This window comes from Oryctolagus cuniculus, chromosome 12 (genome assembly GCF_964237555.1).
Source record: "Oryctolagus cuniculus chromosome 12, mOryCun1.1, whole genome shotgun sequence".
NCBI classification, from domain to species: Eukaryota; Metazoa; Chordata; class Mammalia; order Lagomorpha; family Leporidae; genus Oryctolagus; species Oryctolagus cuniculus.
In genome coordinates, this window is record NC_091443.1 from 54,039,337 (window position 1) to 54,157,169 (window position 117,833).

General features: G+C 45.5%; 3 protein-coding genes, 1 long non-coding RNA gene, 10 other non-coding genes and 2 pseudogenes across 16 annotated transcripts in view; 8 read left to right on the top strand and 8 right to left on the bottom strand.

The window, feature by feature from the left end:
* Positions 1–1,407, bottom strand: part of EDDM3B (epididymal protein 3B) — a 2,030-nt gene extending 623 nt beyond the window's left edge. The window contains exons 1-2 of the mRNA XM_002717880.5: positions 1,250–1,407; positions 1–180 (exon numbers count right to left, since the gene is read on the bottom strand). The exon at positions 1–180 is cut by the window's left edge and continues 623 nt beyond it. Coding sequence (XP_002717926.1) covers positions 1–162 — 162 coding nt within the window. The 5' untranslated portion in view covers positions 163–180; positions 1,250–1,407. The remainder of the gene's footprint in view (positions 181–1,249) is intronic.
* A 25,834-nt stretch (positions 1,408–27,241) lies between these two features.
* On the bottom strand, positions 27,242–30,708 carry LOC100354555 (uncharacterized). Its single transcript, XR_011380824.1, has 2 exons — positions 30,575–30,708; positions 27,242–28,422 (listed from the first exon to the last, which is right to left on the bottom strand). It is a non-coding gene; the product is annotated as an uncharacterized protein (transcript).
* A 3,857-nt stretch (positions 30,709–34,565) lies between these two features.
* Positions 34,566–41,409, bottom strand: LOC138844657 (uncharacterized). The gene is made up of 2 exons (XR_011380823.1): positions 41,275–41,409; positions 34,566–34,807 (listed from the first exon to the last, which is right to left on the bottom strand). It is a non-coding gene; the product is annotated as an uncharacterized lncRNA (long non-coding RNA).
* Positions 41,410–43,667: 2,258 nt separating this feature from the next.
* On the bottom strand, positions 43,668–63,490 carry RNASE4 (ribonuclease A family member 4). Of its 2 annotated transcripts, none has more exons than XM_002718039.5 (2): positions 63,347–63,490; positions 43,668–44,880 (listed from the first exon to the last, which is right to left on the bottom strand). In XM_002718039.5, the coding sequence occupies exon 2, from the start codon at positions 44,864–44,866 to the stop codon at positions 44,426–44,428; it is 441 nt and encodes a 146-aa protein (XP_002718085.1). In that variant the 5' UTR covers positions 44,867–44,880; positions 63,347–63,490; the 3' UTR covers positions 43,668–44,425. The 2 variants fall into 2 exon arrangements, with proteins under 2 accessions (XP_002718085.1, XP_008267528.2); XM_008269306.4 differs by lacking the exon at positions 63,347–63,490 and adding an exon at positions 56,890–57,022.
* Positions 52,562–63,479, bottom strand: ANG (angiogenin). Of its 2 annotated transcripts, none has more exons than XM_008269305.4 (2): positions 63,347–63,479; positions 52,562–53,217 (listed from the first exon to the last, which is right to left on the bottom strand). In XM_008269305.4, exon 2 carries the CDS (start codon positions 53,197–53,199, stop codon positions 52,750–52,752), a length of 450 nt encoding a protein of 149 aa, XP_008267527.1. In that variant the 5' UTR covers positions 53,200–53,217; positions 63,347–63,479; the 3' UTR covers positions 52,562–52,749. The 2 variants fall into 2 exon arrangements, with proteins under 2 accessions (XP_008267527.1, XP_002717924.1); XM_002717878.5 differs by lacking the exon at positions 63,347–63,479 and adding an exon at positions 56,890–57,028.
* Positions 63,491–63,818: 328 nt separating the features above from the next.
* TRNAP-UGG (transfer RNA proline (anticodon UGG)) lies at positions 63,819–63,890 on the bottom strand. Its single transcript has one exon. It is a non-coding gene; the product is annotated as a tRNA-Pro (tRNA).
* A 994-nt stretch (positions 63,891–64,884) lies between these two features.
* On the bottom strand, positions 64,885–64,974 carry TRNAY-GUA (transfer RNA tyrosine (anticodon GUA)). Its single transcript is given in 2 exon segments — positions 64,885–64,920; positions 64,938–64,974. It is a non-coding gene; the product is annotated as a tRNA-Tyr (tRNA).
* A 1,025-nt stretch (positions 64,975–65,999) lies between these two features.
* TRNAT-UGU (transfer RNA threonine (anticodon UGU)) lies at positions 66,000–66,072 on the bottom strand. The gene has a single exon. It is a non-coding gene; the product is annotated as a tRNA-Thr (tRNA).
* An 8,206-nt stretch (positions 66,073–74,278) lies between these two features.
* LOC100354057 (grpE protein homolog 2, mitochondrial pseudogene) lies at positions 74,279–75,882 on the top strand (annotated as a pseudogene).
* Positions 75,883–77,574: 1,692 nt separating this feature from the next.
* On the top strand, positions 77,575–81,791 carry LOC127483849 (proline-rich protein 5-like; annotated as a pseudogene).
* A 495-nt stretch (positions 81,792–82,286) lies between these two features.
* On the top strand, positions 82,287–82,368 carry TRNAL-UAG (transfer RNA leucine (anticodon UAG)). The gene has a single exon. It is a non-coding gene; the product is annotated as a tRNA-Leu (tRNA).
* Positions 82,369–85,104: 2,736 nt separating this feature from the next.
* Positions 85,105–85,186, top strand: TRNAL-AAG (transfer RNA leucine (anticodon AAG)). Its single transcript has one exon. It is a non-coding gene; the product is annotated as a tRNA-Leu (tRNA).
* Positions 85,187–87,432: 2,246 nt separating this feature from the next.
* TRNAY-GUA (transfer RNA tyrosine (anticodon GUA)) lies at positions 87,433–87,526 on the top strand. The gene is made up of 2 exons: positions 87,433–87,469; positions 87,491–87,526. It is a non-coding gene; the product is annotated as a tRNA-Tyr (tRNA).
* Positions 87,527–89,737: 2,211 nt separating this feature from the next.
* TRNAY-GUA (transfer RNA tyrosine (anticodon GUA)) lies at positions 89,738–89,831 on the top strand. The gene is made up of 2 exons: positions 89,738–89,774; positions 89,796–89,831. It is a non-coding gene; the product is annotated as a tRNA-Tyr (tRNA).
* A 2,524-nt stretch (positions 89,832–92,355) lies between these two features.
* TRNAY-GUA (transfer RNA tyrosine (anticodon GUA)) lies at positions 92,356–92,448 on the top strand. Its single transcript has 2 exons — positions 92,356–92,392; positions 92,413–92,448. It is a non-coding gene; the product is annotated as a tRNA-Tyr (tRNA).
* A 2,735-nt stretch (positions 92,449–95,183) lies between these two features.
* TRNAY-GUA (transfer RNA tyrosine (anticodon GUA)) lies at positions 95,184–95,277 on the top strand. The gene is made up of 2 exons: positions 95,184–95,220; positions 95,242–95,277. It is a non-coding gene; the product is annotated as a tRNA-Tyr (tRNA).
* The last annotated feature ends 22,556 nt before the right edge of the window (positions 95,278–117,833 follow it).

Genomic DNA, 117,833 nt, shown 5'->3' on the forward strand with positions numbered 1-117,833 from the left:
CATGAGGACATCACATGTGTATACGCTGAATTCTCTGTTTGGACTTAGATAGTGCCGTTCCATGAATTCCTTCCATGAAAAATCCTTGCTGTGTACAAGCAGCCTGCATGGGAGGCACACTGAGAACAAGAGAATGATCCAGAGCTTTGGAGAGGATGCCATGGTTGTCACAAAGACTGTCTGCATGTCCATGGGGAAGAAGAGAAAGAAAATTACTGACACACTGCCCTGAGCCAAGCTCCAACTTACAATTCCTGTCTTTGCCAATACAAGCAAAAGGGCCCAATATTAGCATTTGCTTCCCAGACTAGAAGATAATAACTCACATTAGATAATAAGATTTCTGAGAAATAAATGCATGCAGCCATCTGAGTGGGCAAAGCCAAAAGTAGCAGAAAAAAATGAAGTCTGAGAGTTTTAAATGACTCTGAACTATTCTCTAACCACTCTACTTGAAAAATCAATCACCAGCTAGCTAGCTTTCTTCACCAGCTAAATTCTCAGAAGAATGTATGTCCAGAAGAGAAGACACTTAAAGATTATGTCAAGATAGTGGCGAGGGTTGCCACCGACTAAGGGAATGTAGACGGTGAGTGACCACCTGGGAGAGATTGCCTTGGCAGGAGGCTCTTGTTCTCTGAAGTCCCAGCCCAGGCTGGTCAGGAACACCATCAACAAAGAACCCCAGCGCTGAGGCACCGCTCTGGGCGAGCAAGTGTTGAGACTAACACTTCCCTCAAAGGAACCACTCTGGTCATGGCAGAGGGAGTTGAGTTGCCTGAAAAGGTCTCCCCTTTAAGCCAGCCCTCTGTCCTCATTTACCATGAGGAGTGCACCTGGCTCTACCCAAACCTCATTTAAGCTCTGAGCAAGAGCGTTCTTGCATGGGCCCAGTGCTTGTAACAGATCTGTGAGCATCCAGTGAGAGACATGCATGTGAGAGCACTTCTGAGGGTGTTGAGGGCCTACCTAAGGCACAGTACAGGGATAGACACGTTCTCATGTGTTAGCTTTTCCCCTGGTCACAAAGGCCTAACCCAGTGAGAATGCCAGGATTCCAGCTCTGAATGCATTATGCTTTGGAAGACCGGGGGAAGGGGGAAAGGCTGTAGCAGTGGGATAAATGTTGACTTGGATCTTGGCCTGTTTCCCGGGATTTGGATGACATTCAATTCCTAACCCTGCTATCTAAAAATTCAAGCTTTTCTAGGCCTCTTGCCCAAGCATCCTCAGCACCAGTCCTTCTTACCTCGCTCAGTTTCAGCGTTCAGGTCACTGGTTGTAGTATCAGTATGTGGATCTCAGGAGAGGAGTCTGTCCTTCCTCTTTGCTTGGCACCCAAGAAGGCTACAAGTATCAGAGGAAGAAATAGCAGCAGGAGATAGAGTGTTCCAGATTTGTAGTGGTGATGGTGGGGAGGGCGGGGGATGCCTTAGTGTGTGATCATGTTCCTGTATCTTCTCATCTAGAACACTTGGGTTTACCCTGACAATAACCTCCAGCAAGGCCATAGACATCAAAGATTGACTCCTGGGCACAAAGGAATTGGAAGGCACTGGAGGAATGTGACCCCACAGAGTTTATAGGAGGCAACCAGGCCTCTAAACTCATCCACAAACTTCTGGGAAAAAAAAAATCCTGGAATGGCTTTGCCATGTTGTAGGAATATTTCAGCAAGGAGAACTGCCTCTGGAAGTGTGAACTGTGGTACTTCAGTGGAAAGGTGAAGGAGAATCTAGTCAAAGATAATCCTAATGAATAAAGTGAGATATTTGAATGTGTTTTCTGCCAATGCTTTCACAGGCTGCTCCTAGCTAGGCCACCTTTGTTGAGATTCTCATTGGGCCATCTTATTAGAATAGCAGGGTGTTCCATTTATATCCAGATGTTGTCTTTGAACTCCCAACTCACATCAAGCATTGTTTGAATAATAGCTTGCGGGGGTGGGTGGGTGTTGTCTCAGAGAATCTCCCATGTGTCCTCCTACTGTCATCCTTTGGATTATGAAGAGAGAAAAAGGGAGGAATTCTGGGCATTTCTTTTACATAGCTAAAGAGATGATCCTGAAGACAAGTAAAGTGGCTATCCTGAGATCCCATATATCAAGGACCCTTTCCAACAAGTTTGTGTTACCTATTGAGATTCAAGTCAAGGAAGGTGTAATGAGCATAGAGAGAGGGAGAAGGACACATGAAGAAGCAACTAAAAAGAGGGCCACAGTCTTTCAAGGTATCGTATTCTATGGTATGTTATAGAACATCAACAGGTAACTGAGACTTACAAGAAGTGCATGTAAACATAGTTCTAACACCGTTAAGTATTGTGCTGGTATCTGTTGTTGATAATATTATTACATGTAAGGTTGTTCTATCCCAGGCATTTTCAATATTTCTTGTTAATCTAGTTTTTCTTAAGTAAGTGGTATTTGACTTTTGATGTTGAGAAAAATTTATTATGTATCCCAAGCTTAGATTCATGAATTGTACCATTAGCTAAGCCAAAATCCTATTGTCTCTAAGATATAAAGCCAATTAGTAAGCAACCTAAACTTAATTGCAGGGAATAGTACCTTTTCATGTTTGCAGAAATCAGTAACTATTAAAGCAACCCAGGATGGTGAGTCAACTATTACTTTGGAAAGTTGCTTAAACGGGTTTGCATTAGAGTTCTGCTTACTAGTTTTTGGGACAGTAGTTTCTTGGGTTGTAACTACTGATTTGAGTCCTGAAGGAACTCTTAACCTTTAAATGTAATCGTTAAGACATTTGACGGGGCCAGTGCTGTGGTGCAGTGAGTTAAGCTGTCACCTGCTGCACTGGCATCTCATATGGGTGCTGATTTGAGTCCCAGCTGCTCCACTTCAAATCCAACTCTGTGCTAACACACCCGGGAAAGCAGCAGATGATGGCCTGAGTCCCTGAGTCCCTGCCACCCACATGGGAGACTCTGAAGAAGCTCCTGGCTGGCTCCTGGCTTTGGCCTGGTACAGCCCAGGCTGTTCCTGCCATTTGAGGAGTGAAACAGTGAATGGAAGACCTGTCTCTGTCTCCCCTTCTCTCTCTGTAACTCTGTCTTTCAAATAACCATAAAAAAGAATGAAATCCTGTTTTTTTGCAACAAAATGGATGCAACTGGAAGCCATCATGCTTAGTGAAATAAGCCAGTCCCCAAAAGGCAAATATATGCTTTCTCCAAAATGCGGCAGTTAATATAAAATACAAAAAAAAAATAGGATGAAACAGATATCTTGTGATATGATTGCTGTTTATACTTCTGTGGAACTGTGGTCTTCCTACTTTATACTTGTTGAATATTATAGTTAGTAGTGAATTAAGTCTGTTGATTAAAATTATGTCTTTGTAAAAATTAAAGAAAAAAAGGAAGGAAGGAGAGGGATTGAGGGAGGGAGAGGGAAAAGAGGGAAGTATGGTTCTCACAACTGTACTGATGAAATATATGAAATTGATTTTCTTTATATTAGTAATATATTTTAATTTGCTAAACATTTTCTAAAACATTTTAAAGGATCAGCATTGTAGCATAACAGGTTAAGCTGCCACCTGCAAAGGCAGAGTCCCATATGGGTGCCAGTTTGAGTCTTGGCTGCTCCACTTCCAATCCAACTCCCTGCTAATGTGCCTAGGAAATCAGCAGAAGATGACCCAAATTTTTGAGCTCCTGCACCCGTGTGTGAGACCCAGATAAACTCCTGGCTCTTGGCTTCAGGCTGTCCCAGCCATTGTGGCCATTAGGGGAGTGAACCAGCCCATAGAGTATCCCACACATCCCACCATGGCCATAACTTTACCTTTCAAATAAATAAAATAAATATCTTTAAAAAAGAAAAATGCCATCTGCTGGGTTAATCCCTAGGGCTAGAACAGCCTGAAGCCAGGAGCCTGGAAGTCCATCTGAGTCTCCTACATGGGTGGCAGAGTCCCAAGCACTTAAGCTATCATCTGCGTCTTCCCACCATGCGTGAGCAGAAAGCTATCGTGGAAGTGGAGCAGCAACAAGGAATCAAACCAGCACTCCATTATGGGATACAGATGTCCCAAGTGTCAGCCTAACCCATGTGCCACAACACCTGCCTCAAAAATTATCTTTCATTGTTAATGAAGTTTCAGTGTTAATAATGTTTAATTCTGCCTTGAATATTTTAACCAGAAAAAAATGGAATATAAATATTACAACAACAACAATAAACACCCAAGGTTTTGGTTGAATTTATGAAGCCCAAGTAAAGCCATGGTCAGGCAGCAATACACTTAAATTTTCATAATTCTGTAACCCCAAGGCTGGCACTAATGGTGTCTCTCTCTCCCTCTCTCATTCTGTCTCTCTTTTCCTTGTTCTTACTCTCACCTTTTCTCTCAATGAGATTAAGTGGTTTGGAGAAATTAAGGAAAGGATGTGATCATAGACCTCCTCCGTAAGTTAGATATTGCAAGACTGCCAAGTATGCCCAGGTACAATCAAAATACTGCCTGGATTTGTAACATAATAAAGAAGAACTGAGAGTACAAGAGTCAGTGATGCTATCTGCTTTATGATAACAATGATGGGGAACAAAAAGTTCACCAGAATGGGCCAGGTACATTGAATGCATGTGCATCTGATCAGTCATTAACTTTACAGTATAACTTGAAGAACCCGGTGAAAAAGTTCAAACGCCCGTTTCATTTTCAATCAAGAAACTTTATGAAAGTCTTGGTTTGATTACAAATAAAACTCAGAATGAAGAATGTGAACTCTTACAAAAAGGAATACAGGGTCAGGGACACAACTAGGGGACAGAAGATTAATATTATAAGGGAACAGGGCATAGAAACTGGAATAGAATATAAATTCCACCACAAGAGAGTGGATGTCTCCATGCTGAAGTCCTTATTTTAATAACTCGGAAATCACACTCTGAATCTCTACACCCTAACAACACGTCTGACACTAGATGAATGTGGGCTCTCCAAACACCAGCTAGGTGGCCTACAATTTAATTCAATTCTGTCTCTACCAAGACTTTTAGCATTAGATCCTACAAGAGCTCAATCCCACAAGGTTAATTCTACATCAGTTGCCAATCACAAGTACAGATCTCCATTACTCCTGACCAATCATCTACCCTTAGGGGTCTAGAATGTCCCAGAGAACTCAGGAGAACTCATTAGTTATATAACTCAGGATCAGCTTATCAACCACAAAAAAAGAAACTCAGACATAGGCCATATGGAACAATGGATTTTAAGCATTTTATTCATTATCATTTTTTTGAAAGGCAGGAGAGAGAGAGAGAGTCTCCATTTGCTAATTTGCTCCCCAAATGTCCACAATGGCTGGGGGAGGGTCAGACTGAAGCTAGCAGCCAGGAACTCAAACAGATCTCCCATGCTGGTGGCAGGGAGCCATCCCCGGCGCCTCCCCCAGTGTGTGTCACCGGAAGCTGGAATCAGAAGCGGAGCCTGGACTCTAATCCAGGCACTTGGATATGGATTGCAGGTGTCTCAATTGTCATTTTTAACCACTGAGCCAATGCCTTCTGCAGACCAAAGGATTTTATTTGGGAAGAGGAAAGGGTTGCAATTGAGGCTGTGAAAGCTAGGGAAGTCCTAGGCATACACCCAAAGAAATCAGGGAAAAGGTGATTTTTCTAAAGACGAAGAAAAGAAATCCAGATAAACAGCTTCAAAATAAAGCTCATGGAATTCATTGGATACATTGGCACTACCTGGTTTATCTGAAATGCTGGGGCCACAGACTATTCTTGAGACAGGCTAGTTACAAGGCAACAAGTAGACATACAGGTACTTTGGAAATGCACACATGAGAGCTTTTTTGTGGTCCTTGTTGACGTCATTGTGCTTAGGATTTTGATACGTGATTCTTGTATTGTTAATTCCCACATTCCTCCTTTTGATAAGGTTATTTCTCTGAAAGCATCACTGATAAAACATTTAGGTTTAATTGTCCCTTGGCACTGGGAAGGATCTGTTCCAATCGGTCTGATCTCACATTAGAGGGAAAATGTTTACTACCAACAGTCAATGTTAAAAAAAAAAAAATACTTTGAATTGCTTTTGAGAATCACAGAGGACCAAAAAGAAAACTATCAGGCTGTCTTCAAGGAGTTCATTGTCAAATTCAATTTTTTTTGCTCTTTAGGCTTTGATTATCATCTCAAAGTCCTGGGCTAGTATTCCTTTGTTAAAAGTTGTATTTCTTTGGAAATTTTACAAATAATGTGTATGAAGATTCAAAAGAACAATACAGAATATAAAGAATAACAATATTACAAATTCAATTTGCAAAATTATTTTGAGCAATGGACCTAGGCCTGAACAGTTTATCAAATAACCATGGAGAATTTGGTGAGACCTTGTGGAGACTTGCGGCTTGTTCCCTTTTCTTGTGTGATTGGGTTTTAACCTCCCCAGGGGAGTTGCAGATAGTACTGTGTGTACTATTAGCAAAGGCACAGACACCTGCTCGTTCAGTTGATCAATCATCAAGAGCAATTCTGTTTCTAAAACTGCTCTGGCAAGGGAATCCAATGGTTGCTGCTGATGGACAACCGCCTTTGAAGTGGAATCTGCAAGGACACCTAAAGTAACAGATAAATTAGTCCATGGCAGAAGAGACTGACCGAACATGGGATATTTAGAATCACACAGATTACCAGGTAATATTCTTCTATGTCTGTGATGTGGCAAGAGAGAATCTATCCAAAAATCTGTTTCAGATGGATTATACATTGACACAGGAGTGGTCAGGTATCCTAAGCCAAACTGACCTTTTGTTTCCCATTTATTGAGACAAGGGGTTTCCCACATACATGAGAGTTTGTTTAATTCTCCACAGATAAAAATACATCCTGGAGCACAGCATACAGTTTTCTGTGGATGCCCTGTGCATTGTTGAGTACCAATAGGGAAGAATTGGTTTCCAGTTCAAGACCCCACTATTGCATTGTCACACCGTTAGTAGTTATCACTAATTAGAGATATTCATAAGATAGTGAAACCAGTGATTCATAACTAACTTGTTAGCTACTACTTTCTAAATAAAATATCCAGGTACCTGTTGACAGAAGGTAGATTAAAGGAGGGAAGGTGCCATGGCTCACTTGGCTTAATCCTCTGCCTGTGGCGCAGCATCCCATATGGGCACTGGGTTCTAGTCCCGGTTGCTCCTTTTCCAGTCCAGCTCTTTGCTGTGGCCTGGGAAGGCAGTGGAGGATGGCCCAAGTGCTTGGGCCTTGCACCCCATGGGAGACCAGGAGGAAGCACCTGGCTCCTGGCTTCAGATCAGCGTAGCTCCGGCCGTGGCAGCCATTTGGGGGGTGAACCAATGGAAGGAAGACCTTTCTTTGTCTCTCTCTCTCTCACTGTCTAACTCTATCTGTCAAATAAATAAATAAATAAAAAGAATGTAGATTAAAGGAAGCCAACCACTGAACCTATAGATTCATTAGTGTATTTCACAAAGAGAGTTCATTAACCTTTATATGTTTACCTGGAGACAAATTGTGAGGAGTCACGTGGGTTAATAGGCAGTCAGGGTGGTCCTGGGGAAACTGGGCAAAGTGCTTACCTTCCCCTAAAAGTTATCTTTAGCAAGGTCAAAAGTGCCTGCCTGCAAGCTTTCAATTTTCCAGAAGAATAGCAAGGGAGTGGGGATTCCATCCTGAGCTCACCATTTACTGTAAACAGGTAAATAAAATAAACAAGTAAATACTGCAAATATGACTGTGGATCAGGTCTTGTGATGGGTTATGTCCTTGCCTTGTAATTGAGCATCAAGCTGGTAAGTTTCTCATTCTTCTCCCAAATTGTGCTCAACAACCCCAGTACCACCAGCCCCTTCGCGTTTCGCCTCTCTTGGAACCACCCCACTCCACGCCACTCTGGCTGGAGGTCTTTGACTCTAGTAAATCTTGCTTTTAAATCTCTCTGCTTGTCCGCTTGGAAACTTCCATGTGAGACAAAGAACCGAGGTAATAATACTTTCTTCACTGCCGTTTCCCTGTAACAAAATCTATTTGAAAAAGAATTAAGGATAAGCTTGGAGCCTTTCTATAACTTCCCTAAGACTTCATGTTTGTTAGCTATCAGTTGATAAACAAAAAGCTTAAAGAGAAAATAATATAATACTTTTTTGAATTTTGCATAAAACAGTCATGATAAGAGAATATCTCCGGCCGGCGCCACGGCTCACTAGGCTAATCCTCTGCCTTGCAGCGCCGGCACACCGGGTTCTAGTCCCGGTCGGGGCACCGGATTCTGTCCTGGTTGCCCCTCTTCCAGGCCAGCTCTCTGCTGTGGCCCGGGAAGGCAGTGGAGGATGGCCCAAGTGCCTGGGCCCTGCACCCCATAGGAGACCAGGAGAAGCACCTGGCTCCTGCCATCGGATCAGCGCGGTGCGCTGGCCTCAGCACGCCAGCCGCGGCGGCCATTGGAGGGTGAACCAACGGCAAAGGAAGACCTTTCTCTCTGTCTCTCTCTCTCTCACTGTCCACTCTGCCTGTCAAAATAAATAAATAAATAAAAAGAGAGAATATCTCCTAGAAGCATCCCATTCAAAACAATATCAAAACTGCCTCATGCTTAAAAAAAGAGTTGGCTATCCTAAGTACATTTTGGTGTTCGTGCTGCAGTGTATGCGTGTGTGTGTGTGTGTGTGTGTGTCTGTGAAAGAGAGAGCAAGAGAAATACATCTGTTTGTGTGTTGCTACTTAGTCCTAAGTTTTCTCATCTTGTAAAAGTTATATTGGCCTTTATTTTGACAATGACCAATTTAAACAAATTGATTTGCTTCTCTTGAAAATTCTGTTTCATGCCTATGAGCCCTGGAATTTTTTTTACCCCTCTCAATAGGTTAACTTTCCACTATTATCTTTAGAAAAGGCATTTATTTCTGTCATCCAACCCTCTCAGGGTACAGCTGAGCACAAAAAAATTAGGAAGGGTCAACATGTCAAGAATCAGCAAGAAAATTGATTCTTATTGATTTCAGGGACATTTTCATTTATTAAACATATGTGCTAAAGCAGAGAAGAAAAGGTGCTGGTGTCTCATTATCTGGCCCCTGGCAACAAATGTAGCCACCATTGTTGACGACAGACACTCAAGACAAACTGGAACATGCAGGGAAATAAAAGGCAAGGAGAACAGAACCAGCTGTGGTTGGTGGGCTGAGGTTGTAAATGGGGAAAAGACTCATCAACATGAACAGGTGAGCTATTTTCATAGGCAACAAAAACATCTCTGAAACTGGTCAGGTTCAGTACTGGCGTGGAGGCCAGGGCATCCTCCCACGTGTCAAGAAGTGGTACCCTGGTGGCCGGCATCCCGGCTCACTAGGCTAATTCTCCGTCTGAGGCGCCGGCACCCTGGGTTCTAGTCCCGGTTGGGATGCGGGTTCTGTCCCGGTTGCTCCTCTTCTGGTCCAGCTCTCTGCTGTGGCCCAGGAGTGCAGTGGAGGATGGCCCAAGTGCTTGGTCCCTGCACCTGCATGGGAGACCAGGAGGAAGCACCTGGCTCCTGGCTTTGGATTGGCGCAGTGCGCCAGCCATAGCAGCCATTTGGGGGGTGAACCAACGGAAGGAAGACCTTTCTGTCTCTCTCTCTTACTGTCTAACTCTGCCTGTTAAAAAAAAAAAAAAGTGGTACCCTGGAGAGGACACTTCTTTATCCATGAGAGTTCCCGTCACTATTTCCATAGGTGGCCTTAGTGTTGCCCCTGTTGCCGTGAACAAATGTGTGCTGCCCTTGAAGGGTGAGGCCAGGTGTGTTAAATTTTCACAGTGTCTGTCACTTTAGTTGGACATCACAGTGCCTGGTAAGGAAGTATTGGTAACTGGAGTCATCCTGAGCCAGGGTTTGCAGGGTCACACTCAGATCCAGTGTGAAAGTCAACAGTATAGGGCCTGGTCTCTTGAAATCTCTTCCAAAGACAAGGGCAAAGGGGATGCACTGGGTTCCCAGAGCAGCACTGATTGCCGAAGGCAGCTAACAGGACTGGGACCTTTCCCTCTGACAAGGCATCAGGAATCAGGCATCTTTGGTCACCTAGCTATAGCTCATCTTTGGCCTTTATCATTAACCTTACACCTCTTATCAATCCATAAAATTGTACAACCAATGTTTTAGTTACTGTATCTGCCTAACAAATGACCCCAAGTATAATAGCATAAAACCATCACTTCTTATCCCAGTGAGCCAGAGTTTAAGATAGCACACACTGGGGACAGCTTGTCTCTATTCCAAAATGATTGGGGCTGCAGCTAGAAGATAGAGTCAGGGAGCTGGAATAATCAGAAGAGTCATTCATGGGCAGAGGCTTTATGTAGGCCAGTTAATGGAGGCTTCCCTACAACATGGTGACTGGGTTAGTGACTGCTGATGATGGTCCCAAGACAGAGAGGGTAAGCCAAACAGAAGCTGTATTACTTTAGCACCCAGTCTTAGAATTCATGAGTTTCTCTGGTTGCTCCTCTTCCAGTGCAGTTCTGTGCTGTGGCCCGGGAGTGCAGAGGAGGATGGCCCAAGTCTTTGGGCCCTGCACCCGCATGGGAGACCAGGAGAAGTACCTGGCTCCTGCCTTTGGATCAGCGCGGTGCGCTGGCCGCAGTGGCCATTGAGGGGTGAATCAACAGAAAGGAAGACCTTTCTCTCTGTCTCTCTCTCTCACTGTCCACTGTGCCTGTCAAATAAATAAATAAATAAATAAATAAATAAATAAATAAAAGTGAGTTCCTAAGACAAACCCAGAAAAGCTAACAGGGATCTTAACTTTTGATAGAGGAGTGTCAATAACACATGATAGAAAGAACACAGAATGAGATATATTTGTATGCACATCTTTGAAAAATGCAATCCCCTATGACTAGTTTGAAGAAAATATGACAATGTTGTTAGTAAAATGGCGCAGTCTTATGTATGGTACGATCTACACCCCTGACACCATCCTAGGCTCTAGCCCCCGCTGCCATTGCTGGAAGCCAGGTGGCCACATGGCCCAACCAGTGGTGTCAGCTCCAGCCCATCCTAATGGGATTCGCTGCCCCTGCTTCCCTGCCTGCCCCTGGCAAAGTTTTAAGAGGACCTGTTCCTGAACACGTGGCTCTCTTTCTCTCCGTCTGTCTCTTGATCTCTCTCTCTCTGTCTCTTGATCTCTCTCTTACACTCTCCTTATCCTTCTTTCTCCTTCTTTGCTCCTTCCCTCCAGGCTGTTGGGTTTCCTCCAATAAATGCTTTCCCTTGCTCCCGTGTTTGGTGTGTTTTGTGGCAGCCTTACAAATGTTTGGAAAAATTTAAAATGCATGTAGCTTGGCAATTGTACATCTAGATGCATGTTAATGCAAATTTTTCAGACACCCAGAAATGTACAAAAATATTTATTGCACTCCAAATAGCTATCAAAAGAAGACTGATAAATATTTATATACTAACATGAAGAGAAATGTAATCAATCAGCAAAAATAAAGGAATGAGATACACATTTCAAATTGATAGGTCTTGGAAACACAGTTGAGAGAAAAAACAAGTCTCAGAATGGTTTGGACCAATTGATTGTATTTATACAAATATATTTTAAAATCACACCTAGGAACATTGTATTTTACTTATGAATGTATCACATAGCAAGTGAAAGTATCCAAAATAATATTGGATACACTCCAAAGGTGTGATTTCATCCATGAAGAGTTAAGAGAAATAAAATGGACTCCACTGTTTTTATAGCTTCTTTATTTCAATATATTAGGCAGAAGAAAAACAAAATTTACTTGTTTTGAGTGTTATCTTATGCTTTGTATTAACAGAATTGATTAAATTTGGAAAAGTGTTTGATCACAATAAAAATATAATAAGCCTATGGGGCTCTTTAAGAACTCAAGAACTCCACCATCAAGTGTAGGTGGTCTAGAAGAATCCTTATCCTGTGAGGCGCTTTTACCCTGCTATTGCCATCCTCACACCTTGGGTTTCCTTTGCAACTGAACTCCCAATGTGAGCAAACAACAGTTTCTCTGTTTTCATTAGCACTGTCAAGGTAGGATGGCATTTTCAAAAAGAACTTTACAAATGAAAAATATGACTTAGGGTTGGACATTTGGCACATGATTAAGATTCCACTTAGGACTCTCACATTCCACATGGGATGCCTGGGTTTGGACCTCCAATATGTTTCCTGGTAATGTGCACCCTGGAAGGCCTTGGGTGATGGCTCAGATACTTTGTCTCTGCCTCTCACTCACTGGGTGAGTTCTAAGCTCCTCCTTCTCTCTGGTTCAGCCCCAGTTTTTGCAGGCATTTGGGTAGTGAACCAGCAGATAGCAGATCTCGCTGTCTCTGTCTTTAAAAATAAACTAAATAAATAGATAAAAAAACATTTTTAAAGTAGAAACAAAGAGAAAAGATTTGGGATACCTCTGGCACCAATGTTGGACTCTGTGTGAAAGTACCATCAGCTCGCAATGTAAACTTAGACAGTGGTTTCAATGGAACTACGTAAAGCTTGAGCAAAATTTGAAGTAATGGAGGACTTGCTTATTTGTAGAGAGCTATTGTTCAGTTTTTATCAAATGATACCAATGCTCAAATAGGACAATTTCAATTGTTACAGTATACTTTCTGCTGCTGTTTAAATTAATTAAAAACTATATTTTTCTATAGTATAACAAAGTGATTCTTCATACACTTTAGGGATATGATTTTTTAAAAAAATATTTATTTATTTATTTATTTATTTGAAAGGCAGAGTTACAGAGAGGCAGAGGCAGAGAGAGAGAGAGAGGTCTCCCATCTGCTGGTTCACTCCTCAATTGGCCGCAACAGCCGGAACTAGGCGATCCGAAGCCAGGAGGCAGGAGCTTCTTCCAGGTCTCCCACACGGGTGCAGGGGCTCAAGGTCTTGGGCCATCTTCTACTGCTTTCCCAGGCCATAGCAGAGAGCTGGATTGGAAGAGGAACAGCCGGAACTTGAACAGGCGCCCATATGGGATGCTGGCACTGCAGGCGGTAGCTTTACCCGCTGTGTCACAACACCGGCCCCAGGACATGGTTTAAGACAAATATTGATTGCATAATATCTTTGCCTCACACCAGTTTACATATGGGAAAACTATGACTTTATTTAAGTAATTTCATCAAATCATCTAATTAGTATGTGATGTGAGCCTTACTAGAACACACGTCAGTACATCTAGCATGTAAATATTCTATCCACAGAATTCTTTTTTTCCTTTTACACATGAAACAACATTGGAATTTAAAACAAAACAACAAAAAAAGCAATTCCTTGCTCCAGTGTGTCAAATGCACAGGGTTGAGGGGAGTGAAATGAGCCCCCAAGAGACCTCAAAGGTGGCCCTGGGCCCTAAGACCAAAACACTTCTCCTTTGAGTACAGGCTGGCAGTGATTTGAAAGGGGATCTCCAACCCACTCACGCTCATCAGAGTGCAGCAGCAGAAGTGTCCCTCTCTCTGTAACACTGCCTTTCAAACGAAATAAGTGATTTTATTGCTGTGAGCACACTGCAGCAACGCTTGGCCAAAATCACAAGTTTAAAAATCCGGAGCTCTGGACCCTTCTTTGCCCTCTGCTCCATGGCCTTCCTCAACACACACAGCTCCAAGGCAGAAAGGAATCTTACTTTTTTATGTCCCAACTCTGGTCTGCTATCCTGGGTTCATTCTCTCTCTCTCTTTCTCTCTTTTTACAGAGAGAGAGAGAGAGAATGAGAAGCCCCATATCCTGTGTTCTCTAATGCTCCCAGCAGCATTAGAGTGAGGTAGCCCAAAGTACAACTTCTGTGAAGCAGACATCGTCTATATACTGGGAAGCAAAAGTCAATTCTGGGAACCAGCACTGTGGTATAGCAGGTAAAGCCACCTCCTGCAGTGCTGGCATCCCATATGGGTACTGGTTCAAGTCCCAGCTGTTCCACTTCAGATCCAGCTCTCTGCTATGGCCTGGGAAAGCAGTAGAAGATGGTCCAAGTCCTTGAGCCCCTGCACCCATGTGGGACACCTGGAAGAAGCTCCTGCCTCCTGATTTTTGATCGGCTCAGTTTTGGGTGATTATGGCCATTTGGGGAGTGAACCAGTGGATGGAAGACTCCTCTCTCTCTCTCTCTCACTCTCTCTCTCTCTCTCTGTTTTTCTGTGCCTTTGCCTCTCTGTAACTCTGCTTTCAAATAACAAATAAATAAATCTTTTTAAAGAATAAAGTCAATTCGGAGAAAGGCATTGGTGATGTTGAGAGAGCCAAGTGTGGCCACAAGAAGTGCATGGTTTGGTTGAGACCTGTTATAGATAGCGAAGATGGGATGCAGTAGCTGTTAATGGGCCCTATTTCTTTTTTGTTAAATTTTAATTTTTATTTTTTTATGGGCCCTACTTCTATGAGGGGGTTGTTTGCTGGCCTGGCTGGCGTCTTTGAAATGAAGGCAATTTTCCCAGAAGGGGCTGCCCCAGTTTCATCCTCTGCTGTAGTTTCCCTGTGTCTCTCTGCTGTGGTTTGTGTCAGGATCCTTCAAAAATCCTCCACTCAGGGCCAGGCACTGGTATAGCAGGTAAAGCCTCCATCTGTGGTGCCGGCATCCCCTACAGGCACCGGTTCCAGTCCTGGCTGCTCCACTTCCAATCCAGCTCCCTGTTAATGGGCTGGGAAAGCAGCAAAGATGGCTCAAGTGCTTGGGCCCTTGCACCCACATAAGATACCAGGAAGAAGTTCCACTTGAGGATGGACATTGTGGCATAGTAGGTTAGAAGCTGCCTGGATGGCCAGCATCCCATATGGGTGCCAGTTGGAGTCTCGGCTGTTTCACTTCTGATCCAGCTCCAGCTAGTGTGGCTGGGGAGGTCAGCAGAGTATGGCCCAAGTCTTTGGGGTCTTGCAACCCACATGGGAGACCTGGATGGGGCTCCTGGCATTGTGGCCCCTTGGGGAGTGAACTGGCAGATGGAAGATCTGTGTGTGTGTGTGTGTGTGTCCCTCTCTCTGTAACACTGCCTTTCAAACAAAATAAATCTCTGCTCATATCCGGTGTCTGCTTGAGCTAACAGCAGCAGTGAGTCTGCAGGGGGTTGTGTTGACAGGCTTTGAGCTTTGTTGGTCAGTAATGCTGACCATTCTTGCAGATAATTGTTGGAAAGTCACAGAGCAGCAGCCGTTCTGGAAAGAGCTGTTTTGCAAGTTTCCACTGCCGGGTATAGTGATTAACATTTCTCATTGCTTTGTTTCACTCGAGAAGGCTTGGTTGAAAGTGCTGAATTTCATTCCAGTGAACCTCAGTGTGACACTTAGACCAAGCACGGAATGGATGCACACATCCCAGGCAGTCTCAGCAGCAGCAGGAGGACAGACAAGCATCCCAGAACTTCTAACACCACCTTTCTTTGTAGAGAGAGAACACAATGATAGTAGCAGAAGCTGAAGTTATTAATCGTATTGATTTAGATTTCTGTAGTCTTTTAATTTTTCATACTTCTTTAAAACACACACACACACACACACTCCTTCTCTGTCACATAGAGTCTCGTGCTTCTATGGAGAACCTGAGTAGCCCAGTGAGGAGGAAGATGAGATGAGCAGCCCTTTGCTGTGATCGACAAGGCCCATTGTTCTCTTTGTCTTGTATTCATGCGCTTGATGACCCTCATGTCAGAAACCTGGTGTCTTCCTTCTTCTCTCTTGCAATATTTATCCTCCATTATCTGACCACTTCTTCCCTGCTGTTGTCACGGCTCTACTCATCCCAGCCATCAGGTGTCTCCTTTGACCAGGTCTCTGCCTACAGCAGAGGCAGTGGTTAGTCCCAGCTTCAGCGGATTTTCTCTGCATCTTCTCCCACGTCTGTCAGAGCTGCCTCTGTAAGGAAGAGGAAGAAATATCCTGAGGCCTAGTAACGGGAAACCCAGGGTTTCACACATGGTCTTTGCAGCAGGAGGACAAGACTGACTGTCACACCTCACTTCCTGATATGAGTTGAGTGCTTTCCTCTGATCTGAGACTTCAGATCTTTGAAATTCCATGATTTCAGTTCCTTGAGAGAACATGTCAGGTAAATATGATATATACCTACCATCTAGTAGGTGCATTGCGAATTCCAGCAAAAGACGTGAATGCACTATTGACCTACACATGTATTTATTAGAGGAGGTATGCACTGTTCAGGTTCAGAATCTCCTGATATAATGAACAAGATAAGAATATGGGCACGTATGTTAAATATTAATAAATATAGGTGCATTTAGCACAGCAGTTAACACAGTGCCTGGGACTCCTGCATCCCCTATTGGGATCCCTGGATTTGACCTGGCTAAACTCCTGATTCCATCTTCCTCCTAATGCATAACCTGGAAGGCAACAGGTGATGGCTTAAATAGTTGGGTCCTTGCCACCCACGTGAGAGACCCAGACTGAGTTCTCTGCCACTGGCTTTGCCTGCCACAGCCCCAGTGCTTGTGTGCCATTTGTGGAGTGGGAAATGGGAGATTTCTGTCTGTCTCTATGCCACTCAAATAAATAAGTGAATTAAAATTTAAAATAACTATAAATGACACAGAGAGCACATTAAAAGATAAGGATTGTGAGGAAGATAGAATGGAGGGAAGCTGGAAGAATGATTGGAGGGCACAGCACTTGGACTGAAATTTGTAGAATACTTATGGTAGGTGAAGGGGGTGGAAAGGGCTCAGATAGTAAAGTACTATAAGCATGAATGAGAAAGGAAAGTTTAGGGGTTTTCCTCTTCAGTGGCTTCTTATTTATTTATTGGTGGTGCAATATCCTTATTCGGAAACTCTTTGTCTTGTGGCGGGCTCACACACAAGCTTTCCACGTGGACATTCTGCCTCCGGCCAGCTTTCCTTCCGATCCACCGCTCATGTTACTTACAGATTAGTCTTCAATGTCTACAGGATAAAAGGACATCTGTTTGTAAAAATGTGGTAGTATACAAGGTTAATATAAAAAAGTCTACTGCTTTATTATATATTAGCAATGAACAGCTGAAATTTCTTTCTTTTTTTTTTAATTTATTTATTTATTTATTTATTTTTTATTTTTTTGACAGGCAGAGTGGACAGTGAGAGAGAGAGACAGAGAGAGAAAGGTCTTCCTTTGCCGTTGGTTCACCCTCCAATGGCCGCCGCGGCTGGCGCGCCGCGGCTGGCGCGCTGCGGCCGGCGCACCGCGCTGATCCGATGGCAGGAGCCAGGAGCCAGGTGCTTTTCCTGGTCTCCCATGGGGTGCAGGGCCCAAGCACCTGGGCCATCCTCCACTGCACTCCCTGGCCACAGCAGAGAGCTGGCCTGGAAGAGGGGCAACCGGGACAGAATCCGGCGCCCCGACCGGGACTAGAAGCCGGTGTGCCGGCGCCGCTAGGTGGAGGATTAGCCTAGTGAGCCGCGGCGCCGGCCTGAAATTTCAAATTTAAAACACTGTATCATTTATATCGCACCAAAGAAAAGTGAAATACTTAGGCAAGTCTAGCAGAATCATGTAAAGATTTGTATGAGAAAAATACAAACTCTGATGAATAAAATCAAATAAATAAATATTTAGCTATTCTATATTTGTGCATAGGAAAAATCAGTATTATTAAGATGTCAGATCTTCCCAGCTTGATCTATAGATTCAGCATAATCCATGTCTCATCAATTAAGTTTGTGAATGTTGACAAAATTGATTTTGAAGGTCTTAAGAAGGACAAAAAATTCAGAATAGTCAACACAATGCTGAAAAAGAACAAAGGCATAAAAGTGACGCTACCAAAGCTGAGAATTTGCCATAAGTCTGTAGAAATTAAGGTCATGTGATAATGGTGAAAGAATAGAAAAGTCAATGGAACAGAACAGGAAGTGCAGAAATAAACCCATAGAAATATAATAAACTTTTTTTTGACGGGCAGAGTTAGTGAGAGAGAGGGACAGAGAGAAAGGTCTTCCTTCCATTGGTTCACTCCCCAAATGGCCACTACGGCCGGCGTGCTGCCAGGTGCCAGGTGTCTCCTCCTGGTCTCCCATGTGGGTGCAGGGTCCAAGCACCTGGGCCATCCTCCACTGCCTTCCTGGGCCACAGCAGAGAGCTGGACTGGAAGAGGAGCAACAGGACAGAATCCGGTGCCCCAACCAGGACTAGAACCCGGGGTGCCAGCACCACAGGCGGAGGATTAGCCAAGTGAGCCATGGCGCCGGCCAATAAACTTTTTTTTAAAAGGAGCAAAAGTGATACAAGGAGAAAATAGTATGTTTTCAACCAGTTGTACAAGATCAACTTGACACAGGCAAAATACACACACACACACAAAACAGTCTTTTAATGGCTCTAGATCTTAAATATTTTCATGAAGCATAGGTATTATACCTTCTACAGAAAGGAACTCAAATGAGTCATAGATTGAAATTTGAAGTGCAAAACTAGAAATTCTAGAAGATAGCATAGGAGACAAGCTGGTTTTCTTTAAATTTTGATGATGAAGTTTTAGAAATAACACCAAAAGCACACTCCATGAAAATAAGAAATGGACAAATAAAACTTCATTAAAATAAAAAAATTCCTGTGCTGCAACAGGCACTGTTAAGAGATTGAAAAGAGAAGTGAGAAAGATAATTGAAAATGAATCTTGATGAATGGAATGGGAGAGGGAGCGGGAGATGGGAGGGGTGCGGGTGGAAGGGAAGTTGTGGGGGGGGGAAGCCATTGTAATCCATAAACTGTACTTTGGAAATTTATATTTACTAAATAAAAGTTAAAAAAAAGAGAAGAAAATAGAAGTGAGAGACTAGGAGAGAATATTTGGAAAAGATGTCTGATAAAGAACTATTTTCCAAAAATATAGGAAGAACTCTTGAAATCTAACAAGAAGAAGACAACCCAAATGGAAAAAATCAGGCAAAATGCGTGAGCAGACATTTCATCCAAGAAGATGTGAGGATGCTACTCTGCGACAAGAGGCTCAACATCACATTGTTGGGCATTTCCTCTACTACTTTAGGTTCCGAAGTTGAGAGGGAGGGACTTCTGAATGAACTGAAAATAGATCAATGAACAGGAAAAAAGATGACGTTTATTTACAGATTCATGGTAAGTAACACACTACATAGCCAGAGATGCTATACCAACCTAACAAAAAGTTTTTGTTTTTGTGTTCAGGCTTCAGTGGGGGATGTATGAAAGATTCACTGGGTGCTTGCTGCTGATGTGATTGGGCTGTCTTCTCTCTAGCTGGAGATTTTGCCCCCGGCGGCAGAGAAGTATGGGAGCTGAATTCACCAAGGTCAGTGTTCTTACAGTATTCTTTCAGAGAGGAAAATCCACTAGAGGGGGTTCAATGGCAGCTGCATATTCAAGAGAACTGGCTGAAGCATAGGTGGTGTGTGTGTGCCGCTGTTGCTGAATATGTAGAAGTTTTTAGTTTAAATTAATTCTTATGTTACTTTCTTGGGATCTTAATCTCTTCACATATCATTAGAGAACTGCAAATTGAAGAATTGAATACCGGGGCTGGTGCTGTGGTACAGCGGGTTAAAGCCCGGGCCTAAAGCGCTGGCATCCCATATGGGCGCCGGTACTAGTCCCGGCTGCTCCTCTTCCCATCCAGCTCTCTGCTATGGCCTGGGAAAACAGTAGAAGATGGCCCAAGTCCTTGGGCCCCTGCACCCGCGTGGGAGACCTGGAAGAAGCTCCTGGCTCCTGGCTTCCGATCGGTGCAGCTCCGGCCGTGAACCAGTGGATGGAAGACCTCTCTCTCTGTCTCTACCTCTGTCTGTGACTCTGTCTTTCAAATAAATAAAAATTAATCTTTAAAAAAAAGAATTGAATACCACCTGTATAGGAATGGATAAAATTAAAAAAATATACAAAACCTGACAATACTAATGTTGGTGAGGAGGCAGGTGAGGAGGCAGAATGGGAGAAATGCAAGTTCATTGCTGGTGGTGTCTTTCCAGAGGCATATTTGGGGTGATATTCTGGCCTCCTACAGTCATATTTTAGGGTGGCATATTCCAATCTCCTGCAGCAGAGTCTGGTTAGCCTAGCTAGGATCTCATTGAGATAATATGGGGCTGGTGCCACGGCTCACTAGGCTAATCCTCCACCTAGTGGCGCCGGCACACCGGCTTCTAGTCCCGGTCGGGGCGCCGGATTCTGTCCCGGTTGCCCCTCTTCCAGGCCAGCTCTCTGCTGTGGCCAGGGAGTGCAGTGGAGGATGGCCCAAGTGCCAGGGCCCTGCACCCCATGGGAGACCAGGAGAAGCATCTAGCTCCTGCCTTTGGATCAGCACGGTGCGCCCGCCGCAGTGCGCTGGCCGCGGTGGCCATTGGAGAGTGAACCAATGGCAAAAAGGAAGACCTTTCTCTCTGTCTCTCTCTCTCACTATTCACTCTGCCTGTCAAAAAAAAAAAAAGAGAGAGAGAGAGAGATAATACGTGGCAAGTTCCACCAGGAAGTGGCCTGAAGAACAAGATACAGGCAAAGGAACTGGATTCAAGATGTACCCCCAGCCTGACCTAAAACCTTATTATGTCCTCATTGTAAACGGTAAAATAATAAACATCATGACAGTTTACAATTGCCATGACAACCTACAAAAATAACAATTGCAGGAGAAAAGAGGTGGATTCCTATTCCAGGAAGATGCCATCCCTTTCCTGGAAATAAGATGAATATTCTGCCTAGTGTCAGCAGCCACTTGTCAAACCCCACCAGGAGGAACCGAAACAACTGCTCTGTGGAGGAGCTGTTCCTGGACACTTTAAGGAAACTGTCTTGCCTTCTCCACTTGGCTGGCCGCTGACTGGGCTTTTTTTTTTTTTTTTTTTTTTTTTTTTTTTTTTTTTTCCCCGACAGGCAGAGTGGACAGTGAGAGAGAGAGAGACAGAGAGAAAGGTCTTCCTTTTGCCATTGGTTCACCCTCCAATGGCCGCCGCGGCTGGCGCGCTGAGGCCGGCGCACCGCGCAGATCCGATGGCAGGAGCCAGGTACTTATCCTGGTCTCCCATGGGGTGCAGGGCCCAAGCACTTGGGCCATCCTCCACTGCACTCCCGGGCCACAGCAGAGAGCTGGACTGGAAGAGGGGCAACCGGGACAGAATCCGGCGCCCCGACCGGGACTAGAAGCCGGTGTGCCGGCGCCACTAGGTGGAGGATTAGCCTAGTGAGCCGCGGCGCCTGCCCGCTGACTGGGTTTCAATCCCTCTCTGAAGCCCAGGACCCCCCGTGAGGTTGCCGTGGGCTAACAGGGTCCCCAGATGTCTAGTATCATCAGGATCATTCCTTTCGCTGTAGAGAAGACTGGGAACCTTGATGGACCCAAGCCTGTACCCAGAAGAGGAAGGACAACACCCCAAGGGAAGTGAATATGCAGCTGCTAGAAGTGCTGAATGGCGGAAGCCACAGGCAGAACTCAAACCTGTGGTCCTGATTGGCCTAAAGCCCTTTTCCTCCTGTGCTGTTTTGACCCAGCAGCTGCTAAACTGATATGAGAGGAACATTTATTTATTTTTTTTGTTTTGTTTTGTTTTTTTATCTTTTATTTAATGAATATAAATTTCCAAAGTACGACTCATGTGTTACAATGGCTTCCCCCCCCATACCGTCCCTCCCACCCACAACCCTCCCCTTTCCCACTCCCTCTCCCCTTCCATTCACATCAAGATTCATTTTCGATTATCTTAATATACAGAAGATCAGCTTAGTATACCTTAAGTAAGTATTTCAACAGTTTGCTCCCACACAGAAACATAAAGTGAAAAATAATAGATGATTTTTTTTAAATGATGATGAAATCAGATCAGACCTATTGTCATGTTTAATCCCAGTGAGAGTCAAGTTGGGAATTGATAATTTCTTTCTTTCTTTTTTTTTTTTTTTAACAGAAGATCAGTTTAGTGTACATTAAGTAAAGATTTCAGTCGTTTGCACCCCCATAGAAACACAAAGTGAAATATACTGTTTGAGTACTCGTTATAGCATTAAGCCTCAGTGTACAGCACGTTAAGGACAGAGATCCTACATGAGGAGTAAGTGCACAGTGACTCCTGTTGTTGACTTTACCAATTGACACTCCTGTTTATGGCATCAGTAATCTCCCTATGCACCAGTTATGAGTTTCCAAGGCTATGGAAGCCCCTTGAGTTCTCCGACTCTTATCTTGTTTAGACATGGTCATAGTCAAAGTGGAGGTTCTCTCCTCCCTTCAGAGAAAGGCACCTCCCTCTTTGAAGACCTGTTCTTTCCACTGGGATCTCACTCACAGAGATCTTTTTGCCAGAGTGTCTTGGCTTTCCATGCCTGAAATACTCTCATGGGCTTTTCAGCAAGATCCGAGTGCCTTTAGGGCTGATTCTGAGGCCAGAGTGCTATTTAGGACATCCGCCATTCTATGAGTCTGCTGAGTATCTCACTTCCCATGTTGGATCACTCTCCCCTTTATTTATTCTATCGGTTGGTGTTAGCAGATATTCTTTAGAGTACTATACCGCAGTAAGAAACAACGAAATCCAGTCATTTGCAACAAAATGGAGGAATCTGGAACACATCATGCTGAGTGAAGTAAGCCAGTCCCAAAGGGACAAATACCATATGTTCTCCCTGATCGGTGACAACTGACTGAACACCAAAAAGGAAACCTCCTGAAGTGAAATGGACACTATGAGAAATGGTGACTTGATCAGCATAGCCCTGACTGCTAATGGACAACTTAATACATTATCCCTCATAGTATTTTTTTTTGTCTGTTCTACTTAATATGACTGGTTTAATTCTGTAATTATCACACAGTTATTCTTAAGTGTTGAAAATTAACTGAAATGTGGTCCCTGTTAAACATAAGAGTGGGAATAAGAGAGGGAAGAGATGTATAATTTGGGGCATGCTCGGGCTGACTTGCCCCAATTGGTAGAGTTGGAAACATACCAGGGGATTCCAATTCAATCCCATCAAGGTGGCATGTGCCAATGCCATCTCACTACTCCAAGTGATCAATTTCAGTTCACAATTGATCATAATGAGAGGAACATTTAAAGAGTCTCTTGCCTTTTCGCCATATTGCCCTCGCTGCCCGTGTCTTCAGGGCGTGTGGCCTCAGGCCGCCGCTCCCTGCTCCCCCGCCTACGTGCTTGCTGCACACGGCTGCCCTGGCCTACTCTCTCCGCCTTCGCTTCACTGCTCCTGCTAAGCTGCCTGTGGCTGCTCATAACCAAACACTCACTGCACGTGGCTCCTGGCCTGCTCTCTGCTCTGTGTGGACCCCGACTTAGTTTCTAGACTTTGCTTTTTCCCTTAGATTAAGCCCTCACTCCCCTATGCATTTCTCTCACTAAATTAAAAGCTAAAAAAAAGACTTTAAAAAATGGGTTTCTCAAATGAGGTATTGGTGAAAGGCTACCAACAGCGACAATAGACAAGAAAATGCCACCCTCAAATAGCCTTCTTTGACAAAGAGATTATTTTGAATTAACTCCTTTGAAAAACAGCAAACCCAAGAGAAGCTCTGAAAGTAGAGTATTAAGTTACAGTTTTATAAAGGAAATTTACGTTTATAGAGACATTTCATTTTCTTTTTTTTTTTCATGAACTTTTTTTCATTTTTTTAATTTAGTAAATCTAAATTTTTAAAGTACAGTTTATGGATTACAATGGCTTCCTCCCCCCCATAATTTCCCTCCCACTCACACCCCTCCCATCTCCCGCTCCCTCTCCCATTCCATTCACATCAAGATTCATTTTCAATTCTCTTTATATATAGAAGATCAATTTAGTATATATTAAGTAAAGATTTCATCAGTTTGCACCCACACAGAAACACAAAGTGTAAAATACTGTTTCAGTACTAGTTATAGCATTACTTCACATTGGACAACACACTAAGGACAGATCCCACATGAGAAGTAAGTACACAGTGACTCCTGTTGTTGACTTAACAATTTGACACTCCTGTTTATGGCATCAGTAATCTCCCTAGGCTCTAGTCATGAGTTGCCAAGGCTATGGAAGCCTTTTGAGTTCACCGACTTTGATCTTATTCCGACAGGGTCATAGTCAAAGTGGAAGTTCTCTCCTCCCTTCAGAGGAGACACTTCATTTTCATGTAGGTGTCTCCCTCTCCATCCAGGAAGAGAAGCACTAGTTTAAATCATGGGACCCTTACCTCTGGAAAAGGCACTGACTTAAATCTAGATAACAAATCTTTCTACGGTTCTTCCACACTTTTCCTGGTCGTCTCCCTAGAGCTTGCCTCACCACACTCTTGTCCTTTGTTTTAGTGGAAGATTAAATTATAGGGGCTCAAGATGCTTCCCCATCACCCTCTGAAGTTTCAAAATTTGAGGAAATTGATAAAAGACTAACAGGAGAAAAGGCATGCAAGTTTATTTACCTGCCTGTGCATGGAAGCCCTGCCAAATATGCGACTCAAAGAAGGGCCAGACTGTGGAAGTTTAAATAATATTCTGAGCTACAGAAAGGAAAAGGGACTTGGGATTCTGAGGGAGGCAGTAAGAAGCTATAGGATATTGGCCGGTGCCATGGCTCACTAGGCTAATCCTCCGACTGCAGCGCCGGCACACGGGGTTCTAGTCCCGGTCGGGGCGCCGGATTCTGTCCCGGTTGCTCCTCTTCCAGTCCAGCTCTCTGCGTGGCCCGGGAGTGCAGTGGAGGGTGGCCTAAGTCCTTGGGCCCTGCACCCCATGGGAGACCAGGAGAAGCACCTGGCTCCTGGCTCCTGGCTTCGGAACAGTGCAGTGCGCCGGCTATAGCGGCCAGTTAGGGGGTGAACCAACAGAAAAAGAAGACCAAAAAAAAAAAAAAAAGAAGAAGAAGAAGCTATAGGAGGTTGAAGGGATGTAATTCATGGAGAATAAAAGGCAAATCTGCTCTGCAAATAAAATTTCTCGAGTAGTAGTCCTCCCACGAACAGATGGCTACTTGTGGTAAAGTGGTAAAGTGTCACTGGGTGAAATATTATTAGATCTTTGCTCTCCTTTTCCTATGAGTTAATCTTTTGTTTGATATGAAACCAGAAAACGTGTCCATGACAATTCCAATCCTCTCTCTGTGCTTTAGAAGGGAACATGAGGTGAGAGAGAGGGACAGGAAAAGATCAGAAAGACTTTGGTTCTCCGAAGTTCAAAGTACTCAATGCCAAAGCACCAATTTTTGGGGTGTGATTTTTCTGAGCTTCCACAGTGCATAAGCCCAAGTTCTAGCCACCTTTTTGAGTTACTCATTCTTGACTTTCTCCCATATATGTAAGAGATAATGTGTAACTAAACTTTGTTTTTTCTCATTAATCTGACTTTAGTTACAGGAGTCCAGCCAAGGAACTAATGTGGTATTCTTTTTTTTTTTTTTTTTTTTTTTGGCAGACAGAGTTAGACAGTGAGAGAGAGAGAGAGACAGAGAGAAAGGTCTTCCTTCCATTGTTTCACCCCCTAAATGTCCGCTACAGCCAGTGCACTGCGCCAATCCGAAGCCAGGAGCCAGATGCCCCCTCCTGGTCTCCCATGCGGGTGCAGGAACCAAGCACGTAGGCCATTCTCCACTGCACTCCCTGGCCACAGCAGAGAGCTGGACTGGAAGAGAAGCAACCGGGACAGAATCCGGCGCCCCGACCGGGACTAGAACCCAGGGTGCCAGCGCCGCAGAAGGAGGATTAGCCAAGTGAGCCACGGCGCTGGTCAATGTGGTATTTTAAGGAGAAATTTATCACGTGAGAAAAGGAATCCTTATTCTCCACATTGAATCAGCCATTGATGAATAAGTGTTGGTTTAAAACTGGTCTCCTGTGAGTTTATTTGGTCCAGGTCACTGTCGTCCAGGTCACTGTCCTCCAGGTGTTTGCTAATTCTAGGTTCACTGAAAATTACAAAGTGGAGCAACTTACTTTGGAACATGATCAATCGAGATACACTGGCTGTTCACTGAGGTCAGAGTTCTGGAAGATGTTCAGACATTTGACTGAGAATGTTGATATCTTATGTTTTCTCTAATGCTTCAAGGCCGGAGTCACCCAACATTGCAGAGGCTCAAGAACAGTGCTTTTATTATTAGCACTCTTATCCTTATACCTGTTGCCGGCAAAAGTGCATGAAACAAATATTTCTTGTCTGTCTCTTTTCTCCCTGCTTAACAAAAAGAATTCTTCCCCCTTAACCAAAAGAATTCTTGCAGCTGCTTTCCCCAACATTTTCTTGTTCTATTTACTTCCCTCCAACAAAATTTAAGTCTTAAGCCCCTTTTTTGAGGAGTGTGGCATTTTAAGGTTTGTCAACACTGCTAAGTATACATGGTTATTGTCAGATAAACTCATTTGCACTACCTTCTACTAAAAGTGCAGTTCTAGTAAACACAAGATCTTCATCTACCTAAAATGCAATGAAAGAGCCCCGCAGGGAAGTCTGTCTGCCTGTGCTTGATAGAGGATGAATTTCTCTTTTTAAACAAGGCAGATATTTTATTTTAGTTATTTATTTTCATTTTATTTGAAAGAGTGAGGAAGACAGAGAGCGAGCTTCTATCTGCTGGTCCCCTCCCCAAAGGCTCACAGTATCCAGGGCTGAGCCAGGCTGAAGGCAGGGACCTTGAGTTCAATTCTGGTCTCCTGCCTGGGAGGCAGGGACCAAAGCACTGAAGCCATGCGCGCTGCACACAACCAGGAACGTGGATCCGCAGCACAGGAGCCAGGACTGGAACCTGATAGAGGATGTACGTGTCATAGCTGGTGACTTAATTGTACCAAATGCCTGCCTACGATTTTTTTTTAAATCCTAGGCATTTATAGCTTCCACACAAATGACAATGCATGTATTTTTATATAAGAAATCTCCATCTTCTAGAGTCGGGGAGAGCAAATGATCAATGGTACTTATCACCATTTGTTTTATCAAAGTGAAAACTACTGTATTGAGTCAAAGGTTGAAAATGAAAAAATAAAATACTTCATTGAGTGCCTGCTATGAGTAGGGAACTATATTTCATATTCATTCTCAGTGGAGCTAAGCTGCCAACACAATCAAGGCTTGTCATGACTTGTCTTCTAGTTAGCACATAAACATTTACACCCCCACCACACATATAAACATATCACATACATTAGACACACACATAAAATACACCTTACACATATCCACAACACAAATTATAGCCAAGTGTAGTCTACCACATATATCCATACTAACCATACTAAACATCCAACACATATTGTGCATATATAACATATATAAAGTCACACATATTGGAATTGTACAATTTATTTTGGGAAGGAAAAATCATTCTTTTTGAACAGATATAAAGATGTCAATATCTGGGAAAATCCTGGGTTAGTCAATAAAATATGCCATATGAACTGACTCTTGAAAAACTGTAGGAATAAATTAAGTAGATGACAAAAGAGATTCTAGGCAGAGAAACAACATAAGCAAAGTTAGACTATTAAGAAACCATGGTGGCCGGTGCCGCGGCTCAACAGGCTAATCCTCCGCCTAGCGGCGCCCGCACACTGGGTTCTAATCCTGGTCGGGGCACCGGATTCTGTCCCGGTTGCCCCTCTTCCAGGCCAGCTCTCTGCTGTGGCCCGGGAGTACAGTGGAGGATGGCCCAAGTCCTTGGGCCCTGTACCCCATGGGAGACCAGGATAAGTACCTGGCTCCTGCCATTGGATCAGCGCAGTGCGCCGGCCGCGGTGGCCATTGGAGGGTGAACCAATGGCAAAGGAAGACCTTTCTCTCTGTCTCTCTCTCTCTCACTGTCCACCCTGCCTGTCAAAACAACAACAACAACAACAACAACAACAACAAACCAAAACAAAAAACAACCATGGTATGCATAACTTGAAGTTATTGGAAAATATTGACATAAAAATACAAAGTGGGGAGAGGCAGAAGTTATTTGGGTAGGCAGGGCCCATCACTGGGAAATACTGAATACTCTACCAAAATCCAGGGGAAAGGCAGACATTCTAGTTGTCGATAACTTCTATCATCTTCATGTCCTCTATGGCATTAACATAGCCATTCATGTTACAATGGAATTCAACATAGTTGAAGCTCTTGCTCTCTGTGTAGCTATTTTTGAAATGCTCCCGGTAACACGTGAGTACTTTGATGGGACTCTGGGTCCACACGTATGCATTCCTGTGGCGGTCATTCCAATGGTTACGAACACACAAATGTTCAAGTTGGTACCATGAGATATAGACGAACACATGAGAGCTCTGGTCTTTCAGAATTCGTCTTCCTACCATGACAGCATCACACTTGTACGTGTCGAAGTTCCAGTTCGTACTGAGGAAGTGTTCTTTCATGAATTGGCTCTTGGACATGTCACTGCTGTGTGCAAGCATCCTGCACTGGAGGCACGCCAGGGTAAGAAAAGTGACCCAGACCTTTGGAGAGGACATGCCAGTCTCAGGGGCACCTGTGTTCCCACAGGGGAAAGAGAGGAAAGCATTACTGAAGCACTGCCTTGACAGCTGAGCTCCATCTTAAAATACTTTTTCTTGTCACTGCAGGCACTTGGCCTTCATTGTGCTGGTAGGCTAACAGGCCACATGATAACTCTCACCAGCTGATAAAGACCATCAGAACTAAAAGTGTGTTGTAGCCTGAGTGAGCCAAGCACAAAGTTGGGAAAATAGATGAGATTTATTTTGTGAATTCTAGCCATCTCCTGTCTATCCTGTCTTCCATCCAACCTAAAAAATAAAAAAAATAAAAAACCTCTGTCCAGCTTCTTTTTACCAGATAAACTCTCAGGAGACCATCTGTGCAGAGAAAATGGACATAAAGATATGTCAAGGGGCCAGCGCTGTGGCAGAGCAGGTTAAAGCCGCTGCCTGCAGTGCTGGCATCCCATTTGGGCACTGGTTCTAGTCCTGGCTGCTCCACTTCTGATCCAGCTCTCTGCTATGGCCTGGGAAAGCAGTAGAAGATGGCCCAAGTCCTTGGGCCCTTGCACCCACATGGGAGACCCGGAAGAAGCTCCTAGCTCCAGCCTTTGGATTGGCACAGCTCTAGCTGTTGTGGCCAACTGGGGAGTGAACCAGCAGATGGAAGATTCTCTCTCTCTCTGCCTTTCCTTCTCTCTGTGTAAGTAACTTTTTCAAATAAACAAATAAATCTTTTTAAAAAATGAGATAAATGTCTCATTTTAAAAGAAATCTAGGGGCTAGCATTGTGCAGTAGCAGGTAAAGCCGCCGTCTACAGTGCTGGCATCCCATATGGGCACCGGTTCTAGTCCTGGCTGCTCCACTTCTGATCCAGCTCTCTCTGCTATGGCCTGGGAAAGCAGTAGAAGATGGCCCAAGTCCTTGGACCCCTGCCCACATGGGAGACCTGGAAGAAGCTCCTGGCTCCTGACTTCAGATCGGCTCAGCTCCGGCGGTTGCAGCCATTTGGGGAGTGAACCAGCGGATGGAAGACCCCTCTCTCTCTGTCTTTACCTCTCTCTGTAACTCTGTCTTTCAAATGAATAAAAATAAATCTTTAAAAAAATTATGTCAAGATAGTGGCGAGGGTTGCCACCGACTAAGGGAATGTAGACGGTGAGTGACCACCTGGGAGAGATTGCCTCGGCAGGAGGCTTTTGTTCTCTGAAGTCCCAGCCCAGGCTGGTCAGGAACGCCATCAACAAAGAACCCCAGCGCTGAGGCACCGCTCTGGGCGAGCAAGTGTTGAGACTAACCACTCTGGTCATGGCAGAGGGAGTTGAATTGCCTGAAAAGGTCTCCCCTTTAAGCCAGCCCTCTGTCCTCATTTACCATGAGGAGTGCACCTGGCCCTACCCAAACCTCATTTAAGCTCTGAGCAAGAGTGTTCTTAAATGGGCCCAGTGCTTGTAAGAGCTCCATCACAGATCTGCGAGCATCCAGTGAGAAAACATGTATGCGACAGCACTTCTGAAGGTGTAGAGTCCTTACATAAGACACAGAACCAGGACAGATACTTTCTCGTGTGTAAAACCCTTCCCCTGGGGGCCAGCACTGTGGCGCAGCGGGTTAAAGCCCTGGCCTGAAGCACCGGCATCCCACATGGGTGCTGGTTCTAATCCCAGCTGCTCCTCTTCCGATCCAGCTCTCTGCTGTGGCCTAGGAAGGCAGTTAGAGGATGGCCCAAGTCCTTGGGCCCCTGCACCCACGTGGGAGACCCAGAGGAGGCTCCTGGCTCCTGCCTTCGAATCGGCGCAGCTCCGGCCATTGCGGCCATCTGGGGAGTGAACCAGCGGATGGAAAACCTCTGTCTCTACTTCTTTCTGTAACTGACTTTCAAATAAGTAAAATAAATCTTTAAAAATAAATAAAAAACCCTTCCCCTGGTCACAAAGTCCTAACCTGATGAGAATGCCAGGATTCGAGCTGCTTCAATGCATTATGCTGTGGAAGACTGACTGGTGGACGGGAGAAAGGCTGGAGCAGTGGCATGAATGTTGAGTTGAAATTTTGGCTTCTGTGTCCTAGGATTTGCATGACTTCTCTTTCTTAATCCTGCTATCTAAAAATTCAAACAAGCTCTTGGTAGTTTTTCTAGGCCTTTCCCCCAAGCATCCCCAGCGTCAGTCCTTCTAACTCACCTGGTTCCGATTCAGCGTCCAGGTCACTGGTTGCAGTGGTATGTGGATCCAGGTGACGAGTCTGCCTGTGTCCCCTTTTCTTAGTGCACAAGGGATTTGCTGCAGTGGAGCAAGGGATGGCATTGGGAGAGGCGGTTAGCAGTGTGGGAGGGAGAGTGGGGACAGTGTTATTGTTCAAACTTGTATCTTCTCATCTGGCACACTTGGGTTCACTCTGAGAATAGCCTCAAGCAAAGGTTTCAAACATCAAAGGCTGACTGCTAGACACAAAGGAATTGCAAGACACTCACAAGTATGGCCACAGAGAGGAGTTTATAGGGGGCAGCTAAGGATCTGGCTCCTAAAATAATCGCCTGATAAACTCCTGGGGAATGATCCCAGAATGGCGAGGCCACGCTCTGTGAGTACTTCAGGAAGGAAAACCACTCACGGAAGTGTGAACTGTGAGACCCTCATGGAGACGGGAAAAAGTACATAGTCAACATCTTTATGGATAAAGTGAGACACATGAACGCATTTTCTATCAATACTTTCAAGGTCTGTAACTCGCTTGAGATTCTCATTGGGCCATCTTGTTATTCCAATGTTGGGGGGCTCCATTTATATCCGGACATCATCTTCAAACTCCACCTCACATCAAGTGTTGCTTGAATAACAGAGAATCACGCATTGATAGGCTGGATAGGGTTGTCTCAGAGCAAGTCTTGCACATCCTCCTGCTCTGTTGTTCTTTGGGTTATGAGGAAGGCATTAAAGAAAGAATTCTGGGCATGTGAGTTCGCATGGCTTGAGGGATGATCCTGAGGAAATGTGAGATGGTTATCATGTGCCCCTATACCCAGAGCACTCTCCAGCGAGTTCGTGAGTTCATGTTATCGACTAAGAATCAAATTAAAGGACTGAGGTGGGAGGGAGAACACGTGAAGAAGCAGGTAAAGAGATTCATAGCTTTTCATGGCATCATATGCTATGGTATACTACAGAGCATCAGCGAGTAATTTTGAGAATTTTATGAAGCAATGCATATGAAAGTAATTCCTAAACAATAAGCCCCAGTATTGTAAAACAGCTGGTTAAACTGCTGCCTGAGAAACTTGGATCCCATATCAGAGTGCTGGTTCCAGTCCCAGTTGCTCCACTTCTGATCCAGCTCCCTGCTAGTGTGCCAGGGAAAGCAGAAGATGGTCAACTTACTTGGACCTCCGTCACTTGGGAGACCCAAATGGAGTTCCAGGCTTCTGGCTTTGGCTTGGTCCAGCCCCAGCTGTTGTGGTAATTTCAAGAATGAACTAGTGGATGCAAGTTTCCCTTTCTCTCTCTCTCCTCCCCTCCCCTGTTGCTCTGCATTACAAATAAATAAATAAATAAATTTTTAAAACAGCAGAAACAAAAGCAATACAGTGTTATGGTTATCTATTATTGATAATATTTATATTTGGGGTTATTCTACCCCAGGTGTTTCCAAAGTCAATTAGTGAATCTATTTTTTCTCAAGCAAGTGCTATTCCACTTTTTTAAAAAAATATTTATTTATTTATTTGAAAATCAGAGTTACACAGAGAGGAGAGGCAGGGAAACAGAGAGAGAGGTTTTCCATCTGTTGGCTCACTACCCAATTGGCCACAAAGCCCAGCGCTGCGCTGATCCGAAGCCAGGAGTCAGGAGCTTCTTCCAGGTCTCCCACATGGGTGCAAAGGCCCCAGGACTTGGGCCATCTTCTACTGCTTTCCCAGGCCACAGCAGAGAGAGTGGAGCAGCCGGGTCTCCAACCGGCGCCCATATCGGATGCTGGTGCTTCAGGCCAGGGCATTAAACCGCTGCACCACAGCGTGGGACCCAGCTATTCCACTTCTGATGTGTAAAAATTTTTATTGTGAACCCCAAACATATGTCCACGAATTGCACTAAGACAAAAGTCCTAATGCCTCTCAGATGGAAAGCAACCTATATTAAACTGCAGGGAACAGAATTCCTTCATATTTGCAAATATTAGCGACTACCAATGCAGCCAGGAGGGTGAATCTAACATTTTTTTCTAAAACTGCTTAATGAGTATGCTTCCTAGATCCCTAACACATTTACTAGCTTAGATTGTGGCTTCTGATTCGAGTTCTTAATGACCTATCACCTTTTGAATATAAATTTTATTTTATTTTTTTTTTATTTTATTTTATTTATTTATTTTTTTTATTTTTGACAGGCAGAGTGGACAGTGAGAGAGAGACAGAGAGAGAAAGGTCTTCCTTTGCCGTTGGTTCACCCTCCAATGGCCGCCGCTGCAGCCGGCGCACCACGCTGATCCGATGGCAGGAGCCAGGATCCAGGTGCTTTTTCTGGTCTCCCATGGGGTGCAGGGCCCAAGCACCTGGGCCATCCTCCACTGCACTCCCTGGCCACAGCAGAGAGCTGGCCTGGAAGAGGGGCAACCGGGACAGAATCCGGCGCCCCAACCGGGACTAGAACCCGGTGTGCCGGCGCCGCAAGGTGGAGGATTAGCCTATTGAGCCACGGCGCCGGCCTGAATATAAATTTTAATTCACTTGTCAATCATATTCTTTATTTAAATTTTTCTTGGTGTTTAAGTCCTTTCTGTAACTGATTGTTACTTCCCTTCGTTAACCACTATTTAACTCTTAAACAGTTCTACAATTATTTCTCATAACCAACAGTAATGCCAGGTCTCCTCTTGCAGATGACATAATGTCTCTGGGTGCATTAACCAGGGATCTATGGAGTTCCAAGGACTCCATGGAAGGAATTCTTAGAGTTCATGAACTGGTGTTGTGAAAAACTCACATCTTTGTCTTCACTAAGCCACAACTGAAATTCAGCAATTCCTTCATTTATGAAGGTTAAAAAAAAAAAAGGAATCGTGGATATTTTCTGATCAGTTTATAGTTGTTGCAAATATCTAAAATATCACTTTACGTTGACCACTAGTTCAAAGTTGTGGTAGCAATTACATTCACATTTAGATTTTAGTATTTGATGTATTATTACTTTACTATACTACAAATAAATCATTTGATACTTGATTTCTTCTGTAATTGAATGTATTTTTTTATTGTCTGAAAACCATTTTTATTGTACTTTTGTTCTCAGTTACACATTCTGGTATTGCCAGAATGTCAGGGGGGGTGGTAGCATTGTGATGCAGCTGGTTAAGCTACCACCTATGACACGGGCATCCCATATGAGCACAAGTTCAGCAGTTAATGTTCCTGAGAAGGCAGCAGAAAATGGCCCAAGCACTTGGGGCCTGCCATCCATGTGGGAGACCCAGATGCAACTCCTGGCTCCTGACTTCGGCCTGACCCAATCCTGGCCATTGCAACCATTTGCAATCATCCCTCCCCTTCCCCCCACCCCGCTTCTCTCTGTAACTTGGTCTTTCAAATAACTCTTTAAAAAAGTCAAAGGGAAAGCTGGCGCTGGGCTCACTAGGCTAATCCTCCACCTTGCGGCACCGGCACACCGGGTTCTAGTCCCGGTCGGGGCGCTGGATTCTGTCCCGGTTGCCCCTCTTCCAGGCCAGCTCTCTGCTGTGGCCAGGGAATGCAGTGGAGGATGGCCCAAGTGCTTGGGCCCTGCACCCCATGGGAGGCCAGGAGAAGCACCTGGCTCCTGCCATTGGGAGGGTGAACCAACGGCAAAGGAAGACCTTTCTCTCTGTCTCTCTCTCTCACTGTCCACTCTGCCTGTCAAAAAAAAAAAAAAAAAAAAAAAAAGTCAAAGGGATATATGACCCAGAAAACTTGACACCCCTCCCTTAGGGGATGACAGAGTAACATACTGGAGAAAATCATGATCTCTGACAACTTGTGTGCCATTTTTGTAGGAATTATCAAGGGAGAGGGACATAAAATTCTTTGTTCTTAATTAAACTGCATTGTTCTCACAGCTTAGTTGTACCTTAAGTAAACCTGTTTTGATTGCCTTGACAGTTATTACGTTAATAACACAAATGGGATGTAAATATTACAAAGAAAAAAACAGCATACACCAGTTGCTTTTATTAAGCTTTGGTTGAAATAATGAAGCCCCAGAAATACACTTGTATTTTCATAATTCTCCAACCTTCAAATCAAGTTCTAATCATTTCTCTTCTCTCATTCTTTCCCCCTCTGATAAAGATCTTTCCCAGAAAGCATCATTGACCAACCATTCAGTCAAGCTTGATTGTCCCTTTTTTATGGAAATACATTTCCTGGTTTTCCTTCCAAGCTCTTGCCCCTTTTGAAATAAGAAACAAAATAGAGACATAAGTAATGTGCATAAATTTAAAGTGAGAGAGTAAATATACTTTCATGCATAAGTGTGACCTCCCCACCAGGAGAAAAGCTCCCCATGAGAGGGCCCAGGAGGAGAGAGTATGTAGAAGAAGGCAAGAGAAGGACCCAGAGCAGCAAAATGGGCAAGAGACCAAAAGATGAAGGGCCATTTCCACATGCAATGCCCCCTGGCTGGGAAGGGTGTGGACCCCTAATTGAATATACAAACAGGGTGGAGCTTGGGTGGGGTTTAGTGTGCGTGAGATTTTCTAGTTTTATGGCACCTCCACCTGGAGTTTAACTTCTGGTTTAGTTTTGGTTCATTAGAGCATCTCCTTCCTGGTTTCAGATGAGACACAGGTGTGTGATGGGAAAGTGAACGAATCAGACTGATACGTAAGGGAATGGAATTAAAATGGAGGGCTACGAGACAGAGATTGTGAGAACATTTCCCAGCTCATGTATTTGTAAATAACTTCCCGCCTAGTCCCCCCATATTGCCTTGGCACAGGAAAACGATTGGTCTGATCCCAAGTTAGAGGGAAAATGTTTACTACTAAGCATCTAAGAAAAGAAATACTTTCAGCAATATCTGAGCAACATAGGGGACCCAAAGGAGAAATGATCAAGCTAAGCATACAAGGAGTTCATTGTTAAATTAAATTTTTTCCCTTCCTTAGGCTTTGTCATCGCAAAGCGCTGGGCCAGCATTCCCATTAGGAGTTGTATTTATTTAGAAATTTGTCAGTAATAAGCACAAAGTTTCAAAAGGACAAACAGAGTAAAAATATTAGCAAACAAAATGGGTTTGAGTCATGAACCTAGGCCTGAGGATAATCAAATAATCATGGAGAACCTGATGATTCTTTCTGGAACTTTGTTGCCTGTTATCTTCTTGTGTGTGATTGGAATTTGGAATTCCAGTGAAATTTGTTACTCGATAAACTAAGGGGTCACTAGTACAGCACACCCCAATAGTCAGTAATGTTTCCATTGCTGGCAAGAGGCTGGGAGACGTAGATAATGGCACTGTCACTCCAGGGAATAGAGGAAGCGAGTAAGGTGAACACACAGGCCTGACTAGTCATCTCGGAAGAGCTGTCTACATCAATGACCTCTGCTTTGCTTCCTAGAAACTTTTAGTTCTAATTTGTCCACAAAAGTGCAGGTCTAAGGTCTAATCAGGAGTTGGTGCCTTCTATAAATGACATACATTTTCCCAGGATCAACTTCTTAAAGCTTGGCAGAGCAACGTTAGTTGGCAGGACCTGATACTGTCCTTTCTTTTTTTTATTATTTTTTTTTGACAGGCAGAGTGGATAGTGAGAGAGAGAGACAGAGAGAAAGATCTTCCTTTTGCCAGCACAGGGCCCAAGCATTGCCATCCTCCACTGCCTTCCCTGGCCACAGCAGAGAGCTGGCCTGGAAGAGGGGCAACCGGGACAGAATCCGGTGCCCCGACGGGGACTAGAACCCGGTGTGCCGGCGCCGCAAGGCGGAGGATTAGTCTAGTGAGCCGCGGCGCCGGCCACTGTCCTTTCTAAGGATGCTGGAGAGAGTTCTTCTGTAAAGGTCTCTTCCAACAGACAAAATCTTCAGGTAGCAGGTAGTGGTGTTTAACCTATTCACCTCTCAGGAGCACACTGTGGAAAGATTAATCTACCACAGTGTAATTCTAATCTATAGTTATAATTATCACTTTGCAATAATGATGTATCTCATCTTTGTTAATTGAAGGTCAAAGAAACAGGGAGAAAAATGTATGGGACATCCAGTGATGATTGCAAATGATCCAAGTCCTTGTAATCAAAAAGGGGTAGGTCTTAAATTAAAAAGTATTGAAGATAAGGTATTTGACTACAATTGCAATGTTTCTGAAAAATTTGCTACTTGAGCCTTGAGAGTACAGTTTGTGCATTCTACTCATCTGGATGTCTAGGGATGATGAGCATGATGAAAACGTTGTGAGAACAGCCAAACAGCACCCATAATTTGTGTGGTGAAATGGGTTCCTCTGTCATTGTTGTACTCAAAGGTAGCTTCCCAGGTGGGGGTGGTTCTTTCAAATAGAATCTTTGCCACTGCTGAAGCTGTGGCTGCTCTACAAGGAAATGCTTCAAGCCAACAAAAGAACATACAGAAAGACTAAAGGCTATTTATACCCATGTGAGGGAGGTAACTGGACATAGTCCATCCTTCAAACCTTGAATCTCTCAGGTTTGTCAAAATTGTCAGGATCTGTTGGCTTTGGCATTCCAGGGTTGAATTTAGGGTAGCTGGGGCAGGCTAGTTAAGCACTTTCAGGCCACCTTTAACATTTTCCTACCAATAAATACTGTTTCATAAAGGTAATCATGTTTTCTGTAGCCCATGACTTAAGTCATGTTTGGTAGTTAATAATAGAAATTTCGTAGAGTCTAGCTGGATGGGCTGTCATTTTGTTCAAATAATAGCTTTCAAAAATCACAAAATCATTAGTTCTACATTCCTGTTTTTTGGGTTCTGCTGCCTAGTTTTGAGTCTTTAGTAATTGTTTTAAGTTCATCAACTGGAAATTTTCCAGCTGAGACATGACAGAGATTGTATCAGCGGGGTTTGAAAGGCAGCAATTTTTGCAATATAATGAGCAATGTGATTTCTTCTAGTTCCCATAGAGCCTAATTTTTAATGGCCTGGAATCCAGAGTAGCAGGTTGCTCTGTTTCATAAAATGAATTTTTTACATATGACCCATTATTTATTTTGTTTCATTGGAAGTAAGAAAATTTCTCTGCTTTCATAATATTCCAAAATCACGAGCGGCTCCAAATTCATATTGGCTCTCTGTAAATGTTAGCAACTTCCCACTGGCAAGAAAGCAACCTCAAGTAAAGGCAAGCAGCTCCCTCTGCTGGGCAGAAGTAGCTGAAGGCCGTGGGGCTGCCTCCAGCATTTCAGAGGGAGTGGTACTAACTCACAGCCGTCTGTGAGCCAGGACACCTCAACATTGCCCAAGGCTTTTGAATAGTCAAAAGGTGATCCATTAGTCAGTTGGGCAGGTGGTGTTTTGTCCAAGGAAAGAGGAAGGAGGGTGGCAGGATTAAGATTGTTAAAAAGAGAGTAACATGAAGCAGCGTTTAGTGGGATTTTGTTAGCCATGAGGTGACTTGAAGAAAAAAGATGTTGCGTATAGGGCGCAAAAATGGTCAAGGGCAATCCCATCACATGACTATTTTTTTTTTTTTAACAGGCAGAGTTAGAGAGTGAGAGAGAGAGAGAGACAGAGAGAAAGGTCTTCCTGTACCGTTGGTTTACCCCCCAAATGGCCACTACAACCAGCGCGCTGCACTGATCTGAAGCCAGGAGCCAGGTGCTTCTCCTGGTCTCCCATGGGGTGCAGGGCCCACGCTCTTGGGCCATCCTCCACTGCCTTCCCCGGGCCACAGCAGAGAGCTGGCCTGAAAGAGCTGGGACAGAACCGGCGCCCCAACCGGGACTAGAACCCATGGTACCAGCGCCACAGGCGGAGGATTAGCCTAGTGAGCCGTGGCGCTGGCCCTCATGATTATTTTTAAAAGATTTATTTTTTTCTTTGAAAGGCAGAGTTAGTGTGAGAGAGAGAGAGAGAGAGAGAGAGATCCTCCATCCCCTGGTTCCCTGGCCAAAGCCAGGAGTTGGGAGCCAGGAGCTTCATCTGGGTCCCCCACATGGTTGCAGGGCCCAAGCACGTGGGCCGTCTGCTGCTGCTTTCCCAGATGCATTATTAGCAGGGTGTAGCTCAGAAGTGGAGCAGCCAGACCTGAACCAGGGCCCATATGGAATACTGGCATCTCAGGTGGCAGCTTAACTCTACGTCACAATGCCGGCACCCCATGACTATTTCTATGGTGGATTTGACCAATAAGGTTATAACAGGCACCACCTTCAGACAAGGTTGTTAACCACAGTCTAGTGGATCTAGTTGCTGACTAGTACCCGATGGGGCAATACTGATTGCTATGTATTTGTGTTAAGGTTACCAACATATTTCTGTCTTTTTTCATACACAAAAAGAGTTGAAAACCATGTTATCCACAGGCCTGGGAATTTAATACTCCCTTTTTTAATCTATCAAAAGCCACCATCTTCAGTGTCTTCTAAAAAATAGAATGTTTTGTGGCTAAAGCAAAGCATGGAGAAGTTGGGTCAGTGGGAAAAGTTAGGGAACCACTTGTCACCATAACTAGCAGGTCCAAGAGACCCATGGAATTGGCAGAAACTCTAAGATTCCTTGTGTCCTTTCTGGACCTAAATATAGTCCATTTTCTAAAATTATGTGGCCTACATATTTCACTTGGGTTTTGCCAATTGTACTTACTCCTTGGATACCTTATAATATTTAGTAGCTAGGAGTTTTTACAAGTTTATAATTTCTCTTTCACACGTTACCTATGTTCAAGGGAGAGCAGCAGAGGAGGACATCTACATATTGCAGTAAATTGGAGTTATAAGGGAAAATTATGTCTTCCAGTTCAGTCTTTAGGACTTACAAAAAATAGGACTTTCAATATAGCCCTGAGGCACTACTGTCCAGGTAAATTTTGTTGGCCTTCCCAAAAGGAGCCAAAAAATTATTGGCTGCCTTGGTCAACTGGGATACTAAAGAATATTCTATATGAATCAACAATAGTGAAGAATTTGCTGCCAGTTGAGTTAAGGTAAAAAAAAGTGTATTTATTGGTTTGGGACACCTGGGTGCCAATTATAATAATATTATGATATTATCTATCTTATTATTTATCTTATCTATTATTATATTATCCATCGATCTTGGGCAAATCACCACCCCCAGCCATTAGGGATTTGTTATTGTTGTTTAGTTGGTTTGGTTTGTCTTGTTTTTGTTTTGCAGTATTGGGGTGTTAAAGGGACTGACACATGGGATGATGAAATTAGACCTGGTGTTTTGCAATCTTTAACAATGAGTTTAATGTCCAATAGTGCTTCTTTGTTTAAAAGTACTGGTTAATTCTGAGTAATGGTTTTGATTGCTTGATCTGAATCTTAATAGTGTGTACACAATGAAACCTACTTATATCTTTTGACAGTTTTTTCCATAAAGAAAAGTTTATTTTATCAAATAAAAGGAAGCTAAATTTTGTTTAACTCTGCAGCAGAAAATGACTTAGCAATTGAAAGAATTAGCAGAACCAGAGGACTCTACGGTTGGTCTAATTTTATCTGTTTCTTTTCAAATTCTAAAATTATTTTCCCTTTTTGGACGAAAGAGATTCCTGCACCATATTTTTCCAAACATTGCACCTTCTTCATTGCCAAGAAGGTGAAGTGGAACAAAATTAGTAAGTAGAAAGAAATTTCCTGCAAAGGACTGAGATGTAAAAGTATTAGGTAAAGACATGAAAACATTTTTGAGGTTTCTTAAGAAATCCCCACTATTGCTCCAAAGCAGGTGACATTTAAAATCACTGGGGCTAAGGTTGACAGCATTGCTCCAGTATCTACAAGAACTGTTAGAACCTTACTCTCACAATCCAAAAATAAATTCCCTTCATTGGATAAATGGAAGAACTCATAAAAGGCCCTGTTATTTCTCAGAGCCCCATCAGTGGGCCTGTTTGCATACCAGTATCATGCTGTTCAACTTACTATAGCTATAAAGTAGGGTTTATTTATTTATTTGAAAGTCAGAGTTACACAGAGACAGAAGGAGAGGAAGAGAGAGAGAGAGAGAGAGAGAGAGAGAGAGAGAGAGGTCTTCCATCTGATGGTTCACACTCTCCAATTAGCCACAACGGCCGGAGCTGTGCCGTGTCGGCATCCCATGTGGGCAATGGTTAAAGTCTCGGCTGCTCTACTTCCGATCCAGCTCTCTGCTATTGCTTAGGAAAGCAGTACAAGATGGTCCAAGTCCTTGGGCCGCTGTACCCACGTGGGAGACCCGGAAGAAGCTCCTGGCTCCTGGCTTCGGATCAGCACAGCTCCAGCCATTGCGGCCAATTGGAGAGTGAACCAGCGCGCAGAAGACCTCTCTCTCTCTCTCTGCCTTTTCTCTCTGTGTGTAACTCTGACTTCCAAATAAATAAATAAATCCTTAAAAGAAAAAAAAAGATTAAGCTGGGAGGTTTGAATGTTCCTCATGTGATTTGCCTACAGGTTTAAAAATGTCTTGAAATGGAACCATGATGTTTAGGTGTGTGGCTGGCTGGAGCCCTTGAAGGCAGACTCTCTTTTCATTCTTTACAATGTGGGGGTCCTATTCCATTTCTTAAATCAAGTGCACAGATGAAGCATATATATAAAACAAGAGTACTCATCAGGAGGGTTCTATCCTTTAAAAACAAATTATCAAGGAAAATCAGAGAAATCAAACAAAAAGGAGAGGAAGATTCATTGAAGCGGAAGGGCGACTCATGGGAGAGGGGAGGCAACAGGCTCCTAAGAGGGTCCATACCGCCTGGGAGGTTTTGCTTTGAATTCTACTTTTTAGACACCATGTTATCTCCACCTGAAAAAAAAAAAAAAAGAAATTTAATGAAACAAGACTTCTGGGGGGAAAATATTTCACTTGGATGCAGCAAAGGGTTATAACTAAGGATGCGCAAGTTATAAAAAACATAGGCACACGTCGGGGAAATCAGGAGAGTTTTTAAAGACAGAGAAAGAAAGAAACCCAAGTCAACAGCTTAGAGATAAAGCTCATTGGTCTCAGGAACTCACTGAAGAAGTCAGAATCACTATTTTATTGGTGGAAACAGCCACTGATTGCTATCCTGGCTTATCTGAAATACTGTGGGCAGAGAAAATTCCTGAGATAAGCTTATTACAAGTAGGCATGTGGGTATTTCAGAAATGCGCATAGGAGAGGTGAGAGCTTCTTTATGGTTCTTCTCAACTCTAATTTGGTGAGGGTTTTGACATAAGGGACTCTATTCTGCGTTGTTGCCTTCTGCTGGCTAGATGGACATCATGCACAAGGCAAGGTACGGAGTGCAACATGTGTAGCTCCCCTGTCCCTTTGCTCAGCGCTTCCACTTATTCAGCAACTTGGAAGCTCATCAGATCTTGTCCAGGAGATTCATAGACCTTAATTTCCAGTTTCCTCTTCCCTTTACAGAGGTCAGTGGGGAGGGCTCAAAAGTCCTACTCTGGGGCAGGTGTTGTAGCATAGCGGATAGAAGCCACAACTTGCGACACCAGCATCCGTATGGGCACCAGTTTGAGTCCACTGCTGGTCTATTTTCAATCCAACTCCCTGCTAATGAGCCTAGGAAAGCAGTGGAAGATGGCCCAAGTGCTTGGCTCCCTGCACCTACTTGGGAGACCCAGAAGAAGCTCCTGGCTCCTGGCTTCAGTCTGGCCCAGCCTTGACCATTGTGGCCATCTGGGGAGTGAACCAGTGGATGGAAGAGCGTGCGCGCTCTCTCTCTCTCCCTCTCTCCCTCTTTCTTCCTCTCTTCCTCTCCCTCTCCTTCTCCCTCTCCCTTCACCTCTCCAATTCTGCCTTTCAAATAAATAAATCTGAAAGAGAAAGAAATAAAACATCTGGCCCTCTGATCACTTGGTCTTTCCGATGACCAACCTCATTTTTGTTCTCAGCCTCATCTTGAGGCTGTTTGAGCCCCTACCCTAAATATCCTCAATGGCATAAACTCAAAGTCATTAACAGGGGATTGTGATGAAAGCAATCCTATTATTTAGTAAATTCCAAGGTTTTCCAATTCTTCCCTTAAGTCTGATTATTTAAAATGATTTTTGATTATGAAACAGAATGTGGCTCCAACTTAAGTTAGATGAAATTCCAAAATTGCGCTACCCCCAAATGGAAGTTTCTTTAAAGAATGCTGTTGCAGTATTAGAAATATCAATGTCAAAATGCCAAACTGTTCCTCACTAAGCTGTCAACCCAAGAAAATCTCTACTTTCAGAAAAATGTCACATTCTTTTAGTTTGGATTTAGTCCAGGGACAAGGACCAAATACCTTTCGTATTATACTTCAGTTACCAGCTCCGTGATTTCTGGATGGCGCAAGGAGAAAATTCTCTTGTCATCCTTCCTTCCCACTGGAAATATACACATACAGACACCTGCTGGAAGAAAATCTTTCCCTGAGTCAACTTTGGCTCTGTCACCAGGAGCCTGTGAGTGAATAGATAGATAAACAGGAAAAAAGAAAGAAATTTTGATTTATAATTTGTGGAAGTATTCAGATGAAGAAACTAAGCATCTATAGACAGTTTATGTAACAATTTAGTAGGGGCAAGGGAGAAGGGAGAAAGGGCTTCTACCAGAAAAATGGACTTCAGGGGAAGATAAATGGAAAATTTGGATAAAGTTTATTTACACAATTTACATGCAATATCTCCCTTCTGGAGATAACCTTGCAGGCAGGTTCAATGTAGCTGTATCGACAGGCTGTTCTGCTTTAGTTAGAAGAGGGAATGGGAACTTCTTGTGAGATTTCTTTCTGTATCTGCTGTTCAAAAATTTAGACACTTTCTCTCTCTCTCTCTCTCTCTCTCTCTCTCTCTCTCTCATACACACACACACACACACACACACACACACTTCCTCCTTTAGCAGCTAGCATCGTCATAGATCATATGAAGGTATCTTTAATTTGTTTTCAAGTGTTCAAAGGGAAAAGATAGAGACATGAGTATTGTCTTTGAGGAAATCATCCCCTCTGGCATAAATGAAACAAAGGTTCTGTGGTATGGTCATGGATCTGATGGGCACTAGTCTTTGTCCAGAGTTTATGAGGACATTGCAATGCATGTGTTTATAGACTACAGGGGAATTCAAAGAGAGAAAAGGAACAATTTCAACAGCACAGTCTTCTCAAATGCCTGTAGTTTCAGTCCTTTATTTCAAGGGAAACATGAAAGATCTTTCATTCAGGAAGAGTGAGTGAGTCTTAATCATCTAGTACATTATAATATCCTGAATTACTACAGAAACTCAAAAGTTAGGGGAAAGAAAGAGAAAATTCCTAATACCATTTTTGGCTCTTGTCAGATCCACACAGAGCTCTCATTTGACCAGTATGTATTTCTAAATTTTTAATGTCTCCCCCAATATCTGACTTTTGGGAACACAAAAAGCAGACCCATTCAAAACATTCCTCTTGTAGGAGAGAAAGCCCTGGGTGGGTAAGCAGTTCAGCTGGATTTTTGTCTCAGTTCTTCCGCTAACTTCATGGTCCTTAGCAAATCCCTTAACCTTGAACTTCTATATGTAACTGCATCAGCAAAATCACAGAGGTGCAGGGGTACTAAAATGAGATAACGTAGATGAAAGCACTTTGAAATACTTGAGATGCTATATAAATATATACAATGACTAAATTTCAGAGGATAGGGTCTTAGCTAAGCTAACTTGTGTTAGAAAAGAAGGTTATTATAGAAAAGCCTTGACTTATTATAGATTTATGTCTCCATTTCTCTTTGATGCAATGTATCTAATAGAATGGGTTACACAGAGAAAAGGAATAAGAAACGTGCAGAGGAGATAGAGCCTGGGGAGAGCTCAAATGCATTACTCATGGCTATTCACGGAGTAAGTTAAGAGCCAACCAGTGGCTGTAACCCCTGCAGGATGCTATCTATCTGTCAAAATGCACAGGCACTTCTGGGTTGCCCTCACAGGCAATGACAACACGCCTAGTGCTTGCTGCGGCGCGGTATCTGCAGTTGGGGGCCCTGGAACTTCCTGTCTCCTTGCAGTCTGTGACCTTCACTACCCCCTCGTGACAGTTCATCTTGCCATTCTTGCACCGGATGCTGGTGGTGCTGCAGATACTACGGATGTTCCAGATGTCCTCATGGATGAAGGTGTTGAAGGGCTTGCAGTGATGTGAAGTCATCTTCCGTCTCTGCATCATCAGGTTGCAGTAGCTATCATTGCCACCTGTCTCCTGAGGGTGCACGTGTTGCCGCAGGAATCGTTGGTACATGCGATCCTGGCCAAAGGAAGGCTGTGCCAGCCCCAGCAGGGTCAAAAGCAGTAGAAGCAGCAGTGTATGGGTTCTCTGCAGAGTCATCATGACGTTAGGAGTGCCTAGAGAGACAGCAAGGGGCAAGAGGAAGGATGGTTAAGACCTGGGAACTGGAAAAAAGTGTGGGGAGTGGCAAGCTGACATTGTCTTGATCCCTACGATTTCTCCTTGCTCCTTACTGTGGGGAGCAGCCCGGACTGGACTGAGTTACTGGAATTAAGACTTATTCTATGCATCTGCTCTCCCACAATATGGCGCTGGGAGAGAAGTAAACAGCTTCCGCACAGCTGCCTCCAGTTCAACCAATAAACTGTAGGACTTGCTACTGATTGGAGGAGAGCAGCGTACTCGGCGTGTGGGCAGCCGAGTTGGGATTGGCAGAGGAGGACTATAAAGGAGGAGAGAGACGGCATGCACCAGGAACATCTAAGGGGAACACCTGTGCAGCCCCCAAGAAGAGCCGGCCGGCGGTGTGCCGCTCCCCTGCGGAAGTGGGGAATGTGGCCAGGGGGAACTGCCCTTCCACGGAGGTGGAAGGGATAGTAGCCAACCCGGGAAGAACCAGCAGCAAACCCGGGGAGGGCCGAGCAGACGAAAGAACAGCGCAGGGTCCTGTGTCGTTCCTCCACGAAGAGGGGGAGCGACACTTACACGTACCATCTTCCCACTCTTCTCTGCTCACAATTGTTGCCACCTTTGTTTTCCACAGTGAATGAACAGTCTGCAAACATGGACATTTCTGACAACAAGAACATTTTCTTTGGCAGAGAAAACTTGTAGCCAGCACATGACTCAGGGCAGAAACTGACTGATTACCTCGCTTTCCCGGCCTGTGCAGTGAGTGTAAAAAGAGAGAAAAGATAAGCCTATGCAAAACTGGTTTGTCTATCTATTGAGATAATTCACTAGTTGTGTGATCTTCAGGGAGTGTACAGATCCCTAAATGTTCCAATTCCCTACAGTTTGGATAGACTCAGGATATGCCAAAGAAAGTGCAGAAACTAATGTAACACCTTGTAACTAGGAATCCAGGGAAGCAAAGTCCAGAGAGGGAGAGAGGAACATTTAGAGCTGGCTTTTTCTCTCATGTGGCTATTCTACTGAGGTAAAATCAAGTCCTTTTGAAAATCTTGTTAACCATATATATATAGTTTTTTTTTTTACTTTTATTTAATGAATATAAATTTCCAAAGTACGGCTTATGGATTACAATGGCTTCCCCCCCAATAATGTCCCTCCCACCCGCAACCCTCCCCTTTCCCACTCCCTCTCCCCTTCCATTCACATCAAGATTCATTTTCGATTCTCTTTATATACAGAAGATCAGTTTAGCATACATTAAGTAAAGATTTCAACAGTTTGCTCCCACACAGAAACATAAAGTGAAAAATAATAGATGATTTTTTAAATGATGATGAAATCAGATCAGACCTATTGTCATGTTTAATCCCAGTGAGAGTCAAGTTGGGAATTGATAATTTCTTCTTTTTTTTTTTTTTACAGAAGATAAGTTTAGTATACATTAAGTAAAGATTTCAACAGTTTGCACCCCCATAGAAACACAAAGTGAAATCATATATATATAGTTAACCATAACCATATATATATATATATATATATATATATATATATATATATACGACTCAGCATATCCAGACATGGTATATAGATGGTAGTATACAATAAGTATTGTTTGAAATAAAAGAAGTGAGCTGATGAACAAATTAAATTAGATGAGTAAGAGAGTGAAGGTATTTTAATCACCTCAAAAAAGGACTTGGATTGTTTCTTTTTATTCTTGCTGTTTCGATGTTCATTCTAAAACACCAGGGTCTGACTATCTATCTTTGATGTTCTTGTCTTGTCAATAGGTCATGGTATTAGTTATGTCACATCTAGTTGCAGGATCATCTTGATAGTGGATATTAAACCTATAGCTTATGGTATAAAAAAAAATAAGATTTCCAGAGCAACAGTGAAGGAAGCATTCATTGCCACTAGTCTCAGAATATTCATGGTTTTTGTTGATCAGCCTACTGCCTCTCTCATATCATACTCCAAATACTCGAGATATTAAGGTATTTATGCTCATAAACGCTTCTCCGGAACAATAGTTTCATCTGGGGTGAAAGTGGGGTCACTTGACAGCACTGAGCGGCCAGATACTGCCACAGGCTGTCACTGCTGGGATTGACATGAACTGTGGATCCAGTTGACTCTTAGGTCAAGGCAGGGTTGATTCATTGGTACAAAGAAAATGCCATCCTTTATTCAAAAGAAAGAAAGCAACCCAACGTATCAGGAACAGTTTTTTGAGAGTTAGACAAACCCATTTCTACCTGTGTAGACCAAAGACTGGCTCTAGCTGAAGTTCTGGTTTGATGTCTACAGATACATCCTTTGAATTCAAAAATACTGCTTCATGACGGTGTATGACACTGTGAGAGAACTGAAATGACCTATACAGGGCCTGCATTTCATTCCACCATAATGGCCAGTATCAAACATAACCGCCAGTCTTTTAAATGTCACCCCCTATATTCATAGTCACCTTTTGACTGTTACATTGAGAAATATGAGACTGTATGTCCTACTCCTGCGCCTGCAGTGGTAGACACAAGACATGATGTTGGGAAAAGAAGAAGCAAAGTGCTTGTGGAAAGAAAGGTGACAGGGAGAGTTGATACTTGATTTACTGCCCACTCCAAGGCCAATGGACATAACTTTTAAAGGTATAGTCAGTCCTTGGGTAATCAGCAAAGCAATGTCCTTTGGGTTGTTTCTTTAGTGTCACCTCTAATCTTACACAGGTTTCATATTGCTTCTTTGTGATCAAGAATATCATTTAGTTAGCAAACTAATGGGCCATAGATAAGACCTAAATTGTTCACGTGAAGGTAAACCTAACATCTCCGCTACACTAACCAAGTTAGCATGACATGAATATACTATGCAGACATGTAACAAAACATCACATAGTACCCCATAAATATATACAACTTTTGTCAAAATTTTAAGGAAGATTTATTTATTCACTTATTTGAAAAGCAAAGTTATAAGAGAGAAAGAGAGAGAAGAGAGAGAGGTCTTCTATCAGCTGGTTCACTCCCCAAGTAGCTGCAATGACTGGGGCTGGACCAGGCAAAAGCCAAGAGCCAGAAGCCAGGAGCTTCATCCGGGTCTATCCAAGCATTTGGGCCATCATCTGCTGCCTTCTAAGGTGAACTGGCAAGGAGCTGGATGGAAGTAGAGCAGCCAAGACTCAAACCAGTGCCCATATGGGATGCCAGCATTGCAGCAGGTGGCTTAACCTGCTGTGTCACAGCAGGTTTTTTAACACATGGAAAAAATTTAAGGACAGCAATTAACTGAAGATATCAAATGGTTCATCTCAAGGCTCTAGCCACAAAAGAAAATGAAAAGATCTCCAAATCAACCTAACACCTATTTTTTATTGGCCTTTTCCATGAAGTCTTCTCTTCATTCTGTTCCCAACGGACATAATAACTGCGTAGGCCTTGGAGAAATAACTAAGCTGTCTGTATATTTCATCATAAGTAAAATGAGCATAATGTGTACTGTTAGGGATGTTATGAAGAATAAATGAAAAAATCAATGCAAGGTGCTATCACAATGCCTAGTGCTTGATAAATGCTTACTAAATGTTGACAATTATTGTTTTTTTAATTATTTTTTTTGACAGGCAGAGTGGACAGTGAGAGAGAGAGAGACAGAGAGAAAGGTCTTCCTTTGCTGTTGGTTCACCCTCCAATGGCCACTGTGGCCGGCGCACCACGCCAATCTGAAGCCAGGAGCCAGGTGCTTCTCCTGGTCTCCCATGGGGTGCAGGGCCCAAGCACTTGGGCCATCCTCCACTGCACTCCCTGGCCACAGCAGAGAGCTGGCCTGGAAGAGGGGCAACCGGGACAGAATCCGGCACCCCGACCGGGACTAGAACCCGTTGTGCTGGCACCGCAAGGCTGAGGATTAGCCTATTGAGCCGCGGCGCCGGCCCGACAATTATTGTTTTTAATACTTGATTTTTCTCTTGGTTTCCTCTACTTCATATTATGGTCCTGTTTTATTTTATAGAGCTAATTTTATCCTCAAGAAATTAGAATTGTTTCAGGTTTTAAATTATTTATTTATTTATTTATTTACTTGAGAATCAGAGAGAGAGAAGAATTCTCATCCACTTGTTCACTCCCCAATGCCTGCAACAGCCAAGACTGGGCCAAGCCCAAAGCTGAAAACCAGTTCAATCCAGGTCTCTTATGTGAGAGAAAAGAACCAAGTTTGGGCCAGCACTGTGGCACAGTGTATTAAAGCCCTGGCCTGCAATGCCAGCATCCCATATAAGCGCCGGTTCAAGTCCCGGCTGTTCCACTTCCAACCCAGCTCTCTGCTGTGGCCTGGGAAAGCAGTGGAAGATGGCCCAAGTCCTTGGGCTCCTGCACTCTCATGGGAAACCCAGAAGAAGCTCCTGGCTGCTGGCTTCAGATCAACTCAGCTCTGGCTGTTGTAGCCATATGAAGAGTGAACCAACAGATGGAAGACCTCTCTCTCTGGCTGTACCTCTCTCTGTAACTCTTTCAAATAAATTAAATAAATCTTAAAAAAAAAAAAAAAAAAAAGGAACCAAATTACTTGAGCCATCACTGCTGCCTCCCAGGGTGCAGAGCTGAAACCAGAAGCCAGAGCCAGGAAACAAACCCAGAAACTCCAGTGTTGGGCATATATATGTCAGAATGGCTAGGCTAAATCCCTGCCCCAAGAATTATGCTTTTAAACTATGAAGTATCTTGGGCTGGCACCGTGGCTCAATAGGCTAATCCTCCACCTTGCAGCGCCAGCACAACAGGTTCTAGCCCCGGTCGGGGCGCCGGATTCTGTCCGGTAGCCCCTCTTCCAGGCCAGCTCTCTGCTATGGCCAGGGAGTGCAGTGGAGGATGGCCCAAGTCCTTGGGCCCACGCCCGCATGGGAGACCAGGAGAAGCACCTGGCTCCTGGCTTCGGATCAGCACGATGCGCCGGCTGCAGCACGCCGGCCGCGGCAGCCATTGGAGGGTGAACCAACGGCAAAAGGAAGACCTTTCTCTCTGTCTCTCTCTCTCACTGTCCACTCTGCCTGTCAAAAAAAAAAAAAAATATATATATATATATATATATACTATGAAATATCCCAACCACTGGAATTTATGCTGTATCCCAAGAGGAATGTTTCCTTCTCTGCAAATTATATGAAAGTTTGTTCTTGGCATGTCATCCTTCTTCAAAGCACTTGAGATTTTGGAGTTTTTTCCTCCTTTCATTGCAAAGCCAACAGTCACAGCTGACCAGGATTTCAATTCTTCAAATGATTCACTTGAAATAAAATGACTTCACTCATGACCTGACAGCTTATTCTTTTTTTTTTTTTTTTCCACAGGCGGAGTGGACAGTGAGAGAGAGAAAGGTCTTCTTTTCCGTTGGTTCACCCCCCAATGGCTGCTGTGGCTGGTGTACCATGCTGATCTGAAGCCAGGAGCCAGGTGCTTCTCCTGGTCTCCCATGAGGTGCAGGGCCCAAGCACTTGGGCCATCCTCCACTGCACTCCTGGGCCACAGCAGAGAGCTGGCCTGGAAGAGGAGCAACTGGGACTAGAACCCGGTGCCCAGACCGGGACTAGAACCTAGGGTGCTGGCGCTGCAGGCAGAGGATTAGTCTATTCAGCCACGGCGCTGGCCCTGACAGCTTATTCTAAACAGCATTTGATTATGATGGGATGAAAGACCCAGAGAAAAAAGTATTAGGATTCTAGCATTGGTTACCTAGTTCCCACCTCTGTTGACAGGTCAGGAAGCACCTCCATCTCATTGCCATTTGATTTCCCATGAAAGAACCGTTTTTCAACCTCAAAGCAGAATATGCAATTATAGTGCTCCAAGCAGATTCTTGGAGACGTGAGTTTTCACAGCTATGATGTGATCAACATGATAATGGTCCATGCCCTTGACTTTCCCCGAAGGCCTCAGATGGGACAATGATCTTGAATGACTCTGCTCTCCTCAGGGGAGAGTACTGGTCAGAGAACTTGAGAAAATAGTTCAAGTAGTGCACCCAATACTGGGACTTTCTCATTCCTTGAGGGATTTTTGAGATTTTATTATAAGGTAAATTTATAATAAGAGGTTTAGAACATTCTAATTCTAATTGACTGTTGGTAAACTATTACTGAAACTGCTTTATTCTACCTTGTATAGGTCTGGACCTCATAACTGGCAAGGCCTTAAAGCCCATCTGATTATTATCAACCCCGTCTATCATTCTATTTGCCTCTCAATGGAAAATTTGCTTGTGGTTTAGATAGCACCTCTAATAGATTTAGATAGGTCCTCTAATAATGACTCTGTCCTTTGTTTTAAACCCCATCTAGCCCACTTGGGGCCTCATTCCTTTGTAATCGTATCGTCTACTCTTATATTAATGGCTCTACTCTCCTGTGTGTATTGGTGCCCCCCCCCCCCCCCCGCCAATCCCGTGTGATTATTCAGAATTTTTTTCTGCAGACAAACCCCTCTACTTGCAAGAGACGAGCTGCCTTTCTCCCGGTTTTGGCTGGGATCAGCTTTGCAGCCTTCTCTCCTCAGCTGTGACTCAGAAAGAGCTTTGGGCCACAACGTTATCTCAACCAACCAACATCAGAAACAACTCCAACAGTTACAAGAGGCGGTCACTAGGTCCACCGAGACCTCAGCTGATGCCACTCCAAGGCCAAATCACCTCGCTAGCAGGCGTAGTACTGAACAGAGGGGCTTTAGATCTTACAACAGCTACAAAATGGGGAACTTGTATCTTTCTGGGAGAACAATGCTGCTATTATGTTAAGCAATCAGGCCAGGTAAAACCAAATGTTAAATTACCTGGTTAAGGCCACTCCTAGGACCACTGGCTGCTATTCTCACCCTGGCTTTTATACTACCTAATCTGTTTAAGTGTTTACAGGAGCTGATAATGGAATGAGCCAAAGCCTTCACCAACCAGGTGGTCAACCAAATGCTACTACAGGGATATACTCGGCTCCTCACCCAGGAGGTCATGACTTGAGATGTCAACCCACCAGCGGAGAGTGACTCATCACCCCATGTCAGTAGGAAGTAGCTTTAGAAGATAGATCATCGTCTCTCCACCCCTCCTGGGCTTTTGGGGCCAATGAATTCCCATACAACACTTGCTTTATAAAAAACAAAAGGGCAGAATGTTAGTGAGATGGTGCCATCTTATCTGAGGCACCATCTTAAGCCCTGGGCACCATCTTAGGCTCTGGTCCAGTTGCCATCTTGTTCAGTAAGCTTCGGTCCTAAGCCCAGCCTGGCTTACTAGAAGTGGGGTGACCAAACGGCCCAACCACAAGCATCAACTCCACCCCCACCTTAACGAGATGTGCTGCTCCCACCTCCCTACCCCTGCAAGTCTCTATCAAGACCTGCTTTCCTACACAGGCCCTCTCTCTTCACTCTCTCGCCCTCTCTCTCCAGCCCGTCTGACACCCGAGAATAAACTTTTCCTTTAACTCTGGTGTTTGGTGTGTTTTGTGGTGGCCTTTCAAAGTCAAGGTGTCACCTTTTCTTCAGAGAAAGGTAATGTCTTCTTCCCTATCTTCTGATAAAGAAACGACTGGTAATGTAAAAGGCATTTCTATTTCATCCAATCCTCGAAGGGAGCAGCTGGGTAGAGAAGAATCAACAGGTCAAAACTCAGTGATTTTTAATGATTCCAGAGACATTTTTGTTTATTAAACATATGCTGTAAAACAGAAAATAAAAGATGCAGGTATCCCATTTTCTGGGTCCCTGGTAATGAATGTCGCCAACACTTTTGGCAGCACACACTCAACACAAACTGGCATGTGCCGGGAAAACCAAACGAAAGGAAACCACAGTCAGCTCTGGTCAGTGGGCTTTTTGTTGAAAAACGGACTCATCAAAATGCACAGGCAAGCCGTTTTCACAGGCAATAACAATGTTTCGGGACCCTGATGTGGCTCGGTACCGGCAAGGAGGCCAGGGGGACCCTCCCACGTGTTTGCAAGTGGTGACCTGGAAAGAAGACTTGCTTATTCTGAAGTTTTTCCCATAAGGCTTTCCATTCTTATCCTCACAGACGTCCTTGATGCTGCCCTTGTTGCCATGAACAAATGTGTTGGTGTCTTTGCAGGGTGAGGTCAGGTCTCGTCTCTTCATCATGGTTTCACAGTATCTGTCATTCCGGCCAAATGGCTTGGCATCATAGTGTTGGGTCAGGAAGTGTTTGTACCTGGAGTCGTCCTGCGCCAGGGTCGGAGGGGTCACACCCAGACCCAGCACGAAGATCAACACCAACGGACCCAGGCCCATGACCATCTCTTCCAACAGAGGCTCCTGCCAAGGGCAAAGGGATGCACTGGGTTCACAGAGCAGCACTACCAAAGTCAGGGACCCTGACAGAGACCTAGGAGTACCCTCAGTCACCTAATTATATCTTTTCTTTGGTGTTTCTCATTAACCTCACACCTATTGTGAGGTAGAAATCTATGTAATATTTTCCTGAACATAACTTCTAGCCCCACTCATTCTTCCCTACCCTTTAGGAGTATTATTTCTCTACTCTCAATGTGGCATTGTAAAATTAGTTCACCCTCTTTAATTGATTTCATAACAGATACTACATAAGCTCCGACTGGATCCAGGCCCAGTGCTGGATCTCAGAGCACAAACACCATTGAGCAACACCAAATGCCTTCCTAAAGGGGGAATGTGGAATCCATGCAAAAGGGATGGGATGAGATAGAAATACAGGAGGTGAGAAGTACAGAGACTTTTAGGGAACAGTTAGTCAAAGGGTTGTTGAAGATAGGAATCCAAGTACTTAATTAATCAGCCAGCTAGCTATGAGGAGAGAAGTAGAGATCTGTGTCACCATGAGTGCAGGAAGGCAAACTCGCTTCCCCAAGAAGTAGCTGGCCAAGGGAGAACTACTATGTGCTATTTAGAAAAAACAGGATGAAGCACTGGAGAAGGCATCTAATCCCTGGAAGTGGGTCTGGGCTAACTCTTACAGAGAAGAAAAGAGGAACTCAAAATTATTCTTAGGAGCTTCTCACATTGGGAACACTGCGGATTATTCTAGAAAATAGTTTCTAGTTTCTTCTGTATATGTGCCTAAACTGTTGCAAAAGAGACAAGCGAGTTACCATGTGATAAGAATCCTCAGACTTTTCACAATGCCAAAGACCTTATTATAAGTATCTCCTAATAGCTTTACCAAAGAAGAAGAAAGACTAAAAGGAGGGTTCCTGTCATCTTCTTTCAAGAGCTGCCAGTCTCAAACTGTAGAAATCAGACATCCCAGAGGGCTGTGTCACAGAATCTCAAACACACCTACAGAGTAAACTTGATGCCTCTTCCTGGAACACATTCTGACTCGGTGATAGAGCACTAGAAATAGAACTTAACAAATACAGGTTATAACAAAATAAAGAAAATTTGTTTATGAAATTTGAAGATTTGAGACCTGAAAAGAGTTTGGTGTTTGCAGAAGGCAGTAGCCTATTCCCTTCGATCTTTGGGGAAAATTTGATGATTCAGAGCTTTTAAAAGTTACCACAGGAGTGGGATTTGGGCTAGAAGCCAGGATACCCAGTTGCTGCTCACGTACCATATTAGAGTGCCTGGGTTCGAGTCTCCCCTGAGAATTGCACCCAGGGAGGTAGATGGTAGCTGAAGTCGTTGGATTCCTGCCACTAACTGGAGGTCCAGTTTGAGTTCCCAGCTTCCGGCTTTGACCTGGCTCAGCTTCAGCTGTTCCAAGCATTTGTGGAGTGAACCAACAGATGGGAGATCTGCCTCCTACACACATCCATAGAATAAGAGCTGGTAGTACCCAAAAGAGTCATTAGGTGGCAGTGGTGGACAGGAATACAGAGGGACGATTGGCCTTTTCCAGAGTACAGGTTATAGGGATATCACTTCACAGTTTGAATTGGCATACCTATCTGTCTAAACTCTCCTTGCCTTAAATACTGAGACCAAGGACACCACACCAGATGTAAATTTCAAGGCAAAACCCCTCCAAGCACAGGCTATAAGCACAAGGATATCACAAATAAAGCTTTGCCTGTTGTTAGGTTTCTTGGGTACCATTACCCATGTGACCCTGGGCAAACAACTGACCGGCTTATTTGTCAGTGTTTCCTAGTGGTGTGCACTCTACAGGGGGGCAGGGCCCACATTATTCACTTTAAATCACAATGTTTGCCTCATAATAAATTCTCAATAATACTACTTTATGATTAACAATCATTTTCCTCTTCAGGACTAAATTCATTCATCTCTAAAGTGAGAGAGTTGCTAGCTGGAAAGGTCTAAAATTCCACAGTTCTTCTTAAGCTTAAAAGAACTTTTGTGGCCGGCGCTGCGGCTCACTAGGCTAATCCTCCACCTAGCAGCGCCGGCACACTGGGTTCTAGTCCCGGTCAGGGCGCTGGATTCTGTCCCAGTTGTCCCTCTTCCAGGCCAGCTCTCTACTGTGGCCCAGGAGTGCAGTGGAGGATGGCCCAAGTGCTTGGGCCCTGTACCCCATGGGAGACCAGGAGAAGTACCTGGCTCCTGCCATCGGATCAGCGCGGTGCACCGGCCGCGGGGGCCATTGGAGGGTGAACCAACGGCAAAGGAAGACCTTTCTGTCTCTCTCTCACTGTCCACTCTGCCTGTCCCCCCCCCCCAAAAAAAAATCTTTTGTTAACTAGAAATTACATAGACAAGTTTGTGAAGTTTAGTTTGTGGCACAAGACATCAGCTGGAAGAAACACATGACAGGGTGACCTGTGGCCAGATCTCACCAAAATGCATCATCCTTAAGGCCTGATGTATAAGAAAAGCCCACTTATCTATACTTAGTGCAGCAGACCTACACTACATAGGGGTTTTGCTGCCCAAAAAAGCCACCCTTAGATCTCAGTCTGGAAAACTAAAGGAGTAGGTTTGTTTTTTTTTTTTTTTTTTTTTTTCCTGATTGGCTGAATTTGCATTCATTCTGTAACAACTCAGCTAAAGTTTGCTTAGGCAAACTAAAACATTTGGAAACCAAATTCCAGCACACACATACCACAACCACCACTCTCTAACATCTGCTCCCTCACTTACAACTTCCTCCCTCATATTTTATAAAGTTTCTACAGAGCCACGTGAAACGGAATTGAGAGAAAACAATAAATAGATTGCTTGTGATGCTGAAGGTGATCTGTCAAGGCTGAGGATGCAGAGCCTCGCTCATACAGACGTGTCCTCCTGCACTCCGACACACACCTGTCAGTCTGCTTTTCCTCTCTGGAATTTTTCCCAGCTGTTCTGCAGATCAACTGTATAATCCTTTACTCTTTACAAGAATTAACATTCCCCTCCTGTCCCCAAAGGTAATGTGTTGTATTCAAGAGGTCCATCAAACATACCCACCAGGGAGTTAACTAGACAGTTCACCATCATTTCCACAAATAGAGTATGATCGTTTTACATATTCTAGGTCCATAACGCCCAAAGCAAAAGTGCAACACCCAGCGTGCCTCCCTCCCTTTGTCTCCTTTCAGTCATTGGATATGCCCGTGCACCCTTTTTGGTCCTGGGACTTCTCTTTCAAAGAGCAACTTAAACCTTTTTCAGAAAGAAAATTGGCAGAGAAGCCTAGAAGGGAACAGTGCTGAAAGCATGCTCTCTGTTTCTTGCCTTGGAACACTACATATGATGCTTAGCACAGGGGCAGGCAGAGGGAGAACCCTGCCCGTCAGCAAATGGCTTCTCCAGACACTTGGGAATTTCATCACACTTAGGAATCTCTCCTTAAACCTCCACTTGTTCCCAGTCTCTTTATCTACATATAGGCTATTCCAAAAGAAATGTTTTCATTTTATACTGTAGAATCTGATTCATTTTCTTTTTAATTCGGGAGCTTGATCCCAGGAGCTTTAAAGGGGGATAAATTATTTAACTAAAGTAGATAGATGGGTAGAAACATATACACAAATAGAACTACAGATTAACCAGGAGAAAGAATCTTACAAAAATCTGGCAGATTCCCTCGAACTGAAGTTGGAATCCAGCTGTTTGTTCCTGGAGATGGTTCAGTTGTGTGAACCTGGAAGCCTCTCCTGGTTCTGACTATATTGTGTTCATCTGAAGGGGTGGAGTGAACAGGTCTACAGGTTCCCCAATCCTGGCAGAGACATACAAACCAAGGGCACTGCCCTTGGATAACAAGAAGAGTCATTCACCTTTTCGCTGGCATAACTGGCTCAAATATTAACCCATCTAATAGGATTAGAAATTTGTTCCGGGAAGCAAAGTTTGATAAACATGGCTTTTTTTCCCAAAAAAACAAAACAAAACAAAACAAAAAAAACTGTCTTTTTCCAATGTCTGTGGTTCTTATTCTTACCCATGAAAAGACTGAGTTTTCATTGTTACATGCAGTCCTTTGGATTCATAGGACATCATCTGATCTTACGGGCCGATTCCAAGGGCTGCCTTGGAGGAAGTCTGCAGAGTGAGAGATGATCTTCCAGTAGGATGCTTTTCTACCATACTTTCTATTTGCTCACAGAACTTGGTTTTATGAAAGGATGCTAAGCAATTATTCCACAGATTTCACAGGAACAGGAAAACACTTCTAGAGAAGGTTATGTGACAACTACCATACCCTGCCTTCCGCCATGGTATTTCTGGCAGTCCCCCAGAAAGATCTGTGCCACATTTCCTGGGTTTCTCCTTTCTTTCACCTCTACCTGTCCACAAGAGACTAAGCCTGAATGCTCAATCTGCTGTTCCTGATAGACAGTCACCAAACTGATTATCTCCACCATCAAGGCAACATTAAAGTTACAGTCACTCACCAGGTAGATTCATTGCTTACATGCAAACAGTGGGCCAAAGTCAGCAGGATCACGTTACAGATCCCATAGTCTCAAATGTCAGGCAGTGGCAGATGTCAAGTGTCCCCGGACCCCCAGCACCCATCTGCACTAATGTTGGATCAAGAATAGTGTTATCTTTTTTAAAAATCCTCAACCCTGTTGTCATCCATCCTTCTCTGACGATTCAAATGCATTTGAGAAGTGAGAACTAGGGGCAGGCTACCTGCTAGTAAAACAACTGTGCATGAAATCATCACAATACTTATAATAATCAAGGCTACTTTTCACCTACATCATTATATCAGCCATCACCAGGACTGTGTGAAGTAAGTATCACGTAAGTCTGTTTTGCTTAAAAGGAAACTCCAAGATCAAACAGTAGATGAGTAGTTGAGTCAACTTTAAAGCCTTCATCTGTGAGAAAAAATTCCACATTCAGCTCAAGTAACACCTCCCTGAGTCCTGACCAATTCTTGTGAATCCTATCCAATCCCTGGAGGAATTGTCCATTTCCTTCCTTGTAGATTCACTGTACTAGTACATACCGTTAATTAGGTAAGCATGCAGCAGGAGTCCCAAGTCCATGGCTTTAGTTACATTGGTTTAAACTGACTTCAGGTATGTCAAGGTGTATCTGGAAAGCTCCTGGAGTCATCTGAGGGATGACTCAAAAGAGCCTGTGATATTCCTGGAAAAGGAATCACTCTAATAAAAAACAGATGATGTGGCCGGCGCTGCGGCTCACTAGGCTAATCCTCCACCTAGCGGCACCGGCACACCGGGTTCTAGTCCCGGTCGGGGCACCGGATTCTGTCCCGGTTGCCCCTCTTCCAGGCCAGCTCTCTGCTGTGGCCCGGGAGTGCAGTGGAGGATGGCCCAAGCGGGCCCCTGCACCCCATAGGAGACCAGGAGAAGCACCTGGCTCCTGCCTTCGGATCAGCGCGGTGCGCCGGCTGCAGTGCGCCAGCCGTGGCGGCCATTGCGGGGTGAACCTACGGCAAAAGGAAGACCTTTCTCCTCTCTGTCTCTCTCTCTCACTATCCACTCTGCCTGTAAAACAAACAAACAAACAAACAAAAACACTCTACCTGTCAAATTAAAAAAAAAAGTTCACAATTGTGTATTATCTTATATCTAGGGAAATGTGTAAGAAGACTTCAGAAGTTCATGGGAAAAATGGAATTAAAAGCAAGTTTATTTTGGTGCAAATATTTTTGAAATCCATACACAGATTTCTTTTCTTTTTCTTTTCTTTTCTTTTCTTTTCTTTTCTTTTTTTTTTTTTTTTGGACAGGCAGAGTTAGTGAGAAATCGCACTGCACTGATCCGAAGCCAGGAGCCAGTTGTCTCCTTCTGATCTCCCATGTGGGTGCAGGGCCCAAGCACTTGGGCCATCCTCCACTGCCTTCCCGGGCCACAGCAGAGAGCTGGACTGGAAAAGGAGCAACCAGGACAGAATCTGGCGCCCCAACCAGGACTAGAACCCAGGGTGCTGGTGCCACAGGCAGAGGATTAGCCAAGTGAGCCACGGCACTGGCCATACATAGATTTCATAATACGCATTTTTCCATGAACATTTTGAGATCCACCAAATATGGATTTCAAACTTTTTGTGCCAAAACAAACTAATCTTTTAATTCCATTTTCCACAAACTTTCTGAAGTACTCTCTCCATATTACAGTATCCCATTCATTTCAATTGTCAGTTGATAGATTTTGTTCCATCTTTCTCTGCAGGCAATCATGTAGACGTGAAGTTGTGCTTCCTTCCTTCAAAAATACTGAAGTTCACTATGAGGTTGATGGGGGTGGTATGGGAGGTGGGGACAGGGCAAAGGGTCTTCCTCCACATAAGGATCCTGTCGGCACAAATTTGAGGCAAGTCTGGACATCAGAGCTGGAGCCTCATGTCAGACCATTCACTGTACCAGAGAGAAAGAGAACACTGTGTGTTGGCAGCTTTGGATGTCCTGCTGCCTTTTCAGGCAGGGATAGACTTCACACCAGGCATAGACTTCACACCAGGCATAGACTTCACACCGGGCATAGACTTCACACCAGGGAGCTGAAGCGAGAAAGGACTAGAAAGGCAGCCTCCCTTGAAGGCAAAAGCCTCATTGCACAGGCACATTCACAGCCCCTGGAATCCTCAGGGATGCTCAGAAGAGAAAGTGTGTTGACCAGGAGCTCTTCTAACATGGGTGGGATGGCTCTGGTTGACTTCAGGTTGGGGTAACCAAGGAAAGAGGCCATTAACCACCACTCCTTTGACAGCTCTTGATCTCGGTGTCTATTAGATGGGAACCTTTGAGAGAAGAATGATCTTGTACTCACCTCTAAATTCTCAGTATCTAAAACAGTGACTGACACTTAGCTCCCAAATTCTTCTTGTTATCCCTCATTACTATCTGATCTCAGCACCGAGATCCTAACCTTGAAAACTCTCTTGGCTTCTCTTAAAGGATTACAGATATGACTGGGTTTGGCAGCTGGTACCAAAGAAGGCAGGCCTCGTTCCCAGGCAGAGCAGGAAGGCTTCAGAGGTTTCCAGGAATGCTCTGAGTGTAGCTTATTGATAACTCCCGAAATCCACTGGTGTGCCTTCACTTTTGAGGTACTGATCTCAGTTCCATTTCAAACAAACAAAATCCCTAGGAGGGGAAACTCTTTGGGCAGCTGCCAGTCATTCACACATTCTTTGGCTTGTGCTTTAGCGTCTGCTATCTTAAGAACAGTTTTGGGTAACTGAAAGGCCTAAGGATTTAGGAGGAAGAAAAGTAGCCAGCCTGGGGAACCTGGGAAAGGACAAATTTCAGCTGCTTTTCATCTCTGGTGGGGGCACATCCCTGCCTGAGCGTCACTATTTTTCCTTGTCCTCTTCACTTCTCCCTGCACCCTCAACCAGATCCTGAGCTAAAAGGAACAAGGTCTGCAGTTGTAAAGAACAAGACTAAGGCAACTTCCATAAACTGCTTTTGCTCAGTAGCTGGTGCCTCAGGGGTACTGAAGTCTCTGTAAAGGAAGGGGCAAGCATGCCTCTGAGCACCACTGGCAAACGGCAACGTTCAAAGTGTTTCAGGAAAAAAGAAAAGCAATGAGACCCATGGAATGGGGTCTCTACTGACAGCTAACAGTGTCCAAATGCTCAGGCTCTCTTTGTGGGCAAACATGCCATTTTTGAGTGCTTCCTATTTAAATTGGTCACACATCACTTTCCAAACACACACAAGAGAACCAAGTTCCAAAATGTTTACTGCTCATTTGCTAGGGAGAAGACTTGCCAGGCTCATTGCAACACTCCTACTGCCTCCCTAGTCCCCAGTGAAAACACACACACACACACACACACACACACACAGAGAGAGAGAGAGAGAGAGAGAGAGAGAGAGAGTGTTCTGATGACCAGAAGCATCAATTCAGGCACTAGAGCAAACCTCTGACAGTGGAGTTACCCACCAGTGCTGGGAAGTAGCCTTCAGCTTCCGAACAGGGAGTCCCTTCTCTCTCTCTGGGTCATCAACTGACAACTTCTGGGGGATCAAAACCTGTCCACAGAGTAAACAATGCAAAAGCCAGTTTCTTGTTCTTCTTTTCAAACTTGGCACAAGGAAGTTATGTTGAAATAGAAAATAGGGCTTTGGAAAAAAAAAAAGATTTCCTATTTCATTAAGATGCATCTACACACTTACAGTGCTTCAAAACACAAGGACCTATAATGCGTGACTAGTGAACATTATATCTTTGTCCACAATTTTAGTACATGTAAAACAACTGCCAAGTTAAAAAAAAAAAAAAACTCCTGTTTTTCAACTGCTCTGACAACTTGAACTTGAAAGTCATTTCCCTTTTCCTAGATTTTTTTCCTATGTCTCTCCCTCAAGCCAGGAGTGTTCCTGCACATGGACATAGAAGGCAGGGGACTCTACTTCCAAGGAGTCTAGGGAAAATATAGTCCCCCTTCAGACAGAGTATACATGCAATATTTCTGTCCGAGGACTAATTATAAAATTTGATGAAGGAAGGTACGGACCAGATCACCTTTAAAGTCCTTTATAATGTGAATATTTTTAGGTCTATAAGCATGAAACTTATCCAGTGACAAAAGTAATGGTTAAAGGAGGAAAAGCTCCCATGAAAAGAAGGGTCACACCTCCAGGAAGTGAGGACACTATTGACTGAGTGAGAATGTGAACAGAGTCCTCCTGACACAACTCTATTTCCAAAGACAAAAATTAAACATTCACCTTTCAACAAACTCTGTGTTTTGTGTACATTCCCTTACCAAGTGTTTTAAGGCATTCTGTTTACAGAGATTGCAATTTGCTGAAATACAGATTAAGTGAAAACTCCTAAAGAACAGTTTCAAAGGTCTGCAATGGTCCACTTTTTGGTCCATCTACGTTAACTTCAGTCCCATTGGCAAATGCTTCCAACGACAATTCAGCAAGCCTACTTGCTTTTAGCTTCTTTTATGTAAGAGTTACATAACAAATCTCTGACACCATCCCATTCCTGGGACTATAAGGTTTCCAATGCACCACACAACTTTTTATTCTTTTTTTTTTTTTTGGTAATTTCTAGAAAAGCAAAACTTTTTTCAGGTGCCCCTGAAAGTCAGTGGTGAAAGGAAACCCACACTAAATATTTCCGTAAGTTCCAAAAATATGTTGCTCCCCTTTCTATCCTTAAGAGAGTTGCTTGAATTAAAGTATCTGTGACCAAATTATACTTCTGCACTGACGAGTTAGCAGCTGAGCAGGTAAGTGGTCTTTGGATACCAGAGGTTGCCTACCCGCTAGTTCTCATCTGAATAGCTGAGGCTGCTTCTATAAGGTGGGCCGCTCGCTTGGGTTGCTAGTGAATACTGCTATGGCTTGACCACAGGTTTCGTGCTGTCACGGAGGGGGGATACGGCTCACTGAGATCTCGCCAGCCCCCAGGATGGTGCTGACATTGGTTTTACAGTCCCTCCTAAATAAAGATGCCTTGTTTTATCCAAGCGCTGTTGCGGTTCATGTTCCGTTTCAGAGCAAATAACCAGGGGATTCCAATTAGGCTCGGAGAGGAGAAAGTTGGCCAGTGTCTCCAGGAATTTCGCAACACTGGCTGAGAGGATGGGTTAAGGGCGGGGAACCACGAGAAAACGAAAACACCAGTTCCCAGATGTCAGCGACGCTTGCCAACTACAAAAACAAAAACCTGGACAAAAGCCCTGCTTCACAATTCTGGCGATCGACCTGGTACCGAAGGTTTCCTTAGTTTTGAGCAAGTGCAGGCCACCCTTGGGTTGGCCAATTCCGTGGGCTCCCTCTGGGTATCCACACCGGCATCTCCGCCTGGCTGCACAACCGGAACAACGAGGCGGGAACGCAGAATCGCGAACGCGAGCAAGGACGCAACTTTTCCTCCCTCCCCGTCCGTGGGCTCCTCCACACCGGCCCCTCAGCCGCTCCCCTAGGGCCACACACCGCCCCTCGTGCGAGGAAGGGGCTCCCCCGGCGCCCCCGGCCAGGCCACCACGAAGGAGCAGCAGCAGCGGGAACCCAGGCCTCGGGACAGGGCGGCAGAAGCGCGCCGGACAGGGCAAAGGAAAGTGTGTTTCTCACCTCTGCTTGCTCCCTTGCACGACGATGGGGCGCCGCAGTCCTGCTGTGTGTGTGCGTGGCGTCGGGGCGCTCGCGGACACCGACCCGGGTGGGGTTCGGGGAGGGCGGAGGATGCGCGGGCGAGCCTCGGTCTTCGGGACCGCGCCCAGCTTTCCTCTGGAGGCCCCTCCCGCCTGGATCCGCGTCGCGAGCCCCCGCCCCACAGCAGCGGGCGGATCCCCGCCCAGGCCTGGGACGAGCCCGGGGCTGCGCGCTCCTGACCCAGCCACCGGGGGATACAGGGGCTGGAAGTGGTCCCTGTTTCCCTTAGCGCTGGCGGGCGGCGCCCGAAACCCAGCCGGTTCCGTCCCAGCGCTGGTCAATGCTACTTTCTGCGGGACAATCGGAACATGAGAACTGTAGCGAACTTAACTTTTTCCAAGCAATGGCCAAAGAGAGGGAAAAATTTTTTAAAGTTAAAAGAATGCCTGAAGGGCTCGTCCGGGATTTGAACCCGGGACCTCTCGCACCCAAAGCGAGAATCATACCCCTAGACCAACGAGCCACGGCGAAAAACACGCGCTTTTTCTCGACTGAATTGCGCTTTTCGGCACAGTTATTGGCCGCCAGGCTACTCCAGCGGTAACTTTTCCTTTTCCATTCTTGCCGTTTTACCGAGTGCCCTGGCTTCTTCTCCCCCCTCGCGCCAGACCCCTCCAGAGGCAGGGTGCGCTGAGGCGGGGCAGCCTCTCCGCTCTCAGGCCGCGGCTGAGCTCCGCGGACCCCGCTGGGGCGCGTGGAGACACGTGTGGAGCTCCGTGGAACGGCCGTGGGGTCCCGACCCCAGGAGGGACGCGCGGGACGTGTCCGTGCCCGCCTACTACGACGGGCGAGGCTGCCGGGAGCCGGAGCCCGCTCGGGGTGCGCAAACAGGTTGGAGGTGAGCAGGTTGGGGCCTGTTCGGATACTGTGGGCCCCTCGCAGGTGCCCGGAACAGGATTCCGTTTTTCTCTCCGCATCGTTGCATCAAATTGTTTCTTCCCTCCAGAACCCAGGCTCTCGCAGTTTCATCCCAATTCGCGTCAAATCTCACTCTCTATGTATAGTTGCCTACAAAAGCTAAAAGCGCCGCTTCCTGGATGGATGTGTGTGCGCGTGCAGGGCCGGGCAGTCACTGGGGCCGAGGGACACGGGGTGGGGGATGGGGGTGTTCTGCACATCAGGGTCCCGCAGGCCACAGGCCGCACCCACTCACGGTTCAGTTCCAATTGAGAGACTTTGCTCTCTGACTTTTAAGCTTGAGGCAGCAGCCTTGGATCAACTAGAAGCCAAAAAGAAAACCACGGGTTCCGTAAAGAAGCTCAGAACCTCTCGAAATGGCCAGAAGAACCCACTGCACACTCTCCCCAGGGGTGGACACGAAACTGAGGTACTCCGAGCTGTATGCAATATTCATCCAAGGCCGGGTGAGTGATTTCAGATCGGAATCAGAGCAGAGAACCGTCGCGGGAGCACAGAGCGGAACTGTTGAAAGCTGCGAACCCCAAAACAGCAGCTCTTCCTTCGAGCCGGAATCGAACCAGCGACCTAAGGATGACTCCACAGGGAAGCGCTACAGTCCTCCGCTCTACCAGCTGAGCTATCGAAGGGAGCGCACGAGGCCCGTTTCCGGAAGCCCCTATTCAGGATATCGCTCATCGGACGCGCACGCCAGGATCCCCGTTTCTGCACGGCGGCCCGCGCTGTGAGCCCCGTGTCCGCGGCTGCCTCCCTGCGGCGCTTCCTGGCTGAACCAGCGCGTGGGCCCCACACAGGCAGCCCTGTGGCCGGTGCTTGCGGCACATCCTCAGGCCCTCCTGGGGCTGTCGGCCCTGCGGGGCGCTGGGCTGCACCGTTCCGTCCGCGTGACCGCCCCGGGGGCGCGGCGGGCTCGGCTGCGGCCGCGCGCTCCTCTCGCTTCCTCGCCCGGGGCGCGCGGCTGCCTCACGGCGCGCGGGCCTCGGCCCCCTGCGCCCCTCGTTCCCCGAGGCCTCCTCAGACTGGGGCGGCGGAGAGGACGTGGAAGACGCTGCCCGTGCGGTAAACTCAGCGTTTCTGTGAGCAGTCACATTGGGGGGAAAACAGTGTTAGGTTATTCACGGAGGAGGCCGCAGCTTCTTCGAGTCAGTATCAAATTTAGTGACACAAGCCTCGCCCCCCAAGTGCGGGCCCCCACGCTTTCTCCGCTGAGACACGGAAGAAGGAAATCTTGCAGGATGGCGCACGCCTCCGGGACGCCTGACCCCAGGGCCGTCACCGGCTCTTCCCCTTCGAGGAGTCGTTCCCAGAACCGGCGCTCGAGGGTTCGGTCGCGTCCCTGCCTCTGGCCGCCCTCGTCCCCCGCACCGGCGCCACTAGTTCCGAGCACCGGTTCTGGCAGCCATCGGGCTGCGGCCTCGGGCGCGCACGGCGAGGGAGCAGCTTCCCTCAGCCTGTAATGGACTCCGCCACGTTCCAGGGGGCAGGGCGGCGCTTGCGCACTCGCCCCGGAACCTAAAAAGAAGCAGGTTTCTGCCCACCAGTCGTTTTTTCGCAAGGACTAGAGGGCAGCGAGAAGCTCTGATTTGTCTCTTTCAGGAGTTTAATTAAGGGTGTCGAGAAGTGGAAATTTTCTAAAATAACTCCGGAGGTCGATAGGCCCCAGCGAGATTTGAACTCGCGACCCCTGGTTTACAAGACCAGTGCTCTAACCCCTGAGCTATAGGGCCTCGTGTAGGGAACCATTCTTCCTTTCTTAGAAAAAGGATCTCTCTGGGCCTTCACTACGTGTCGGACGGCAAAAAGTGAACAAAACTCGAATTTCATTCCACTCCTTTCCCCTGGACTAGAATTCCGGTTGTAGGCTATTTCTGAGCTTCCTGGGAATGGCGCAACACGGAGCCAAGGGACGGAGGCTCTGGGAAGATGGGAGAAATGTGAGCCCCGGTCCCCTCTCCCACTTCAGCTAGAGAAAACTGAGAACAGAAACCGGCATAGAGGAACGAGCCTCCGCAGAAACTGCAGCCTCCGCTCCTGCTTTCTACCTGGCTCAGAACTGCCACCGTCCCGCAGCAGCCTGCCTCTTCCGGATTTTTAGAATCGGAGACTTCTCTCAGCTCCCCAGTCTCAACCCAGGAGCAGGTATCCGTTACTTCACTACAATATTCAATTCATTCCTTGATTCAGCCGACACCGAATCCCAATCCTGCCTTGGGCTCTGCACTTGGAGCTAAGGAGCCAGATACGCGCTTTCTTCTGAAGTCACTGCGTAATCTTGTGGAACAAAAGAACTTAAGTTTTCGTGGAAGAACTAAAACAATGAAAAATATCTGTGCCAGGTGTGAAGGGGCAATGGCCATGCCTACACCCCCAAATTTACGTAGTGAATCAACTAGAGAGGTGTCTAGGAGGAGATGGGGCACCACGAAGGGAGGTTAAGACTTAGATAAGTTTGGTGTGAGAAACATTTGTGGAAGAAAAATCTGAGCAAAGTCCAAGGGAAAGACTGAGGCGTTGCAGGGTCTGCTGGCTGGAGCAGATGTCCACCCTTCTGGAAGTGAGAAGGTGAGAAGGCAGGTTAGCAGGAGACAGGAATGAAGTCAGGCCCTTTTCAAAAGAGAAGATGGAAACTCGCCAAGCGTGGATTGTGGAATAAATGGAAAGGAGGAGCGACTATTTTGGGCACACCAGAGATGCTCAGCCGGAAGCGGCAGAAGAGTAAGTCGTGGACTGGAAAGGAAAGAATGAGAGAGAAAAACGGGGAATGGAAATTTTGCTGAACTAAGATATAAGAGGCAATAATGAGGAAAGAGGATTCTCAAATGTATCCTGAAGAAGAAAAATCATACTTGCAGAAGAAAAAAGGAAATTTACCTCTTTAGAGTACGTGGAGAGGGCAGAGGGATGAAGAAGTGCTAAGATGAAGAAGTGCTGAATTTGAGGTGAGGATGGAGCTAGCAGTTCATGGGATTATACAATAGCCAAAATGAATACTCTTGTATCTAGGGTTCCAAGGATTGACAGATCATGGTTAGACCAAATTATATAAGTCATCCATTTGGTAAGAGGCTCCAAGATTTAGGAGCTCTTTGAAGGAAGAAGAAAGAGTACAAGGAGAAAACTGCAGAGAGCTGCACATAAGCTTCCTGAATAACTAATTTGTAAGCATTTGTCACATTCATGATCATCAAGCATCTTTTAAACATTCTCCTTACATCCGGTAAGAAGAGTCTGTCCTAGAAAACTTGCATTACCAGATTGCAGCTGGGAGTGAGCGTGTAACATACTTTCCACCAATCAGATGCACCCGAGGAAGATTTCAATTTAGGAGTGTGATAACTCCACAGACAAAATCCTTGTTTTTCCAAATATAGAATAGGTGTTAGGTTTTGGGTTGCAGATTCTCTTAAATCCATACACTATTGTTTTTGTTTCATTCTGGAAAATAATGTTCATGGCCAAACATTTCTCAGACTCCAAGATATGTAAATCCAAGCTGCAAATCAAAGAGAATGCTGACTTAGGTTCACGGCTCTCAGAAAGCGTCCTTATCTTTTCTAGTTTCCCTTACGAAACTCATCAAATTTCTGCTGAGCTCCACAACAGTTTCGAGAAGTAGGAGACAGACGTAGGCTCCCTTCTTGTTCTCCCTTTCCTTATGAGAAAGCTTTTAGGTGTCTCAATATCGGAAGGGTTCCTTACTAGATGTTCTGTCTTTGGCGGTTGCTAGGTTTTGACATCTGGACCTCTTTTTCCTTCTCCTTAAATGGGCCACCAAAACTATAGCCCAACTTTGCGAGAACTGACAAATGTCTTTAGAACTACAAAGGTCAGTGCCTAGGTACTTCTCTTAACTCTCTGGATTCCACTTTTCCCTTGGATTCTTGCCTTTTTAGTTGCTTGCTACCAAATCAGCACTTTCATGCTTCTAAGGACATTTCATAAAATCTTAATGATATTGTTTTTCCTCACCATTATTAGAAGGGAATTGGAGTTGTAGGATCTGTAACATCAATTATACCCGTCCATAGGATGTGAGAAGCAGGCAAAAGTATTAATCTAGAGCATAAGGGAGACAGTGAGACTAGAGAGGAGCCAAGCTCATTCTTTATAGCTATGTATTCTCATAGAAACTAACTCACCCCTGTGAGACTCAGCCCACTCCAGGTTGCCAGTCTTAATCCATTCATGCAGGTAGAGCCCCCATGAACTAATTACCTTCCATTAGACCCCACCTCTTAAAGGTGCTGCCACTTAACACCACTACATTGGAGATCAAGCTTCCAATACCTGAAGCTTTGGGAACCAAGCCATGTACCAACCATAGCAGTTATAGACTTCTCTGTTTCTAGAATCATACACATTAGGGCAGTATCCTCACCTTGTAATCTCAGCTCCTTGAGAGATAGGTTGTATGACTTTCTGGGGCTCCTAATCATCTAGTAAAGTGACCAGTACATATCAGGGCGTTAATAAACATTTGCAATGGATAGCAAACAAACGCAAAGGAATTCACAGAGAAAAAAAGGAAATTAATACTAACAGAAATCTCAAACTGTGAAAATGTTTAGTTTACTCTCTGAATTCTTGGTAAAACAAGCACTAACAATTTAAAGGCACTTCTAGCTCTCATATAGCTTAAGAACAAATTCCAGGAAACTAATCTGAGTTCAGATGCAAACTATCATATATTTATATGATGGCTAAGTGTTGTACCTGACACCAACAGAGATGAATGCACCCACCCAACATACGTACACAGAATATCCTTATGGAAATGGAAGTCAGTTACCTATAAATAAACATGCAATTAGTTATTGAGAATGTGAGAATGGGAACCTGTAATATTCTCAACAAAACACTAGGTAGAATCCATTTAACATCGATATCCATTCAACATACTAGACCAAGTTCAATATTTAATATTTCTTATCATTTTTCCTCACAGAGGGCTGGTCGAATTAATGAGTTAACCATTACTAGAAGGAGATTGGAGTTGTAGGACCTATAATGTCAATCATATTCCTCCTCAAGACTAAGAAGCTTACAAAGCATTACTCTAGAGAAGGCATTAGAGAGAGTGTTCCAAGGACAAAAAAAAGCTACTCACATGCCTGGCTGTGTGTGACTGTGTATACATTGGGTAAATAGCAGAGATAACTCTGTTTTAGTTTCAATTATACCACTTAGTGACTACATACATACACAAAATGAGAACTGGCACCTGAATTCAGATTTGTTTCCTGGAATTCATACTCATACGATTATCAGAGCTAGAGGGAAGTTGTAGATCACTCATGCATTCCAGGAAGAGGGAACTAAAGGATTTCTTAGTGTTCCGTATCTCCATGAGAAGTTTGTTTGTTTGTTCTATTTGTTCATATAATTATTGCTCCTCCTGTCAAGAATTTAATGACACCCTTAAGCTGTGTTGGGTGTTTTAGACACAGAGGTGTAAACCACACAACTGCCTGGGAAGAGTTGAGGGCCTAGCTGAGGATGCCAGATGTGTGTATGCAAATCTGAGAACAAGTAAAAGAATCTAATTAAATACTTTCTCTTCTTTTCCTTCTCACTCAGCATTTCCTTCACACCTTTGCAAATTTTTAAAGAAAACAGACATTGAAGTACATGAGGAGCCACGATTCAGAAGCCGGCCTTGGATGTTTTAAAAAAATCACACACTTGTTTTCTGACCTATTTCACACAGGTTAAAGATAAATAGGGTGCTAAATAGGACAACCTGGTGAATTACTGGAAAAAAAATACCCGTAGAGGTACTGATGTTGAATGAGGTTTACTAGTCTGAGACGTGAACAACTTTTCCCTGTGTCCTGTTGAGCATTTTGAGAGTGGGTGAAGAGTGAAAAGGAGAGACTGCTCTGTGATAAACAAAATGCCATGGCAGTTCAAAATACCAAGCGTATACCTTCCACTAGAGGAAACAACAGGGGTTTTCTAAAGTAGAAGGAAACCAGATGTGACTTCCAAGATAAATAGGTAGGAACAGATGGAAAAGCATTCTCAATGCAGATATTAGAATAAGCAGATTAAGAATTCAACATTCTGAGTATTTCAGAAATTACTGGGAACAGGTGTTTGGCCTAATGCTTAAAATGACCATGTCCCACATCAGTGCCTGGCTTCTGGCTCCTGTTTCCAGCTTCCTGCTAATTCAGACCTTGGTAGGGAACAGTGATGGCTCAACTAGTTGGATTCCTGTCACCCTTGTAGGAAGCCTGGGTTAGTTCTGGCTCTTGATTTCCCTCTTCAGCTATTGCAAGCAGTTGGAGAAAGAACCAGTGATGGTGGGATAATTTCTCAAGGAATTGAGTCTCTGCCATCTACATGGGAGAATTCTCATCTGCTAGTTTCAGACAGCCATTGAGAGCATCAATCTGGGAGTAAACCAGAGAATAGAAGGTCGCTCTCTCATAAATATTTTAAAATTACCAACTTGATGTCTCAAATAATAGAAAAACACTGATGGGCTATTCTACAGTCCTGGCAACTATGAGGGTCTCTGTAGAGCTGCTGTACCTCTTGAGAGTTCATCTCAGACACCTCCGCTAAGCTTCCAGTCACCTGGAAGTACCAGTAACTTGGTGGGAGGGAGCAATATATCCTTTGGATTCAGAACTAGTAAATACTGGCCCTCACTCAAGTCTTAAGTGTAGTTTTATCTCACTGAATTGGTATTTAAAGCTTAGTTCTGAGCAAGGGAAAACACACTGACTTTCTTCTCCCAGTTAACTTGTTGCATCCACTCATCAGTTAAAATAGAATATGACAAAAACCAGTGACAGTCACACATGAATTTTATTGAAAATGAGAGGCAAATGAGAGACAAATGAGAGGCAAGGCAACCGATTAGGACCAACACTCCTTACCAGAGTGTGGCCCCCAACAGTGAGTTACATAGTTTTTTAGAGTATTTCCCGTCTACTAGGGCTCAAAATTTCAAACTGGACCCCTGGTATGCAGTGAACAATAAAAAAAAAAAAACATAATATGGTTATAAGATAACAGTTGACAATAACAAACCCAATAACAGGTCCAAGATAATGGTTGTAAGATAACAGTGAAGGACACATTTCTGCCAACCTAGTTCCTGGGAATTTGGGCCCACATAGTTTCGCAAGATATACCCTTAGCCATTAGCAAGCAAAGCTAATATGCATAGAACCAAGAGATCTGCAATTAGCATTTAGCCACACTCACTCCATTTTGATTCTGATTCTACAAGCTCCCTGCGTCAGTGTCTTTACACTAAGGGATAACCTTGTACTACATTTTGGAATTCCCTTTCCTCTTACCTATCAACAAAGGATCACTTACTCCATACCTGGAGTGTAGACCATTAGCTGAACAAACACAGGATCTTTAACGTGAGTTGAAGAGGGAGGGAGCTCTAGTAACCAGGAGCCAGGATGCTGGCTGGGGCTCTGAAAGAGACAGTAGGCTGACAATGGGCCCTGGAGTCCGCATGGTGCTCTGTCAGTCTTGTGTGGTCTGCTATGTGTCCTGCTGTGGTCACCAAGATTGTTAACTGAAAAATCAATTTGGTTGTGAAATGAAAGTTGAAGTTTACTCAGCAAGACAAACTGAGGATTTAAACCCAAACAGTCAGTTGCTTGAGTTGGCTGTTTGACAAGCCTGAATTACAGGTTTTATACTTTTCTTACTGGGTGAGTATATGTGCTTACTTAGGCTTGCACAATACATATTTATATGTGGTGGTTATCAATCACATTGAGAATCAAACTCCTGGTAATAGCTAACAGACTTGATTATTGAGGAGGCACATTATCTACATGCAGAGAGAGGTGTTATTAATCACTCTTCCGACAATGGCCTGTGTTGGAAAGCTCAGTCCTTCTAAAGGTACGGTAGATATCTCCTTGCTCGTGGTTGACGCTTCCTTGGTCATGGTGGTTGCAATTTATTGTAAGGTTCTGTCACCCGGAACCAGCTGTAGAACATCTCTACAGCATGGACAGCATCCTCCTGACTTAGGCCTCTGTAGTATTTAAGTCTACAAAGGAAAAGGTTATTTTTTTGCTCAGGGCTTTGGAAGCCAAGATGAGGTGGACCCACTGGTCTGATATCTGATGAAAACAGTGAATTGTGGAATGCATATGGAGGATCACATGGTGAGCCAGGAGCCAAGGGAAGGGAGCATGCTCCTTCATGTGGTCTCTCCTTACAAAGCCACCATGACCCAATCACGGCACTCCACCCTAGCAGTCTAATCCAATCCAGTCTCTTTCCAAATGCCCCATGTTCAGACCTCACATTTGCACCAAGCCTCACCCTGTCAACACCATCAATCATGACTTCAGGATGCAAAAGTCCACATAAGTTGGCGAGCCAAATCCAGTTCACACCATAGCATAGTCACTATCTTCTTGAATGCCTCTCACTTACCTGACTTAGGAGGAAAGTAAATGCGTGAAGCTCTGAGAAGAGGCTTTGCTGATTGGTCAAGAATTCCAGAGGCCAGTGCCCTTTGGGGGCCATCATGGTCTTGAGTCAGCTGTCATGCTTACTGCCTGGAATAACCAAGTTTTCCAAAAGACTCAGCCAAGTCAAATTTTAGAAAACATTACACGGCTGGCGCCGCTGCTCACTAGGCTAATCCTCCACCTAGCGGTGCCAGCACACAGGGTTCTAGTCCCGGTCGGGGCGCCGGATTCTTTCCCGGTTGCCCCTCTTCCAGGCCAGCTCTCTGCTGTGGCCCAGGAAGGCAGTGGAGGATGGCCCAAGTGCTTGGGCCCTGCACCCACATGGGAAACCAGGAGAAGCACCAGACTCCTGCCTTCGAATCAGTGTGGTGAGCCGGCCACAGCGCGCCACAGCGTGCCAGCCATGGCAGCCACTGGAGGGTGAACCAACGGCAAAAGGAAGACCTTTCTCTCTGTCTCTCTCTCTCACTATCCACTCTGCCTGTTAAAAAAAAAAAAAAGAAAAAGAAAACATTACACAATCACACACCTGACAAAGATCTATGAAAAAAAGAATAAAAAAATCAACGTATTGATTTGTAATAAAAATCATCAATGTGGACAATATACTTAGGTATCCTAATTAACACATCCTCTTCACATGAACAAATAGGAAGATGTGACAAATGCTATTCTTTGTTTCCATATTCAGACTCTGAGCCCATTTTCCATATTGGAAAAATTCTTTACCTTACCGGTCATGGTGAAAAACAAAACTCTCTCAATATAATAGAAGCAAAAATTTTCAGATGTTCACTTACCCCCATGCTGTTCAATTGCACCTGGCCAGTTTATGAATTAGAAACTAGTGTTTAAAGTAAGGAGAAACCTTAAATATAACTTTCTAATGGGAGAAACAGTTGTGGAAAGAGCCAGTTCCACTAACAACTAATTACAATCATCAAGTTGCTACGAGTAATAAAGGATCAGAGCAAGGAGAGTTGGTGGCATGATATTACTGGATGATGTCAATTACTATGGACTACCTGCCTTCATTTATACTGTAAGATTTTGATGCTTGCAACCAAAGAATCGTAATGCAGACACCAAATTTTAAGCTTTTAAAATAAGGCTTCTCTCTGCTATTGCTTGGGAAAGCAGTAGAAGATGGCCCAAGTCCTTGGGCCCCTGCATCTGCATGGGAGACCTGGAAGAAGCTCCTGGCTCCTGGCTTTGGATCGGTGCAGCTCTGGCCGTTGCAGCCATCTGGGGAGGGAACCATCTGATGGAAGACTTCTCCCTCTCCCTCTCCCTCTCCCTCTCCCTCTCCCTCTCCCTCTCCCTCTCCCTCTCCCTCTCCCTCTCCCTCTCCCTCTCCTTTCTCTGTGGAACTCTGACTTTCAAGTAAAATAAATAAATCTTGAAAAAAAAAATAGGGCTTCACAAAGCACTAACACATTTGATCCTCACAATAACTTCAAAGAAGATACAGATGGTCCTCTAACTGATAATGCAGTTATATCCAGATAAGCCCATTGCTCAATTGCCAGTGCACTTAATGCATCTTAGCAATATAGTGCACTATATAGTATCAGTTATTTCCCCTCATGATCACGTGGCTGCTGTGAGGCTGAAGCTCACTGCTGCTGCTCAGCACTGCTCAAGAGTAACGACTGTATCCTTATCCTGGAAAAGATCAAAATCCAAAAGTTCATCTGTGATTTCTACTGAATGCATGCTGTTCTCATACCACTGTGAAGTTGAAAATCATAAATTGGGGAATGTCTAGCTCTCTGTTACACAAGTGATAAAATTAAGAATCAGGAAATTAAAACCGCCATAGGATTCTTGTATTCTATACAACAGGGTGAGAATGGCAATTTCAGGTGACAATGGAAAATAACATATTTTGTAATTTTTAAGGTTAATAACTAAAAGAATGATATAGAAAGTTAAAGCAAAATAGTAAAAGAGATATGTAGTGATGAAAGTGCTTGTTTAATGCAAATAAAGTCAGAAAAGCGGGAAATAAGAGATAAAGAAGGATCTATGTCACCAAAATTTTTAAAATCTTGATTATGGGGTCCTCCTGGATTGCGAACATGGCCGCGCGGTCGCTGTGGGCGGTCCGGCGGCGGGTGCAGCGCCTGCTGACCTCGAGTGCTGCGCGGGAGAACAGAGGATGGCTGCCGCCATTCAGCACTGCCACCCAGAGAACTGCTGGTGAGGACTGCAGTTCCGAGGACCCTCCAGATGAGCTTGGGCCATCTCTTACTGAACGAGCCCTAAGGCTAAAAGCTGTGAAACTGGAAAAGGAAGTCCAGGATTTAACAATAAGATACCAGAGAGCTGTGGCTGACTGTGAAAATATAAGGAGGCGGACCCAGAGATGTGTGAAGATGCCAAGATATTTGGAATCCAGAGTTTCTGTAAGGACTTGGTGGAGATGGCGGACATTTTGGAGAAGACTACTGAGTGCATTTCTGAAGAAACAGAGTCTGGGGACCAGACACTCATTCTGGAGAAGGTCTTTCGGGGGCTGTCACTCCTAGAAGCAAAGCTGAAAAGTGTGTTTGCCAAGCATGGCCTGGAGAAGATGGCACCCATCGGTGATAAATACGACCCTCATGAGCATGAACTCATCTGTCACGTGCCAGCTGGCGTTGGGGTGCAGCCTGGCACGGTGGCATTAGTAAGACAAGATGGCTACAAACTTCATGGTCGCACCATTAGACTTGCCCAGGTAGAAGTGGCAGTGGAGTCTCAGAGAAGACTATACATGGGCCATCAAGGAACTGCATGTTCTCCCAGAGCACAGCCACCTTTGTTTCCTTATTTATTAAACTAGGTTTGTATTGTACATGAGGTACTTCATGTGATCTGTTTTGGATTTAGTCACATTGGCTTTATTTCTCAGATAGTCTTTTGATTTAATGCGACCTGTTCGGTCTCATCAGAAGTCTTGCCGTTGGGCATTTGAACAATGTGACAAGTGTTCCTACAACCTTTGTCAAAATATGTTTATGAAAATTATTTTTAAATTGGTACTCTGATGACTTTGAATCCAAAATCCTTATAACTGTAGTTTCAACTAAACATTCTTTCCTAAAAAAAAAAAAAATCTTGATTATGGTAATGGTGGTATAATTGGTCAATCTACTAAAAAAATCACTTAGTTATACACTTACAAGGATGAATTTTAGTTATTTAAAATATATCTCAGTAAAGTTGCTTAAAATAGAATGAATTGGATAAATAGGATGTATCAAGATGGTAAACTTAATCCATTCCTACCAGAAATTGGGTTTAATGTAAATATGCCAAATGTTCTAAAGCAAAGATTGCCAGACTGAATGAAAATGAGACCCAAACATATGCTGTTTATAGAAAACATATCTTTATTTTTAAAATTAACTTGTAAACATTGCCCATATTTATGGTGTACCATATGTTCAGAAAACAAGCTTTAAATGCAAAAACACAGACAGGCTGAAAGTAAAAAATAGAAAAAGACATACCATGAAAACATATTTTTTACAAAGCTGACATAGTTTTAACAGTATCTGAGACTATATTCTTTGCTTTTTACTTTGAGAGGCAGGCAGGCAGGGAGGGCTAGCTTCTGCTGATCCACTCCCTACACGTCCAGACTAAAGCCAGGAAGTCAGCCCAGGTCTCCTACATGCGTGGCAGGACCCCAGGTACTTGAGAAATCACCCTCTGCCTCTGAGGGTTTGCATTAGCAGGAAGCTGGAATCGGAAGCCAAGCTGGGAACTGAACCTAGGCACTCTGATACCAATCACTTAGTCTCACTCCTGACAATAGATTACTTAAGGTGAGAAGTACGATATGAGATATTGAGGAATATTTATTTGTTGGTGATAAAAGAGCCAATTCAACATGAAAATACACTGGATTGAACTCGGTTCTAAGAAGAAATGAGCTATCAGCTGTGCTTGGGTGCAGGCACAGCTGCACCAGGCAGTGAGCATCTGCCCGTCTGGGGCATTGCCTTGGCCTCCTCCCTTGCCATGCCAGGTGTGGGCAACCTGGGCAGGCTGGGAGCTGTGGATGGCCATACAGCGCCGTCGGGCGGCCCGCCCACTGCCCTCATGCCTATGCAGACCAGGAGACAGGGCCCGAGGAAAGTGAGGAAGAGAGAGGTGAAGGCCCTTGGCCTGCATCCATGTTCCCAAGGAGACTCCAAGGCAATGAGTGAGGTACAGTCTGGGAGGCTGGCAGGGTGCTACGACGTTTCACTTGTGATGCCCACAGCGCTCTTGCTTCTCTGTCTTCCAGGTGAGGGTGTCTCCATGCAGCAGAGACTTGGGGACAAGTGCCAGGGCCTGCTCAGCCAGCCATCTGTCTTAGCTCTCTGCTCAATCCAGAAAGGCAGAGGCGTTGCACGTTGAAGGCCCTGGTGGAGCCCAGAGCCGGCTGGGCTTGTCCAAGCATCTGCTTTCCAAATTCCTACTTTAGAGGTGCAAACAATGAGACGTGCCTCTCACAAGGTCCTTCTGGCAAGCCCTGAGTCCGGCTTGGAAATGACCTCCTCCAGCAGGGCCTCCCTGCTGACCCTTTCCACCCTCTCCCCTGCATCTCCAGCCTTGGAATGGTGCTGCACTTGGGAGTGAGCTCCCTGGCCCTCCAGACCTCCCCACAGGCGGGGTGGGGGCAGGGGGAGTGTGGTCCCAGGCCCTGGAGGAAGAAAGCTCGAGCTTGCAGCCTGGGTCATGGACCCTGGGACACCTTCCTCTCAGAGCTTCAGTCTCCTCATCAGCTTGATGAAGGTGACCAGGAAGCAGGACACATGATAGATCTGTGGCTGCTTGGGGCTTGACCAACCTGGCATGGATACAGAAGCTGCTGGACTTGTAGGCAGAGACCGGGGCTTCTTCAGTGACATGCTGCCTACACTGCAGGCCTTCTTCTACTCGTTGCAGGGCAAGGAACCATCAGTGTGTCAGTTGGTCCTGCTGCACTTTGGAATACCATCACCATCAGTGGCCGTTGTGCAGGTGCTGGTGCTACTGCAAGGTGTCCATGAGTCCAAGGATGTGACCGAGGACTACTTGCTCCTGGAGACACTGATCTAGAAGACATTGTCACCCCCGCAGGCATGTAAGGGCTCTACTCCAGCAAAGGGCCCCGTACCCTGCCTGCACCCTGGAGAAGTCTCTGCTGCACTGCTACAGGATGCAGCGGACAGACATCCTGGTCAAGAACCTGGTGGTGTGATCCAAGAGCTACACCATGCTGCAGCTGAACGCCCAGGCTGAGCACTAGGAGGAGGGCACTGTGGTTGGTGGCCCCAGCATCCGCAGGTACCCCATGTCTGAGATGACTGGCTCTGAGCACCAGGACTTCATCAATGTTTCAGGGCCTCCTCAGCCCCCTACTCAGGGCCCTGGCCCAGCTGACTCAATAGGGTCTGGGCCTGCCCCATGGCTCCCCTACCCACTTCCATCCCAGAGACCCTGGTGGACCTGATCTTTGAGTCTGTAGACTCAGATTCCAAAGGGATTTTCATTGACTTCGGTCAATGGCCAATGGTCAATGACTCTGGCTTGTCCAGTTTTGAGGGGGCCAGGCATGGTAGAGTGTCCTGTGAGATCTCAAGTTTTTACTGATCCCTGTGTATCCATATGCATGTCCATATGGTACGTGTGGGCAAGACTTTTTTACCCTGTCCCTTCCTCGTCAGCCCATTTGGACCTTTTGGTCACTTTATGTTCTTGAGTCCTCGCTGGAAAGTCTGCCACTCCTGGGAATGGGGAAGGGAGCACAGAGGAACTGTTAGCAGACTTCATGTTTGTGTCTCCCTAGGATTCATGATGTTGGTGCTCCAACCTCAAGTGTGATGATATTTAGTTGGAGACGGGCCCTTTGGGAGATAATGAGGGTTAGACAGGGCATGGGGGTATGGGTGGGGTCCCCATGATGGGACTGGTGTACTTACAGAAAGAGACACCAGGGGGCTTGGGCACTCTCTCTGCTATGTGAGGATACAGTTAGTAGACAGCCATCTGCAGGCCAGGAAGGACTCCTCATCAAAATCAGACCATGTCAGCACCTTGACCTTGCATTTCCAACCTTCAGAACTGTGAGAAAACAATTTTTTTATGTTTGAACCATTCAGTCCATGGTATTTTGTTATTGCAGCCTGAGCTAAGACAAGAAACTTAAACACACAATCACTAGGTGAGGGAAGCCAGTCTGAAGAGGTTATGCATATGGCATGACTTCAACTGTGTGACATTCTGGAAAAGGCAAAACTACAGTGACAGTAAAAAGATCCGTGGTTACTAGAGTTTAGGGTTAAGCATGAGGGAGAGTTGAACAGGCAGAGCACAGAGGGTTTTCAGGGCAGAGAAACTATCCTTTATGAGACTATAATGGTAGATACATGTTTACACATTTGTCAAAACACATAGAACATACCTCACTAAGAGAATGAACCATAATATAAACCACAACTTGAAGTGTTGATGTGTCAGTGTGGGTTCATCAGATGTAAGGAGTGTGCAACTTTACTGTGGGATGGCAGTGGGCATGGAGGCTGTGCATGAGCGAGGACCAGGGCAATATGGGAACTCTTTCTTCTTCCTGCTCAATCTGTGTGAACCTAAAAATGCTCTAAGAATAAAGTCTACTTTTTAAAACCCTCAATGTATCTAATAACGTAGCTTCAAAGTATCAGAAATAAAAGTTGATAGAACCAAGAGAAGAAACAAAAGAATATACAACCATCTCTGTGTATTTTAACAATACCTTCTAGTAATTATTAAAAACAATTAGGTGACAAATCAGTAAAGATACTGAAGAGTTCATCAATACAATAAGCAATAGTTGCTATTTTGAAAAAATTGGGTATATTCCTACACTTGATCTTAGCCAAAAGGCCGAGAAACGATGGGTATATTCCTAAAAAGAGAAACTTTGCTTGAAGTTTACCATGCAACCTCCAATGGTCAGCATGCATTTTGCATATCAAGAATGTGGACTCCACCATGTCTAAACCTGTAAAATGGATATGATTTAAAAAATACACCTAGACTTAGAAGATCAAGTGAGACAGTCTATTCTGGAGCTCAAACAAGTAAGCTACACAGTAGTAGGTAAAATTTCCTATTCTTGGACAGAGAGCTTCCAGGTGTTTTGTTTCTGGACATTGGACATTTTAGCCTCTGAGTCTTCAAACGTTTTCTACAGATGACAATGCCACCTGGCAGCAGGGTTTGCAGTGGATTTTGGACACGTGGCTCAGCAGAGAGCAAGGCTGTAAGCACTTCTGGTTTTTTCCTGCACAATCACTCATCATTGTGCCAAACCTCTCAGGACAAATAAATGTGGCCACCTCAGAAGATTCCACTATACAATTACACTTGTGGCGTCATGCTGATCTGTGCTTTCATTTTCACATGCATAGCTGATGGAATGAGAAGGCCATGCCAAGATGGCCGCTGGCAAGCAAGTTACTCAGGAATGGCTTCGGAAACTCCCTGGGAAACCCCTGGCAATGGAGCCTGCCTGGCAGTAGGCTGTGATTAGTTAGGGCATAAATCGCCCCTTGATCAGATTGGCTACCTTGGCTTTTAAGCTGCTGTACCAACTGAAATAAACGAGTCTGCCGGCTGCTCACTTTCACCGACTCTCGGGGTCTGTGTGCTGACTTCAAGCCTCTTGACCCCACCACGCTCCTCCTCTCAGAACGAATCCACAGCAACACAAAGCCTTTTCCCTGTCTGGTCCAAATTTACTATTTGATAAGGACCCCAGTCATACTAGATCACGGTTTATAATAATGACTTCATTTTATCGCGATTACCTCCTGGAAGGCCCTATTTCTACATAAGGTTGGAGAGGTACAATTCAACTCATAACAAAGACCATGACTTTTATGGAAGACTCTTGGGAAAATCCCCTATACATATATGTCTTGAATCTCCTCTCCCCCTTCCATCCCCACCCCAAGAATGGGAGTAATTTTTTCTTGTCTTGGGAACCCCGAGTGATTATGAGACATTCCTTACCTATTCTTAAGGAAGAAACTATGAATATGCCAGGGCTGGGTGCATCCTCTCCATCCCAGCCTGTGCATTTGCAAGAGAGAGGAAAACATGGAACATAAACATTAACAACTTTTCTGTTTCCAACCTTTTTTTGTGGAAATTTGTCCCCATATATTCCTCATTTTATCAAAGGAATGACGTGATCGGATGTCTCCAGGGAACCACCGCTTCTACCCTTGGAATGAAGACCTTTGGCCAAAACATCCCCAATCCCACCCCTCAGCCCTTTGCCGGGAAGTGACCTGGTTTTCTCTGCAAGTCTAGGCAGCAGTTGTAAGTTAAATTCTCTATTACCGCCACGCACCTGTAAGAGCTCTTCCAATGCGTTGTGATTAACCAAAAGGCCCACGGGCTCCTTCTCACAGCGGGGACGTGGAATCCCCGTTTTGAGGAGCCCTGACAAAAGCTCTAGTGCTGGAAGCAGTGCGGGTCGGCCCTCAGCCTGTGTCCAGGGGAGTGGCCGGGTGAGTTTACTTTTCCCATCGGTTCTGGCCCTGCCCCTCTCCCTCCCCGGCACCTGCAGGTGTGCGGCCTCCGAGGAAGTGAGCAGCGGGAGCCTCGGGGTGCTCAGTCATCCCGGGTGCCTCCAGCACCAGCCTGGGCTGCGTCCGGAGGGAAGGCTGCCTCCGCGCTTCTCCTTCCCCAGCCCCCGGTGCCCAGGAGGCGGGCTGCGCGCCTGCAGCTGCCAAGCGGAGGAGGAGGAGGAGACGTTCAGGTCTCCCAGGAGAGGGACCAGAGGATTTTCAGGCCGCAGACGCCCACTCAACTGGAGCGCCTTCTCTAGGAACCGGCGAAAGCTGGGGGCCGAGACCCTGGGGGCGAAGCGGAGTGCGCGTCGTGTGGCGCAGGCGCACACGAGAGCCAGAAGCCAGGGTGGCTTTCTTGGTCCTTTGACACACGACCCTCTCTTCCCCGAGGCGCGAAGGTTTTGAACCGGCTTCAGAACTGGGAAGTGTCGACCTCGCAGTCCAGCCCAGAACTGAAGTCGCGGCGCCGGGGTTGGCGGGGAGGAGAGCCTGGCTCTGCCTTACGCGTCCGGCGCCGCTGTCCCTCCACCCGCAAGCCTTCCCGGGCCTGCATCCGGGGGCGCTTCCGTCCCAGCCGTAAATCCGTCTGTCGGGGCACTAGGCCCCGGCTGATGCTGCGGGCTCTGCCTCCCGGAAGCGCTCCCGTTCTTGGCCTGAGAGCTTGGCGTTCGGAGCACCGTCTGTTTCCAGAAAGATCTCTCCCTGCCGGTTCGGCAGGTGCAGGTTGCAGTGGAACGGAGGAAGGAGGCAAGAAAAGAACCGGCTGTTCTCGGGAGCTTCTCTCTCAGTGTCTTCTCGTGACGCTTGGCATCGAGGTTTTGGATTCGGGGTCCGGACAACACTGCGAAAAGGACAGAATAATTTAACTAGGAAGTACAGGCATATCTTGTCCGTAGAGCTGGTAGTGTGGCCGAGCGGTCTAAGGCGCTGGATTTAGGCTCCAGTCTCTTCGGAGGCGTGGGTTCGAATCCCACCGCTGCCAGGCTTTTATTTCCCCATCGTTGGAAAACTGTGTCCGCTTTCCAAGGTTGACCTAACATAAAAACCTTAACAGACAAGTTGTCAGATTTTTCTGAACACAAAACTGTGTCCGCTTTCCAAGGTTGACCTAACATAAAAACCTTAACAGACAAGTTGTCAGATTTTTCTGAACACCCAGCACTGGACAGGGGTGGGACCAGTGGCAGGGAGCTCACATTTGGGTTTGTTGCCCAAACCGCTGAAGTACCTGTCCTGCTTGTCCTTGCCTTCTGTTTGGAAGGGACCCACAACGACTTGCCAAAGGGATGCTATTTGTGCAGAACCTTGAAACAACCTTGGAAGTGCAGGAACTGTTCTATGAAAAGTCAGGGCAGGGCACCAAGGACAGCAGGGAATGAGATGAACCTGTGTCTCATGTGCCCATAAATGGTAACTCCAAGACATGTAGGCGGTTACACAGAGCAGAAAATGTCACTATGGTTCGAATGGCCTTGGATCCCCAGTGAGCTGTCCACCCTTTCTCTTTCTGTGTCTCTCCTTTCAGCTTCACCACTAGGAAAGTAAAGCAGGTAGATGGGTTTAGCAGGACACAAATCACCAATAGGGGTTCATCAGTTCAAAGAGGTAATGCTAACCAAGGAAGTCCACCCAGGCCTCCCACCCAGCAGACAAGAGTCCTAGGATGAGTTTGAAGGCAGAATTTGAATTCTTTAGGGGGACATCCTCACTTTCTGACCTTTGAGGGCAGTGCCTCTCCAGCCTCAACGTGGACGAACCTTTGGGATCCAGGAATTGCATTGGGCGGGCCTTGGTATCCATCACTCTAGGTCTGAGTCTAGCCACAGGCTCTTCCTCAAGGTTTTAGAAAGGAGTCCCCAATTTATTTCAGAACGTGGTGATGGAACCAGAATGGCCCATGTGCTAAAGAGGGTAAATGATACATTTGTCCATGTGGCTTGGCACTCCAGTCACACTCAACCAATGTCTGAAGTAGACAATTATTTGCTGTGGTGAGCTCTCCTATGTATGATTGTAGGCTGTTTATGTGCTGCATGCCGGTACCACTGCCCTCCCTCTCTAGTTGTGACAACTAAACATTCCTCCAGACATCATCAAATGTCCCCAAAGAGGCAAAGTCAACTCTGAAGATGATTGTCTTCTAGTGTGTGGCATGTAGCTTAACTGTGTCATGTTCTTCATTTTGATGGCATCCAATTAATCATGTTTTTCTTTTGTATGTCGTGCTTTTGGTGCTGTATCTAAGAAATCTTTCTCCCACACAAGCTGACAAGGGTTTTATTTTAAAAACGTTATAGTTTTGGTTTTATTCTTAGATCTAGGATCTGCTTTGAGTTAATTTTTGTATATGATATAATGTAAAGATAAAAATCATTTTTATTGCAGTTTTTCTTTTCAAAAAATTTACTTACTTTCAGTTTCTTTGAAAGGTAGAGGAACAGAGAGAGCCAAAGAGATGAGAGAGACTGATCTTCTCTCTACAGGCTTATCCTGTAAATGCCTACTATAGCTGGGGCTGGGCAAGAACTCAGTCACTGAGTCTCTTAGGTGGATGGCAGGGACACAAGTACTTGGGCCATCATCTCATCAGCAGAAACTGAATTGGAAGTGGAGCCAAAACTCCAACCAGGCACTCTCATATGGGATGCAGGAGTCCCAAGTGGTGTCTTGTCTTAACCACAGTGCCAAAAGCACACCCCCATTGCAATTTTTCCACTACCATTTGTTGAAAGGACTACCTCTCTCATTGAATTGCCTTTGAAGTTTTACCAATAATCAATTGACAGTATATACATGACTCTCTCTGTATTCCTGTTTATTGATCTATTTTCATATTTTAATGCCAACACAAAACTGTCTTAAATGTAGAAGCTTTAGAATAAAATACAAATATAATATAAAGTAAGTCACGTAGAGTGAGTCAGTCCTCCAACTCTGAACCCTGTGCTCTCCCAGCTCCAAGTTCTGGAGTAACAAGAGCCAGCTTAGAGAGATGATAGGTTTGCAAGGTAAAGTCAACAGTGTCAACCTGAAAAGACCCTAATGGTCCTAAAACATCACATTCACAAGGTGTATGTATCTACTCTGTCTCTGTGATGGCAGAATGAAGATGTATCCAAATATCTCAGCAACAAAGTATAAAATCTTATGATTTCACCTCTAGAAAAATAATTCTGCACAACCACATAAGTATACCCTTTGGCATATTGGCTGGTAAAAGGTAAGACTGTAAAGTTCCTGTGGCATCTTCAGGTTGCTGGTTAAAGTCTAGCTCTAGGGTGGTTTTCGAGCATTTATTTGCAAATGCTCTAAGACCCTCTTAAGTCATGTTCCCTTAATATGGGCTTTTGTGGTTGTAACTAGCTTCGAACCTTATTTATCTTCCTAAGAAATGGGTGACAAGACAGAGGAAACCAGTGAACCTATGCCAACAAATGTTCACAGGCTAGTGTGTACAGATTTCATCCGCTCTACTCCATTACTCAGTATTCATTCAGTCAGTCAGTCAGTCAGTCATTCCCCTTCTACCCTCCAGGGCAAAGATGACTCTTCCAGAGCTCCCAGGGAAGATAACCTTTTGCTCAGTCTGCCTGTTCTTCCTCTGCATGCTCATAGGTGATCTCTGAAACTGGACACTGAACACACGGTCTAAAAGATCTGAGAAGTAAAGGGAAGTAGTTACAATCAGGAAGAGTGGGAATAAGGCTAGCTGCCACCAGGTAGTGTGGCCGAGCGGTCTAAGGCGCTGGATTAAGGTTCCAGTCTCTCAGGAGGCGTGGGTTCGAATCCCACCACTGCCAGTTGAGTGCTTTTGCAGAACAGCCCTCTGCCAGAGCACTGGATTGGAAAGAGAGGGAGCCAGAGAAAGTATATGTTGACTGAAATCCTGGTGTGCCTGGCTGTACAGACCCTAGGAATCCAACACATGCCGTTTTCTAGCGGGGTGATTCCAGAGAATGTTTTGGTAACTTTTTGCTGAGTCTTCAAAGGTGAAATTCTCGGGGGGGTAGGGGGTGGGGAGAAATATTTCAGGCGTGATTATCAAAGAAGCAAGCAGCAGTCCGTGTGGCAGAGGACTGATGTCAGGACAGGGGACGGTGTCTCTTTGACATCTTTTTCTCATAAATGAAACCACAGAAGCGATGCAGGCAGGCTGTGAGGTAACTTTTGGCAAGAGCACAGGGCACAGACCCTGGGGTCTATACTGTTCCCGGGGCACAGCCTTGTCTTTAGAAGGGCCCCCTGTGCCTCAGCTCCCCAGTGTCCTGTTTGCTCTGGGGTGTTTCTGCCTCACCACACCCAAGCCCCATCCCTGGGAAATGAAAGCGAGGGTGAGCCATCCAGCAAGGATGGAACCTTCAGCCTTGAACAGCTATGCCCCTGGTGGCTTTGGGTCAACTGGAACCTGCCTTCGGTGCTTTGTGGGACGATTAGCAGTGGGCTGGTGAGTGGGCTTTGGTGCCCAGCAAAAGCTCCCTGTGAACTCTTCCTGCGTGGGGTGTGACAGCGTCACAGTGGGCTTGGATAGTGGACCCCATCTTCATCCTCATACAGGAGACAGGGATTCCTAGGTGTACCTATCGGTTAGGTGTGGGCAGCCACAGGTAGTCACTCCCTTTGTTTACACTTAAACATATGAATGGAGACTTCCCGGCACAGACAATTAGGCTAGGGGAGATTCCGGGAAGAGGCAGGAGGAACCTAAACCTTTCACAAGAGATGATACAAATAATCAGTCACACCTGTAACCTTCATTTATCACCTAAGTGTTTTTATTGTAACCTTAAGAGCCGTTTTGATATGTAAATCTTTTGTGCTCCTCCTTGTAAACAACTGGTCATGTTTAAATACTACTGCATTTATTCAATAAACGAGCCTTGATCAGGACTTGTCTTGGCTCCATTCTTTGCGTCCTTGTCCCCGCATTCCCACTCTCTGTTTCAGGAAGACCCAGTTCATTGTGCCGCAGGCCGGCACAGTTAGGGGGTGACCACAGACTCAGTGGCCAGTAACTCCGTCACTGACGTGTGGCTCAGCCTGCCTCCCCATTGGTCTTTCATTGGGTGGGTGGGTGAGTGAACTCGGGGCAGTGGGCACCCAGAAGATGGGATCCGAAAACTTTGCAAAAGACTTGGGACAGGGGCGGGGAGCCAGAGGGTACGTGAATGACTTCTATCTGGTTCCTCTGCTTTTCCAGGAATCCCGCAGAACCTTGCCTGCTGCAGGAGGCTGCCGCTACTAGCAGGGAATTCTGTGTGGAATTGCAAAGAAGAGCAGTCAAGTGGCCAGCCCAGCCCTGGCAGCGGCCACGGGTATCCTCCCTACCTCCCCAGCCTCCAGGGTGGTCTCCTCCCCTAGCATCACAAGCTTTCTCTGTGACTTGCCGGTCAGCCTCCCTGTGCCATCCTGAAAGTGAGCCTAGGACTCTGAGGCTGGGTGAGGGGCAGAAGGGCAGGGCTGCGTCAGGATCCGGGGGCTGGGAGCTGTAGTGGCCAGGTGGTTAGAAACGGTGCCTCTTTGGGGGGCCGCCACCAAACTCTGCAGGCGGGACAGGGGCGCGTGGCAGCCAACTTCCTGGTGCTCATTACGATTCTATTCCTTTCCTCCTCAAGGAACCCCTTCCTACCGGATCTACCCCTCCATTCTGCCAACCTGCCTCCCTGCTCTTACCCACTCACGGCCAACACCCTCACCTGTGGAGAGGGGCAGAAGAGCAACAAGGCAGCAAGTGCAAGTCCTGCAGTGGGGACTTTGGCTACCGCTGCCCCTCAGGCTTAGCAGGCACCCAGAGGGGCAGAAGAGCAACAAGGCAGCAAGTGCAAGTCCTGCAGTGGGGACTTTGGCTACCGCTGCCCCTCAGGCTTAGCAGGCACCCAGCACGCGCCGGCCGCTGCCAGACTCCCAGGCTTAGCTCCGTCCCTGCTGTATACACCCGCTGAGCCGGTTTGGTTGGCAATGGTCCAATGTTACGGGACCTCCGTCCTTCCTGGGACTCGGCCTCCTTCACAAGAGAAAGTGGAGGGACCACAGCCTCTGTGGTGTGCATCCTTCGATAGCTCAGCTGGTAGAGCGGAGGACTGTAGAGTGAACATTGGTCTGCGGGCATCCTTAGGTCGCTGGTTCGATTCCGGCTCGAAGGAGGTGCTCTCATGCTTTTTGTCTACACACAGGCTCCCAACCGGCCACGTGGGGGCAGCATCCCAACAGCCACCAAAACCTTTCTGCATTGCCATCCCAGCTGGGCTGCCTTGGTGCAGAGCACACCTGCTCTTCCCACCGGTTTGTATCCTTCATCGCAAACCAAAAGTATTCCCCCAGGCAGCGGGGGCGGCGGCGGCTTTTTCTTCTTCATCATGTTTAATTAAAATTTTTATATAAGGGAGGATCAGATCCGACACAAGAATGAGGGATGGAATTGGAAACTTCAGATCTCCCCCATCCTCATCACAAGTCGGAGTTTGGTGAGTTCCTGGAGCTGCAGCACAAAAGACTTAATGTCTTCTTGCACGAGAAGTTTTCCATATATTCCTGTCAGCCGCTATGTTCTCTGTGAAACAGAACCAAGATCAGAGACTGGGTATTTCTTTGCAAGACCATGCAGACTCTGCGTCCTTGTAGATTAGAGGATGGAGCAGTAAGCCAAGACTAGGATAGGCAAAGGCGCAAGGATCGGTGCACAATTGGGCAAGAACTGGAGGTCAAATATTTTGGAAGGGCAGGGAAAGAAGAGTCCTCTAATAACAATAAGACATCTTTCCTTGGAACTGAGTGCTGATCCTCACCTCTTCATTCATTCATTCATACCATCTTCCAGGTAGAGGGGAGCTAAGTAGTGACTGGTGTGGTTTTTGCTTTTCATGAGAAGTTAAATCAAATGTCCCAGTGATTTAAAAAGTCCATATCATTCCCATCTACTGGGCCTCTAAATTACCAGACAGACATGGTACATTATACTACTTTTCTAATAGGAGTAAAGCAAAGTATAGCACTCTGTGTGCTACAGTGCCAGCTCTACAGAAGAAACAAAATAAATGCAACATTGGGTATTCTGGTGGGTAGCTAGTCAATGAGTGGCACCAGCTCCATAGTTACATTTTTGCAGGGCTGCTGTGACATTTTTCCTACAGAATGGAACAAAAATTCCATGTTATCTGTCATCTCAGAGAGAGTGCACCTAGGTTGGACTCATCTGAATAACCAATGTCCCATCCCATTTGCATGGTGATGAAAGCAGGAGGCTAAGTGTGACAGCCTCCTCCAGTCTTGTGTGGGATGATTTGAGCCCCAAATCCACCCAACAGCCGTATGTGAGTCAATGACTGTGTGAATATCACACTGTATCGAAGGAATTTAGAGCCAGCGTGTAGGTCAGGTGCAGACGTGTTATCAAAGGTTTAAGCATGAGAGGCAACTCCGAGGCTGTAATGGGGACAAGAATTTGTAGTCCATGGAAAGCAAGAGGCAAGAACCCATAGGGCAAAATGATATTGTAACTTGATCACTACCAGCTCTGGCAATCTGTAGCCAGAGGATGGAAAGGCTCTTCCATGCGTCACTGGGACTTACTGTATGTAGGGTGGGACAAACTGAGACTTTCAGGAGAGAGATGTGGCGGGGGGTGGGGGTGGGATTTTGATGGAAGGAATTTGAGGGTGTATGTGGGTGGGGATTGTGTGTGCTGCACAAGCTAACTGCGCCATCACATGAAGGGATGGTCCATGTGTTACTGAAGTCATGCAACTAAAGTAAATGCAGCAGGCAAGATTTATATATATTCTTTTGCTTGTGGAATGATACAGAAATAACATTTCAAAGATCAAAATTTTCATATGCAAAAACATTTCAAAGCTCGAGTTAGTGAGCTTTGCCTATTATTTATCTTCCAGACATACTTATCATTGCCCTTCAGGATGGCAATCTCCTCAGCTGTGCAGTAAGGAAGTCCACTTCTGGATACCTCTGTTGTGATTGCGAGGTTCTGTTCTATTTGCACAATTAGTGTATTTCATATTGAAAATGCTTCTTTCCCTGCCATTGAAATTTTATTAAAAAGGAGTTGCTCTTCATATACATTTGGGCCGTCACCCTCACCTGTGGAAATGGCGCTAAGGCAGGGACAGAGGATCAACAAGGCAGCAGGTGCAGCACCACAGCAGGGGTCCTGACAACCATTGCCTCTGGGCACACCAGGAAGACACCAAACACCAGGCCCACCACACTCAGAGGATTTGCTCTGTCCCCTTAGGGGCGCTGTGGCCACCTACTGAGCTCATTTAGTTAATAGCGGTCGCGTTGAGACCTGTGCCCTTCCATTTCAGAAAACACAGGAACCCAGGACCAGCAGCATGCACCCTTCGATAGCTCAGTTGGTAGAGCGGAGGACTGTAGAGTGGACAAGCATCTGTAGGCATCCTTAGGTCGCTGGTTCGATTCCGGCTCGAAGGAGGTGCTTTGTGCTTTTACACAAACCATCCGGCAGGGGCAGCATCCACAAGGCTCACATGCAGCAGCCGCAGAATCACTTCCCTAGTTGGGTGTGTACCTTCTTGTCGCTCCCCCTCTTCATGGAGGAACGACACTAAGCCCTGCCTAGGCCTCACATCCGAGTCACGGCACCATTTGCTGCTCCTCCGCGCACGGAGGAGCCGCACCGGACCGGACCCTTGTTGTTCCCTTTTTTTACAAGTCCTTTCTATAGTAAAGTAAGAATAAGTAAACAGCAAACTCCCAAAGCAAGAATGAGTAGAGAGAAATGAGAAAGAATGAAGTAACGAACTTCCCCGCGAACTCTCCAATGCACTCTCCAACCAACACACACCACCATGCCGTCTCTCTCCTCCTATATAGTCCTCTCCACCAATCCGTGCTCTGCTACCCACACGCCGAGCGCGCCGCTCTCCTCCAATCAGGAGCGGCTCTTGCAGCTTGTCAAGTTGGTGAGAGGCAGCTGGGTAGAAGCTGTACGCTCCTCTCCCAGCGCCACATTGTGGGAGAGCAGATGCATAGAATAAGTCTTAATTCCAGTAACAGTATAGTCCAAGTTGCTCCCCACACCTTCTCACCTCAGCCACAAAACTCGCCAGTTCTTGCCTCTCTTTTTCTTTATTTTTTTTAAAAGATATATTTATTTATTCAAAAGGCAGAGTTACAGAGAGCCAGAGGCAGAGAGAGGGAGGGAGAGAGAGAGAGAAAGAAGTCTTCCATCTGCTGGTTTACTCCCCGAACAGCCACAATGGCTGGAGCTGGGCCGATCCAAAGCCAGGAACCAGAGGCTTCCTCCAGGTCTCCCACGTGGGTGCAAGGGGCCCAAGGACTTGGGCCATCCTACACTGCTTTCCCAGGCCATAGCAGAGAGCTGGATCAGAACTGGAACAGCCAGTTCTTTCCTCTTGACACTCCTCCCCTGCAGTGAAAGTCAAAAACGCCTGAGGGACCAGCTAGGACCTCACTGACAGCTGCGTTCTTTTCTTTTCTTCTCTTCACACACTGCTCACCCGCAGGAGCCTAAGTGCCGCTGGCTCTGACCCTGAGTGTAGACACTGCTGCACTCATCCGGGATGGAGCCCTCCTCCCAAGGAGGACAAATGTCAAAATCAAGTCCTGGAGGCTGGCGCACAGTAAGGACAGCTGCTAGCTCTGCTAGGCCCTCCATTCCCAGCTACCTCAGTGCCTAACAATTTGTGGTCTCTCTCTCTTCTCTGGCTTTGTCTAAACTCTCTCAGTATCTCTTCAACTGTCTCTCTCTCTGTCTCTCTCTCTCTTTTTGTATATTTCTGTCTCTGCCTCAGTTTTTCTCCCTCTCTCTGCATCCCTCCCCACCTCTCACCAGCCTTGCCTCGGTTAGCAGAACTCAGCATGTGCTCTTCCCTGCTCTGTTTTATGTACTCTGGGGAGTGAGTGGCCACCCTGAGGATTTCCTCATTGCATGTTCAGTTTGCCCTCAGGCTGAGGACCGGGCTGTGCCCCTCTCCCCACATCCCACCAGCCTCACCTCTCCTGACCCTCATGCCTTTTCCTGTTGCTACAGGAGGGCTTGCACTCCGCTGGGAGAGGAAGGATGCCTACCCATCGGTCCAGAGCCCACAGACCACCTGCTCAGGTTGCCCTGCTGCTGGTGAGGGAGAGAGTGCACCCAAGCAGAGCCTTGGAGGGGGCTCTGGTGACCCTGGAGAGCTGGGCGCCCTGGGGGCAAGAGCAGAGAGCAGAAGGGAGTCTTGGTCCATAGCTGTCATGATGAGGGGCACGCACATTCACCCCTCACACAGGCCACTGGCCTGCTGGATCTGAGCTGCTTGCTGAGTGTTTGCCCAGTCGCTGAGGACCCAGAAGGGAGGCAGACAGTAAATGGGCTGGGCTTGCTCCCACTGGGAGGGCTTGGCCTCTGGGCACAGGGAAGAATGCCAGGAAGTGTCCCTTAGTCTTCTCCTTGGTTATGGTAAGAAACCTCCAGACAGTCGATGGACAGATCGAACGAGTCCCAGAAGACATTCCTAGGGCAGCTGCCTTGGGATTGTGGGTCTCTGAAGCCCTGGCATGGAATCCGCCCACCCCCACCCCCACTAGGCTCACAAGTGCACTTTTTTTTTTTTCTTTTCAGTCTGCTCTTTGCTTCAGAGTGGAGAATGCTCGTCTTCCTCTCTTGGCAAACAAAATGTTGCCTTTAACTCCCCTCCCGTTAGTACCACCCTCTCAACTCCTCTGCCTCAGCGCACCCCTCCACCCACAACAGCTAACAAAAGCAGCAGAACCCATGCTGTAGAATCTCCAGTGTCCCAAAGGGTGTGTGTAGGTCTGCAATCACACGGATGGATCCCCTCCTTGGATGGCAACATCTGCAGAGCAGGGAACGGGGATCAGAGGTCTAACCGTCCACCTTGACTGGCTGTGTCACCCATGAGAGGTGGGGGGCTTGTGTCCAGAGACTCCTTCTCTCCTGAAAAGGAAAGGACCGGAGCTCAGCAGTGTGCACCCTTCGATAGCTCAGCTGGTAGAGCGGAGGACTGTAGGACAGATGGTATCTGTAGACATCCTTAGGTTGCTGGTTCGATTCCGGCTCGAAGGATGTGCCTCAAGCTTTTGCCCACATACAGGCCCCCAGACCGCCGGGCGGGGGCAGCATCCACACAGCTCACATCCAGCCGCCGGCTAAGCGTTTCTGCACTGCCTCCTTAGCTGGGCATGTTCCTTCCTGCCTATAGGGGCCAGGCAACATGCCTGTCCCTTCAGCGCAAGCCAGAAACACAACCCCAGGCTTCTGATTTCAAGGTCCACCCAGTTGCCCACACCCATGCTCCTTTTCTTTTATTCCTACGCGCCTCTTTCCTTGAGCCTGAGTGCTGAGCTCTCATGAGCCGAGCTCTGCTGACTCTGAACCTGGCTCTGGATGTATCACTGGGCGCTTCCTAGACACAGCCCTCAAGCCCAGGTGGACAAAGAGGTGATCGCCTTTCAGATGTCAGGCCCTGGAGGCTATGGGCAATTGGGGGTCCCTGGGGAAACAAGCTCTCTGCCTAGGTCTCGTCCTTATCTAGTACTTTCTCTCTCTCTCTCTCTCTCTCTCTCTCTCTCTCTCTTCCTCTGTCTTTGTATATTTCTGTCTCTGCCTTGGTTTCCTTCTCCCCCTCTCTCCTTTCCTCTCATTGTCCTCACCTTGGTTACCAATGTACAGATGTAAGAACTCAGCACGTGCTCTTCCCTGTTCTGTTTTATGTTCTCTGGGGAGTGAGTGGCCACCCTGAGGATTTCCTCATTGCACATTCAGTTTGCCCTCAGGCTGAGGACTGGGCTGTGCCCCTCTCCCCACATCCCACCAGCCTCACCTCTCCTGACCCTCACGCCTTTTCCTGTTGCTACAGGAGGGCTTGCACTCCGCTGGGAGAGGAAGGATGCCTACCCCTCGGTCCAGAGCCCACAGACCACCTGCTCAGGTTGCCCTGCTGCTGGTGAGGGAGAGAGTGCACCCAAGCAGAGCCTTGGAGGGGTCTCTGGTGACCCTGGAGAGCTGGGCGCCCTGGGGGCAAGAGCAGAGAGCAGAAGGGAGTCTTGGTCCATAGCTGTCATGATGAGGGGCACACACATTCACCCCTCACACAGGCCACTGGCCTGCTGGATCTGAGCTGCTTGCTGAGTGTTTGCCCAGTTGCTGAGGACCCAGAAGGGAGGCAGACAGCAAAGGGGCTGGGCTTGCTCCCACTGGGAGGGCTTGGGGGTGTTAGAGTGGTTTTTGGGTATGGGCACAGACAGGAACTTCAGAGTGTGTCCCTTGGTCTCCTCCTGGGTGCTGGAAAGAAATCTCCAGACAGTTGATGGAAGATTGAACGCATCCCAGAGAACACTCCACGATGGTTGGGAATGTGACTTGGAAGTCCTTAGGTGTCCAGAAGCTGCCGTCCACAAGCCCACTGTAACCCCAAGAGCACTTTTCTGTCTGCTCTGCCTATCAAAGTGGGGAGTGCACAAGGCTTCCTTTCCCAGCAAATACAATCTGTTGCCCCATCCCTCCCCACCTGATCAGTACCCACCCCTGGGTCTCCTCTGCTTCAGCCTCCCCTGCTTCCACGGCCAACCCAGTGGGATGAATCCACACCTGGAGTCTCCACAGGCCCAGGAGGATTGTGCAGCTCTGCAGCCATGCACGACACCATCTGCAGAGCACAAACAGGGGCCAAAGGTGGAACCTTCAGCCTTGAACGGCTATGCCCCTGGTGGCTTTGGATCAGCTGGAGCCTGCCTTCAGTGCTTTGTGGGACGATTAGCAGTGGGCTGGTGAGTGGGCTTTGGTGCCCAGCGAAAGCTCCCTGTGAACTCTTCCTGTGACAGTGTCACCATGGGCTTGGATAGTGGACCCCATCTTCATCCTCATACAAGAGACAGGGATTCCTAGGTGTGCCTACCGGTCAAGGAGTGACCACAGACTCATTGGCCAGTAACTGGGTCACTGGTGTGTGGCTCGCCTGCCTCCCCATTGGTCTTTCATTGGGTGGGTGGGTGGGTGGGTGAACTCGGGGCAGTGGGCACCAGGCAGGTGCCTTTGCAAAAGACTGGGGATTGAGGAAGGTGTCCAGGGTGCACACTATCAGTTTGCTTTACTTTTCCACAAAGCCCACAGAACCTTGCTTGCTGCAGGAGGCTGCTGCCTCTGGCAGGGGATTCCATGTGGGACTGCAGTGGAGGGGAGCCAGTGGGCTGCCCAGCCCTGGCATCGGCGATAGGTATTTTTCATGCTTTCCCAAGCCCCAGGCATGGCCTCCTCCCGCTGTGCCCCATGCTTTCTCTGTGGCTTGCCATGGAGCCTTCCTGTGTGATCCTGAAAGTGAGCCTAGGGCTTCGAGGATGGGAGGGTGGAAGGGCAGGCCGTGTCAGGGCCAGGGGACTTGAAACTGGAAAGGCCAGGTTGTTAGCCACGGCTAACCCTCTGCAGATTTTGCTGAGGGTGCCCATTCCAGTTTTCCGTCTTTCCTCCCTCAGAAACCCCTCCCCCATCGGACCCACTCCTGCATTTTGCCAACCTCTCTCTCCACCCCCCCCACCCCCCCACCCCCCCCCCCACCCCGTCACCTGCTCCATGTGCATTCACGGCCTGTGGAGAGGGGGGAAAGGCGAGGGCAGAGGGGCAACAAAGCAGCAGGTACAAGTCCCGCAATCCCCTTGGCAACCGCTGCTCCGGAAGGCGCTCTGTGGCCAGCTGCCAAAGCGGGCTGGGTGTCCCTGGCTTAGTCCTGTAACACCTCTAGCCTTCCAGGGACTCGGCCTCCTTCACTCCAGAAAACGGAAGGACCCAGGCCTGGTGGTGTGCACCCTTCGATAGCTCAGCTGGTAGAGCGGAGGACTGTAGAGTGGATTTCTATCTGTGGGCATCCTTAGGTCGCTGGTTCGACTCCGGCTCGAAGGAAGTGCCTTGCATTTTGCCCCGATAGGAGCCCTCGCTCTGCCGGGCGGGGGCAGCCTCCACACAGGTCACACTCTACAACTGGCAAAGCCTTTGTGCACCACCTCCCTAGCTGGGTGTTTTCCTTACTGCCCCGGAGGGCGAACACGCCAGCTCCTCCCACTCCTACCCTCCAGAAGCACTCCTGGGGGCGTTTTCCTTAGGGACCACCCAGATTCCCCTGCCACCACCCTATGCTGGTAAGCTCGTCTATTGTTATTCACAGACCGCGCCTCGGCAGGAACTGAAGAGCCCCGGGGCTCTGGGCGCCTGCCTGCGCTCTCCGCGGCCTCAGTCCGCTCTCCAGGCGGGCAGGAAGGCGAGTCGCTGGAGACGCGACAAGTTCACGTCCAGTACACCTCCAGGAGTACAGACCTCAGACCACTCAGACATCTCCCGGCGGCAAAACACGTGCTTTCCCTCTAGTCTCGCTCTTGTCTCACCATCCGGGATTCTGTCTCCCCCGCCCCATATTTGTTGAATGTTTCCTTCTCTTTCTTGGTATGCAGACAGAACTTTCCATCGGATCAGTTTCAAGTGCACAGTGTTTTGAATGAACGGCAGCATGACTGACGGTGCATCTCGGCTAGCAACATGCGCTCTCGCAGTGGCTTTTTCACCTGTTCTGTGGGTCCGTGCCCTGGGTGAGTGACTGGAGAACCCAAATTTTGGCCTCGTGTGTGTTGGTAACTCTTCGTGTTTCCGCAAGTGATGGTTTGGCTTCTGTCAGAGAGCAGTGATTTCTCGCAGCCTGCTCTTGCCACTGGGTATGCACAGCTGAGCTTCATCACAATGTGACTGCTGTCTCGCAGGTCACTATCTATAGAAATCTTCAGCTTGTGATCCAAGATTGCACTCTGGGACTTTATTGTATGCTTTCGAATGTTATTCCTTAATTGTACTGAGGTGATGCTTTGGCATTTTATCTTCTCTATTAAAAATACATCCACCTAAGAAATTCTCATGGATTATTTAATCAATAAAGTAAGTCCTGCGCCTCTCCTAGCTCATGAACCTGGGTGTGTTGCACTGTAAGATGAGCTGTAATACTGATGCTCCTTAGGATTAGTATTCAGGTAAGTTTGGTTCAGAAACAGCTTAACAAACCCCTAGCCTGTCTCAGTTGTTGGAATCAGAGAATAAAATATACATATGTCTTAAAATATGTTATAAGAGACTTGGGTCTGGAAACAGACTGTTAGAATCCAGCATGCTCAAAAGTGCCTTTAAGGAAGGATGCATGCAGACTAAGGTTGCAAAGTGTTAGTTGCATTAGGTTGGACTGTGTAGTAGTATCGGGGGGGGGGGGGGGGGGATGCCCATCACCCTTTAGCCTATTGAGTTTTAGGACAGAAGTAGGAGTAAATCTATGATCAAAGGAATGGGATGGATACAGAAAAGTCAGGGTGAATAACCAGAAGATGGAACAGAGTTGTTTTTCTAAGTGTAAATGGTATCACAGGAGCATGCACCAGATTCCAGCAAGGAGTTAGAAAGTGATGTATGGAATTTTATTCCATCCTTTGTATTCTAACTGCTGCTCACACAGAAACAGGGGGAAGATTTCCTAACATCTCTTTTGAATCTTTATAGGGCACCAAGACTAAAGTGAGGGTCCGATGGATCAGTAGGCAGTTAGGTTGGTCCCAGTGGAAAATAAGGAAAGAGAAGTCCCTCTACTAGGTTTCAAAATGCTTGCCTTCCCCAAAAATTATCTTTAGCAAGGTCAAAGTGCCTATCTCACTCCTTGGGAGCTTCCAGTCTTATCGAGAAAGTAGCAAGGGAGTGGTGATTCTACCCTTCTGATGGTTTTTGTCTTATCATGAGCAAGCTAGACAGGACAGACAAAATTGTAAAACTGGACTCTTGATGGGCTTTGTCCTGGCCTTCTGATTGTTAGCTGTGGCTCTGTTTTGTTTTATTTTCTTTCCCCTAAAAGTGTTTAAAAGACTCAGACCCTCATAGTTCAGTGGGTTTTGCCTCTCTTAGAGCAACCCCTCCAGGCCACTCCTACAGGCGGTCTCTGACTTAAATAAATCTTGCTTTTCCGTCATGCAAGACAAAGAATTGAGGTTGTCTTTTGTCACCATTTCATCTGTAACATTATGACACTCGATATATATATATATATATATATATATATATATATATATATTATTGCCCAGGATGACAAGCAGGAGAAAATGTATGTTACATCTATGTCCTTCCACATTCACCCCCACTCCTTACATTTCCGGTCCCATTGTCAAAGTCCCTGCACACACATTTAGCAGGTGCCTCTCTTGGGTCACTTGACAGATGAGGGCAAAAACATTGCTGACACTAAAAGACAAAATCCTATGTTGAGCGAAAGCTTTGCCTTCTTTCCAGATGTGACAGAAGGAGGGGAATTGGGAAATCTTCATCCAAGAGGTATAAAAATTATCTTCTCTCGGCTGGTGCCACGGCTCAATAGGCTAATCCTCCACCTGCAGCGCCGGTACACCGGGTTCTGGTCCTGGTCAGGGCGCCGGATTCTGTCCCTGTTGCCCCTCTTCCAGGCCAGCTCTCTGCTGTGGCCAGGGAGTGCAGTGGAGGATGGCCCAAGTGCTTGGGCCCTGCACCCCATGGGAGACCAGGAGAGGCACCTGGCTCCTGCCTTCGGATTAGCGCGGTGCGCCAGCCGTGGCGGCCATTGGAGGGTGAACCAACGGCAAAGGAAGACCTTTCTCTCTGTCTCTCTCTCTCACTGTCCACTCTGCCTGTTTCAGTTTCATCAGCACTTGCACAGAATTTGTCCTCTGAATATATTTAATTATTTACTGGCCATAAAGCATCTCAAGAACCAACCACTCAAGAAGGAAGAGGGTTTGCCTCTTGCTGGTGTTAAGTAGGAAGTTAGATATGAGCTTATGCGTGTATGACAGGCCTAAAGAGAAGACATCTATATCCAGCGTATGCATCTGCATCTCAAAGTCATCCCGATAATGTTTCAGGGGCAGCCTGGCATTCACATCCTTCCCTGCCCCCTTCTACCTGATAACCTGCCAGGTGGAGGTCCCCACCTCTTCTGCCTGACAAATCTTCCACAATCTCCCAGGTGCAGCCCAGTATCTGCATTTCAAACACCCTGCTCCCAGATCCCCATTCTCTAGGGGGTCCTGCTCTAGGGGGTCCTGCTCACCCTTCCTCTGAACCCAGGTTGGCACTAGCTAGGCTTCCTCCTGTGTGATACCTTCAAAGAAAAACTCAGATAGGAGCTTCTTAATATTTACAGCCATAAAATCCTTTGTTTCAGGAGGAAATGTGTGAAGACAGACTCATCTCCTTACCCACCCACCCACCCACCCCACCCCCCCGCACCCCGCCCCGGCCTCAACCGGGCTGCGCGCGTTCAGCCCTCTGCCTCTCTGCTGAGCCACCCGCCTGGTCTGGCCAGGTGTAATCTCTCCACTCAACCCTGTAACCTTGCTCCACCCCCACCCCCCCTCCAAGCAACTGCACTCTCTCTCAGGTCCTGTCTGGAGAGGTGCCCACCCGTTCTTGGGGACGTCCCTACCTTAATAAACTTTGCTACTTTTTACTTTCCACTACTCTGTCTCACGCCTGAATTCTTTCTTGCGTGAAGACAAGAACCTTCCATTCTCCAGTAACGCTGGGACCTGAAACTTAGATCAATATTGAACCTCTATGTGGAACATCTTAAGTGGTCTCAAAGAGCCTGTAAGTGACATTTTCTTCTTTTAAATACTAGGATTAATTAGAAACCAAGGATTTTGCCATTCTCCTTCTCGCCACTCAGGTTAATACTAGCAATCAGGAAGGAAGTGGTCCAAGACTGATAAAATGACTTTTGGAATGTAAAATCCATACACCAGAAATGTAAAAACCCAGCCTCAAATTGCAATATTTTCCAGTCATGGGTCAAATAATGGACAATAGGTGTCAGAATCTTTTCAGGACAGAGCCTGAGACATGTAATCCTTTGGAATCCATATTTTCCTTTGCATCACATATCATGTGCAGACTGAAATACTTTGGGCATTTTGAGGCAAAGTGCCCTTGTTTAAATACTGGCACCTGCTCCAGTCAGAAGCATTGAGCAGTTTGCAGGTCAACACCCTCCCAAAGGGGAAAAGGTGGGGCCCCCGCACCTGGGAGCCGCCAGAAATCACATGGGTACTCCTCCTCATCAGGATCAGAAAGCTATTCCTCTTTTACAAGGCGTCTGAGAGCCACGCCTGGGATGACAGCATAAAAAACATGCCTTTGCTTACAATGCACAGCTCCTTGTTTTTCCATGATTTCCCCATTGTTGTCGCTCCCTATCAGAGCAGGAATCTGAGTCACAAAAGGGCAAATAGTTGAACTATCCTCAGAGAAAAGTTAACACTGTCCCAAAAGACAGATCTTTTTTATAGGTGGAATTTTTCTTCCTCTAACCTTAATATCTTACTGAAAATAGTGGAGACCCAGAAAGCACTCCTGAAGTACCCAGCTTAATTCCATTCTCCTCACTCCACCCTCACCCACACTCCTGGGCTTACACATACAAGGTGATAACAAGGTTCCTGCTCTGCTTCAATGGCTCTGCCTCCTCTCCTGTCAAGCATCTTTTATTTTCTCCTATTCACTGCAGGATCATCTTTCCCCAGAATCTTTTCCTAGTTCCCCAAGTCCTAATTTGCTGCTCCACTACTTTGTTTCTTTGATCTTCCTCTGTTACATCTTCCCACATACCATTGACTCTACTAATAAGCTTTGACATCTTCTTTGGGAGTGAGCCCCTTGAAATCTGGGATAATGTCATCATGATTTTGGTTTCATCAGCATCTTGCATAAAATTTGCACTCTGCATATATTTAATTGTTTACTGGCCATGAAGCCTCTCAAAATCTGCTCAAGATCTGCAAGGATGAGGGTTCTAAATACATTGTTACAGCTTGGAGTAATGATCTACTTTACTGGAAGACAAAAAAAGGCTCCCAATTTCTTCTAGGAACCAGAGGTGCTATATTCTAAGCCAGAGCCTCTTGTTTTCTAGAATAAAATGCAAATGAAGAAGCTTCTGGGAATTACATGTAGTGGGATGTTAAAATCAACCATACCACTAAGGAAACTTGAAATTATATATCAAGGAAATTTGAAAAGTATATATATATATACATGATAACCTACTTGCTGACATTGGAGAAATGACAAATATAAAAAAAACCAGTCAGCCAAAATCTGGGAGAGGTACTAATCCAGAGTGATAGGAACTAGAAAATCCCCACATTTGTGGAAGTAACTCATTTTATGAAGCTGTTATGAATTCTGCAGTAGAAGTAGACAAGGACATTAAAGAAAGAATTATTATAGGCCAGCGTCATTCATTCACATGGGTATTAAAATTCTAAATTAAAAAAAAGCAATTAAATAGACAATGACTTTCTGGATAAGACCCCAAAGCACAGATAATAATAGGAATTAAATTAAAAAGTGCTCTTCTACCTGATAATCTGTTAATTACTGATAGAGATGTGTTGAAGTCACCAATATAATGGTGAATTTGTTGATTTCTCCTTGCAGTTCTATCAGTTTTTGCTTCAAGTATGTTGAGGCTGTGCTGTGCCCACACAGTAATGATTGCTATCTCTTCCTGCAGAATTGACTCCTTTGTCGTTACATAAACTCCCTCTATCGCTGATAATTTTCTTTACTCTAAAGTCTGCTTTGTCTGTAATTAACATAGCAACCCCCTCTTTCTTTTGACTGGTATTAGCCTGGAATATCTTTCTGCATCACTTTATCTTTTCTATCTTTGTATTTAAAGTGGGCTTTTTTGGACAACATAGAATTTGGTCTTTAAAATATATAATATATATATATTCTGATAATCTTTGTGTATTTGACCATTCACAATGAGATTTACATAGTTTGATTAATATCTACTACATTTTAGCTACTTTATATCTATTGTCCTTGTTCTTTGTTTCTTTTTTGTCTTCTACTCTTTCTCTGTTTTTTTTTTGTGTTTCTAATTGATCTTTTTTATATGATTACATTTTTCTTCTCCCTTAAAGTATATCAGTATATTTTCTATTTAAAAAATTTTAGGGCCGGCGCCGCGGCTCACTAGGCTAATCCTCCGCCTTGCGGCGCCAGCACACCAGGTTCTAGTCCCGGTCAGGGGCGCCGGATTCTGTCCCAGTTGCCCCTCTTCCAGGCCAGCTCTCTGCTGTGGCCAGGGAGTGCAGTGGAAGATGGCCCAAGTGCTTGGGCCCTGCACCCCATGGGAGACCAGGAGAGGAACCTGGCTCCTGCCTTCAGATCAGCACGGTGCGCCGGCCGCAGCGGCCATTGGAGGGTGAACCAATGGCAAAGGAAGACCTTTCTCTCTGTCTCTCTCTCTCACTGTCCACTCTGCCCTAAGGTGTGTGCTTTGTATTTATAACTAATCTAAGTCTACGTTGTTTGTGAATAATCTGATATTGTTTAACAGTGGTTAAACGGTTACTTTGAAACATAATATTCTCAATTTCTTCCTCTTGACCCTTACAATATTGCTGCATTCATTTCTCTAATCTATTGCTATAATGACCCAATATATTTTGCTATTAGTATTTTTAATAAACTTATCTGATAGATCAATAAGAACAATCAATTTTATCTTTTTCTCTCTATTACTCCTCCTTTTTTATGCAGATATGAGATTCTGAACCAGGGAAAAGAACTCTGAAGAATTTCTTCTAACATTTCTTTCAAGGCGTGTATGCTAATCTTGATTTTTGTCTGTGAATATCTTTGTCTTTTAACCTTTGAAGGATAATCTTACTGAATACAGAATTTTATGATGGTGTGTTTTTTGACTGCTTGTTTCAACACTGAACATTTCACTTACATTTTTGAAAAATATTCTGACAAACTTTTGCTTTTTTGGACAAATTTTAAAGTTTAGTGTTATGTACTTGAAAGGCAGAGCAGGATATATATATATTTTTTTTTGACAGGCAGAGTGGACAGTGAGAGAGACGGAGAGAAAGAAGCATATATATTTTAATAATATTTTCCATGGACTTTTAAATACCCCCTATCTGTATGATTTCAGACTTTTCTGCACCATAATAAACTTTTTGTTTCTTGTGTGTGTGCGTGTGTGTGTTTTGTAAAGATTTTATTTATTTATTTGAGAGGTAGAGTTACAGACAGAGAGAGAGATGGGAAGGTCTTCCATCCGCTGGTTTACTTCCCAAATGACTACAATGGCCACAGCTGAGCTCATTTGAAGCCAGGAGCTAGGAGCTTCCTCCCGGTCTCCCACACGGTTGCAGGGGCCCAAGGGGCCATCTTCCATGCTTTCCTAGGCTATAAGCAGAGCTTATGGAAGAGGAACATTGGAAGAGGAACAGCCAAGACTAGAACCAACGTCCTTATGAGATGCCAATAAAGTTAGCTTTAAACTTTATTTTCCATGAACCTTCTGAGGTACCCTCATACTTATGCTGAAAATATATTCTTGTTTATCTGAAATTCAACTGGGCATCCTGTATTTTAGCTACAACCTTAAGGCAGAGCTGGTTGTATTTTGACCTGACAAGGGTTGAGATTTTCCAGAGAGGAAAAGATAAGACCTCGGGGGTCACCAATATGTCAAGAGTGGGTGGAGATGCAGAAGTCAGTGAGAGTGTGGGAGAAGAGATTGTTAGGAAAATGGCACAGTTTCATCTATGGTGCGATCTACATCCTGACACCTAGGCTCTAGCCCCTGCCACCATTGCTGGAAGCCAGGTGGCCACAGGGCCCAACTGCTGTTGTCAAGCTCCACCCCATCCTAATGGGATTCGCTATTCCTACTTCCCTGCCCACCCCCTGGAAAAGGAATATTAGACCCGCTTCCCAGACATGTGCTCTCTCTTTTTACATGTGGCTCACTCTCTGCGCTATCTGCTCTCTTCTCCCTCTCTCATCTCTCCCTCTCTCGTCATTCCCTCTCCCTTCCCTCGTCTCTTTTCTCCTCGCTAGCTCCTCTCCTCTCCGTCTCTCTCTCTTACACTCTCCTTCTCTTTTTCCTTCTTTGCCCGTTCCCTCTGGTCTGCTGGGTTTTCCCCCCAATAAACCCTTTCCCTTACTCTGGTGCTTGGTGTGTTTTGTGACGGCCTAACAGAGATGCCACAATAGTCACATATGCCAGGTACCAAAAGGAGTCCCAGCAATGGGAGCATCAGGGCTCCTGGAGATGTGACCAGGACACGTTCCTCCAAAGTCTCACTTCAAGCCAGAGTGCGGTGGGTTGAAGAGCCTGTGGGGGCGGGGTGGGGGTTGACCCAACTCCTAGAAGCCTGGCTTTGAAGGAGAGAGCAGGGTCAGGGCATCAGTACAGAAGCTCCATAATCGTGGGAACTCCATTTCTCAAGAGTTCTGGGGGGTAAAGGCAGATTTCGTTTCCAGGCGCATGACGCTGAGTTCTGACATCTCCAGTTGTTCAGATCTGATGTATGGTGGCACCACTGCTTCTTCTAAATAATGAAGGCCAAAGGCTTAGTGAGAGTCCCAGAAAGAGCCTTGGAGTTGAGGCCCCGCTGCCTGTGAGCAAGCAAGATGCTGTTGGCACACGTGGAAGAGAGATGAGCGAAGTGTTGGAGGAGAAGAGAAAGCTAATTCTGAGAATCTGTAAACGTGTATTTTTCCTCCAAAATGACCAGGTTCAGGATTGCCAGTGAGGACGTGGAAAATCTCTAGTTCAAATTCTAGACTCTTCAGGTTGTCTACAGGGAAATATCTCACCTCTCAAAGAGAACAAAGCAGGCCGTCTCTCCTCTGCCCATGCATCTTCTAAGTAGCATTTTTAATGTTGCTTAACAGTGAAAACTGGAATCCACAGATGTGTGTTCACTCAAGGAAGAAATCCCTTGGCACTGCCACATAAACTGATTTTTCCTGAACCCTGAGCTTTAAAGTAGTTCAGTTGACTTGGACCTCGACACATGGGGAGGGAAGCCTAAGCTAAGCCATGATCCATAATAATAAATGAAAAATAACTTGATAAAATGGACTATGAGGCCAAGATTGTGAGAAGAGGGTAAGAAACACCACTCCCATAAACAAGGAAAACATCATGACTTTTCTTGAGATCTGAAGAGAACCAAGTAGATTCCACTCAAGAGGGCAGATAATACAGAGACTGTGCTGCGTATTGAAGTGCTCAGGGGAACGAGGTGGCTGCCATCAAAGGCAGGAGGAGGAAACCCAAGGAAATATAAGGAGGTGAGCGCGTCGGTTTGGAATAGTCAGGAGCCCACTAAGCTCTGTGCCTTCACTGATGCTCAGTGTTCTGAACGCTTGGGATGAGGGCACAACAGGACGCAGGTGTGCGGACAGTGCTGCTAGGAGACCAACAGGCAGCCGGGTCCGCTTCCAACCATCCCTCCTCTCCACTGAAGAGAGAGCTTGAAGCCGCCACGGGAGGAACAGCAAACCCGCTCCCCGCGAGGCCACACGCAGGGGCTCTGGGCTCCGCAGGAGGAGCAGCCAGGCCTGTCTAATTCTGGGGGAGAGAGGTAGGAAAGCCGCAGGCCCAGAGACAGAAGACTTGCAGCTGCTGAGAGGGAAATGCGGAAGCCAAACTCATGGCCCCAACCCGCCCGGGGCAGGGCCGGAAATCCGGCTCGCAATCCTGCAGATTCCACAGAAAGTCCGGTAAGGCTGGAGCAGCGGCTGGACACTCAACGCCCAAGACCAACCTTCAGGCTAAGCGGCTCTCACGACCTGGACAACAGACGAAGTCACGGCTTTGGCTGTGGGGTGCTGGGGTTCTAGGGTGAGCCCAGGCGCTCCGCAGCTCCCGCCAAGGCCGCTCGCTGGCCCCCTAAATGCGGCCCTGCCAGAGGGTCCTCTGAGGACGCTTGACCACCACCCCATCACGTCGTAGCGCGCTTACTACTAAACAGATGGTGCCCCGAGTTTGGGGTGACCGGCTTCCACCTGAAATTTGCGAAGACCAAGTCGGAAGACAAGGTGTCCTGCGCTTTTCAGACGGCGCTGAGGAGCCGGAGCCCCTCCAAGTGGCCAAGAGGACGATTATGAGGGGGCGCAGCAGGCAGAAGCAGGGCCGCGCGAAGGAAAGCGCGCGCCGGGCGGGCCGTGGACCCGCAGCACAGCGGGGAAAGCAACGGCTGCTGGACACGGGGCAGGGGGAGGGGATGTCCGCAGGGAGCCCAGGTGCCAGCTCTCAGACCCCCGCCCCTCTGCTGAGAGGCCAGCGCTCCCTAGCCCCGGTGACGGGGACGGTGACGGAGGGTTCAGCGGTTGTGACGAGGCGTAGGGGCTGGGGTTCCAGAGCGGAGGGAGGGGTCTTAGCGGCCTGCTCCGGGCTCCGCTTCCTCCTCGCCTAGGGCCAGCGCCCCAGAGTCACCAATCAGGTGTGGGTGCAGGAAGCAGACAACAAGTAGCTTAGCGGGAGGGGGAAGGCACGGCCTGGTAACCCCTCAGCACCTGTGGATCGCCTGGAACGTGCTGTAAGGAGGGACTTAGGCATCGTAACCTCCTGGCCCTGGGGACAGAGGTTTTTGTTTTGTTTTGCATTCTCCTAGGTATTTTCAAGCTAAGTTTGGACTCCATCGACTGTAAGCCTCTGGAGAGGGTAACAGCTGCTTTCTCGAGTAGTGCCGCAAACTCGGATGTCTCCAATGAGTCATCGAAGTACAAAGTTGCATTTGACGCTTACCAAGTGCTCAGGAGGAACCCGGTTTGCAGTCGCCTCCTGTGCCCCGCGGCGCCTGCGGTGGTGTGGAAGGTTCAGCAGACTCCTAGGTCGCAGCTCCAAAGGAGAAAGCACTGCCGTGGGTCGCTCCGGCCAGGGAGGGCACGGAATGTCAACAAATGCTGCAAGAAGTCACTGAGAATCCAGCAGAGATAAGAGGGATTTTTATAATGTAAGAAATAAGCTCTAGAGAAGTCAACAAAATAGAGAAGACAGGACGCTTGAAGGAAGGGATAAGAAGTGACGATTTCAGATTACCCATGAAAGAATTAAATTCCAGCTATAGAAAGCATAAAGTGCAAGAAGCACAATGTGGGCAGTGCAGGACGTGAAAAATCCAAACATAGACATGTCGTAATGAAACTCAGCATTTCAAAATTAGAGATCTTACAAGCAGAGGGGTGAGGGGATGACAATTAAGATATTTGACTTCCAGCAGCAGTAAGGAAAGATAAAAGCAGTGAGGAGAGAAAATAACTCTTAGAATCATGTATACAGAAAAACTGTCTAGAACAATGGTGAACAATGTTTCTCAGGTAAATAAAAATGGAGGATTAAAGCCCAACAGACCTTTTGTAAAGGAATATCTAAAAGATGTATTGCAGGAAGACAGAGAATGAGCCTAGAAAGATGAAGATACAAAAGTCGAGAAAGAAATTGGTACCCATGTAGATAAAAATGGTCAATAAATATACATATCCGTATGCCCTTCTGAGGTTCCATTAAAACTCATAGCATGTCCACTTGTGGCGCCGGCACCCCGGGTTCTAGTCCTGGTTGGGCGCCGGATTCTGTCCTGGTTGCTTCTCTTCCAGTCCAGCTCTCTGCTGTGGCCCAGGAGTGCAGTGGAGGATGGCCCAGGTCCTTGGGCCCTGCACCTGCATGGGAGACCAGGAGGAAGCACCTGGCTCCTGGCTTCGGATCAGCGCAGCACACCAGCCGTAGCGGCCACTTGGGGGGTGAACCAACGGAAAAAGGAAGAGCTTTCTCTCTCCCTCTCTCTCTCTCTCTCACTGTCTAACTCTGCCTGTCAAAAAAATAAAATAAATAAACACTCATAGCATGGGAAAGGAAACAATAGCAACTCAGATTGGGCAAGTGGGTAGCACTCATAACTAGTAGTAACTTAGTAGTAACTGAATGGCAAGCCTGATTAAGAACGATTTGTTCTACTGAAGTATGGAGGAAACACAAGTAACAGCATGATTTATCCCACAGAATTCCTTTACATTTCAGGAGGCTGGATGAATGTCAGGCTAAGTTAGGAAGTCAGATGCTGGGTACCATATTTACCACCATGCCAATTGCTCTCACTCTCACAATCCAGCAAAACTCTGAATAAATTTGTCCCTGGCACAGGTTAAAAGACAAGTTCACTAGATTGCTGAAAATAAGGGCACTGTAATAAACACCAAGGGTTAAATAAATAAATGTCCACTGCGTGCTGAGATAATTATCTAAGCTATCTTTCTCACTTAGCTTCCACAAATCTGGCAGCTTGACAGTAGCCAAGAAGTTTCTTTGGGACTCTGCAAAAACAGTATGAAATTTCCTCAAAAAATTATAAACAGAACTACGGAATGATCCAGCAATTCCACTTCTGGATTTTATATATAAAGGAAATGAAATCAATATGTTGAAGAGATATCAGCACTTCCATGTTCATTGCAGCATTATTCATAATAACCAAGATAGAGTTAACCTAAGTGGCCATCAGTAGATGAGTAGATAAAGCAAATGTGGAACGTAAGTACAGAAGAATCCTATCCTTCCTTTAAAGAGTCCGGCATTGTGGCGTAGCAAGTAAAGCTGGGCCTCTCATATGTCCTGGCTGCTCTATTTCTTTTTTTTTTTATTATTTTTTTAAATTTTATTTGACAGATAGAGTTAGACAGTGAGAGAGAAAGGTCTTCCTTCCGTTGGTTCACACCCCAAATGGCCACCATGGCTGACACTGCGCCGATCTGAAGCCAGGAGCCAGGTGCCTCCTCTTGGTCTCCCATGTGGGTACAGGGGCCCAGAGACCCGGGCCATCCTCCACTACCTTCCCGGGCCACAGAAGAGAGCTGGACCGGAAGAGGAGCAACCGGGACCAGAACCCGGCACCCATATGGGATGCTGGCGCCGCAGGCGGAGGATTAATCAAGTGCTGGCTGCTCTACTTCTGACCCAGCTCCCTTCTAACAGCCTGGGAAAAGCAGCAGAAGATGGCTCCAATCCTTGGGCCTCTGCCACCCACATTGGAGACCCAGATGAAGCCCTTGGCTTCGGCCAGGCTGTTGCAGCTATTTGAGGAGTGAAGCAGCAAATGGAAGATCTCTCCTTCTTTCTCTGTAACTCTTCCAGATAAATAATTTTTTTTTTTAAAAAAAGAGGAAATATTGTCATTTGTGACAACATGGATGATCTCAGAAGACAGCATTTTAACTGAAATAATTCAGGCAGAGAAAGACAAAAATACCACATGGTCTCAAACGTAGAGGCATTGAGTAGAATGGTGGTTACCAGAGACTGAGCAGGGAAGGGAGATGTTGATTAAGGGGTGTAAAGTTTCAATTAGACAGTAAGAATAAGTTCTGGAGCTCTGCTGGATGGCATGGTGATTAGAGTTAATAAAAATATGTTGCATAATTGAAGATTGCTAAGAGAATAGGTTTTAAATATTCTCACCACACATAAAAAGTTGTGTGTGAGGTGATGGATATGTTAATTAGCTTGATTTAATCACTGCCCAACATAAACATATATCAAAACATCACATTGTGCATCATAATTACATAGAATTTTTGTCCATTTAAAAAATAATTGAACCAAAAAATGAAAAGTCTCTGACCTTCTAAAGAGAAGGGGAAAAAAAAGTAGGTCAAAGTATTGGGAATCATAATGGCTTAATGGCTTTGACCTCTCAATAATAACTTTGAAAGTTAGAAGTGAAAAATGAGGCCGGCGCCACGGCTCACTAGGCCAATCCTCCGCCTTGCGGCGCCGGCACACCGGGTTCTAGTCCCAGTCGGGGCGCCAGATTCTGTCCCGGTTGCCCCTCTTCCAGGCCAGCTCTCTGCTGTGGCCAGGGAGTGCAGTGGAGGATGACCCAAGTGCTTGGGCCCTGTACCCCATGGGAGACCAGCAGAAGCACCTGGCTCCTGCCATCGGATCAGTGCAGCGCGCCGGCCGCAGCGGCCATTGGAGGGTGAACCAACGGCAAAGGAAGACCTTTCTCTCTGTCTCTCTCTCTCACTGTCCACTCTGCCTGTCAAAAAAAAAAAAAAGTGAAAAATGCTTCAAAATGTTGAAGAAAGATATAAACATATATATATATATTTAAAGATTTATTTATTTTATTTGAAAAGCAGAGTCATAGAGAGGCAGAAAGAGAGAGAGAGAGGGAGAGAGAGAGGTCTTCTATCCATTGGTTCACTCCCTAAATGGCTGCAATGGCTGGAGCTGGGCTGACCCAAAGCCAGAAGCCAGGAGTTTCTGGGTCTCTCACATGAGTGCAGCATCCCAAGGGTTTGGGCCATCTTCTTCTTCTTTTTTTTTAAGATTAATTTATTTATTTGAAAGGCAGGGTTACAGAAAGGCAGTGAGAGGTCTTCCAACCACTGGTTCACTCCCCAAGCAGCTGATCCGAAGCCAGGAGCTTCTTCCAGGTCGGAGCCCAAGGACTTGGGCTATCCTCCACTGCTTTCTCAGGCCATAGCAGAGAGCTGGATCAGAAGTGGAACAGCCGGGACTACAACTGGTGTCCATATGGGATGCTGGCACTGCAGGCGGTGGCTATACCTGCTTCATCACAGCATTGGGCCCCCAAAAAAAGGTATTTTGTAAGACAATTCTGTAACTAGTCAAACCACCCATCAAGTGGTATTACAAAGACATTTTCAGACATGCAAGATCTAAAAAATTTTACTTTCTACAAACTTTCCCATGAAACTACTAAATAATCCAAATTTAAAAAAAAGATATACAAAGCAAAGAAATCTTACACTTAACGTAGGAAGGAGGTGACGAGAATATAAATAATCATGGTCAAACAATTTTATGTGGATGGGAGCTAGAGATTCTGCTTTGGAAGAGTGTGACGCAAGAGACAGTCTTCACAGGGGCTTTCATCAACCAAGATGCCCACATCAGTTTGTAGACACATGACTTTCTTTAGTTCAGGCCACTTTGTTCTAGTCTTTTTTTTTTTCTGTTCTTTTTTATTTACTGGAAAGACAGAGAGAGAGAGAGAAAATCTCTCCCCTGGTTCATTCCCTAAATGGCCACAATGGTCAGGGCTGGGCCAGGCTGAAGCCAGGAGCCAGCAGCTTCCTGTGGGTCTCCCACATGGATGTAGGGGCCCGAGGACTTGGGCCATCTCTGCTGCCTTCCCAGGAGCATCAGTAGGGAGCTGGATTGGAAGTGGAGCAGCTGGGACTTAAACCAACGCCCACAGGATATACCAGCCCTCCAAATATTTCACTTTAAGAAATTTATCATAATAGATAGGATAGGCTTCTGTCCTGGATCTCCCCATTCTGACTTGTGGGTTTCAATGTTGCCTGCACTCCTTATGGATCAGACAGCAGGATGTTGCTGGGGGCTTTAAATTCCTCGAGGAGTTGGTAGCTCATTATAGTTTATCTTTCCTGGGCTCTGAGTAGCCCACATGGCATTGACATTCCCCGGTGGCTGCTTCAGTAATTTTGTGGAATTAGTTTCCATCTTTAGGGAAGTATTTCTCACATTCATTAATTCTTAACTTAAGAAATTTTGTATTTTTTAAAAGATTTATTTATTTGTCTGAAAATCAGAGTCACACAGAGAAAGAAGGAGAGGCAGAGAGAGAGAGAGAGAGGTATTCCGTCCGCTGATTCACTCCCCAATTGGCCACAACGGCTGGAGCTGCGCCAATCCAAAGCCAGGAGCCAGGCACTTCCTCCAGGTCTTCCCATGTGGATGCAGGGGCCCAAGGACTTGAGCCATCTTCCACTGCTTTCCCAGGCTACAGCAGAGAGCTGGATCAGAAGTGGAGCAGCTGGATCTCAAAAGCTCGTGCACATATGGGATGCCGGCATTCAGGTGGCGGCTTTACTTGCTATACCACATGCTTGAATTTTATTATGAAATTTTTATTAAGAAGAATTTCAAGCATACTAAAACTAGAATAGTATAATGAATCACAATGTAACCAACATGTAAAAATTCATGGCCATGATAATTTTGTCTTAATTGTCCACTTTATTTTGAACCAAATCCAAATTATATCCTTTTGCTATAACTTACTTTATTTACATAGGGATAACAAACTTTCTGATACAATTATACCACCATAAAAGTTTTACTGATGATGAAAATTCAAGTAAAAATATCAATTATTAAAGCAGATGTTTAATTTAAAATGTTGCAATCCATTCATCAATTGATTTCTCATGCTAGTATTATCTTCCTATAAATATTCTCCTTCTACTCTGTGTACAGAGAGGGAACTTTTTTAAGAGAATCTAAAAAGCAAAAAATAAGGTACTGGACAATGTATGAAAGTTACAGGCAAATAATCATTTTGTCACATGCTTGTATATACACAAAAATTCCTGGAATTATATACATTAAAGTAATGAAAATGGTGAATCAGAGAAGGGAGGTGGAATACCTAGGGATGAGGGGGACTAGGACCATTGTCACTGTGGTTTTTTTGAACCATGTAAGTATGCTTTAAAAACAAAATCTAAATCATCATCTCATGTACCTAATACTTAACAATAACAAAATAAATTTCTTCTAACATGCTCTACTTCATGAAAAAATTTGGAAAATCCTATGATCAAGTAGGCTTGAAAGTAATATAAGCTGAATATCAAAGCTGTTGCCAATTGAAACAATAGCTGTATAATTTCAGAAATTACCTGACTTTAATTTCATCTCCTTTGCAATAGCTTTTTTTTCCCCAGTGATGATAAATGCATTTCGTTATTTATGTAGATGCTTAAGCTCTCATATTGTTTTTACAAGCTAATGACTGACAAGTTATTTCTCCAAACAAAACTATAACCAGACATTCCCAGATTGTATAAATATATTGTTGAACTAACATTAATACACATCACCATTTTATCAATTACATAATAAAACAAATTACTGAGTATTTGATGTCAAGTTAGTTCAAAAGGCATATGAAATATTACCCGTCTGCTTAGTTCAATAGCAGAAACCCATTCTTTCTTTTTAAAAAAAATTTTTTTAAAGATTTATTTATTTGAAAGTAAGAGTTACACAGAGAGAGGAGAGGTAAAGAAAGAGAGATCTTCTATCCGCTGGTTCGCTACCCAGTTGGCAGCAATGGCTGGAGCTGTGCCGATCCGAAGCCAAGAGCCAGGAGCTTCTTCTGGGTCACCCACTTGGGCACAAGGGCCCAAGGATTTGGGCCATCTTCTACTGCTTTCCCAGGCCATAGCAGAGAGCTGGATCGGAAGTGGAGCAGCTAGGTCTTGAACCAGCACCCATTTGGGATATCCGTGCCCATACGGGATCCCAGCACCTCAGGCCAGGGCGTTAATCCACTGCGCCACAGTGCTGGCTCGCAAACAACTTTTGATAAGTAAAAAAACAATTACAAGAATTTCAGAAATTTTATCATTAGGAATTGCTTTAGGCTACAATAATAAAACATCTCTACCTCATAAAAATATAAATTAAAGAGCATCTTCTACATGTTCTGCACAAGACAAGGCAACATTTTTTAAGATTTATTTATGTATTTGAAAGTCAGAGTTAGAGAGGCAGAAAAAGAGAGAGAGAGAGAGAGAGAGAGGTCTTCCATCTGCTGGATCACTCCCCAATAGCTGTAATGACTGGAGCTGGGCCGATCAGAAGCCAGGAGCCAGGAGCTTCTTCCAGGTTTCCCATGTGGCTGCAGGAGCCCAGGCACTTGGGCCATCCTTCACTGCTTTCCCAGGCCACAGCAGGGAGCTAGATTGGAAGTGGAGCAGCCAATACTCAAACTGGTGCCCATATGGGATGCTGCCACTGCAGGCTTTACTTGCTATGCCACAGTGCCAGCTCCCCAAAGGCAATATATATATATATATATATATATATATATATATATATATATATTTTACAGGCAGAGTGGACAGTGAGAGAGAGAGAGACAGAGAGAAAGGTTTTCCTTTTGCCGTTGGTTCACCCTCCAATGGCCGCTGCGGCCGGCGCACTGCGCTGATCCGATGGCAGGAGCCAGGTGCTTCTCCTGGTCTCCCATGGGGTGCAGGGCCCAAGCACTTGGGCCATCCTCCACTGCACTCCTAGGCCACAGCAGAGAGCTGGCCTGGAAGAGGGGCAACCGGGACAGAATCCGGCACCCCGACTGGGTCTAGAACCTGGTGTGCCGGCGCCGCTAGGTGGAGGATTAGCCTATTGAGCCGCGGCACTGGCCCCTCCCCAGGCAATTTTTTAAAAAAAATATTTAATGGTGCTCTCCCACTCTTTTATCAGGCCCTCCCTGGTTAAGTTGCACCTCAGAGCACAAACATTAAATTAAATGAATGCCTTTTTTGATTTGCAAATGTTAAGGACATGTGCTTCTGATTAAAGTGGTTTTTCAAAATGGACGTTTTCCATTAACAGAAAAAAATATTTACAGAAATACATTAAATAATCATAAGACTTGGTAAAAAAAAAAAAGCAAAGGTTAAGCAAACCTGATGTATACTGGTATGAATGTGAGAGTTGTAGTCATAAAGTCTACAACATAAAGAGCAGGCAAATAACCATAGAGTCCCTACTTTCAATGCTTGAAATGACTGAAGGAATAAACCACATAAGGTCTAGAGTGTTCATAGTTTCTGAGATATTAATTCGGTATGCCACTGAAAACATACAAGTATTGTGCTGGGTGCAGTAGCTTTAATCCTACAGGTTAATTAAGATTTTAAATGGATAAAGTTTAGTATGTTTTGCTAACTCTCAAATTTCATGGGTCTCTATCATTCAGTTTCTAGTTTAGTTTGTCTGACTTAGTTCAGTCAGTTTTTCCCAATCTTTGCTCCCACTCCTTCCTTGGAATCTGGTGATGATACTTACCATGCCTCACCCATGCTTTTGTTTATGTGTTTTCTTTTCTCTAAAAGGAAGAGTGTCTAGAAAGGATGGAATTGAGCCAAACCGAGTCCCAGAGGCCCCTGTGTACTCTCCTCCTTAGGTTAGAACTTAGTGTTCATTTCACAAGAACAGCTGTTCTTCAAGTGTGAGTGAACCAGGGAGTTTAGTTCACATGGAATTTATTAACCACGGCATTGATGCCTGGGTGAAAATATTCCTGCCTCAGGAATTCAAAGTTCAGCAGGGGATACACACAAGAAAATAGTTACAATACGAAGGATTAAATACTGAAATAGAGGTTAGCAGAACCTGCATCAAAGAAGGAAGTCAAAATATCCAAGTTTTCAGATGACATGATTCTGTACATAGAAAAACTTAGACACGCAGCCAAAAAGCTCAACTGTGGGGAGCAACTGGGAGCAACTCGAACTAGACTAAGTTACTGGAATTAAGACTTATTCTATGCATCTGCTCTCCCACAATATGGCGCTGGGAGAGGAGAAAACAGCTTCTACGCAGCTGCCTCTTGCCAACTTGAGTGATGACTTCCAGGAGCTGATCCTGCTCCTGATTGGAGGAGAGCAGCGTGCTGGGCGTGTGGGCAGCCAAGTTGGGATTGGCGGAAGAGGATTATAAAGGAGGAGAGAGACAACATGCACCGGGAACATCTGAAGGAACACCTGTGCAGCCCCCGAGAGAGCCGGCCAGCGGTGTGCCGCTCCCCTGCGGAAGTGGGGAAAGTGGCCAGGGGGAACCGCCCTTCCACAGAGGTGGAAGGGACAGTAGCCAACCCGGGAAGAACCAGCAGCAAACCTGGGAAGGGCCGAGCAGACGAAAGAACAGCGCAGGGTCCTGTGTCGTTCCTCCACGAAGACGGGGAGCGACACTCAACCAATTTAGTAATCTCACTGGCTACAAAACAAACATATAGAAAACAGCATTTTTGTACATCAATAATGATCTTGTTGAAAAGGAAATATCCTAATAGTTATAATAAATTTTTAACTTTTAGGAATAAGTTTAAACAAAGAAGTGAAAGATTTCTATAATAAAAATTATAAACCAGTGATGAAAAAATCATCAGTGACACAAAAAAATGGAAAAATATTTCTTGTTCATGGATTGAAAAAATTAATTATTAAAATGTCCATACTATCTACATCATTAGCATCATTAAAATCTACATCATTACATCATTAAAATGTCCATACTATCTACAATAATTATACAGATTCAATGCTATTCCTATCAAAACACCAATGACATCCTTTACAGAATTAGAAAAGCAATCATAAAATTCATAAGAACACACAGAACACCCAGAAAAACCAAAGTATTCTGAGGGGGAAAAAATCAAGCTGGGAACATCATAATACCTGATTCCAAAGCATACTACAAAGCTATAGTAAGTAAAACATTCTGATACTGACCTAAAAACTGACACTTATGTCAATGGAACAGAATAGAGTGCCTAGAAATTAATCCATATACATCTGGCAGACAGATTTTTGACAATGTACCAAAAGCAAACATTGGAGAAAGCATAGTCTTCAATAAATGGGACTGGCAAAACAGGACATATATATGTGGAAGAATGAAATTAGATCCCTGCTTCTCACCACATAAAAATCAGCTCAAGATAGATTAAAGACTACATGTAAGACCTGAAACCGTGAAATTGCTAAAATAAAACATAGGGGAACCACTTCAAGATCCTGGTGTAGGCAATGATCTTTTGGATAAGACCAAACAAAGCACACAACAAAAGCAAAACCAGACAAATTGATTTTAGCAAACTCAGAAAGTTTCCACACAGCAAAGGAACAATCAGCAGAGTGAAGACACAACCAAAAGAATAAGATAAAATATTTGTTAGCTACTTATCTAATGGAGAATTGATATTCAGAATATATCAGGAACTCAGAAAACTGAATAGCAATAAAAAGAAAAGAGCAAAGGACCTGAATAGTTCTCAAAAGAAGATATGTAAATGAGAATTATATGGAAAAAATGCTTAGTATCATTAAGCCAAGAGAGAAACAAAATTTAAAAACACACTGAGATGCCACCTCACCCCTGTCGGAGTGGCTATTATCCAAAAGACAGAGAACAACCAATGCTGGCAATGATGTGGAGAAAGGGGAACTCTTACACATTGTGGTGGAAAGGTAAGTTAGTGTAACCATTGTGGAAAAGAGTATGGAAATTTCTTAATGAGCTAGAAATAGACTTGCCATATGACCCTGGAATTCCAGTACGAGTATATACCCAAAAGGCATGAACTCATTTTATCAAAGAGATACCTGTTCCACCATGTTTATAGCAGCACTGTTCATAATAACCAAAAAAAGGAACTCACTAAGTTGTCCATCATCAGACAAATAGTTAAAATGGGTATCTATATACACAATGGAACAATACCGGTCATAAAAAGAATGAAATACTGTCATTTTCTATAATAAGGATGGAACTGAAAGCCATTATATTAAGTGAAATTGGCCAGACACAGAAAGAAACACTGCATGTTCTCCCTCCTTTGTGGGAGTTAAAAAAAAAAAAACAAAAAAAAACAAAAAAAAAAAACCTCCGTATGCACACAAAATAGGGATTACTAGAGGCTGAGAGGAGTGGTAGGGATCAACAAAGTTGGGGAGAGGGAATATGGGTGTGATTCATTAATTGTGACAAATATACTCACGTGAGATGTTAATAATAGAGGAAACTGGCTGTGGGTATACGGAAACTCTTATATTAACGTTACAGTTTCCATTTGGTAAATTTAAAACTGTTCTGAAATAGAAATCTTATTTTTAAGAAAAGGAAAAATGGTTCAGGTGTGAGAGTAGATAGAGAGGCAGGATTGAGGGGAGCGATAGGGGAAGCTTCTTCGAAGAACCATTACGCACTGCAGTAAGCTGAGGAACAGCAGCAGGAGGAGGCAGTCAAGTCTTTAGTGAGGAGAACAGAATGGACACAAATGGAAAAATGTCGATTGTCCAGACTTCTGAATACTTTAAGTATGTGGTACCAAATGTATTACCACTAGAGGATAAAGTTTGGGACTGGGGGAAGCAGTAGAAGACAGAGATGATGTTTGGAACTTCCCCTAGCTCGTCTCACCCTTGGGTTTCCCATTATTTCCTAACAGGAAGCATGGGGAGGGATTTACAATATCGTTTTAAATCTTCAGGGAGAAGAGACAGCATCTGTGCTTCTTAGGATATAAACATTTCCCCTAAGTGCCATGCAAGAGAAAGGTGGATGGTCAGAATCTTCCACAGTTGACTGAATTCTTCTTTTCCTCATTCTCATTTTTAATGCTACTACATTTTTGCAGTTGCTTGGCTTCTGGTGGTTGACAGATGAATGCAGGATGCACTCTTTATTGAGTGAAAAGGTCAGCCTCCTTTTCAGATTTAACAGCACAGAGTCTTGGAAATTTCCATTGACTTGCAATCTCCCTTGGGTCTTCCAGGATTTTTTTTTTTTTTTCTCTCTCTTTAATGGTCTTATCTTCTCATCCTCTCTGGGTTGTTTCTCCAGAAAGCATCACTGCTAGCTGGGTTCCCAGCGTCTGGATCAATCTTCCTTTGGGGGCAGAGAGCATCTCCTTTGGAAACTACAATTATGCAAGAATCCTACCTTTCAAGAACCAGATTGGTTGTAAACCATTATCTTCTTCAGCCATCTACTTCTCTGCGTTCAGGCTAGTACCAGG

Coding starts and splice junctions, on each gene's coding strand:
- ANG (XM_008269305.4), bottom strand. CDS start 53,199: ATGGTCATGGGCCTGGGTCCGTTGGTGTTGATCTTCGTGCTGGGTCTG.
- RNASE4 (XM_002718039.5), bottom strand. CDS start 44,866: ATGATGACTCTGCAGAGAACCCATACACTGCTGCTTCTACTGCTTTTG.